Source organism: Pelophylax lessonae (genome assembly GCF_965119305.1).
Source record: "Pelophylax lessonae genome assembly, chromosome: 11".
In the NCBI taxonomy this organism is placed as follows: Eukaryota; Metazoa; Chordata; class Amphibia; order Anura; family Ranidae; genus Pelophylax; species Pelophylax lessonae.
The window spans coordinates 162,418,927-162,563,105 of NC_138778.1; the positions used below are offsets into that span (position 1 = coordinate 162,418,927).

At 44.0% G+C, this 144,179-nt stretch overlaps 1 protein-coding gene across 1 annotated transcript; it reads right to left on the reverse strand.

Moving 5' to 3' along the window:
• Positions 1-6,701: 6,701 nt before the first annotated feature.
• KRT222 (keratin 222) lies at positions 6,702-78,616 on the reverse strand. Its single transcript, XM_082272149.1, has 9 exons — positions 78,402-78,616; positions 73,592-73,674; positions 71,753-71,909; positions 37,308-37,478; positions 28,884-29,015; positions 12,436-12,656; positions 11,339-11,409; positions 10,681-10,786; positions 6,702-7,698 (listed from the first exon to the last, which is right to left on the reverse strand). Exons 1-9 carry the CDS (start codon positions 78,612-78,614, stop codon positions 7,485-7,487), a joined length of 1,368 nt encoding a protein of 455 aa, XP_082128275.1. The 5' UTR covers positions 78,615-78,616; the 3' UTR covers positions 6,702-7,484.
• Positions 78,617-144,179: the final 65,563 nt, after the last annotated feature.

The following is a 144,179-nucleotide window of genomic DNA, read 5'->3' on the forward strand; positions in this document are numbered from 1 at the left end:
AAATTCCAGAGGAACCTAGTTGAAAATGGCTGCCTTACAAAAAAAATGAATTTTGACTTGCCTTTAATGTCATATCTTGAAGTACAGTAAAAGACACATGCTGGTTATTCATAGACCCTGGATTATAGGTTGATACTTTTAGGTGATTGAACACTGGAAAAGCTTTGCTGGGCACGACCCCTGGGTGTAACCCTCTAACTCTTACCCACTCCATGAGACCTCTGTTTTTTAGCAAGCAATGCAGAGCAACACAGTAATAGATAGAAGGGTGCCCTGTTCTATACTACAAGATATGGAATTTACAGGTAGGTCAAAATTCTCTTTATCTTAATCATGCAGTACAGGAGACAGGCTTGATATTCATAGACTCTGGGACATCCCCAAACAATGAATGAGAAGGGTGGGCAACAATGTGGAAAACAAATCTGTGCCAACACGTACAACAAAACAACAAGGGTCAGTGGTCCCAACTGTGAGTGCTGCTGCAAAAACCTTGTGGCCAATGACTGTATCCACAGAGGCCTTTATGTGCACCTAGTAGAACTTGAACCAAAGACCAGGTGGCAGCCTTACAAGGCTGGGCAACAGAGGCTTGGTGTTGGAATGTCAAAGAAACAGCCACTAATGGCATGAGCACATAATAGTGTTGTAGGTTCTTTATCCATTAGAGTGTAAGCTCTTGAGATGTTGTCTTATCCACTTAGAGGATTTTGAAGAAGGATGCCCTTTGCAAGGCCTTTTTGGTACAGAGAGTTTGTCTATCTTTTAGAAGCTAAGGCTTCTAGTTAAACTCTGACCGCTTTGACATTGCCCAAACTAATGAAGAGCAATCTTGATGCTTAGGAACAGAACACAAAAAAGAAAGGACTATGTCCTTATTAAGGTGGGTATTAATACCACCTTAGTTAAAAAGTAAGTTCTCAGGCTCGACTACCGGATTACTTTTTTTTTATTGTGAAGAGTCAGATAAGGTTCCTTACAAGAGAGAGCCATTAACTCATAGATGTGTTTACAGAGATGATAACCACTAAGGTTACTTTGCAGGGCAGATCATCCAAGGAGAGTTCTCTGATGGATTTAAAGTTGTTTTTTTTAGGGCAGAGAGAACCAAATTAGGCTCCCAAGGAAGCACAGGGTGCCCTAAGGGTGGTCTGATCTGAGAAACACCTTGAATAAAGCAAAATCAAAGACAGAGATTTTTGGAATAATATGATAAGTCCAAAACCTGTCCTTTGAGAGTAATTAAGGCCAAATTCTGGTCAATTCCCAATTGTAGGAAGACCAAAATGCAAAGCACAGAGCAATCTGGAATCAAGGTGGCTCAGTTCACACCAGGTAAAGAAGGATTTCCAGGTACAATAGTAGATCTTTCTGGAAGTGGCTCTTTCCTGCACTTGAGGAAAGGCAAATCAGAGCACCAATGTCAGTATTAGGGGATCCTTGGTCCTGGCTCCAAATATTGGTAACTTATTGAACCTGGAGGCCAGGATGTCCATATCTGGAGTCCCCATTTCTGACATAAGTGATTGAAGATGGCAGAATAAAGGTCTCATTACCCATTGGTCTGAGCGAAAACAACAAAGGTAATCTGCCATCCAATTGTCCAAGCTTAGGTTGCAAACAGAACAGCATAAATTGCTGAACAGTGTTTCTCCACCCATGAGATAATCAGACCTACTTCCTTTAAGGTTGCCTGACTCCTGTTACTCCCCTGGTGATTGATATAGGCTACAGCCGTAGTGTTGTTTGGTTGCACATTGATTGGGTGTCCCTAATAAGAGGGCCCAGTGATGCAAAGCTAGTTTTAGAGCTCTTAGCTCCAGGATGTTGCTGGGGAGCTTTGCTTCCCTTAGTGACTATGGTCCCTGAACTGTGAGAGATTGGGACATTCCTTTTCAGGTTGTGAGGCTTGCATCTGTTATCACCCTTCATGTGTGTGGTAGAAATGACTTCCCCATGGTCAAGGATGGATTAGAAATCCACCAAGCTAGGGAGTTCCTTGCTTGGCTGGAGAGGAGCATAGAGAGGGGGAGAAAAGGAGAGTGTCTTTATTTCAGGCCAACAGAATGTTGTGTTGGAGAAGCTTTAAATGGAATTGAGAAAAAGGAACAGCCTCGATTGAGGCCACCAGGAGGACCAGAACTATTATAGAGAATATCACTGAGGGATGCCTCTTTGATCTTAAAGTAGTTGTTAAGCCACTGTACTGTCTTCATGAAAACCTCTGTGTCTGATACTGATCGGTGCCCCAGTGTATGTGATTTATTTAAAAAAAAATGCCGTTCTATATCTTATTTTAGAGTGCTGCTTGGTGCTCACATGACCGGCCATCTCTCTCCTCTCTCGATCTGACAGGTAAAGTTGGCAGGGCTGAGAGGAGGGGAGAGGCAGCCGGTCACGTGAGTGCCGATCGGCACTCTGAAATAAGATATAGAACATCATTTTTTTTTTATAAGGCACACACACTGGGGAATCTAACATTATGAGACACAGAGGATTGTGTAAAAATGTTATTGTAATTTCAGCAGCAGGAGGGGAGGGGTGGGCCCTGACACACAGATGATAGGCAAGGAGGGAGGGGGAGAGAGGACAGAGCAGAACACAGAAGAGCTGCGGATGACGGAGGCACGTAAACTGACCATGGTGTCAGGGCTCAGCAGCCATGATTAAACCGTGGTCAGTTTAGAGGAGGGAGGGCAGAACCAGGCAGGATCAGACCGGTATTTCAGGTGATACAGGGGGCCAAATTACAAGCACTGTGCTGTATAACATGCTTTAAAGGAACAGGATCAACATATTTTTTAGGGTAACAAACACTTTAAGATTTGAACATAAGATCTTAGAGAGATGTTTGTATTCTGGAAGGAAGACTTTTGCCTGGGCTGTGTCTTGAATAAGGTCTAAGCATTAGGTGGAGGTGGAGGGATGGTTGGAGGTAAGACTTTTGGAGCAATGGAGGACTATTGTGGAAGAAAGACCTTTCCTTCTGTGACATCCTTGATGAATTTGTCAAGTGCCTTACCAAAGAGATGCCTCCCTTCAAGGGGCATACATGTGAGGCATCGTTTACAAGCAGCTTCAGCTGACTAGGTTTATAGCTATAAGACTCTGCTAATATGGACAGAAATGAGAGCCATTCTGGAGATTTTTGTCATGACCTGTTCTAGGGCATCAACACAAAAGAGGTAGAGGTTGTTCTATTCCATAGTCCAATTAGCTGCCATTTGACAAATAGAAATTGCAGCAATAGCCAGCTGCAGAGCTGGATCTATGAAGTTAATTGGAGCCTTTAAGAGCATCTCTAATTTTCTGTCAGCAGAATCTTTAAATGAATAAACATGTTTAAGACTGAGGCAGCAGAGTCTACTACATTACACTTTTGTGAATTAATTTTCCAACAGATAGAGCTTGGTAATGATTCTTAAGGGAGTGAAAATCATTTCAGGGCTAACTAAATCATAAATTGTCTATTCTATTTGTTCATGAATGGGGAATGTTTTTTTTAGATTTAACAGGTCTCTTAGTACCCAAAGGGGCATGGAGAGACGGAGGAGAATGAAGTGCAACACAGCAAAAGTGATCATATCTACTGTTCATTTGCAAGCATATTGGGTGAAGCTGTAACATCAGGTCTATAGGAGCCAGGGGTAGATCATACTTTTGCAGCCTGCTCTAACACCTCCTCTGGGTCCTCTTCATTGCCCTCAATATCTATATCTTCTAGAACACGTAATTCAGTTTTCAACTCAGGCAGAGATGGTGGATCTGAAGAAGATACCTGGTGCTTCTGAGCCCTGGATGGCTGTATTAAAGACATTAGTTGTATGAGAAAGAAAAAAAGTCTGCCTTGGTCAGGTAGGCTGCTTTATGCATGTCTGAAATAGAGCTGGAATCTAATGCTAAGACCAGTGCTAAAAGAATGTCCTGCCCCACAGCAGGGGAAGTATTGCCACTCTTTGAGCTCCCTTTGAGTGTTTTGCAGGCCAGAGCAAATGTTTTCCTGAGCTTTTATTGCAGTTCCCTTGCACCTGGTTTCCGCCATTGCTATGGGTATTTCCTTGTTGGGTACTCACATAGTAGGATGCAGAAATGGGGTATCCCAGGTGTTGACCGCCATGTAGCAAAGTCCTCATGGCAAAAGGGAGGGAGGAAACACCTGAGTATCTAATGAAGGGCTCTGGTGGTAAAATGCGTGACCTGTGGTGTGATGTTATACCTGGTCATCCACCAGAGACTAAGCTCTGAATGGTGGAATTTATACCACCAACTTTGCAAGTTTAAACACTGTATAGCTAAATAAATTCAAACACATTTCCAGTTTCCTGATGCATGCAAACAGATATTATTCAGAGGACAAATAATAAGAGTAAACCAAGTAATGGGGATATTGTATCCCATACTTGCTATGGGGCTACAGTATCGGCCTAATACCAGGGTGATCCTGTCTTACCTGTCTATGTCGCTGGTCCCTATTTGGGTCCAGACTTTGCCGTCAAGGGGACATCCCCTCTTCAGGGTCTAGGTTCCAAAGGAATGAACCATGGCTTCGGACATACTGTATATAGCACCCTACAGCTAAATACACGTTGTACTGAGTGCACAGATGAGCACCCAAGCAGGATCCAGTGCTCGAAGCAGCAATACAGGCTTCCCTGAGAACAGCTCCCAATATCCTGAAGAACCACAGGTTCGTATACATTTCTTCCATCGTTTTAGTAGAATTCAGTGACAAGTTAATGAAAGAATTTGAAGTAAAATGCATCAATGGTACATTAATGGTACATCAAGTTAATGGAATTTCTAAACTGGAGGATAAAGTAAAGAGTAGCTGATGGTTTAACCCTTTCCCTTCTCAAAAAAATGTGTTGATGTCCCCAATGGAGAGTTTACCCCTCATCTCCTGCTTTGGTGATCACTGTCTCTATACAGTAGCAAGGGTAAAACTCCCTAAAGGGGACCAAGACATCAATTAAACAATACTAACCCTTCCATGCTTCATGCACAATAAAAGAGAAAACATTTGGATGGGGGTATTCGACACATGAAATTAGAAATATTGTGTGTTTGCATCACTTACAAGCTTTCAGAAATTCTGACTACTTTTCTTGACAGGGCCGTCTGTTTAGACAAATTCTTGTCACTTAATTTTTTCTTGTTGATTAATGCTTGTATAGTCAGCTCCATCTAGTGGCCAAAATGTGGCATAGTTTTCTCATGATGGTATTTAAAAAACAATATCTCATTTTGGCCACTAGATGGAGCTGATGATATCAGCATTTCTATCCAACAAAAAATAGGGGGCATTTCATTCAACTTGCATGAATGCTTCTGACATTCGTGCCACAAATATTTTACAAATAGACCCCTCGTGTTTGTGTTGTTTTTAATAAAACCCTGTACATGATTGCATAGCTAAAGTAAGAGGTTCTATTGAGAGAATCAATACAGCTTCACATTACGTATATTCTACATTTCGTATACAATTACAGTTAAACTGCATTTAAAACCAAAACAATTAAACCAAATATGTCTTTGCAATTTTCTGTAATGTCAAAATGGTTAATCTTTTCCCTTTATATTCCCTTCTTCCAAATATCTCATACTTAGGAATTTAGGCTGGCCATACACTATACAAATTCATGTACAATGTTTCTTTAGATTTACCAAAACCATCTAATATGAGGTCAAACCTAAACGCTTTCAATTTGTAAGCAATCAGGCAGGCCCTTGCACAACAAAGTTGATGGTAAGGCTAAAGGAAACTGAATAGCAAAGTTGTATAATGTATGGCAAGCATTTGTCTTCTCTTATGATCGTAAGCGCCACCTAGTGGCTATAATTTGTTATTTTTTTTTTAAATACAAAAGAAAAACTGATTATGGCCACTAGATGGTTTTACAATCCTATTGGATAATTATAAATAATTAAATTATTACAGATACTTTTATAGCGCTGTCAATTTATCCAGCGCTGTACATTCATATCAGTCCCTGTATTATATTACAGAAGACTGTAAGTTTGGCTGTGCAGATGTTTGTTACATTCATTCAGCAAACTTTTTATACATAGACCCCTATGTATTTCAGGCACATCTCTAGACAGAGAGGAAAATGGAAGGAGTACACTTGTATTGTATTTGGACAGTGTGGTTCCACCCCTGCTACATTCATTGCATTTTCTAAGATTGTGCATAGTACTGACCAACTCTATCCTTGCGGTGGGGCTGCACTTGAACTCCAACGGTTTACTGTTCATTTAGATCTGGGGGATGAAAAAGATTTACCCAATCCGCCACTCCTTTGCGTTGCTAATCCGATCTCCGCAGCTTCTTCTTCCCTATGCTTCAGCAGTTGTTGGTCTTGACACCTTAAAGACAAATTCTGGGTCTATAGCCCTGCGCTGGACGTAATGATGCAGGGGGTCAGTCTAGGGAAGCAGAGGATCAATAAGGTAAAATGCTTTTTCGTTCCCGCAGACCAGGGGTCTCCAAACTTTCTTAAAAAAGGGCCAGTTTGCTGTTCTTTAGGCTTTAGGGGGGACTGTATTGTGGCCATCAGGAGTAAAAAATAGCCTGACATCAATGCAACATCATTGATTTTAGTGAGAAGATTAGTGCCCCATTGTTGGTGTCAGTGGAAAAAAATAGTGCTTAATTGTTGGTATTCAGGGGAGGAATGCTGTCCCATGATTGGTGCCAGTGGGAGAAATAGTTCCCTATCATTGGTATCAGTGGGTGGGAACCGTGCCCCATCACTGGTGTCAGTAATTTGAGTGGTGTCCCAAGGGCTGGATAAAGGTAGGGGCCGTATCCAGCCTGTGAGTCGCAGTTTGGAAACTACTGCCCTGGACCTAAGCATGCAGTTAATCTCTGTCATATGGGCACAGCCTCTGTTCTGTAAATGTTCTGTTGGGCTTTAAAGTAAAACTCCAGATGGCCATCATTTACTCCCAGAAGAGACCAGCGACGCTGGATTAATAAAGAAGCAGAAGACATTGCTAAAGCGAGAGAGTAAGTACATTGAACCTGTGCTTGGCCCATTCTGAAATGTACAACATTTGTTGATTAGAATCAACTGCTCTCTAATTGGTTTCATTTGTTCCCTGGATCTGCTCTTTAATTAGGCCGCCTAAAGTTATATTCCTTATCTTACCGGTTTGCTGGGAGGGCTGCCAGACAGCCCAATTTGGCTTTGAGCACTCAACAAAGAATAAGAAGTAGACAGGACCATGATTAATCCCAAATGAAGGCTGAAAAGGCAAAGCGTACTTTTTTTTGCAGCTACTGCTATCTCCCTTAATAAATATATATACGTATATACAGACTAATGGTATAAAAAGTAATACTCGTATGTGAATTTGGTTTCAGAGTTTCCACCTAAATGATACATAGTTTCATACGGTTGCCATGGTACTACAAGTATTAATAATACACTCCTATAACATTCAGGATGTCTCTACTAGTCTTTGGAATGGCAGTTGAAAGTTCATGGACTCATGGTGGGAATACTACATGATCGCCTCATGATTAGCCGAACCTCTATATCGGGTAGATTGTCCTGTTTGGTTTGGACGCACGCTTCGTCTGCAGCTGCCAGGTGGAGGTCAAATCTTAAGGATACGGATTTCTTCCTTAGTTTTGGATTGTCTTTGAAGAAGGAACCTTCCCACTGTTTAATCACTTGATCCACCTTCTCTGTTCTGTAAAACACAAGATATGTTAGGATCTATAAAAAAAAAATAAAAAAAAACATTGGTTCTAGTCACTCATTTGTAATCCTGTAAACTGTAAAAGCTGAAAGTTAGGGCAAAAATCACTTAAAAATTACAATCCTTATAAATACAGCTGTGGAAGTGCGTTGTGATGGGGTCATGGTACCAAAGAGCTTTAGGGCATGGAAATGGAAATGGAAGCAAATAATAATGTACCACCTGAGGCTGCCAAATCGCTGACACAGGTTGATGTGTGGATTATGGAGTTTGCTGGAAAGAGGGATGGCGCGCTACAGTGTGATGAGTAACCATGTCCCATAGGTCAAGACACTGACAATAAGTGTTGGCAAAAGGGTAACATGGAAGTTTATTGATAATGGTAGGGGTTAAAAACCGGTCCTGAAGTCTTCGGCATCACTTGGGGTGCTGTGGGTGTCCCACACTTTGGGATCACGGAGCAGGATAGCCCAAAGTCGAGGGTGGTGGAGGGGTTAAAATCCGGGGGGGTCCGAAGGAACACCAGTATGGGCAGGTGATGCCATACAGATGCTGTGTGCGGCCGCAACACGGGCTGTGTACCGGACCTGGCGCTGATGCCGGAAGTGTCCCCTTGGCTAAGTCACCGGAAGTGACGACCGAAACGAGGATGGAACGCTGACCGGATGTAGAACGTGGAGCGCAAACTTCTGGTTGCCGTGACTACATGTTTCGCGCGCATGCGCTTTGCCTAAATTTTGCTGGCACCTTTGACTGGGGTAGTTCCAAGGGGAATTCACCTCTTCTGTCCTTTCCTATACCCCCTCACACACACCCCTACCCATGCTTGTTTTTTCCTTATTCTTTAGCTTCCTCCCCACTTTTATTTCTGCCGTTTGGCCTATTCAGTCCTTTTCTTACCCATCCTTCGTCCCCAATTTCATCTGGCAGTAGCTCTCCTTTCTAAACCACCAGACAGCTCCCTGTCTGAAGCCTTGGATGATCTTTCCTTGTACCTTGTTTCTTGTGAACCTTGAACTCCTTGCTCCTCCAAACAACTTCCTGTTTAAGCCATGCCTTTGCACTTCTAATTTGCCAGATTACTGTTATCTCTCCAGCCAATATCTTGCTCCTTTGTGTATCTGCAGTTGTCCTTATCTCCACTACCACTTGTTACTGACCTTTGGCTTGTTCCTTGACTACGCTTCTGCTTGATCCCAATATGCAACCACTTGTTACTGACCTTTTACTTGTTTACTGACTGTGCTTATCTTTGATCCCTACCTGCTATATCTGCTACTGGACCCTGACTTGCTCACCTCCTGGTGGGGTAATCATGAGGACCGCAACCTGGTACTAACATGCAGCAAAACCCATCTCCACCGTCAGGAGCTCTGGTGAATACTGGTTAGTACTTAGACCCCACACCTCGTGGAACCTGCACCATCTGCCAGGGTGGTGAAAGAATCTCTACTGCTAAAGCTTTTAATCTCTGTGCCTGACCCCTGACCATGATACTGCCTGTTCCTTACTCCTCTTTTCACTCCTCTGACCCATTAATCCATTGCCTTCCACTCTTTTCTTCTCAGCTTGTCAATGTAAATCACATGGAAACATATGCCTTGTAAATAGTGTTCCTAAAAAGTTTAGGATTCCTAGTTGTATCTTTCCACCCTCTGCGAAGTTGGCCATACACTTTTGTGTTTTTTCTTTTAGCCTGCAAGGTAAATGAAAAAAATATAAACAATTCCTCCATCCATGCTGGATGGATGAATCCCCCACTGCAGCTATTGGCCAGCTGTCAAAATACATAAACCGCGGCTACATCTGATGAACTGAGCTGTTTTTTGGCCATTCATTTTACGGCCGGTTCCTCTGATTTTTCAATCAGTGTTAGGTGGGAGGTGGCAGACAGGGCCATACACAGAGTGGATTTCGGATGATTTCAGTTGGTTCCCAGGTCAGAAAATGTAAAAGGGGACCTAACACTCTACACCTTACCCACTTCCTTCCCCATCCCCAGTCCCCATCGCATTTGCAGCTCCTGTAGCTGCCTGGGGATTTGAAATCCCTTCTCTTCTTGCCCTTCTTTCTGTAGGGCATTTCCGGAACAGATCAAAGTGGTCAGCTGCTGGTGCTCACCAATCAGTATTACTCTGATCAATTCCAGAAGCCCTACAGAAAGAAGGGGAAGAGGAGCAGGGATTTTGAGTTCCTAGAATGCTACATAGGCTACATAAGAACTGACAGCTCATCGCCCATGGAGGTAAGTATAGTGGGGACTGAGGGGTTGAGTGGGGAGAATGTAAGTTTACTTTTTCATTTTTTTCTGAAAAGGTGAACTTACATTTTAACTAGATGCACAGATTTATGAAGAGTATGCTAATTAATTTTCGAAAATGTCTATGTAACAATGTATAATGCGCCTAATCACTATGTGGCTAAATCCTTGTATTGTAAAAAATTTAAATTATCAAAAAAAAAACTCTGATTGTATTTTTTTGCTGTCTATGTTCTGTTTATTTCTTGTCTTGGAGAAGCAACAGGAAGTGAGAAGAAATCCATACAGAGTGTGAGTCCCCTCTTAAACAGTTGTCACCAAAATAGGTGTCCCCATTGAAAGGTTTACCCTGTATTCTATTCTATGCCTTTTTTAGTAACAACTCCAATATTTCTAATTTCCCATCATTTTTTTTCTTGGTAACAGTAGTCAGAGACTACCTACCAGGGACACAGACAGCAATAAATCTTAACTGTAGTTCTGACCCTTCCCTAATCTATCCAAAATGGCTATACCTATATCTTTAATTCAGTGTATCCAGTAGATGAGGGTGAAATACATTGAGATATTTGAAACAAACCAAGAAAACACAACACAGCATTAAAAAAACATGTATGGATTGCCAACAACAGCACTGCTCACCAATACTTGATCTGATCCCACAGTGCCCATGTCTCCTAATCATTGTTTAATTAATAACTTGCAATACTTACTGTACTGTACCGCTGGCTTCTGCGCCTTCCTCTGCTATATTACCATTGAATAGTAGATGTTTTTTCGAAGCTTCTTTACAGATCTCCATATTTTTTTCTACAGCTCCTGCAGCAATATAAACATTATACATTTAGCCATTGATCACATACATGACTTTTTTTTCAACACTTTCACTATAAAAATATGCACAGATATTTGTCCAGCAAAACTATTGGAGGTGCATTCGTACTCTGCGAATGGGGCCCAGAAGCTGTGGAGGGATGACGCGCCCGCACCGGAAGTGACGAGCGGGGCCGGTGCAGGCGCATTCTGGGAGAAGAGGAAATGGAAGAGGACGCAGAAGAGGATGCGCTGGCTTCAGCTGCCCACATCCGAGATGGCAACGCTGGAGAAGAAATTTTCAAGGTAAGTATTTCTTCTAAAAGGTAAGTGCAACCTGGGACAGTACAGAGGCTATCCATTGTGGAATGTACTAGCCCTGACTGTCCCGGGGGTATTGTTAGCTAAATTTCACCCCCGTGGCCGGAACTCCGCTTTAAGGGGTATGAGAGACGATTACGGCCTTGCGCGCCTACACAGGTTGAACTGGATGGACTATTGTCTTTATTCAACCTCAACTACTATGTAACTATGTAATTAGTTATACTAGAATCTCACCTGAAGGTAAGCTAAAGCTTATTTTGCTTGTAGATGATTTGGGTTCCTGGATTTGTTTAGTGCCATATAACCTGCAGATTAAAAAAATGGTAATTGCACATGTTCATACTTGAGTGATGCCCAACATTATTCAACCCACTTCCTGTGGACCTAGGACGCTATGGACACACAACCTGTAGGTACAATATTAGCAAAGTCTTCTTCTGCATTTTAATGCAATCCTAGAGCTCACGCTCCTCGTCTAATTTTTTTTTTTTTTTTTAAGTTTTTGTTGTAATCGTTTTGAAAGCGGTATTTTTCCTCTGATTTTCTGATCGTGTTTACTAGGCTTAACTGAAAGTGAGGGGAAATACAAAATTTTAGAGTTGCCCCCAGAACTAAGGGTAAGGGGAAATCTTCCACCTGGGACTCCTTTTCCAGAGACAGCTAAGATGGGAGTCCCACTCAGTTTCATCTAACTTCCTTTTGTGTCTTGTGAACAAAATGACCAGTGTTCTGTAAAACTTTACATGGACTCCCCTAAATAAAATACTTAGGTGTGCTCAGACTTGGCTCCCTCTTGTATACGTGCACCTGCAGGACTGGGAATGTCCTGGCTGCAGATGATTGGCTCCTCTAGTTGACAGCTTCCTGGCTGCCTTGCACACGGGGGTTCAATCCTAGTCCAAACACCCTCAAGCTCATCCCTGCCCAGCAGCTGTCAATGACTCAAGGTTCCCCTCTCACTGAGGTCTGAATGGGGGACATTTTCAATCTGGACCACCCGCCCAACATAAAATATTTGGACTGGACCAGGGTCAAATGCCCTCCAGGCCATTGCTCCTATCTATGCAACTGTTGAATGAGGATCATGACTGGGGTCTCTGGATTTGTTTTTGGGGTCCCATAGCAGTAGTACCAGCTACCAGAAAGCACAACTGGGTTAGAGAACTCTACCAAACTAGTGTTATGAAGAACCCCACTACTTACGGTATATTTTGCTCTACATTTTAGATGTACTTTTTTTGTTGTGCAAGCGTGTACTTTGTGGGATTTAGGACTATTCCCCATTGTTGTAATTCCCTGATAATTGATTGATTACAGTTTATTTGACCTACCTAATCTCTTCCCTTTCCAGCAAGCTGCGGTATGTAGAGATTTCTTGCTCCAGCTTCATGTTGGTGTTGAGAAGCAGCTGGTGTTTTTGTATCTGAGTCTTAACCCCAGCTCTGACCTCCTGTAACTCTTGTTCTAAGTCTGCAATGATGACTGACAAATCTTCGAGCTGCTTCTGATGGTGCTGTTCTGTGGCATGTAGCCTGAATTTCAGACTTCTCTCCTTTAAAACAACAATAGTAAATTCAGTGTTAGCTTTTTAGACAGCAAAAGTATAGGTATGGACTTCACTCTTTACAGTTTTTGACCTTGGTGGCAGAGGGCTGCTTGAAGTGACACTAGAAAATGGCTTCTCATAGACCACAGTAATCTGATGCAATTACTATACACTTTTATTAGTGCAAAGTCACATGTGTATTGTGTAACCCAACCTTTTGGGGTCCCTTCCTCAAGGCAGCATAGTGACCACCCTCACACTCATCACTATGTCATCTTGAGAAAGGGTCCCCATGTGGCCCCGAAACTTGCTGGTGATGTCTCATTCTTCACACTTAAGCCAGATTTTAGAAAGCAATGGAACACTTGGAACCAGTGACAACCAATTCTGAGATAAACAAATGAACTAAAACAATTGCATGCTCTATACCAGGGGTCTCAAAACTTTTAAAACAAAGGGCCAATTTATTGTCCTTAAGACTTTAGGAGGGCCGGATTATGGGCAGCAGGGGCAGAAAATGTCACGGGCCCGGCATCAGTAAGAATAAATAATATAGACTCAGGGATGGTGGTCAATAGGAGCAGTAGTACCCCTATTAGTAGGAGGAATAGTATCCCATCATTGGTATTGGTGGAAGAAATAGTGCCCCAACATAGTGCCCCATTGTTGGTATTGGTGGAAGAAATAGTGCCCCAACATAGTGCCCCATTGTTGGTTTTGGTGGAAGAAATAGTGCCCCATTGTTGGTATCAGTGGGAAGAACAGTGCCCTTATATCAGTGGGAGGAATAGTGTCCCAAAGGCCGGATAAAGACTAGCAAAGGGCCACATCTGGCCCTCGGGCCACAGTTTGGAGACCCCTGCTCTATACAATTCTTACCAAAAGTATTGGGACGACTGCCTTTAAACGCACATGAACTTTAATGGCATCCCAGTCTTAGTCTGTAGGGTTCAATATTGAGTTGGCCCACCCTTTGAAGCTAGAACAGCTTCAACTCTTCTGGGAAGGCTGTCCACAAGGTTTAGGAGTGTGTCTATGGGAATGTTTGACCATTCTTCCGCAAGCGCATTTGTGAGGATAGGCACTGATGTTGATGAGAAGGCCTGGCTTGCAGTCTCTATTCTAATTCATCCCAAAGGTGTTCTATCCAGTTGAGGTCAGGACACTGTGCAGGCCAGTCAAGTTCCTCCACCCCAAACTCGCTCATCCATGTCTTCATGGATCTTGCTTTGTGCACTGGTGCGCAATCATGTTGGAACTGGAAGGGGACATCCCTAAACTGTTCCCACAAAGTTGGGAGCATAAAGTTGTCCAAAATGTCTTCATATGCTGACGCCTTAAGAGTTCCCTTTACTGGAACTAAGGGGCCAAGCCCAACCCCTTAAAGAAAACCCCTGAAAAACAACCCCACACCATAATCCCCCTCCACCAAATAATTTGGACCAGTGCACAAAGCAAGGTCCATAAAAACATGGATGAGGAAGTTTGAGGTGGAGGAACTTGACTGGCCTGCACAGAGTCCTGAACTCAAACTGATAGAACACCTTTGGGATGAATAAGAGCGGAGACTGCAGGCCTGGCCTTGTCGTCCAAGATCAGTGTCTGACCTCACAAATGCGCTTGAGGAAGAATGGTCAAATATTCCCATAGACACACTCCTAAACCTTGTGGACAGCCTTCCCAGAAGAGTTGAAGCTGTTATAGCTGCAAAGGGTGGGCCAACTCAATATTGAAACACCTAGTGCCTTACCCCTGGTCACCGTATAAAATGTTTTATTAAAATGCCAAATGCATACTCACAGACGAGAAGAATATAAAATCGCATTAAAAGATTCCACCACAGATGGAATGGAACACGTCCTTGTAGATGAGACCCCTAACGCGTTTCGGGAGTCAAGCTCCCTTCATCAGAGCTTTAGGGTTAGCGGTCTCATCTACAAGGACGTGTTCCATTCCATCTGGGGTGGAATCTTTTAATGCGATTTTGTATTCTTCTCGTCTGTGAGTATGCATTTGGCATTTTAATAAAACATTTTATACGGTGACCACGGGTAATGCACTAGGTGTTGCGCCTGCTTTTCTTTCTCTTATGTATCTCAGTTGGAGTTCCCCGTCTGAGGAGAGCAGCACGTCGGTCTTCCCCTTCGAAGTGAGCGCTTGGCTGAATTGATTGTCAACTCAATATTGAACCCTACAAACTAAGACTGGGATACCATTAAAGTTCATGTGCTTGTAAAGGCACGCGTCCCAATTCTTTTGGTAATATAGTTTATGTCTTCTGTACTTTATCACATTCCTCCCAAGCTTCCCAGGGATGAAAAAGAGGGACAACTTTTCACACAAAGTACATATGCAAAGAGTACAACCCCAGTTATGTGGACCACTACTTTATAGAACAGAGCCTTGGGGGCAAGCTGCACATGCTCAGTTTGGTGTGTATTTCTAGAGAGTTTTTTTTTTCCCTGGGAGAGTGCATGTGATCATAGCCAATCAGCAATGACATATGGAGTCCAGGGGTCAGGTGTATGTAATGTGTAGAGTGAAGTGGTCAGGAGTATGTAACGTACAGAGTGTAGGGGTCAGGAGTATGTAGCGTACAGAGTGAACTGGTCAGGTGTATGTAATGTGCAGAGTGTAGGGGTCAGGTGTATGTAACATACATAGTGCAGGGTTTAGGGGGTTTTGGAGTGTGTTGGACCCCTTATCCCAATGCCAGCTTCTACAGCCAGTGTAATTACTATGGTACAAACTATTGCTAGAAAAGTGTTATTGGGAGCAGCATTTGGTAAGCTTTTCAATTGTACAGACCTCCAAACAAGAGAAGGGAGAGATGGTTTCATGTTTTTTGAATGACAAAGACTGTTGTGACTCCTCTTATCATTCCCTTAGAGTTCTCTGGCTAAATTTAGCCACAAATGTTCAAAGGTGGACCAAAAAGGAATATTAAAAAAGGGAAAAGTTAGTAAAATTAGTACATTATAAGGCTTGCTGCTACCCACTTTATCCCTACAGCCCTAGGCAATGTTTTACGGAAATACAGCCCATGTCATACCAGGTAATTGTGCCCAAGGGCAGTGGGATCATCAAAGGTGGAAAACAAATGCTGCAAATGTATGTGCCTATTAACCTAAACTGTGCTTCAAACTCACAAGGCAAAGCCAGGTTCTTGCATTCTTCAGCTTTTTCCCTCTTGGCAGTTATTAAAATGGGATAAATCTTCAGTTTTTTAAGTAGAATCCCCACAGACAATGCATAGCTTAAACCACTTTGACATGATCAAACATAGCTGACAACAGATGGTTTCTGCTTTGACGTTTTTGACCGAGCTCATTAAATCCCTGCTTAGTGGAAATCACAGATCCTTCCACCACTGAACATCTTTAGTCTCTGGAATTAACTGTAGGAACTCCTGATATTGGTATTTTAGTTAGAAAAAATGTTAAAGGCTCAGTCCGCCTAAAATGTCTTGGTAGAGTCTACTGGCATCCTACATCCTAGAAGTGCCATATTTAAAGAGGAAATTCACCCAAAAGGGGAAGTTGCACTCTTTTTCCTCCTCCCCCCTCTTCTATCACGTTACAGGGCCGCTGATAGGGGGGGGGACCACCAGCCCTCTTGTAGGGGGCCCGAGCACACAGGGGGGCCCACACAGAGAGGGGGATTAGTGATGGACAACAAATACAGAAATCTTCCTCCAGCACCTAAATCTGATCTGTCCCTCTCCCTGCTATCAGCTTTTATCTGCTGAGAAAGACAGTTGTCCCTCACCAATCCCCCTCCCTGTGTGGGTCCCCCCTCCCAGCACTGGCTCTAATGTTATCTCTGCTCCTGAGTTTATCTGTAACTTTGTTTCTCTCCCTCTGTCTCTCTCATCCTTGAGAGATGCCCAGCTTGTATATTTTTTTCATCTCATCTTCATTTTTATTTATTAACATAGTTTTTTCTTTTAGATTTAGCAGGAATTATGCGAGTTATGTTGTATTTGTGTCTGCTAATAGTGTTTTGTTGTAGCTAAATATATCTTTAATATTTTCTTGGGGGGGCCCTGCCAGGTAGTCTGTACGGGGCCCCGTGATTTCTAACAGCAGCCCTGGGGACACATCACATCATCACGGGTCCCATAATACTGCAGGACCATTCACAAAAGGCAGCATGGCTTGTGCATGCATAGTGAGCAGCTGGCTGTGCATGCATAGTGAGCAGCTGGCTGTGAAGCCACAAGGAGTCACAGCCGTCTGCCCACAGTTAAGATGCCAGTGCCGGGTACCGAAGACCAGTGAAGAACCCGGCTTATACAGCACAACGCTGGATTCCTGTGACAGGTGAGTGTTTATTAAAAGTCAGCAGCTACAGTTTTTGTAACTGGTGTCTTGATTTTCACATACATGGAGCATTCCGTCCAGTTCTGGTCACCAGTCCTCAGAAAGGATATGCTGGCGCTGGAGAGAGTCCAGAGAAGGGCAACTAAATTAATATGGGGACTGGAGGACCTCATTTATGAGGAATGACTACAAGCACTAAATGTATTCTCCCTGTAGAAGAGACGCCTCACGTCCTGGTCTCATCCCTCCACAGTCAATTTTTGGCTCTGTTTCTCCTCCACTGAACAGCAGCAGGAGCGGAAATTAGATAGTCCAGCAGGGGGCTTCGGCCTCCGAGCCACCAGGCAGCATGGGATGCCCTGTCTACATTAATCCAGCCCTGAATCCGGGGACAAACCCGGGGACAGATTTGGTCTGGAGACAGTGTCCTCAGTCCAGGTACTGTCCCCGGAAACCAGGGACGTCTGGTCACCCTATGTAAAATGCCAGCCAGAAAAACACACAAAGCTCAAAGATACTTGAGTGTCTTTGTCTGTCCTATGCGTGAAGCACAACAACACCTGATAACAAAAACACTCATACACGCGAAGTGCTACATAGTGTTAATAGGGACCCAAGTAGAACTGTTTCCAGTTTATGGACATTCAAATATTTATATATAAATAACAAGTAGTAATACAGTGGGGTCTCAGCACTCTGCTCTCTCCCCTCTTTCTTTGTACCTGGTATTTGTACACATTAGAAATTAAACGGGCTGGAAGTCTACAAGATGTCTACCTACCAGATGTATATGAGACCCATTACATCTGGTAAGTCACCCATCTTTTAACATACCACAGAAAAAAGGAACCTGCACCTGCACTTTAAAAGTCACAAAATTGGAGAAAAATCTATTACTGAGCACCTTCACTTATTAACCCATCTGGAAGAACTTTTTTTGCACTGAAGAAAACTCAATTGGAACTTTTCATTGTCACTTGTTGATCCTATTTTATTGCCACTTGATGAACTTACTATTTATTTATTTTCATGTCACAATATTGATTGGTTTGCATATTAATTTTATTTGGATTACTTTATTTATTTTACACCATTTGCACAAAATTATCGCACATAGCTATATGAATTTAATTTTTTTTTATATTTATTTATGATATTTACCTTTAACACCCATTAATTACTTTGAATATTTGGATTGTTAGCAAGCGCTGTAAATAGCCCTAATTTTTTAGGACTATTTTACACATACTTTACGCACTTTGTTTTATAGAACCATGATTAGATAAAGATCTTCTTTCTGGCATTTGTTTGCATTTCAGACAATGTTGTCTGTATTTTCGCTGAACAAATGCTGACATAATTTGCACAGAAAGTGTACTGTTTCAGTGATCATTAGTAGACCATATACTTGCGCAGAGGTCAGAGGAGCATCATTTGTACTACACATCAATCAGGAAGCACAGCACATATACATAGGTATATACCTGTCCCAGTGGACATCATTACAAAGCAAGCATAAAAACATGTTTTTGAAACATTACAGTTGAACTCCATGCACATACATATTCCAGTTGCCATCTTTGGATTCAAAAATTGAACCAGTTGAGCGGAAAATTGTCAGCCGATAAACAGTTATATCCAATCGGATGTAGGTGCTGTTTGGGTATTTGGAAAGCCAGGTAGGTCAGCTGTCAAAATACAATGGCTGTATGAGTGAGATTCGTGCATCCACACATGGATGAAGGAATCTGTCAGTGTATGGTCAGCTTTAGTATAGAACAGCCCTTCTTATTCATGGTTTCTCCAGAGGTTGCCAGGGGTTTCTTGAGCAATGAGCTAATTCTACCTCTTAGATAAGTTATCAAATGCTCTGGCCGCCGAGCAGTATGGCCACATGATCCACTGCTGCTCTGCTTCACGGGTGAAATACTTGGCTCTCTGCATCCCAGCCTGCCAATTCTACCTCTCCCAGAGTATTCTTCTACCCTTTTTATTCTTCTACCTTAGAATTGTTTAGGTGCTATTATACCAGTTACTTGTTAATCTACATGTTTACTTAAATTACATTACCCTTAGAGCTCCTACCCTGAGCCTAGTAAGCAACTCCAGTTCCTACTTATAATGCCACTTACCATCACTACTATCAATGAACAGTCCCTTCAAAAGATCAAGACTTTGGAGGGAAGCAATATCCCTAAAATTGGATATAGTATGTGTTCAAGAGACACATTTTACATAGTTACATAGTTAGTCAGGTTGAAAAAAGACACAAGTCCATCCGGTTCAACCATAAAAAAAAAAAAAATAGTATTGAAAACCCAACCATATAATCCCATATACACAATCCTATACCCGCTGTTGATCCAGAGAAAGGCAAAAATAAACCCCAGCAAAGCATGATCCAATTTGCTACAGCAGGGGAAAAAAATTCCTTCCTGATCCCCCGAGAGGCAATCAGATATTCCCTGGATCAACTTTACCTAAAAAAAAAAAATTTTAGTACCCATTTACGTATATTATGTACACCTAGGAAAGAATCCAGGCCTTTTTTAAAGCAATCTAGTGAGCTAGCCAGAACCACCTCTGGAGGTAGTCTATTCCACATTTTCACAGCTCTTTCCCCATTTCTTGCGCAAGACAGAGCTCCTAACTGCCATCACAGGCTCTTCCCCCATCAATTCTTTGCTAATGCACCTAAAAAGACCAAGGTTGTTATGATTGCTGTATGCAACTCGATAGCATTCCAACTCCATCATATAGAAATTGACCCAATGGGCAGATACCTTATTCTCTCTGCTTCTTTCAATAACTCCCTGTTAGCGATAGCTAACATATATGCTCACAATACAAAACATAAGACCTTCTTCAAATCCATAATGGCCAAATTGCAGCCATTTCCTAAAGAGCAAATCATTCTATGTGGGAATTTCAATGATATAGCTGACAGGCCCCTCTGAAGACCTCTATGATCCCTGGCGTTGCCTACGCAGCACAGAGAGGGATTATACATTCTGTTCGGCAGCTCAAAAATCCTATTCCAGATTGACCTCTTCCTGGTACATAAATCTATCCTCCAATCCGTAACACATGTAGCAGGATTCCCAGGCGTTTTGCTTGTTATGGGTCCGCCAGGGTTACCGCTAACAACAGCAGCACATTTAAGCATGTTCTCCAAGTGTGAGCACTGAGACAAGGAACAGTCCAGTATCTTTGGTTTTTTTATGTTTATTGTGAACTTGGATGGGAGAAGGGATGAGTGGGATACTCCTCTGGCTCAACTATCTACAATTTTAGTAGGACAACTGAAAAACGCCTATTAGCGCTGACTTGACGCTGGCTGGATGCCGGTCAACACTGGATGACGCTGGTTAACGCTGACTTGCTGTCTGTTAACGCTGAACTGACTTCTGACACTTTCATGTGGCACAAAGTCCTAGTTAAAGCTTCCTTTACCCCTCTTCACTGAGGTAGCAACTTATAAGACTGCTGCATTGCTTAACACTTCAGGGCCCGCAATGGCACCCTCTTACTTATTATCAGGGCTTAGGCCCTGGCACCCCCTTTCCAAGCCCCCTCTACTGGTTAGCTGGCTCCTGGATCCCTCCGACCTTCTGGAGTGGTTCCGTATCCTAGGCAGACCCCTTGGCAATTTACAGTACTCACGGCACTGCTTTCCTGGAAACTTCTGCCCAGCAGCTCCACTCGGTCCTCAGCACACTGGATCCCTCTCTGCAGCTCAGCTCAACCTTCTGTCCTTCAGGCTGACCGCCCAGGACATCTTAAATAGCGCTGACAGGAGGAGAGACAGCCATCACCCTCCTCCTGGGACTCTGCCTCCCGCCAAAGACACCCTGTCATGTGCTCCCCTCAGACTTATACCCCATTCCCAGGATGCATTGTGGCAGATTCTGCCCTCTGGAATAGATACAAGCCCTGGTGTGCTATTAGCCAGGTTTCCTCCACTGTCCAATGAGAGCCCTCATTGGACACAGTGGGGAGAATCCCCAAGCTCAACAGGCACGCCTGGAAACACATGACAGCCTAGCTGAACAATCAGGCCCCCCCTGATAAGCAGGCAGGACCCCCTTTATAGGTTTTCCTAGCACCTACCTAGGAGGGTGCTACACACAGGTAACCATAGGACTTATAACATGGTCAGACCATGCCCCCATTACCATTAAAGCGGAAGTACAGCCTAATACCATAAATTCTGCCCTGCAATCATTAATGTGAGCGGAGTTCAGCCTTATCTGTCAAAAAGAAAAAATCCCAGTTTTTCTCCCTTGATTTTGCAGTATTCAGTGCTGTCACATGACTTCAAATCCTCTTCCTTCGGAGTCCCAGAGCAGCAAGTGCGTGTGGTTACTGGAAGCTAGTGACATCACTTCCAGGAAGGGACACTGTTCCTGTGTAGCCAGTGGGTGTATGGAGGATGGGAGGAGCTGATTGTAAATCCCGCCCAGTGTTTTTTCAGCAGGAAGGTTGCATTGTACATCAGAATTCCTGAGAAAATGAAGAAATAAAAAAAGAGCCATTCACGCGGGGGGGGGGGGGGGGCTGTTAGTGTAGTTGGAAGTGCTGTGGGGTCTCAGCTCAAAGTCTTCAATGATCATAGTACATTAAAGGAATAGTACAGACAAGTCTACGTTTCCACTAGTGAACACTCAAAGTCGCTTAACAAGTCTTAGCTCATTGATTTCAATGGAACCCATTCCAATCTATGTGACTTTGAAAATCAGCGACTTTGAAAAGAGGCCTGCACCACTTTGATGCAAGTTTTGATGCGACTTTGATCCAGAGAGTGTCAAGTTGGATGAAAGTCGCATCAAAGTTGCACTCTAAATTGCAATAGTGGAAATGTAGACTAAAGTTCCATTTCCACTAGCGTGACTTTTCATGCGACTTTGGATACACAAAGTCGCATAACAAGTCACAGCCAATTAATTTCAATGGTATCTGTTCCCATCGATGCGACTTTGAAAATCAGCGACTCTGAAAAGGTACCTGCACTACTTTGATGCAACTTTTGATGTAACTTTGATCCATAGAGTGTAAAGTTGGATCGAAGCTGCACTCAAAGTCACATCAAAGTCGCACTAGTGGCTAAGTTTCTGCTGATGCAACTCTTAAGTTGTGCGATTTAGAGAGTCACTTTGAGTGCAGCTTTGATCCAACTTTACACTCTCTGGATCAAAGTCACATCAAAGCAATGCAGGCACCTTTTTAAAGTCGCTGATTTTAAAAGTAGCATAGATGGAAACGGGTGCCATTGAATTCAATGAGCTGTGACTTGTCATGCGACTTTATGTGTCCAAAGTCGCACTAGTGGAAACAGAGCCTAAAACTCATTACTCACATGTAATGAGCAATATAAATTGTTCTGTATCCTTCTAAACTTTCACAAATGTTCCTTTGTACCTTTTTTCCCCCATATATTGCATTGGTTATGTGACCCCCCCCCCCCCTCTCTCTCTCTCTCTCTCTCAGGAGAAGCTGCTAGCCTAAACGAGGCTATGAAGACAGAAGGAGATCATGTTCTGTGAAGCATAGGAGGGATGGGGGTGGGGCTGGAAAGGTCTAGGCATGCTTGTCTAATGCCTCGTACACACATCGATAGTTGGCTGTGAATTTTCGGCCAACGTCCGATCGGCGGATTTTCGGCTTGTTAGTACGATGCTTTCGACAACCGACTCCGACTTTTCGGCCGAATAAAATCTGGTGTGCAGGCTATAAAATTTTTGTTAGCCGTCACCACAACGGCCGATTTTCTGTCAGTCAGTACAGATTTCGGCAGACAAAAATCTGATGAGCAAGACTGGGCATGCTCAAAGATGAAAAAACACTCGGAAAGTAAACCATCACATGACATCACTTCTGAAGTAGATTTTTGTTGGCCGAGAAAATTTGTGTGCAGTCTAGAGCACAATGACATCACTTCTGAAGTAGATTTTTGTTGGCCGAGAAAATTTTGTGTGCAGTCTAGAGCACAACAACACTGGACAAAAGTCGGCCGATCGGTCGGCCGATAATCGTTGCGTGTGTACGGGGCTTAAGAAAGACCAACAACCTTTGAAGCTTGGACAATTGATCTTGCAAAAAGGTGAAAGACAGCTTAGCAAATTCAGATAAAGGGAGATAGCATTGTCAGTAAATAACAGAAAGAAGCTGATTGTCTAGCTTAGATAAGACTTTCTAAGCTAGACAAGCAGCTAGCCAGAAAATGAATAATATCAAAGGTAAAGATATTTAACATGCTATTTATAGAAAATTTTTCATTTTTGACTGGAGTTTCCCTTTAGGCTTGATCATGGACCTAGGGCCACTCAAAACTACTTACGGTGCATGAATACAGCCATTCATTCAAACCCAGAGTGCCAGGAACAGGTTAAGAGGGAAATAGAGACATATTTTGACATGAACTCAGGGTCTGTTGCCAACGAATCTATTTTATGGAATGCTCATAATGCTTATTTTAGAGACCTTTTTCTTAAGCTGGGAGCCCGGGAGAAGCGTAAGCGGTCGGAATGTATTCATGCTTTCTTAGAGAAAATCAGACAGTTAGAACAGACTAATAAACAAATTCCTAATGACACTCTCATAGCTTCGCTGCGTAAAGCTAATGAGGAACTCCATGCCCAACTATACCCTACGTATGACCATCACATTTAAATCCTTAACCTCACCTGGTACTCGCATAACAATAAACCTTTATTCTCACCACTCAGGGACACAGTGTATGTAACCCCAAAGATATTGCTGAATGCTTCAGCGAGTTTTATTCCAAACTATATACCTCAGTGCCGACACTACTGACCCCTCACCTGACTTGGCTCAGATCAATCATTTTTTTACGACCGCCCAACCCTCAGAACTCAACAAACCGTTCCTAGAAAAAGAGATCGAGGACGCGATCCATGACCTTGCTTCACCCAAATCCCCTGGGCCAGATGGCTTCTGTAATGAATATTACAAAACCTTCCCCGCCCTTCTTAGTCTCCAACTTTGTAAGACATTCTCTCACTTTGCAGAATCAGAACATTCCCAAAGAATCCCTAGAGGTGGCGATTGTCACCATCTCCAAACCTGGCAAATGACACGCAGACCCAGCAAACTATAGACCTATCTCACTGCTCAATACTGATACCAAACTAAATGCAAACATTTTGGCCACCCGTCTCTCCCAATACATCATGCATTTGGTCCACCCCGATCAGGTAGGCTTTGTCCCACACAGGCTCGCTCCAGATTGCACTAGGAGATTTATTAATCTCATTCAGTGGGCAGAACATCACCAAACGCCTTCTCTTGTTCTATCTTTAGATGCAGAGAAGGCATTTGATACAGTGCATTGGGGGTATCTCTCAGTGGTCCTACAGAGGTTTGGCCTACACAGCACCTTTGCTACTGCGATCTTGAATTTATATTCCTCTTCTTCTACCAGAGCTCAAGTGTCTGGTGTTACTTCTTCGAACCCTTAATATTACCAATGGCACCAGGCAGGGATGCCCTCTAACAGCATTGATTTTCGCACTAGTGATGGAACCACTGGCTAAGGCAATCAGGTAACATCCCCTCATTGCTGGCTTTCAAATAGGTAACAGTACTCATTAGAAATAGACTTTATGCCAACGACGTGATAGTTGCACTTACCAAACTGACTCAGTCACTACTGGCCCTTACCGACCTCCTCACCCAATTCGGTAAAGTCTCCCTCTATAAATTTAACTGCTCCATATCCAGCATGACAGGAATATGCTTGGACCCCCAACTAAAACAAAGAATTTCTGACTTATCCTTCTTCCCCTGGGCCCCAGCCTCATCACTAACGTACCTACATCTTTCAGTACCTTGGCATTCAATTGACAGCACCCTCAATGAATCTAGTAAAGATTAATCTAGATAGTTTGATTAGGAAATGACAAGATCTATTCCTCAACTTGCGCTCCATAAAAGCATCATGGGCTGGAAAAATTGCCCTAGTTAAGAAGTTCCTCATCCCTCACATTCTTTTCATGTTCCACTCCATTACCATGATCTTATGGCAAGATCAATTGTCCAAGCTTCAGAGGATCCCCGATTTGTTTATCTGGAATGGTAAACATCTTCGAGTCAGTCGCTCCAACTTATACACCTCCATGAGCACAGCCGGCCTTAGTGCTCCCGAAAGTCAATAGATACTGTACTACAAAGCTATCCTGTTAGATCAATCAAGGAGATGGTGGACATTATCGCAGCAACACCTATGGCTACAAATAGAGGAAGCGGTAATTGGCTTTCCACCTAAGCAACTTCTAGCAGCCCTATGGCTCCAATTGACCCCCCCCCCCCCGCAACTTTCTCTTGATACAATTACTGCTACGATAGGAGTGTGGAATACCATCTTGCAAGCATCCCATGGAATACCAAAAGCACTTCTAAAACTGTGTCTTTTGTGTCAGGATTTGGGGATTGACTTCTGGGTGGTGGCTGGGATCCAAACAGTTGGGGACTTATATGAAAACAAAGCCTTATCTCCCTTTCATACACTACAGGCTGAGTTGCAAATCAGTCACAAAGACTTTAATAAATATTTCCTGCGGGACACTCTCTGGTCTACCTCCACCTTGCCTCGACAGCTCATTCAATCTTACGAACATCCCTCCCGCTCTTGCAAGGGGATCTCCACTATCTACAAATTATTAACATCCAACAAAGAGCATCAAAAGCTTCCCTATATGGAGAAATGGGAACATTACCTCCACTTCACAGAAGAACTTAAGAACTGGCATCAAGCAGCAACTTACCTGCTTAAATTTTCCAAATGCCTAACACATTGGGAGTCAGCCCTAAAAATTCTCCACTTCTGGTACTATACACCAGATAAATTGTCTCATTTGCATTCATCGCACTCAAACTGATGTTGGAGAAATTGTAGTTTTCCAGGCACATCCCCGCACACATATGGTGGCACTGCCCAGAAATCACACCATTTTGGAAAGATGTGAATACCCTATTATCTCAACTCACAGACTCGCATATCTCATTAACCCCTCAAATCACTTTGCTGGGGTTAGGGATACAAGTATGGCATGTACAATTCCATCCTATAATCACACATATTCTGATAGCTGCACGACTAGCCATTGCCCGAAACTGGAAATCCATTTACCCCCTACCTCTCAGCTCTGCATATCCATTCTAAACCAGAATCTTCATATGGAACATATGTATGCTAAAGCACATTATACCTTACAAAATGTTCTCGCTCACTGGGCCCCTTGGTTACGAGACCCCAGATGTAAGTTGGATCTCACATAAAAATAATGCATGCTTCCACCCATAAGCCTGTAGGCCTTACTCCCAGCAAAGATCACTACTAACCCTATGTTTTATGGTACTTGTAGACCACCTCACATGTTCAGAATCTTGTCTGTCCCGTAATGTCCTCTCATAGGGCCCTCCCTCCAACCTTTTTCTCTGGCCCTATAAACTGACAAAATCTCGCACCAAACATCTGGATGCTTCCTAATCCCTATACTAACTAATTTGTACTTTTCTTGGTACTCATGTTTTAGCTTATGTCGCTCCTCCACATTTGGGTCCTATACTTGATGTTATTATTTTTGTTTGGAGCTCATTTCAACTCTGTTCCTTTTTTTTTGCACTCAGATCCCCCTTTATTGGGGCTAGATATTATACAAAGTGGTTGATTCTAAGTACTTCATTGTGATATGTAATGAAACCTATGCCCTTTTCTATGTAAACATTCACAGAAACAAAGTACTGTACAATATGTACGTTTATTTGTCACTTGTAAACCTTTATACTTCAATAAAACTACAGTAAAACTTTGGTTTGAGAGTAACTTGGTTTAAGAGCGCTTTGCAAGACAAGCAAAATTTTCAAATAAATTTTGACTTGATATACAAGCGATGTCTTGATATACAAGTAGCCTCAAGTCACAGCTGAGTATAAAAGAGAAGAGAGGCGCCTCTAAGTGTAGCAATATGGTTACATTTAATGAAGGTACAACATTTAGCAACTCACATGGTTGATGATTGGAACAGGCACATCTATGTATGCAGGCATCAGGGGTAAAGCTGTCCACATAGACCGTCCTCCACACCACCATCTACGTCATCCCTTCCATGCTGCCCCTCGCTTTCAGATCGCTTTACTGCAGGGTGGTCTTCCCGGTCAGGATTACAGACTGGCAGCCGGCGGTGCAGAAGATAGTCTATGTGGACAGCTTTACCCCGGATGCCTGCATACTTAGATGTGCCTGTTTTATTCATCAACCATGTGAATTGCTAAATGTTGTACTTTCATTAAATGGAACCATATTGCTACACTTAGAGGCGCCTCTCTTCTCTTTGATACTCAGTAGCTCCTGCAGGATTTTGCTTCTAATCCCCTTGTGGAAGCAGCTATTTGTGGATGGACATTTTATGGTTATATAACCTATCACAATGCTATAATCTTTTTATATGGACTATAAACTGAAGGACTTATAAATAAATGGTTGTGGAACGAATCATCTGAGTTTCCATTATTTCTTATGGGGAAATTCGCTTTGATATAAGAGTGCTTTGGATTACAAGCATGTTTCCGGAACGAATTATGCTCGCAAGGTTTTACTGTATAAGTTAAAAAAAAAGTTATCAAATGCTAATGCTCTTTATAGTGTGTTATATGTTGAAGCAGGCTTCTTCATTGACAATCAATATAAGGGGACTCTTCACTGACCACCAATTTACAGGGACCCTTCTCAACTATCCACCAATATAAGGGAACTCTTCACTGACAACTAATGTAAGGGGACTCTTCACTGACCACCAATTTAGAGGGGCCCTTCTCAACTAGCTATCAATGGAACGGAATTCTTTACTGATAATCAATATATGGGGACTCTTCACTGACCACCAATTACAGGGACCCTTCTCAACTAGCCACCAACATAAGGGAACTCTTCACTGACAACCAATGTAAGGGGACTCTTCACTGACCACCAATTTACAGGGGCCCTTCTCAACTAGCTATCAATGGAAGGGAATTCTTTACTGACAACCAATATAAGGGGACTCTTCACTGACCACCAATCTACAAGGGCCCTTCTCAATTAGCCATAAATGTAAGGGAGCTCTTCACTGACAATCAGTGTAAGGGGCCTCTTCACTGAACACCAATCTACAGGGGCCCTTCTCAACTAACCCCCAATGTAAGGGAAGTCTTCACTGACAACCATTGTAAGGGGACATTTTAGTGATCACCAATTTACAGGGGCCTTCTCAACTAGCTACCAAAGTAAGGGAACTCTTCACTGAGCACCAGTCTGCAGGGGCTCTTTTCAACTGTGTAAGAATATACTTTTCTGCTGCCTAATAATGTAAGGGGACATTTTTCCATTGACCACCAAGGAAACAATACAATTTTCACTCTCTGTGTTTTGTTTCTGACAATATTACTGTTACTTTAATTTCATTGTTACTACTGAAATATATTTTATTATATAGAGTTGTTGACGAGTACACAACATTAATTTTTTTTCACCAGCTTACTGTTCATGCTAATTTACCCTAAGCAAATATAGTAGGTTCTTACGTTCCCTAAGATCTGAAAGTAAGTTCAAAGGTTCATGTTTAAAAAGTTGAGAAAGACTAATATAGATACTAAGACTAATATAGATACTAGGTAACTGCACCTTTTCAGTGCTGCTCCCTAGTGGACAAACTAATGGAAATGGCCCCAAAGGGGAGGGACATAGCTTATCCTAGGGGAGGGGTTATCTGTGCCATTGGTAGGGAGGGATTTAAATGTTTTCTCAGATGACTTACAGATAAAAAAAAAATAGAAATAAAAATATAAAGGGTCCAAAGCCCACAATAATTCCTATGTCACTACTATGAGTATATGTCATCATTTCAGAATTTACCATGGCTTGGAGAGACTCAATCTCAGATTGAAGGGTTTTATATTGTTTCCTGGCTTCATTCAGATTGGCTCTTGCAGCCCTTAGTTCTTCTTCATCCTTCTGCATCTTCTGCCTGGCCTCCTCCACTTCCTGCTAGAGAGAAATCAAATGACAGGTTCATAATGTAAATCATCTTTCCGTACAAAAGGTCAAGTAATAATACTGTATGTGACAGACTGAATTGGACAGTGACAGATGACAGGTTTTATCTTACTCTCAGAGATCAGACATTGTTTGAAGTCTGCCAAGGTTTATCAGTTTATACTAATGTCATGGCAAATGTTCAAAACAGTATCTTCTATTTCCCAGGTCAGAAAGCAGGGCCTTTATTTCAGAAAGCAAGGTGAACCTTTTCTTCAGGGTAATAAATGTACTGTATCACCTTAGCGGCAACGCCTCTAGTGTTACAAAACTATAATTAAGGGTGGCACAGTGGTGTAGTGGTTAGCACTTTCACTTAGCAGCAAGAGGGTCGCTGGTTTGAATCCCAACCACGACACTACCTGCCTGGAGTTTGCATGTTCTCCCTGTGCCTGCGTGGGTTTCCTCCGGGTACTCCGGTTTCCTCCCACACTCCAAAGACATGCTGGTAGGTTAATTGGATCCTGTATAAAAAAATTGGCCCTACTGTGTATATTATACATATATATAAATAAATTAAGTGCATAGTAATCATATACTGTATAGTTTACAAGCTATATTTATTCAAATGTAGTTGCTACCTGCATACACTTCTAACTAGCCAGAGAGTTATGGGCCACTATTCTGGCCCCCATACCATTTGTATGGTCTGTTGTGGCTATAGTTACACCCTTGATCAGAAACTCCCAGATGGTATGAATGCTGGCAATCAGCCGGGCAACCACCAGTCCATACACCTGATTTCAGGATGGACAGAACGAAGCAGAATACATTGCTGCTTTTGCATGGTCCTGACATGCCCTTGGGACTGTGAAGTTGTATGAAAGACCTTGAAAATCTTTAAAGAGTACTGAAATGTCTATAATTACAAAGATCAGAATCGGCCAGCCTGTAGTATTTTCTTTTATTCTATATGGATGTCAAAGCTGGATAATGAAGAAGCAGGAAAAGTATTGATACCTTAATGTGTTGATTTTGGCTAGGATTTCTAAGTATATTGTGGACAGCTAGGAAAGCATGGATCCTATGGTCCTTTATATCCTAAATACATCAAAATCTTTCCTCCTTTGGATCCTTTAAACAATGCAATCCAACCTTTACCTAGAAGGTCACCCAATGACTAAACTAAAGCTGTCTTACTTTTAACATATTATGAGAACCTGCTCACTGGAAACAGTCATACGTGGGAATGTTGAAGGGAAACAAAGAGGACCACCAGCAGAAAGGCCACTGGATGCAGTCACAGAAAGTGTGAAAATGCCATTGTGAAGACCTAGGACCCAAATACTAGATAGATTATTTTAGAGAAACATATTTATGTATCAGCGGAGAACTCTCAGAGTAACTCCATACAGCAATATGACCCCTATGCCTAATGGAGGAGATCCTTGCTCTAAAATGTTGCCTCTGTGTGACCATTAAAATTTCTTCGGGCAAGAAACTTGGTGTGCTGATGATGAACTTCGCACTTCCACACTATCTATGTGGTCAATATCATCATGCTGACACTTACAATCAGGGGAGGACTGGGCCAGGGGGCAGGGGGGCAATTGCCCCCTGGGCCGCTCCGATGCAACATAAAAAGGCTGCACCACTTCTGCCAGAAATGCTTAAAGTTTTCTGGTGAAGAGAAGTAAAAAATCCCTGCTGCTGACCTACTGAGTGGGGGTTGACAAGGACAGAGCGCAGTTCCCCCCAGCATGGATGATGTAAATGGTGTCTGAGCAGAGGCCGGTTCCATGCCCCACTGGAAACTCCACTCCAGCCCTAACCAAGCTGTCCCAGCAGCCCCCTGCTGACCAGGTCGGTAACCCGGATTCAGTCGGTGAGTAGAGAGTACCAGGAGCGGAGCTTCAGCCTGGAATGGCGGACAGGGGGAAAGTGGGAGGAGGACCAAATTGCTGCACCATGGGCCTCTGGTTTGTACTTGCCCCCTGGGCCAGAAGTTTCCAGTCAGCCCCTGCTTACAATCATCATCTGATGACAAACCACGCGTTTCCACATCATCCACGTAGTTGACATTATCTTAACTACTTCCGGTCCGCACTATAGCCGAAAGACGGCTGCAGCGCGGACTCTAATTTTCGGGAGGCCATCTTTAAACAGCCTCCCAGACACAGGCGCGCATTCCCGCGAGCGCGCATCGGGGAAAATCTGTGTTGGCCTGTCCCTTGGACACAGCTAATCACAGCGGCCATTTACCACGTGATCGGCCCATGCAATGAGAGATGATCTCATATGTAAACATATGAGATCATCTCTCATCGCCAGCGCTCCTTCCTCACACAGAGACTGCAGTGTGAGGAAGGAGGAGAGCCGATCAGCCGCGGGGACACAGAAGAATGTAATCAGGGCACTGATCACCAGTGCCCTGATTACACAAGGTAAAAAACATACACAAAGTGCCCACCATCAGTGCCCACAATGCCCGCCATCAGTGCCCACAATCAGTGCCCATAGTGCTGCCAGTCAGTGCCCATCAGTGCCTGCTCATCTAGGCACTGATGAGCACTGACTGGCAGCACTATGGGCACTGAGTGTGGGCACTGATGGTGCTGCCCATCAGTACTCATCAGTGCCACCCATCAGTGCTCATCAATGCCACCCGTCAGTGTCCATCAGTGCCATCCGCCAGTGCCCATCAGTGCCGCCTATCAGTGCCCATCAGTGCCGCCCGTCAGTGCCGCCTCTCAGTGCCCAGCAGTGCCACCTCTCAGTGCCACCTCTCAGTGCCCAGCAGTGCCACCTCTCAGTGCCCAGCAGTGCCGCCTATCAGTGCTCATCAGTGCCGCCTATCAGTGCTCATCAGTGCCGCCTATCAGTGCTACCTATCAGTGCTCATCAGTGCGGCATATTAGTACCTCCTCATCAGTGCCCATAAGTGCCACCTCATCAGTGCCCATCAGTGCAGCCTATCAGTGCCCATCAGTGCTGCCTCATCAGCGCACATCAGTGAAGGAGAAACATTTATTTATTTTCAAAATTTACTCGCAGAAAATAAGAAAAAAAATTTTTTTTTCAAAATTTTCTGTCTTTTTTCTTTTTTTTTGTAAAAAATAAAAAACCCAGAGGTGATTAAATACCACCAAAAGAAAGCTCCATTTGTGTGAAAAAAAATGATAAAAATGTCATATGGGTACAGTGTAGCATGACCGCGCAATTGTCATTCAAAGTGTGAGAGCGCTGAAAGCTAAAAATTGGTCTGGATGGGAAGGGGGTTTAAGTGCACAGTAGGCAAGGGGTTAATAACGCTTAAATTTATCATCTCATGACCAACCACATGCTTCCACAATATCCATGTGGTCAAAATCATCCTAATGACACTTAAAATTATTATCTGATCTAGAACAACACATTATGCATGTGGCCAACATCATCTTGATGACCCCTGCAGTCATCATCTGATGAAGAACCATGCACTTCCACACTATCTATGTGGCTGATATCATCTTAAAAATGCTCAAAATGATAATTCTGGCTATACACTAGTACAGTTTTGAATATTTGTAGGAACATTTGTAAAAAAAATCTGTACAAAACTTCATAGAACAGTTGATTCCTGAATGTCATTCAAAAGAACTTCAAAATTTGATTTGCTTTTGACAACTGATTTTGTAACGAATTGACCACATACACTGTTAAAAAATTGTTTGAGAAAAAATTGAATTCCTGCTTCTTCTAATTTTCTGGTCACTGCGGTTGAAGATAAGTTAACAAAAATAAAACTGAACCAAAGGAGAAGTATGGTCAAACCTCTTTTGGTCATACTTCTCCTGTGGGTCACAGGAGTGCACTTAGTTCTGCACTGCAAGTCCGCTGTTGGCTGATGTCACAGAGCCGGTGTAAGCTCTTCAGGCATCCCGACAATAATGTCAGGATTCCCCCAGATGCCTGACTGGCAGCTGGCTCAGCTCCTCCCTCCCCCTCCACAGGCCGGCGCTCCAGTGAGTTCTGGAGGGGCAGAGTGGTGACTGACAGTCACCGCTCTCTGCTCAGATCAGACTCAAGAACTGAGTGATCAGCAAACTTTGATCGCTTAGTTCTCAGTGTAGAGACGGCAGAGAGCAGCTGCAGCTTGAATCGATGCTGCAGCCATCTAGATGAGTATGAATGCTTGTTTTTTTCTTTTCCTGCACTTCTCTTTTAAAACAAAATAGTTAGAACAAACTTCTACTAGTGTAAGGCCAGTTTAACTGGACAACTAAAATAACTAAATGTTCAGTGCATATAACCTTTCATCATATACAGTATTTGCTTTAGTAAATCATGCAATACAGTCTCTCCCATAGTGGGTTTATTCTGTATCTGGTTGTGCAACAGCAGTTTAGTAAAGAATCTATTTGGACATTTTAGGAGTAGCCAGTAAAGAATGTACAAAAGCATGCATAAACTATACTCAAAGAATATACAGTAGAATGACAAGAACGTGAGACCCTGCAGGAGTGAGACATAATTCATAACTCTGTCCCTCTATAAGTTTTGAGTGTTCCGTTATTACATGTATTTATATAGCATCAGCAATTTACAAAACGCTTTACATATTATGCATTCACAGTCCCTGCCCTTGAGGAGCTTACAATCTAAGGTCAATGTCTTACATACACACTAGGGCAAATTAACCTACCAGCATGTTTTTGAAGTGCAGGAGGAAACGTAAGTACCTTCAGCAAACCCATGCATGCTCCATGTAGGCGTTGTCCTGGTTGGAATTCCAACCAAGGACCCAAGTGCTGTAAGACAGATGTGCTAACCACTAAGCCACCTTTTGGCGCTTTTCCACTGCATGGAACCGAACGGTTTGGCTCGCTTTTGTGCTTTTCCACTGCTGGTACCGCATGGTACGGTGTAGGAACGGTTCGGTACGGTTCGGTACGGTACGGCGACGCTTTTCCACTACTTGGAACAGTACGGCTCGCTTAAACAGTACCACCTCAGTTGTGGTTCCAACAGGGCCGTACCGGTACCATATCCCACAATCCTTTGCATGCTGCTTTGACTGTTTGTCACTACTAGCCACTGATTGGTCAGAGAATCATTGTTATCCCACTCACTTACTTTAGTACTACTTTAGTGGAAAAGCAAACCATACCAAACCGTACCGAACCGTTCCAACACCGTACCATGCGGTACCATGCAGTGGAAAACCAAACCGGGCCAAGCAGGGCCGAGTAGAGCCGAGCCGGTACTTGCAGTGGAAAAGTGCCATTTGTTGATCAATCACATTCTCCATAATATAAAATAAACAAAAATCAATCAACCGTGAAAGGTTACTGTGGGGAGGACACTTTCATTTTTACATTTTACAGGTCCCAGTGTTCTCCAGGGGTAACAAAACAAAGGCCACCTTGGTAAAAGAGGACAGCCTGGTCAAAGAAACTGTCCATGGCCCACCTCCCCAGCGACCTTGACAAAAACAAAATCAAATAAAACAAATAAAAATAAGACATTACCATTGTTGTTTCAATTAAACCAAATTAATTAGTAAAACAAGTAAGTCATCTAGTTTTCAAATATGCCAATCCTTGAAAACACAATTCCAAGATTGTGTATTCTCTAGGCTCAACTCATTAAATATTACAAAGATTACAAGTTCTTTAAAACAAAACTGCTATTAAAATAAAAAGCCCCACCATCCACACCTGGCTGTGTTCCAGCCACCCTTCATTGCCCAACGCTAGCCTCAGTCCTTGGTGTCCCCTTGGTTTAAAATACTGGTCCTTTTAATCACGGTGGAATACTCAACACTTACACAATCTCTTGAACATCAATCAGAACTGCAAGTTGTTAGGGCATCGCTTGCAGACATTACTGGGACAAGTTCACAGACATGAAGCCCCGACCCACTGGTTGCCAACCACTAATCTCTAATGGGCACTGCTCCTGGGGTACTCCTTGTGCTGGCCCAGCTTGCAGCTAATCAATCTCTGCTGGATGGGCTGGTAGGAGGAAAGAGCAGAATGCCGGAGGAATGACCCAATCAGCATTCTGCTGCTCATTCATTGTCCAATCAGCAAAGTGTGGGATATGTTTGTGACCAAGCTGTCCTGCCGGTGCTGCAGTGGAAATCAAGGATTAGGCTATGCTTTCGAGCAAGGGTGCCATATCACAAAACTGTCTAAAGAGGATTACAGATCTTTGTCCAGGTAAAACTGTTCCAGTACATTTACTGGGCAGCGCAATGGCTAAGGCAGGCCATACATTATGCAATTTTCTTTCCTTCAACCATGGGTTCAGCAGCACTATGGTATTTGATTGGTATCCTAAGTAGTACAATACCTACAGTCAGGGCCAGTGCTAGGCTATTTTGCGCCCTAGGCAAGACCAGCTACTTGCACTCTCCCCCCTCCAAAAAAGAATAATAATTAAAGACTGCAAATGCAGCCTGTACAGGGATGCTTTCTCACCTGCTTGCCAACGTTTGCTCCATGTGTAGACTCACTGGAGAGCTAAGAGGAAGTGATGTTGCACGGCACCTCATTGGCTAAATACCTCTTCTTCACGGATTGGCTTAAGTTTGCAGAACACTGATTAGTCTCCAGCTAACATGATCCAATTCTGCAGCGATATGCAGAACGTTGGCACAGTGTGTGGGGAACAGGGCAGCCATCACAAATTTTGGAGCCCCTTACACAGCTTTAGGTCTAGGCCCCAGGGCCTGACCCCCCTAAATCAGAGTTTACCCCTTTCATTAGGGTCCCCAAAGTCCCCCCCACATCAGGGTCCCCAGAGTTCCCCCTCCTATTATCAGTGTCCCCAGAGTCATCCACCCTTACATCAGAGTCCCCAGAGTTCACCCTTACATCAGAGACCCCACTTTTTTTTAGGATCCCCAAAGTCTCCCCTTTCATTAGGATCCCCAAAGTTGCCCCTCTTACATCAGGGTCCCCAAAACCCCTTTACATCATGGTCCCCAGAGCCCATTCACTTTCAGTAGGGTCCCCAAAGTCAGAAGGGAAAAGTAGATAGGGGTAAGGAGAGTGGTGAGAGATAAGTGGGGTAGTGGAAGTGTAGGAGGGAGTTTTTTAAAGACCCCAGCTTACATCAGGATCCGCTCCTTTTCATTGCAGCAGTCAGCTACAGGACAGGTGGAAGCTGGAAGGCTGGGACCCGGGACTAGGTAGATTTGTAGAAAGAACTTCCTCCTCCCCCTTCTCCCCTTCTTAATGCCAGTCCATCGTACATTTAGAAAGGTACATATACATTCAGAGACAGCTGTGCTTTCTAAGTGGAGCGGCTGTGGTAGCAGGAATGCTGACTGGGTATTTGGGCAGGACGCCCTCGGGGGGATTGGACCCAGCAACAACTGGCTGTGGCTGTGCCCTAGGCAGTAGTGCGCCCTAGGCGGTTGCCTGATTCGCCTATTGGTGGCACCGGCCCTGCCTATAGGACATAGAGTTTGCATATTCTCACCTGTGCTTGTGTGGGTACACCAACTTCCTACTGCACTAAAAACTTGACAAAGGGTCTAACCCTTCCTCCACTCCACAAAAGAAAAAATGGCTACCCACATTCATATAGATAATATAAATGAATATACTGTATTAGGTGTATGTAAAAAAATGAAAATCAATTGCTTTTAAAGGAGCTCTTTGCTAAGAAAATTTAAAAAAGTGGCCACTACTTATCTATCCATCTGAAAATGCTAGTTGCCTGGCTGTCATGCTGATCCAGCATTACAAAAGAAGTGGAACGTTAAATTCTGGCTTCAGTTGCTCCCTGCTTCAGGCCAGAGACTTAAAAAGAATGGAAACAAGAGACAGCCAGGCATCTAGTGCTTTCAAAAGGATCAGAATCAGAATCAGAAATCCAAGTGTCCTTTACAGGATCAAATGTGTTGCAATAAATATATAAATTGGGGCAACTGCAGTAGATTAAATTACAGCTGAAATAGATGCATTATCAATAGGCTATGCAAGTCAAATCACAACACATTATATTTTAAATATCATTAATTTTTAAAAAGGAGTCTTAGGCCTCTGCTCAATCTTCATCAGTGGATGAATATGAAAGTGGGACATTAATAAGGTTATATGGGTAATAATGCTATTGATCATAAATGTTGCAAAGCATGCTGGGTGCATCCTGCTGTGTAAGCATCACACACATCCATCTATACATTATAGTTCCAGTTTATCTGCAATGCTAGCGGCGCTCCCTCCCCAGCATTCCCTGAACTGAAGGAGCAAATATCCTGCAATGACTCTGCATCCCTGTCCTGGAAGGTGCCCGGCTATAAACACTTACCTGGCTCCTGGCTGACAGCTCACAGGGGATGTGACTCCTGGCGATGAGAGCCTCATAGTGGCTTCTGATATCATTGAGAAGCTGGGACAGTTCCATCCTGCTCCCATCCTCCTCCTTGGCAAAATGAATATCATCGACGGGATGAATTAACTGCTGCATAGCCTGGACTGCCTGCAGAGAGGGAATGAGAGAGACAGAGGGAGAAGGAGGGGGGATAGAGGAAAGAAGAAGGGCGGAAAATATAAAGGGAAGACAGAAAGTATGAGAGAATAATAGAGAGAAGAGGAAGAATGAGAGGGAAAACAAAGGGTGGGAAGAAGGATGTTACAAAGGGAAGAAGAGAGGGGAAAAAAGGAAGGGAAGACAGGGAAGGAGGGATTAGGAAGAGAATATTAGGGATGAAAATAAGGGAAGGAAGGAAGGAAGGAAGGAAAGAAAGAAGGAAGGAAGGGAAAGGAAGGAAGGAAGCGAGGAAGGAAAGGAAAGGAAGGAATAATTAGGGATAATATAAAAGGGGGAAGGAAGGAAGGAAGGAAGGAAGGAAGGAAGGAAGGAAGGAAGGAAGGAAGGAAGGAAGGAAGGAAGGAAGGAAGGAAGGAGTAAAGGAGGGGTGGAAGAAATGAACAGAAGAGTGGGAGAGAAGAAAGGAGAGAGTAGAAAAAAACATTTAAGGGATGGAAATTAGGAAGGAAGGAAAGGAAAGTAAAAGAAAGGAAGGAATAATTAGGGATAATATAAAAGGGGGAAGGAAGGAAGGAAGGAAGGAAGGAAGGAAGGAAGGAAGGAAGGAAGGAAGGAAGGAAGGAAGAAATGAACAGAAGAGTGGAAATGAAGAAAGGAGAGAATAGAAAGGAAATTTAAGGGATGAAAATTAAGGAAGGAAAGGAAAGAATAATTAGGGATAATATAAAAGAAGGAAGGAAGGAAGGAAGGAAGGAAGGAAGGAAGGAAGGAAGGAATGAACAGAAGAGTGGAAATGAAGAAAGAAGAGAATAGAAAGGAAATTTAAGGGATGAAAATTAAGGAAGGAAAGCAAAGAAAAGAATAATTAGGGATAATATAAAAGGGGGAAGGAAGTAAGGAAGGAAGGAGGGAAGAAGGAAGGAAAATGGAATGGGAAAAAGGAAGGAGGGAGTAAGGGAGAGTTGGAAAAAAGGAACAGAAGAGAGGTAGAGAAGAAAGGAAATTTAGGGATGGGAGGAAGGAAGGAAGGGGAGAAAGGAAGGAGGGAACAAGGGAGGGGTGGAAGAAAGGAACAGAAGAGAAAGAAAGAAGAAGTACATTTTAGGAATGAAAATAAAGAAGGAAGGAAAGAAAGAAATAAAGGGCGAAGGAGAAGGAGGAAATAAGAGACAGAAAGAAGGAAGGAATGGAAGAGAGGGAGAGATAAAGGAAAGAGTAGAAATGGTTTATTAGGAATGACAAGAAAGAAGTAAGGAAAGAAGGAAGGAAGAAGAATGGATGGAGGGAAAGAATGAATGGAAGAAAGGGAGAGTGGGAAAGAGGGAGGAAAGAGAGAGTAGGAAAAGAAAATTAAGGAAGGAAAGAAAGAAGGAAGGGAAAGAGGGAAGGAAGGGTAAGGAGGAAGGAAAGTTTGGAGGGAGAAGAAAAAAAAGAAGGGAGGAAGAAAAAAAGAAAGGAAGGGAAGAAATAAACAACATTATTAAGCTTTTCTCAAACATTATGACAGTTTTATTGCACAGTTCTTTTGTATTTTTAACCTCCCCCCGCCCACGCTATAGCCGAAAGACGGCTACAGCGTGAACCTAAATTGCCGGGAGGGTGTACATTGACGTCCCGATGAGGAGAGGGCAAATTGTGCCCACAAGTGCCACCTACCATTGCCCACCAGTGCCATCTGCCAGTGCCCACTAGTGCCACCTACCAGTGCCCACCAGTGTCCATCAGCGCCACCTTTCAGTGCCACCTATAAGTGCTCACCAGTGCCACCAATCAGTGCTTCATCATAAGTGTCACCTACCAGTGCCTATCATTGCCCATCAGTGCCACCTATTAGTACCCATGAGTGCTGCCTATTAGTACCCTTTAGCGCCACCTACCAGTGCCCTTCAGTGTCGCCCATCAGTGCCCATCAGTGCCACCTTATCAGTGCCCACCAGTGCTGCCTATCAGTGCCCAACAGTACCGCCTATCAGTGCCCATCAGTGCCACCCACCAGTGCCGCCTATCAGTGCCCAACTGTGGCGTCTATCAGTGCCCAACAGTGCCGCCTATCAGTGCCCAACAGTGCAGCCTATCAGTGCCTATCAGGGCCCATCAGTGCTACCTCATCAGTGCACATCAATGAAGGAGTAAAATTACCTGTTTGCAAAATTTTATAACAAACTATATAAACTGTTTTTTTTTTTTCTAAATTTTCGGTCTTTTATTGTTTGTTCAGCAAAAAAAAAAAAAAAAAAAACCAGTAGTGATTAAATACCACCAAAAGAAAGCTCTATTTGTTTGAAAAAATGATAAAAATGTAATTTGGGTACAGTGTTGCATGACCGCGCAATTGTCATTCAAAGTGCGACATCGCTGAAAGCTGAAAATTGGTCTGGGCAAGAGGGGGGTTTAAGTGCCCAGTAGGCAAGTGGTTAATGGACAGTGGCTCCATGTGAATGTGTTCACCAAGTTCCAGAAGGACAATTCTAATGACTTTACGACCATTTGTTACCAGTTGTCATAAGTTACATAAATATGTTTCTTGCCTTTTACAGCTTTAGCAACCCATAGAAAACAATTTGACCTACAGTATATGATTAAAGTATCCTTAGGTAACATAGTAACATTGACAAGATATGTAAAGTCCTTATATCTTGGCAGGTTATTTCCCCTCTTAATGATATACTATATACTTGTTCTACAAAGAACAGCTTATTGTTTTGCATTTTTAGAAATTTCAGGTCCCCAAATAAGCTTAGGCAGCAATAAACCCAAATGCAAACATTTATTATATTGTACGTGACGTAACGCGTAGGACGTAGACGGAGCTGACCCGAACAGGGAGAGCAGGACGCTCATATCACTGCTGTTAGCTGCAGACGTTTTATGTAAGTCTGTATGTGTCTATTTTATAATAAATATATTAAATACTACACCATGAGAATATTACCTTTATCCCCATCTGTGAGAGAGAATATTTATTATATTGTACGTGACGTAACGCGTAGGACGTAGACGGAGCTGACCCGAAGTGGCGTTCGCATCAGGGAGAGCAGGACGCTCGTATCACTGCTGTTAGCTGCAGACGTTTTATGTAAGTCTGTATGTGGTTATTTTATAATAAATATATTAAATACTACACCATGAGAATATTACCTTTATCCCCCATCTGTGAGAGAGAATATTTAGGAAGATTCCCAAATTTACCCGCACAGCGGCAGGGGCTATACTTTATTGGAAATAGAGCACAGACCACATCCAGTAGCAAGCAGCATCTACGATCTCCCAATGGACGCTGTATATCTAAAAAGGGCTTACTACAAGCAACAGTGAGGTGAGAGGCCCACACAGCTCCTACTTTTTACTTATGTAAAGCCTGGAGAATGGTTCTGTTAACAGTGAGTGTTGTTTTACAGAATGTGTTAAAAAAAAAAAACAGTACTACCAGGTGCCGAGCGGAGTTCTTCTTTAATTGTATATCTCAGTTTGGGTTTATAATATGATGTAAGACAGTAGTCAGAAAAAAAACAGAGATCGCACACTTCTAGCAGAAAGGAAATTGTAGACACTTGTTAAAACTTGTCCACAGCGGAGTCTTTCCTCAAGGCACAAGCTACTCGATACTCCCGAACATATAATTACAATCGGCCTTTTTTGTTAATCTTCTTTTTTACTATGGGAACTTGTAAAATGATTTAATATAATAGCTCTACAAATCAGCCTTTGAATACACGTTGTATTACACACAACAAATCATTATATCAGATGAGTATATTAAAGTACTTATAAATCCTAATTGAACAGCATTTAGTTTGCTAAAGCACAATGTATCATAAACAAATGCCATATTTATTTTTTAATAAACTACTTTTCATCCTTTGCTTATACAGTGCCTTTAAAATTATTCATACCCCTTGAAATTTTCCCCATTTTGTCATGTTACAACCACAAATGTAAATGTATTTTATTGGGATTTTATGTGATAGACCAACACAAAGTGGCACATAATTGTGAAGTGGAAGGAAAATGATAAATAGTTTTACATTTTTTTTTTACAAACAAATATCTGAAAAGTGCGGCGTGCGTTTGTATTCAGCCCCCTGAAGGGCTCTTTCACACAGTGGAGTCCGTCGGACGGACTCCGTTTTTCTCAGCGGGGGATTGATCCGACGATCCCCCGCTGAGCAGGAGGATGACAGCTGTTCTCCGTGCTGTGTGCGGAGACACAGCTGTCAGGTTCCCATGCATCTCTACGGGGGAATCGGATGGGAACGGACCGTCGGTCCGTTCTCATCCGATCCCATCCGATCCGATCCGCTGGACGGATGGAAAATAGGGTTTCCATCCGTCCAGATTTGACGGATCGGATGTCAGCAGACATGTCTCCCCTGACATCCGATGCCCCATAGAGATGCATGGGGGGACCGTTCAGACCCGCCAAAAAAACTGACAGGCGGATCTGAACGGTCCGCCTGTGTGAAAGGGGCCTAACTCTGATACTTCTAACTAAAATCTAGTGGAACCGATTGCCTTCAGAAGTCACCTAATTAGTAAATAGAGTCCACCTGTGTGTCTCAGTATAAATTCTCAGTATAAATACAGTATAAATACAGCTGTTCTGTGAAGCCCTGTTCTGTGAAGCCCTTAGAGGTTTGTTAGAGAACCTTAGTGAACAAACGGTATCTTGAAGGCCAAAAAACACACCAGAAGCTGTGGAGAAGTTTAAAGCAGGTTTAGGTTATAATAAAATATCCCAAGCTTTAAACATCTCTCGGAGCACTGTTCAATCCATCATCTGAAAATGGAAAGAGTATGGCACAACTGCAAACCTACCAAGACATGGCCGTCCCCCTAAACTGACAGGCTGAGCAAGGAAAGCATTAATCAGAGAAGCAGTCAAGAGGCCAATGGTAACTCTGGAGGAGCTGCAGTGATCCACAGCTCAGGTGGGAGAATCTGTACAGAGGACAACTATTAGTCATGCATTCCACAAATCTGGCCTTTATGGAAGAGTGGCAAGAAGAAAGCCATAGTTAAAGAAAGTTAAAGTGGAGTTCCGCCCAAAAGGGGAACTTTCGCTCTTTTGTTTCCTCCCCCCCCCCCTCTGGTGCCACATTTGGCACCTTTTAGGGGGGAGCGGTTTTGACAGGTACCCTTCCCCACTTCCGGAATACGACGCCGCTGCGTCGTCCCTCGGAAGTTCGGCTCCCTCCTCCGCCACTGAGCCAATAGGAATGCGCAGCATGCTTCGTGAATGCGTAGTAGGGACCCGCCCGTGAAGCCGCAAGGCTTCACTGCCGGGTTCCCTGACCGGCAATGGCGGCGGCAGCACCCGACAGCCGATGGAAACATCGGCTGCAGTGCCGACATCGCTGGATTCCAAAACAGGTAAGCGTCCTAATATTAAAAGTCAGCAGCTACAGTATGTGTAGCTGCTAACTTTTAATTTTTGGAGGGGGAGGAGGGGGAGGCAGAACTCCGCTTTAAGTTTGCAATTTGTGAGAAGCCATGTGGGGGACACAGCAAATATGTGGAAGAAGGTTCTCTGGTCAGATGAGACCAAAACTGAACTTTTTGGCCTAAAAGCAAAATGCTATATGAGGCAGAAAACGAACACTGCACATCACCCTGAACAAACCATCCCCACCGTGAAACATGGTGGTGGCAGCATCATGTTGTGGTGATATTTTTTTCAGCAGAGACAATGAAGCTGGTTCAGAGTTAATGGGAAGGATCTGGCGGAGGATTTCAGTCCTTCTCTATGCTGCCAACTGCTGAGACAAGGTGGGAGTGGAGACAAAGGGGGTGCCTCAGCTGTAGGAGTCGTGTAAGGACAACATGAAATAGCATGGAGGGCCGGATTTGGCCCACAGGGCCTTGTGTTTGACACATGAGTTATAGGCCATTCCGCCTTTTGTATCCTCCCCTATATCATTGTTGATTGTAAGCTCCTTCATACCATAGTAGACTGTAAGCTCTTCTAATGGCCAACAGGACAAATAGAGAGGGCGAATCACTCTACAGGAACAGACAGCAATAAAAAAGTGTTCTAATCCTTCTCCAGTCTATCCAAATTTTTTTTTTTTAAAGTTTTGCCTTTAGTTCTACTTTAAAGTGTGTATGCTGTTCCACCTACTGTATTCTCCCTGATACTTTAATAGATTGTAAGCTCTTCCACTTGCTGTATCATCCTTTATACGTTAAAATACTGTATGCTTTTCCATTTTTTTTGGAGACAAATTTGTTTAAAGTGGTCTATGCAGTCCTAAAAACAGGCTATTTAACTACCTCCTATTGTCTATGTTCACTTTCATTTCTCCACTTTTCCCTTTGCCAAGTGATATGAAATTCCAGTTTTCTGGTACTTCTATACTTTCTGGTATGCTGGAGCATGTGACTTTTCCTTTCTTCACCATGATGAAGTACTGGGTTTGGCCCATTGATAGGCCCCAGTGCTGTCACATGTCTTGCCTTGTATAAGTAATTATGAGAGTGACCTGGAGGCTGGAGCATACACAGAGTTTCTTCTCTTTAGTTCAATGAGAAAACAATCAGAGACATCATTTTTCCCCTGTACAAATCATTAGTAAGACCTCATCTGGAATATGCAGTTCAGTTTTGGGCACCAGTTCTCAAAAAGGATATCAGGGAACTGGAGAAAATGCAGAGAAGGGCAACCAAACTGATAAAAGGCATGGAGGAGCTCAGATATGAGGAAAGATTAGAGGAACTGAATTTATTCTCTCTAAAGAAGAGAAGATTAAGGGGAGATATGATCACCATGTATAAATACATAGGGGGTCCATATAGTGAACTTGGTGTTGAGTTATTCACTTTAAGGCCATTACAGAGAACAAGGGGGCACTCTTTACATCTGGAGGAAAGGAAATTTATTCTCCAAATACGGAAAGGCTACTTCACATAAAGAGCTGTGAAAATGTGGAATAGACTCCCTCAAGAGTGGGTTCTGTCCAGCTCAGTAGATTGCTTTAAAAAAGACCTGGATTCTTTCCTAAATGTACATAATATACTAACTGGATACTAAGCCCCGGTTCACACTAGGGCGACCTGTGAGGCGACCTGGTCGCCTCACAGGTCGCTGCAGGTCGCCTCCCATAGGGAAGCTGCGGACCCGTTCTAATAGGAGCGACACAAGTCGCTCCGACCTAGAAAAAGGGTCCGGAGCTTCTTTGGGGCGACCCGGAGGCGACCGCCATAGACTTCAATGTTATGAAGTCTGTGGCGGCCGCTCCGAGGTCGTGGCGCGCTGCTCGCACCGCGATCTCGGAGGTCGCCCCTGCAAGTAGCGTCGCTCATATGTGAACCGGCGCTAACAGTTAGGGTCCTTTCACACAGGCCTGCCTGTCAGTTTTTCAGCCGGACCTGATTGGACCCTCCAGTCTCCCATATGGAGCGGTGGATGTCAGTGGACACAAGGCACTGACACCCGCTGGCATTCGATTTTATCTTGCCTGTAAAATCCAGACAGATGGTGGTCCTATTTTCTATCTGTCTGGCAGATCAGATGAAAACAGACAGGTGTTCCGTTTCCACCCGATTTCCCCATAGAGGAGAGTGGGGCTGTGTCCGTGTCCGCTTTGCAGAGCGTAGCGGACAGGACCTGTGATCTGTCTGCTCACCAGTGATTCAGCGGAGTAATCCCCCGCTGAGAAAGTGGAATCCACAAGAGGGAGGCGCCCATGTGAAAGAGGCCTAATAGGTAAAGGTGATCTTGGGATCATCCAATTGTCTCTTGGGGGATCAGGAAGAATTTTTTCCCCTGCTGGAGCAAATTGGATCGTGCTTTGCTGTTTTTTTTGCCTTCCTCTGGATCAACTGTGGGTATGGGATTGTGTATATGGGATTGTAAAACATTTTTTTAATTTTTTTTTGTTTTTCCCTTTTTATTGGTTGAACTAATTGGACTTTGTGTCTTTTTTCAGCCAGACTAACTATGTAACTATGTAACAAGGAGGAGAATGAAGAAAAGTCAAGTATAATCAGTGAGACAGAGCTGATAATAAGTGAACTATAAGTGAATGGGAAAAGCATATGCTGTGAGTTAAGGAAAATAAAAAAATAAAAAGCCTTAAAGTGGAGTTCCAGCCAACAAAAAAAAATTTCAATGAAAATACCCCCGGGACAGTCAGGGCTAGTACATTCCACAATGGATAGCCTCTGATCTCTCCCGGTTCGCACCTACCTGCAAGAAGAAATACTCACTTTTAAAATTTCTTCTCCAGCGCTGCCATCTCAGGTGTGGGCACCTTGAAGCCAGCGCGATCCTCTTCTGCATCCTCTTCCGTCCTCTTCGGTCCCACGATGCACTGCGCCCGCCCCGCCGTCACTTCCGGGGCTGCAGCGTCATCCCTGCACAGCTTCTGGGCATGCCCAGAAGCTGTTTAGCAAGGTATGACGCGCCTGAACCGGAACTGACGTCAGGGCCGGTGCAGGCGCATTGATTCCCGGGGGCGATGACGTTAAGCTCCCAGGAATCATTGCAAAGCGCAAGTGACGGCGCGGGCCGCGGCCACCGAGGGAGGAAGTGGAAGAAAGGTGAGTATATTTTTCTGCAATTACAAGGTAAGTAAAAAAAAAAAAATCTTAATTATCCATTTCTGTTTCAGGTGACCTATAGCAAGTGGATGGCCCAAAATCGACTATGTCGATTTTGGGGCCGGAACTCCGCTTTAAGGAGATTTCCAGGAATGGTAACAACTACTGTATGGACAGTGAGCAGTAAGTACAGTATTAAGAGTTCATTTTCCCTATGTGCTTCTGTGCTGGAAGGAGCTAGAGAGACAAGAATAAAGTGGATGGATGGGATGGACAGGGATTGGGGGCAAGATAGTTGGAAGGGGTGTAGCTGGCTTTACACAGACCTTATCACTTTGCCCATTCAAGGTGATGGGACACCTTATTCCTTTCATTGCCAGGCCCTACTCTCTATTTTTCCCCTCAGGGGACCAGACAATTTTTGGAATTTTTCACATTTTTATCATTTTTCACTTACAGCTTTTAAAGTCTAGAAAACATGCCCCAAACCATACTTTTTTTTTTTTTTTTTTTTAAAGCAAATGATCAATAGACTGAAACACTAAATACACTAAAATAGTTATTAGTACACACAAATACAACATACCTTACACCATTTCTACTAGATCTAAAGCATAAAACTTGAAAGAGTTGATAAATAACAAATATATCCCTCAATTGTGCTTTTTTGTGAAAATTGCAAAACAGTGTAAGTGTGAGTAATGGGTGTGTGATGGGGGATGTTTTTTTTATACTATGATTTATTTTATCACTTTTTTTCAAGTATTGTCACCTGGTGACAGTATGTACACAGATTGTGACAGGTCCTCTTTGCAGATTTGTCAGATTTGTTTAAATAGACCCCCTGACGTTACCCCTTCTTTATATGTGATAGAGAAAAAGATCAGGTACATAGAAGCCTTAGGGGATATCACAGCACCCCAACTTTCCCATCTGCACTCTACATGTACCCCACTTCCCTACACCACATACTTGCGGGGAGTCATTCAGTCAACATCTGGCCCCTCTTACACAATTCCCACATGTCCAGCGTGTGAAGCGTTAGGTTGTCAGATCCCCTGCTACGGTCAGTATTTTAAACTCCTCACACCAGCCACAGACTTCCTTCCCCCCCCCCCCCCCCCAGAGGGCCACTTTCTAGTGGGCACAGCATGCACTTCTTCCCATGTTGTGCCACACTAGAAGACACGCCACAAGATGTGTGCCTGACACGTGGGAAGGGGACATAGCCTGTTGTCTGATGCTAAGCCTCAGATTGCTTGGGTCCCGTTCATGTGTATCTACCTATGCTGGGGAAAACAATTCTAGTTTTTCTTGCTGCCAATCCCCTGGATGTTCCATGTGCCTGTGAGGATCCCAGACTGAGGTCAGGCCTCCTGGAGCTGTCTCTGCTTCCCATTGCAGCACTGGCCCCAAACCACATTTTTCTAAATTTTTTTTACACAGCTAGAGCTTTCAATTGGTGGTATTTAACCACCTCAATACTGGCCACTTAAACCCCCTTCCTTCCCAGACCGATTTTCAGCTTTTAGCGCTGTTGCAATTTGAATGACAATTGCGTGGTCATGCAACATTGTACCTAAACCAAATTTGTGTCATTTTTTCCCCACAAATAGAGCTTTCTTTTGGTGGTATTTGATCACCGTCAGGTTTTTCTTTTTTGGTGCACAAATAAAAAAAGACTGAAAAGTTTGAAAAAAAAAAAAAAGTTTTTTTGTTTAGGTTATAAAATTTTGTAAATAGATATGTTTTTTCCTGCACTGATGAGCACTGATGATGCCGCACTGACAGGCACTGATGAGAAGACACTGATGGGGTGGCACTGATATGCAGCACTGATAGGTAGCACTGATATGCAGCACTGATGGGCACTGATATGTGGCACTGATAGATAGCACTGATATGCAGCATTGTTGGGCACTGATAGGCAGCGCTGATGGGCACTGATAGGCAGCACTGATGGGCACTGATTGGCGGCACTGATGGGCACTGATGGGCACTGATAGGTGGCACTGTTGGGCGGCAATGATCAGCACTGATCGGCACTGATGGGTGGCACTGATCGGCACTGATGGGGGGCACTGATGGGGGGCACTGATGGGCACTGATAGGCAGCACTGGTGGGCAATAATGGGCACTAGTGGGCGGCACTGATAGATGGCAATAACGGCACTGGTGGGCAGCACTGATAGATGGCATTGGTGGGCAACACTGATAGGTAGGGCACTGGGGGGCTCTCTGAGCCCTGCTTGCCATCCCTGGTGGCCATGGTGGGCATCCCTGGTGGTCATGGGTGGGCATCCCTGGTGGCTTAGTGGCACCCCTCCCCCCCCAGGGCTGCACTGGTAATCAATGTTCTGATTACCAGCACAGACCCCCCCTGTGATTAGTGAGTAATTGGAAATACTCACTGATCACCCCGGCTGCAGCACCGATCATCCCTCTTCTCCTCACTGACAGGATCTGTCAGGAGGAGAAGAGATCGAAGCCGCTACAACGGCTCTATTTACATTACATGACGGCTGTGATTGGACACAGCCGTCATGTGATCAGGAGGGCCAAACACAGGGCCCTCCTGCTGAATGATGTTGCTCTGTGTCCGAGGGACACAGACACATCGAGATCGCGCCGCTGCGGGTGCCCGCGGCAGCGCAATCTCTCTCCTTCTGAAGGACGTTCCGGAACGTCCGATAAGAAGGAGGAGACTCCCACCCGGCCGTATATTTACAATGGCCCGGGTGGGAGGTAGTTAATCACCGCTGGGGGTTTTATTTTTTGCTAAATAAACTAAAAAAGATCGAAAAATTTGACAAAATAAAAAAAAGTATTTCAGTTAGAAAATTTTGCAAAAAAATAATTATTATAAATAAATTTGAGTCAAAGTGTATTTTGCTACGTTTCTTTGGTGAAACTAAATCAGATCAGTGTATATTATCTAGTCTGTGAGAAAGTTATGGAGTCCACAAACTATGGTATATATCTGAAAATCAATCAATCCTGATGTACTGTTGGCCTGTTTTCTTGAGGCCAAAAAACATCAGGACAGTACAAATATGACCAAATGACCCCTTTTTGGAAAGTAGACAGTCCAAGGTAATCATCATATAACTGGTGTCATGGTGAACAGGGATGCCGACTGGTGACAATTAGTGTTGAGCGAACACGGACTGTATTATTCGTGTTCGTACCGAATAATTGGATTTTTTGTACCCGAACACGGACACGGACACTTTACTGTATGTTCGGGTAAAAATCCGTGTTCGGTCGTTTTATTTCCGGGTTTTGCATGCTTTGGCGCTCTTTTCATGGCGGGCTTTCAACAGCCAATCAACAATCGTTTAACTGGTGTGCCTTAAGCCATCCCAGCCATGCCTGCAAATGTCTCAGTAGCTGTGATTGGCCGTCTGAAGCATGTGACCAAGTCTTTATAAGTTCGAGGCAGCCGCAGCGGCGTCATTATGCTGCTTAGATTCAGGGACAGAGCACACATCAACGTGCTGGCTGCTGATTAGGGAAAGATAGGCAGGAAAAAACCATTTGTGTCCGGATAGAATTGAGGGACAGGTCGGAGTGTTTAGGCAGGGCGAGTTGTAGGCATTTTAGGGATAGAGTCTGCTGAATTATATAGGGTCAGTGTCTTCTACAAACTACAATCGATATTGCTGTGTGGGGGGTGGGGTGAATCTGCACTCAATCCTGATCTACGATCTCTTCTCAATCCTGTTAGGGACAGAGTCTGCTGAATTTTAGGGAAACTGTGTTCTACAAACTACAATCGATATTGCTGTGTGGGGGGTGGGGTGAATCTGCACTCAATCCTGATCTACGATCTCTTCTCAATCCTGTTAGGGACAGAGTCTGCTGAATTTTAGGGAAACTGTGTTCTACAAACTACAATCGATATTGCTGTGTGGGGGGTGGGGTGAATCTGCACTCAATCCTGATCTACGATCTCTTCTCAATCCTGTTAGGGACAGAGTCTGCTGAATTTTAGGGAAACTGTGTTCTACAAACTACAATCGATATTGCTGTGTGGTGTGGGATTGGAGATAGGCAGGTGTCAGTGATCCACATCCATTTTTCTGTGTGTGAGTGCGACGAGCCAGAACCGCAGGGGCGACACGTGAGGTGCACGGTGGGCCGATGAGAGATAGCAATAATACAGTTCATCGGTTTACTCACGGTTAGCAGAAAGCCTCCCTGGGCTGGTCGCACAGTGAAGAGGAAGACAGCACGAAATCCTCCGGGGCACGCTCTGTGATAGGGAAACGCCAGCCAAGATGGTGGTTGAGGTGCCCGTGATGACAGGGGTGTTTAGAGTGCTTGTGGTGGCTGGGTCCCTTGATGGTATTTGTCGTGACGCCAGTACCGTTAATGGTGGTACAACCAGTTGTAATAGCAATAGTGAAGAATGAGGTAGACAGTGGTAGGATACAACTCACAACTTTTACTGTGACTGGTTTTGATTGCAGTACAAACATCCAGATAGAATACAGTCTCTGGGTAAATAGAGGAATTCTGCTGATCCACTGTTAATAGGCTTTAGTAATTCTGGACTCAGGCTGTGGTGCAGTATAATGCTTACTTGTTTGTGATCCCTTTTGAATCCAGTGACATTGGTGAGCTTGCCAGTGGCTAAGAAATCCTTCACCTTTATTCTCAAAGGTCTTGCTGCCGTTTGGTGGCTTTTACCCTTTGATTTAAGCAGTTCCAATTTGTCCCTTCTCTGGACTGACCTTCTGTCACCTTCACATTCTCCTCTGTACACTCACTTCCTGAACTGAACAACTGACCACAGATAAACCTGAGCTGGGATAGATATCCCAGAGTGGTGCTATCCCCATCTTGTGGTGGGAAGTATGAAGCACACATGACCAGCCTATGAACAGGGATTGACAAATGACAAATGCAAAATGACATGCAATATAGCGATGACAAAGAAATAATACATTTGCAGTTCCCACGTGTCCTGAGTGGGACGCTGCATACCCCCATGGTAAAACGTGTGTCGACCTCGACACATTTTTGACTCGATGTTGTGTCTTCCTGTAAGATATAAGAGAAAGGGAAAAGCATGCATGCATAGGAAATAACATAACCCCATTCTTGTACTTCTTGTATCTGCAAGTAAAATGGGTTAGGCAAACATATCTCAGGCAACAACGAAATGTGTCAAAAGGTGACAAAAAGGGGTGTAGTTTTTCCTCTGAAGACTGGTGATGTATGGCAAAACCAGAATAGTCCATGATGAGATGGAAAAAGAAAAAGAAAACAAAAATAACATCTCAGGAGGCTCACAGGGTATGAGTCCGTTCCCTGGGCACAGGAAAAAAATGTCAACAGAAGAATATCACGGAGGCTCAGGTACGTGAAAGTCTATCTCCGGGTGCAGGCTTGAACGTTGCAAAACAGTAGGTAAGTAGTCCTTTTAAAAAGTCCTTTAAAGGAAATGAACATATCACAAGTAAGTCTTCTTCTCACTCTGGAACTTCAGATGATGTAAGGATGCATTCAACGATGAGATGGCAGGGTTGGTAGTTGTCTTCATGGCTGCTGGTGTAGGAAATCCTTAAAACGGACAGGTGGTTGTCCTCTTGTAGTCCTGTCGGATCTTCGTAGCGGCTGAGTTTCTACAGGTCTTGTTTCAAGGGAACTTGGTGTCTCTTGAGCTGTAGTAGACACTTCTTGAGATAGCTCTTCTGGTTGAAGTGTGGTTGTATTGGTCTTGGCAGGCACTAAGATATTGAGCCATGGTGTAAGGAACCACTGTAAAGGATCAGAGTCTAATAATGCTTTTCCAAAAGACTGTAGTGGACCCTCTGAATCAGATGATTTTGTAGGCTCTGGTTCTATGGATTGAGTTTCCTCTTGGACAGCTTCTTCTTGAAGAGTTTCTTCTTGAGTACTTTCCTTGAGACATAACTTAAGGCGATTGCGATGTACTACACGTGATTTATTCTCTTTAGTGATCTCATAAGTATGAGTCTCTGGATTGAGAATAGCTGTAATGGTGTATGGTTCTCTCTCCCATTTGCTATCTAACTTGCTGGTGCGATGGTCGTTTTTTAACCATACATGGTCACCAATTTTGAGAGGTTCTGCTTTGGCAGATTGGTTATAATCTTTTTGTTGCTTTTCATGAGCATGTTCCATGCGATGTTGAACAATTTCTTGTGCATCAATTAGACGTCGTTGGTGCTCACTCACCCAATCAGTCTTTGGTAGAGGGTTGATTGCATCAGGCACTTGTACACCCAAAGTATGGTCAGCAGGTAGTTTACCTTGTCGGCCAAACATGAGATAGTAAGGTGTATACCCAGTAGAACAGTGAATGGTGTTATTGTAGGTGTACATCAATTGAGGCAATAGAGTAGGCCAATCACTTCTTGTAGCAGGTGGTACTGCTCTTAACATCTCAATTAAAGTTTGGTTCATTTTCTCGCAGAGTCCATTCCCTTGGGGATGGTAGGCTGTGGTCCTGATTTTCTGGCAATTGTGAAGTGTACACAGTTCTTTGAAGAGTTGCGACTCAAAGGCAGATCCCTGATCTGTAAGGATTCTTTCTGGGCATCCATATGGCAATAGGAAATGTTTCCAGAAGGCATCTGCAGTTGTCTTAGCGGTCAAGTCCTTGACAGGTACGGCTACAACAAATTTGGTATAGTGATCAATGATGGTCATGGCGTATGTGTAACCTGAGCGACTTGGTTCCAGCTTCACATGGTCAATTGCAACTATTTCTAGCGGTGTTCTGCTTACAATGGGATGTAAGGGTGCTTTTTGGTCATGTTTTTCATTTCTTCCAACAGCACAGGTGGAACATTCTCGACACCACTTTTCAATGTCTCCTCTCATCCCAATCCAATAGAATCTTCTACGGATGGTAGCTTCTGTCTTCTGCACACCAAAGTGTCCCGATTGATCATGATACATCTCAAGAATGATTCTTGCATCTCGGCGTGGTATTAAGATTTGGTATAGACGATCCCAGGTAATTGGGTCTAAAGTTCTTCTTAATAGTAGGCCCTTCTGTAGGAAGAGATGTTTTCTGTGTCTCCAAAGTTTTGACAATTCTGGATCAGCATTTCTTCTGCGAATTCTTTCAGGTGTTCTTCCGCTGGTGAAGAAATCTTGCAGTTCTCCCAACACTCTGCTTTCATTTTGCAGCTTGATCCACCTTTCTTTGTCCACTTGGGATCTTGGATCCACTTGTTGTTGAAGGTTAAGAACTTTTCTTCCTTTGATGGTGATAATGTCTTGTTGGGCAAAATTTTTGTAAAAAGCTGGCATTTCTACCTCTTCCCAAACATCTTCCTGTGTAGTAGTGTCTTCTTGGGTAGGCAGACGGGATAATGCATCCGCATTTTCATTTGCTTTTCCTGTTCTGTATTTTATGGTGAAATCGTAGTTAGCTAGGCGTGAGGCCCATCTTTGTTCCAATGCTCCCAACTTGGCGGTATTAAGATGTGCTAGCGGGTTGTTATCTGTGAAGGCTACAAATGGTGTTGCAGCAAGGTAATCTTTAAATTTTTCTGTAACAGCCCACACGAGTGCGAGGAATTCCAATTTGAAGGAACTATAGTTTTGGTCGTTTCTTTCAGTACCTCTAAGAGATCTACTAGCGTAGGAAATGACTCTTTCTTTTCCTTCTTGTACTTGCGACAGGACAGCTCCCAGACCTTTCTTACTAGCATCTGTGTAAAGATGAAATGGCTGCTGGTAATCTGGATAGCCTAGGATTGGTGGTTCTGTTAACTTCTTCTTCAGGAGCTGGAAGGCAATTTCTCTTTCTGTGTTCCATTCAACTGGTATTGGAGACTTTTGGTACCTCTTAGGATGTCCTCTCAGAAGTTCTAGTATTGGCCCCGCAATTTGGGCAAAATGAGGAATAAAGCGTCTGTAGTATCCTGCAAAACTGAGGAAACTCCTCACTTCTTTCACTGTAGTAGGAGTAGGCCAATTTCGAACTGCGGCTATCTTCTCTGGATCCGGTTTAACACCTTCAGAGCTTACAATATGCCCTAAGTATTTGACTTCTGACTTCAGTAGATAGCACTTAGATGGTTTGACTTTGAGTCCATGTTTAATGAGGACTTGAAAAACTTCAGCCAAATGTTTCAAGTGATCTTCATAAGATTTGGAGTAGATGATGACATCGTCTAAGTACAACAGGACGGTTTCAAAATTTTTGTGTCCTAAACAACGCTCCATTAATCTTTGAAAAGTTCCGGGCGCATTGCAAAGTCCAAAAGGCATGCAGTTGAACTCAAATAGGCCCATAGGGGTGTTAAATGCAGTCTTCTCACGATCTTCAGGTGCCATTGGTACTTGCCAGTATCCACTTGTTAAATCAAGGGTAGAGAAGTAGGCTGAAGATCCTAAAGCTGTCAAAGATTCCTCTATGCGTGGTAAAGGGTAAGCATCCTTGTGGGTGATTTGGTTAATTTTTCTGTAATCCACACAGAATCTGATGTTACCATCCTTTTTACGGACAAGGACTAGAGGTGCAGCCCATGGACTATGGCTGTCTCTAATGACATTGGAGTCCTTCATCTCTTGGATCATTTGCTTTACGGATTGGTACATAGTTGGTGGTATAGGCCGATATCTTTCCTTGATCGGTGGGTGTGAACCTGTAGGGATGGAGTGCTTGATGATATCCACTTCTCCATAGTCTGTGGAATGCTTACTGAAGGCACGGTGAAGCTCCTTCACAATTTTTAGTACTCCCTCAATTTGGTTTGCTGGTGTGGAAGCATCTCCCACATGAAGTTCTTTCCACCAGGATGTGTTTACATTTTGGTCCTGTGGGTTCTGTCTCTTGGTAATTTGCTCTGTGGTAGCTGTAGCCACACTGATGACATCTTGAAAAGTGACTTGGATTAGCTGTGCGATAGGACGGTGTTTGGTTAGTGTTACACTGCTATCACTCAAGTTTAGGAGTCGTATAGGCACTTTACCTTCAGAGACGGTTACTAGGCTTCTTGCAGCTCTAACTAGAGGATAGTCTTCCAAAACAACAGGCTCTACCAGGGCTTGGTAGTCTTGACCTTGAATTCCGACTACAGCTCGGCACCACAGGAGAGTTTCGGTGTTGGGTTTGAGGATCACAGGTTGCTTATCCCGGATGCGGGCACAGCAAATTTCTCCTTTTTCGTTGGTGAATCTCTGTTGCGCATTTAGTACACGGATGGTTTGTTGGATAACCTTCTTAGAATCAGGAGAGGCAGTAGGCACTAACTGGTGCAAGGCTTCTAGCATCTCAACATAACAGTTCCTGAGGACATTCATTCCTAGGACTATTGGAGGGTTAGGGTTATTGTCTCTGACTCGTACCACAATAAGGCCTTGTCGAGGTAGTGTAGTTCCTCCTACTTGAATGGTAGGTTCCCAATAACCATGGACTGGTACGGGTTTGCCGTTACTGGCTATGAGACTCAGCCAGGATTCTGGAGGCTGGGTAAGCTGATTTTGATCCCAGTATTTTTCAAAGGCTGCTTGTTGGATAGTGGTGACTTGGGATCCGGTGTCAACTAGGGCAACAAAAGGAACTCCATTTATTTGAAGTGCCACTTCAGGACGGGATCCAACGTATCTTGGCATCCAGTGGGGATCTTCTGGACCTATTGGTTTACCTCCCGAGGGGTGGTCCTTGGCCTCGGGGGTTTCCCTGTTTAACTGCCAGCAGGTTGCTTCTGTATGGCCTGGTTTGTGACAGTACGTGCAGATTGGCCGCTTAGGGGTACTAGTGCGGTCAGGGGGGCGTCCGCCAGAATTTCTGGAATAAGTCTCTCTATAATTAGAAGGGAAGAGTCTTCTGGACACAGGTTTCTCATCCTCTAGCATTAATGGTTTCTCCCATTGTTCCAACTTTTGGTGGACTTTCTCCAGACTTTTAGTCAGGAAATGGACTTGCTCAGTCAAGGCAGCAACTGCGTCAGGAACTGGAGCTTGGGTTGCCTGACTGACTATAGGTAAAGACTTTGCAGGGGTAACCAGCTGTGATACAGGCACTTCAACAGATCTAACAGGTTCTGTTGGTGGGCTTTTTCCCAGTATGCTGATAGCTAATTCTTTGAAATCTAAGAAGGTAGCTCTTGGATGTTGGGCGGCTAACATTCTTAGTTGGCTCTTTAGATTGTCTGTATTGACGCCTTCAATAAATTGTTCTTTCAGGGTTTTGTCCTGATTCTCTGCCTCACGGGGGTCTACTTGGACAACAGCTCTAAGGGATTCCTGCAAAGATAATGCAAAGTCTCTGAGTGACTCACCAGATTGCTGTTTCTTGCTGAAGAACCTCATCTTGACCTCTGACACGGTTCTGGGTTCAAAGGTGGTGTAGAGACGTTCAAAAATCTGCTCAATGGTCTTTCTCTCTGAGCTCGGCCAAGATTTCACTTCTCTGAGCGCAGCTCCTTCCAATTGCGCAAGAAGAATCTCCATCTGTTGCTCTGAGGATACAGGGTACAATCTGAACACAGCAAGAATTTTTTCTTTAAAGTCCCTTAAAGTATGAATTTCTCCAGAATATCGTGGGAACCAGGGGGCCCCAAAATAATAAGGCATGGTTAAAGGCATTAAGCTTGGTGCTGCAGCGGTTGGTATTGTACTGGGACCGACTGTGGCTGATGCAGGGGGTCCGCCGAGGTCAGGCTGCACGTCATCTTCCTGCACAGACATGGTAACAGCAGGTGAATTCTAGTTAGGTAAGTCAAATGCGTTTTTAGACAATTTTCGTGCGGCGTTGCTATGGGCAACCGCTGTCTTGCGGGTGTATGTCCCTTTAAGAATTTTATTCCAGCTGAATACAATGCTGCAGCAATGTTGATTTTGGGTCTCTGGCAGCGTTCCTGCTATTAGTGCTACTTATAGTTAGTAGAGGCAGCTGACAGGTTGCGATTACTGCTCGGACGGCAAGCAATGCGATTATTTTCTCTTTTGCTCGCCTGCAAAGTCTCGTGACTTCTGGGACGTGCGCTTGTGACACTCTCCTCCCAGGATTGACACAGGAAAGGTAAGGCGGGCTGGCTGGACAATTTTGCATAAATGGGTGGCACCAAAATTTCCCGCTCTTCAGGGAGTGTCACTAACTTATCCACAGTGATGGCGCAGAAATTTTTAAACAAGAAGGCCTCCGGCAGCCATTTTAAGTGAATAGAAACTGTCAATTCAAATACAGCAAGCAGTTTTGTTGACACACAAACGTCTGATTTTCTCACTTTGGATGCTGCGATTTTTATGCTGATAACTGGGAAAACACTTCCATGCGACTTTGAAACAGTTTAAACAGTTCTGTGGCCCCACACAGTGTGCAATAAGTAAACAGTCTCTCAATAAAGCAAAGGGGCTTATTTTGATGCAACAGTCTTTTAGATAAGGCGCAGGGGTTAATATCCTGTTCGTGACGCCAAATATTTATGCGACGAGCCAGAACCGCAGGGGCGACACGTGAGGTGCACGGTGGGCCGATGAGAGATAGCAATAATACAGTTCATCGGTTTACTCACGGTTAGCAGAAAGCCTCCCTGGGCTGGTCGCACAGTGAAGAGGAAGACAGCACGAAATCCTCCGGGGCACGCTCTGTGATAGGGAAACGCCAGCCAAGATGGTGGTTGAGGTGCCCGTGATGACAGGGGTGTTTAGAGTGCTTGTGGTGGCTGGGTCCCTTGATGGTATTTGTCGTGACGCCAGTACCGTTAATGGTGGTACAACCAGTTGTAATAGCAATAGTGAAGAATGAGGTAGACAGTGGTAGGATACAACTCACAACTTTTACTGTGACTGGTTTTGATTGCAGTACAAACATCCAGATAGAATACAGTCTCTGGGTAAATAGAGGAATTCTGCTGATCCACTGTTAATAGGCTTTAGTAATTCTGGACTCAGGCTGTGGTGCAGTATAATGCTTACTTGTTTGTGATCCCTTTTGAATCCAGTGACATTGGTGAGCTTGCCAGTGGCTAAGAAATCCTTCACCTTTATTCTCAAAGGTCTTGCTGCCGTTTGGTGGCTTTTACCCTTTGATTTAAGCAGTTCCAATTTGTCCCTTCTCTGGACTGACCTTCTGTCACCTTCACATTCTCCTCTGTACACTCACTTCCTGAACTGAACAACTGACCACAGATAAACCTGAGCTGGGATAGATATCCCAGAGTGGTGCTATCCCCATCTTGTGGTGGGAAGTATGAAGCACACATGACCAGCCTATGAACAGGGATTGACAAATGACAAATGCAAAATGACATGCAATATAGCGATGACAAAGAAATAATACATTTGCAGTTCCCACGTGTCCTGAGTGGGACGCTGCATGAGCTGCAGTGAACACAATCTTTTTGGGCTGCAGTGAACACAATCTTTTTGGGCTGCAGTGAACACAATCTTTTTGGGCTGCAGTGAACACAATCTTTTTGGGCTGCAGTGAACACAATCTTTTTGGGCTGCAGTGAACACAATCTTTTTGGGGTGCAGTGAACAAAATCTTTTTGGGGTGCAGTGAACACAATCCTTTTTGGTGTGCAGTGAACACAATCTTTGTGGGGTGCAGTGAACAAAATCCTTTGTGGGGTGCAGTGAACACAATCTTTTTGGGGTGCAGTGAACAAAATCCTTTTTGGGGTGCAGTGAACAACATCCTTTTTGGGGTGCAGTGAACACAATCTTTTTGGGGTGCAGTGAACAAAATCCTTTGTGGGGTGCAGTGAACACAATCTTTTTGGGGTGCAGTGAACACAATCTTTTTGGGGTGGAGTGAACAACATCCTTTTTGGGGTGCAGTGAACAAAATCCTTTTTGGGGTGCAGTGAACAAAATCATTTTTGGGGTGCAGTGAACACAATCTTTTTGGGGTGCAGTGAACACAATCTTTGTGGGGTGCAGTGAACACAATCTTTTTGGGGTGGAGTGAACAACATCCTTTTTGGGGTGCAGTGAACAACATCCTTTTTGGGGTGCAGTGAACACAATCTTTTTGGGGTGCAGTGAACACAATCTTTGTGGGGTACAGTGAACAGAATCTTTGTGGGGTGCAGTGAACACAATCTTTGGGGGGTACAGTGAACACAATCTTTGTGAGGTGCAGTGAACACAATCTTTGTGGGGTGCAGTGAACACAATCATTGTGGGGTGCAGTGAACTCAATCTTTGTGGGGTACAGTGAACACAATCTCATACTGAAGGTTTGAGGGTGCTGCCTGTTCCATACTCCCCCTACTCCTCATCTAGCCTTTTAGGGGTACAAACAATAGTAATTGGGGCCTAGTGTGGTTGTGTACGTGTGATATACATACACTTTTTTGGGATCATATTTTCTATTCCGCTATTTAATCAAAAACCTCTGGGGATCAGTTAAATTGGGGGATAGTCTGTGTTGGTACGTGTGAGAGAGATCCACCTTTCCAAGTTGTTGGGGTTCATCTCATACTTCTGAAGGTTTGAGGGTGCTGCCTGTTCCATACTCCCCCCTACTCCTAGCCTTTTAGGGGTACAAACAATAGTAATTGGGGCCTAGTGTGGTTGTGTACGTGTGATATACATACACTTTTTTGGGATCATATTTTCTATTCCGCTATTTAATCAAAAACCTCTGGGGATCAGTTAAATTGGGGGATAGTCTGTGTTGGTACGTGTGAGAGAGATCCACCTTTCCAAGTTGTTGGGGTTCATCTCATACTTCTGAAGGTTTGAGGGTGCTGCCTGTTCCATACTCCCCCTACTCCTAGCCTTTTAGGGGTACAAACAATAGTAATTGGGGCCTAGTGTGGTTGTGTACGTGTGATATACATACACTTTTTTGGGATCATATTTTCTATTCCGCTATTTAATCAAAAACCTTTGGGGATCAGTTAAATTGGGGGATAGTCTGTGTTGGTACGTGTGAGAGAGATCCACCTTTCCAAGTTGTTGGGGTTCATCTCATACTTCTGAAGGTTTGAGGGTGCTGCCTGTTCCATACTCCCCCTACTCCTAGCCTTTTAGGGGTACAAACAATAGTAATTGGGGCCTAGTGTGGTTGTGTACGTGTGATATACATACACTTTTTTGGGATCATATTTTCTATTCCGCTATTTAATCAAAAACCTCTGGGGATCAGTTAAATTGGGGGATAGTCTGTGTTGGTACGTGTGAGAGAGATCCACCTTTCCAAGTTGTTGGGGTTCATCTCATACTTCTGAAGGTTTGAGGGTGCTGCCTGTTCCATACTCCCCCTACTCCTAGCCTTTTAGGGGTACAAACAATAGTAATTGGGGCCTAGTGTGGTTGTGTACGTGTGATATACATACACTTTTTTGGGATCATATTTTCTATTCCGCTATTTAATCAAAAACCTTTGGGGATCAGTTAAATTGGGGGATAGTCTGTGTTGGTACGTGTGAGAGAGATCCACCTTTCCAAGTTGTTGGGGTTCATCTCATACTTCTGAAGGTTTGAGGGTGCTGCCTGTTCCATACTCCCCCTACTCCTAGCCTTTTAGGGGTACAAACAATAATAATTGGGGCCTAGTGTGGTTGTGTACGTGTGATATACATACACTTTTTTGGGATCATATTTTCTATTCCGCTATTTAATCAAAAACCTCTGGGGATCAGTTAAATTGGGGGATAGTCTGTGTTGGTACGTGTGAGAGAGATCCACCTTTCCAAGTTGTTGGGGTTCATCTCATACTTCTGAAGGTTTGAGGGTGCTGCCTGTTCCATACTCCCCCCTACTCCTAGCCTTTTAGGGGTACAAACAATAGTAATTGGGGCCTAGTGTGGTTGTGTACGTGTGATATACATACACTTTTTTGGGATCATATTTTCTATTCCGCTATTTAATCAAAAACCTTTGGGGATCAGTTAAATTGGGGGATAGTCTGTGTTGGTACGTGTGAGAGAGATCCACCTTTCCAAGTTGTTGGGGTTCATCTCATACTTCTGAAGGTTTGAGGGTGCTGCCTGTTCCATACTCCCCCTACTCCTCATCTAGCCTTTTAGGGGTACAAACAATAGTAATTGGGGCCTAGTGTGGTTGTGTACGTGCGAGATACATACACTTTTTTTGATCATATTTCCTATTCCGCTATTCAATAAAAACCTTTGAGGATCAATTGAATTGCGGGATAGTCTGTGTCGGTACGTGTGAGAGAGATCCACCTTTCCAAGTTGTTGGGGTTCATCTCATACTTCTGAAGGTTTGAGGGTGCTGCCTGTTCCATACCCCCCCTACTCCTCATCTAGCCTTTTAGGGGTACAAACAATAGTAATTGGGGCCTAGTGTGGTTGTGTACGTGCGAGATACATACACTTTTTTTGATCATATTTCCTATTCCGCTATTCAATAAAAACCTTTGAGGATCAATTGAATTGCGGGATAGTCTGTGTCGGTACGTGTGAGAGAGATCCACCTTTCCAAGTTGTTGGGGTTCATCTCATACTTCTGAAGGTTTGAGGGTGCTGCCTGTTCCATACCCCCCCTACTCCTCATCTAGCCTTTTAGGGGTACAAACAATAGTAATTGGGGCCTAGTGTGGTTGTGTACGTGCGAGATACATACACTTTTTTTGATCATATTTCCTATTCCGCTATTCAATAAAAACCTTTGGGGATCAATTAAATTGCGGGATAGTCTGTGTCGGTACGTGTGAGATCCACCTTTCCAAGTTTTTGGGGTTCATCTCATACTTCTGAAGCTTTGAGGGTGCTGCCTGTTCCATACTCCTCCTCCTCCTCATCCATCCTTTTAGGTGTACAAACAATAGTAATTGGGGCCTAGTGTGCTTCTGTACGTGTGAGATACATACACATTTTTTGATCATATTTCCTATTCCGCTATTCAATAAAAACCTTTGGGGATCAATTAAATTGCGGAATAGTCTGTGTCGGTACGTGTGAGATCCACCTTTCCAAGTTTTTGGGGTTCATCTCATACTTCTGAAGCTTTGAGGGTGCTGCCTGTTCCATACTCCTCCTCCTCCTCATCCATCCTTTTAGGTGTACAAACAATAGTAATTGGGGCCTAGTGTGTTTCTGTACGTGCGAGATACATACACTTTTTTTGATCATATTTCCTATTCCGCTATTCAATAAAAACCTTTGGGGATCAATTAAATTGCGGGATAGTCTGTGTCGGTACGTGTGAGATCCACCTTTCCAAGTTTTTGGGGTTCATCTCATACTTCTGAAGCTTTGAGGGTGCTGCCTGTTCCATACTCCTCCTCCTCCTCATCCATCCTTTTAGGTGTACAAACAATAGTAATTGGGGCCTAGTGTGCTTCTGTACGTGTGAGATACATACACATTTTTTGATCATATTTCCTATTCCGCTATTCAATAAAAACCTTTGGGGATCAATTAAATTGCGGGATAGTCTGTGTCGGTACGTGTGAGATCCACCTTTCCAAGTTTTTGGGGTTCATCTCATACTTCTGAAGCTTTGAGGGTGCTGCCTGTTCCATACTCCTCCTCCTCCTCATCCATCCTTTTAGGTGTACAAACAATAGTAATTGGGGCCTAGTGTGCTTCTGTACGTGTGAGATACATACACATTTTTTGATCATATTTCCTATTCCGCTATTCAATAAAAACCTTTGGGGATCAATTAAATTGCGGGATAGTCTGTGTCGGTACGTGTGAGATCCACCTTTCCAAGTTTTTGGGGTTCATCTCATACTTCTGAAGCTTTGAGGGTGCTGCCTGTTCCATACTCCTCCTCCTCCTCATCCATCCTTTTAGGTGTACAAACAATAGTAATTGGGGCCTAGTGTGCTTCTGTACGTGTGAGATACATACACATTTTTTGATCATATTTCCTATTCCGCTATTCAATAAAAACCTTTGGGGATCAATTAAATTGCGGAATAGTCTGTGTCGGTACGTGTGAGATCCACCTTTCCAAGTTTTTGGGGTTCATCTCATACTTCTGAAGCTTTGAGGGTGCTGCCTGTTCCATACTCCTCCTCCTCCTCATCCATCCTTTTAGGTGTACAAACAATAGTAATTGGGGCCTAGTGTGTTTCTGTACGTGTGAGATACATACACTTTTTTTGATCATATTTCCTATTCCGCTATTCAATAAAAACCTTTGGGGATCAATTGAATTGCGGGATAGTCTGTGTCGGTACGTGTGAGAGAGATCCACCTTTCCAAGTTGTTGGGGTTCATCTCATACTTCTGAAGGTTTGAGGGTGCTGCCTGTTCCATACCCCCCCTACTCCTCATCTAGCCTTTTAGGGGTACAAACAATAGTAATTGGGGCCTAGTGTGGTTGTGTACGTGCGAGATACATACACTTTTTTTGATCATATTTCCTATTCCGCTATTCAATAAAAACCTTTGAGGATCAATTGAATTGCGGGATAGTCTGTGTCGGTACGTGTGAGAGAGATCCACCTTTCCAAGTTGTTGGGGTTCATCTCATACTTCTGAAGGTTTGAGGGTGCTGCCTGTTCCATACTCCCCCTACTCCTCATCTAGCCTTTTAGGGGTACAAACAATAGTAATTGGGGCCTAGTGTGGTTGTGTACGTGTGATATACATACACTTTTTTTGGATCATATTTTCTATTCCGCTATTCAATAAAAACCTTTCTAGGGCAAGATCTTAAATTACAGAAATATGAGGAGACCGTCAAATAAGGGCCGTGGCCTGGGTCGTGGTGCTGCTGGTAGAGCTCCTGTTGCAAGGAGAGGACATGGTCGATCTGTGCCAGCTACACGCACAAGTGAAACACCTTCCTCAAGTGTGAGTAGGCGACAGAACCTGCATCAGTATTTGGTAGGGCATCAAACGCCCCTAGAAGTGATGAGGCCAGAACAAGTTGAGGCGATAGTAGATTGGTTTGCTGCTGACAGTGCCTCCAGTTCCTTCACATTGTCTCCCACCCAGTCTACTGCAGAAAGGTCAGAGTTGGCACCTGCAGCCAATGTCCAACCGTCTTTCACCTCACCCCCTTGCAAATCAGGCCAGCAGTCTGAGCCCCAAGCCATACAGCAGTCTCTTATTCTTTTTGAGGACTCTGTCAGCAGGGTTTCCCAGGGCCATCCACCTAGCCCTGCCCCAGAAGTGGAAGAGATTGAGTGCAGCGATGCCCAACCACTTATTCCTCAAGATGAGTACATGCAAGGATCATCGCAGCACGTCTCCGATGATGACGAAACGCAGGTGCCAACTGCTGCGGCGTTCAGCATTGTGGAGACCGACAAGGAGGGCAGGGGTGAAGACTGGGTGGAAGATGATGTGGAGGACGATGAGGTCCTCGACCCCACATGGAATGAACGTCATGCAGGTGAACTGAGTAGTTTGGAGGAAGAGGCGGTGGTCGCACAGAGCCACCAGCACAGCAGAAGAGGGAGCAGGGTGCAGAAGCGGAGCGGCCGTGCCCTAGACACTACGCCCGCTACTGCCCAACGCAGCAAGGGAACGAGCGCACCAAAGTCAGCTCAAAGGAGTTCTCTAGCGTGGAAGTTCTTTAGAAAATGTGCTGATGACAGGACACGAGTGGTTTGCACCCTGTGCAATCAGAGCTTGAAGCGAGGCATGAACCTTCTCAACCTGAGCACAACCTGCATGATCAGGCATCTAAGTGCAAAGCACGAGCTGCAGTGGAGTACACACCTTCAAAACCAAGAAACGTCTCTGGCTCATCCTGCTTCCTCTTCTGCTGCAGTCTCGGCCGCTCCAGCCACATCTGTAGTGATACCGGCACCTGCCACCCCGCAAACAGACGATCTGTCAGCAACACCACCACCTGGGTCACCAACAACCATCTCCACAATGTCCCGTGGAAGCGTTCAGCTTTCCATCTCCCAAACACTTGAGAGGAAGAGGAAGTACCCCCCTACCCACCCGCGATCCCTGGCCCTGAATGCCAGCATTTCAAAATTATTGGCCTTTGAAATGCTGTCATTCCGTCTGGTGGAGACGCACAGTTTTAAAAACCTTATGTCGGTGGCTGTCCCACAGTACGTCGTGCCCAGCCGCCACTACTTTTCCAGGCAAGCCATCCCTTCCCTGCACAACCAAGTGGGGGAAAAAATCAGGTGTGCACTGCGCAACGCCATCTGTGCCAAGGTCCACCTAACTACGGATACGTGGACCAGTAAGCACGGTCAGGGGCGTTATATCTCCCTAACGGCACACTGGGTAAATGCAGTGGCGGATGGGCCTGAGGCGGATAGCAATTTGGCGCATGTCCTTCCACCACCGAGGATTGCAGGGCGCTTCAGTTTGCCTCCTGTTCCTAACTCCTCCTACTCCGCTTCCTCATCCTCTACCGCCTCCTCATCCGGACAGCGTAACACCTTCACCACCAACTTCAGCACGGCCAGGGGTAAACGACAGCAGGCAGTTTTACAACTTGCCTGTTTGGGGGACAAACCACACACCGCGCAGGAGTTGTGGAGGAGCATGGAACAGCAGACAAATGAGTGGTTGCTGCCAGCGAGCCTCAAGCCCGGCCTGGTGGTGTGCGATAACGGGCGAAATCTCATAGCAGCTCTGGGCCTAGCCGGTTTGACGCACATCCCTTGCCTGGCGCATGTGCTGAATTTGGTGGTGCAGAGGTTCCTTAAAAACTACCCCGATATGTCAGAGCTGCTGCAGAAAGTGCGGGCCGTTTGTGCGCACTTTCGGCGTTCTCACCCTGCTGCTGCTCGCCTGGCAGCGCTGCAGCGTAACTTCGGCCTTCCCGCTCACCGCCTCATATGTGACGTGCCCACAAGGTGGAACTCCACCTTGCACATGCTGGAAAGACTGTGCGAGCAGCAGCAGGCCATAGTGGAGTTTCAGCTGCAGCACGCACGCGTGAGTCGCTCTGCGGAACAGCACCACTTCACCACCAATAACTGGGCCTCCATGCGAGACCTGTGTGCCTTGTTGCGCTGTTTTGAGTACTCCACCAACATGGCCAGTGGCAATGACGCCGTTCTCAGCTTAACTATCCCACTTCTATGCCTCCTTGAAAAAACAATTCGGGCGATGATGGAAGAGGATGTGGCACAGGATGAGGAGGAGGAGGAGGATGAAGAGGTAACATTTCCAAGGCTTTCAGGGCAGTCATTCGCAAGGGGCTCCGAGGGTGGGTTCCTGCACACGCAAACGCCAGGGACGCAATTGTCCAGCAGGGGCACAGTTCTGGAGGATGAGGAGGATGAGGAGGAGGAGGAGCTGGAGGAGGAGATGGAACCATGTTCACAGCAGGGTGGCACCCAGGCCAGCTCATGGCCATCACTGGTGCGTGGCTGGGGGGATACAGAGGACACGGACGATACACCTCCCACAGAGGACAGCCTTTCGTCGCCTCTGGGCAGCCTGGCACACATGAGCGATTACATGCTGCAGTGTCTCCACAACGACCGCCGAGTTGCCCACATTCTAACTTGTGCTGATTACTGGGTGGCCACTCTGCTGGATCCCCGTTACAAGGACAACGTACCGTCCTTAATTCACTCACTGGAGCGCGATCGCAAGATGCGCGAGTACAAGCGCACGCTGGTAGACGCCATGCTGCTGGCATTCCCATCTGACAGCGGGGCCACAGTGGAAGCACAAGGCAGAGGAGGAGGAGGAGGAGGTCGCCAACGCAACCAGGGCACCGCCAGCACCTCAGAAGGCAGGGTTAGCATGGCCGAAATGTGGAAAAGCTTTGTCAGCACGCCACAACAAACAGCAGCACCAGCAGCTCAGATGGAACGTCTTAGCAGGAGGCAGCATTTTACCAACATGGTGGAGCAGTATGTGTGCACACGCCTACATGTAGTGAATGACGGGTCTGCCCCCTTCAACTTCTGGGTCTCCAAATTGGGCACATGGCCTGAGCTTGCCCTTTACGCCTTGGAGGTGCTGGCGTGCCCTGCAGCCAGTGTATTATCTGAACGGGTATTTAGCACGGCTGGGGGCGTTATAACAGACAAGCGCAGCCGCCTGTCCAGAGACAATGTGGACAAGCTCACGTTCATTAAAATGAACCAGGCATGGATCCCACGGGACTTTTCCGTACCTTATGCAGAATAGCAATGGATACCGACCTTACCCACCCATTGTTCCATTTTTGCTCTTTCTCACTCTTTTGGGGTGTACCCTCATTTAAAATTTGTGAAAAGAAGCAGTGTTGGCTACCTCGTCCTCCTCCTCAGGGCCAGATTAATGTAGGGTCTATTGGAGCTGCAGCTCCAGGCCCCTACCTTTTATATAGGCCCCGGGTTGGCCATATTCACTGTTACCGCTCTTCTGTCACTTGTAAACACAGAAGTCTGGCTTCTATGCTCGCTTCCCCAGGCAGCACCCTCAGAACCTCCCCACACAGCGTGAAGGCCGGACAAGGAGGGACAGTTGGCGATGCATGGATGTGTTTATGGGCTTCAGAGACAGCATCCCATGTTGAATTAGGCATGCATGGCTGCACCCTTCCTCCTCTGGGTGCATGGCAAGGCACGGCCCTAAGGCCCTTCAAAATCCTCAGCACCAAGCCCATGATGCTGTTAATCCGGCCCTGGTCCTCCTCCACCGCCGCTTCCACCTACACCGCCCATAGGTGTGCGCAGCCTATTGCATTAAGGTGTGCACCCCAAAGTTGAAATACACATGCATGTGTTTGCCAGCAGGGAGAGTAATGTATCGGGGCCATGTACCTGTAGGCAAGGAGAAATAGAGCAGAGCAGGTCCCAGGGAGATCTTTCCCATCTCCTCACTGGCAATGCTATGTGCCCTAGGTGATTAGGGTGTGCCCAGGCACACCCAGCACACCCTGTGCGCACGCCTATGTCACCGCCACATCCACCACCACCTCAACCTCCCTCCTACTCCATATGGGCCTCGTCCTTCAGAGATGAAGAAGAACATTGTTTTATTTTTCTGTTTTTTTTTGTTGTTTTAAGTTATTTCCCTATCCACATTTGTTTGCAGAGCACTTGCCATGCTCTTAATTACGTTTTGCTGCCATTTGCAGCACTCTAGCCCTTTCCTTTGGTGTTTTAGAGCCATTTTAGTGCCTTAAAGTTCGGGTCCCCATTGACTTCAATGGGGTTCGGTGTCCGGGAAAAGTTCGGTAAAAGTCCGGGACACGGACCCGGACTTTTTTTTAAAGTTCGGCCGAACCCGTCGAACACGGACATCTAGGTGTCCGCTCAACCCTAGTGACAATACAAAAAAAAAGTAATCTTTTTTTTTTTTTCTTTTTTTATTAGATTTTGTTTTATGATTTATTTAACACACTGTGACCAGAGCAATATAATCTTACCATAGTAAAATTTTACTACTCTGGAGAAGTGATCAGGATTTTTTTTTTTTTTCTACACATTATGATTGCTTATAGCAATGAATTTCATTACTATAAGCAAGCATTTTACTAAATGAAATTGATTCATTCAGTTTGTTTTGCTGTGATTAGCTGTGATTCGCCACAGCAAATCACATGGTACAGATGGGCTGTGATTGTCCCTGTCTCTACCATGTGATCACTGTGACCAATCACAGCAAGCAACACAATTGTACACAATGGATTGCATGAAAGGAACCCATCCTTTGTTTACAATTGTCATGTGATCTGTTGTAATTGTGGGCGGTAGACTGATCAGTCATTGGCTGTGTCCGATAGACGCAGCCAGTGAAAGATCGCTTTGTCATAGGACGTCCACCCAGATCAACAAAAATCCAGCCTAGCCATCATTTTGCTATTGGCCGGGTGGGAACTGGTTAATGTTGATTGAAAGAGTTCAGTTCCTATTTAGGTAAGGTCAGAATCACCCAAGTGTCACCCATACTACTTCACTATAGCTACACTGGAACCCATTTTTTTGCAGGTTATTAGGAAAAAGGCTATATTATACAGTATACATATTATATATGTAGTGCTACCCCTATAGGGGCCACTGAGTAGATGCCCAGGGTTCTTTTCCCAACCATTGCCCTGTGGCCAGGCACACAATTCTGATCAATCTTTAGACTTATTAACCAGTCTAGGTGTATACTTTTTGATGCCTTAATGAAAACTTAACGTTGGATAGGTAGTGGGTAGTAGGAGACTCCAGTAACCTGTAGTAGCAAATTGAGGGCACTAAACGTTCTCCTTTAGAACTGTGAGCCAAGTCCTTGCTCAAGTAAATGACTGAGCATTGTAGTAGAAACCTGAGGAGATTAATCTTTCTTGGAAATTCAAGCAAACTCCTTTCACTAGGAATTAAATAAACTAAGCTCTTCAGGACATCAGACACAATGTCTCCATTTAAACATACTGATCTCTCTCACCATTCCTCTTTCAATATCTTCCAGACACTTTCACCCCACGATACCAGATTAGACCTCAGACGACAGCCCCTCAGTCAGCTTCAGCAAACTCTCAGCAAAGACAAAGTAAGCCTGCAGCTCGCCCAACTGAGGCCTCAATAAACCTTAGGCACATGACAGAATTGCCTAGGGGGCAAACAGCCCCCCTAGGCTGTGTTCTCCTCCTCAGGGAAAAAGACCCCTCTGCTCTCAGTCTCATAGTATTTATACACACTCCCAGCCACCACCTGGGCACTTTTCCAGGTCTGCATAAATATTCAGATGCTGATTAGACTCTTCATGCCAACTATCTTCCAGAACATTTCTGGACAAACGGGGAAGCAGTTAATCCTCTGAAACACAGAAAAGACCAGAACAATCAAACACAGCCACACTGATTACAGTGAGCCAGAACTAAATATGCCTAGCAATGAAATGCAGCTCCATGGCATACAATGGGCCAGAACTAAATGTACCTATCTAGGAGGGTGCTACATATGATATACAGTGGATTCCAAGACTTGGTGAAACTCCATCAGAGAATGTGAAGAAGCAAAGGGGAGCACCCAATATTTTTAGAGCATGGAAGCACCCATGCTCTGCATTGACAGGTTCTCTTAATTGACAGAACCTAATAATTCCAGGCTGTATTTGTAAGATAAGAAAAAGATAAATGGATACATAGGATTTTTCTAGATAAGTACGTTTTTATTTTTCTATAAAGATTTTTTTTTTTTTTTTAAGTAAACGTCAGTAGAATAGTATGCAGGTGCTCACTACTGACCTTCTTCAGAAGGAAAAGTGCAATATAGTCAGGACTCCTTATCTTTTTTTTGGGCTTAGTGACCCCAAAAGCATTGAAGTCAGGGATATTCATGACAGCTGGGCAAATTGAATTTTTAGAAATTGATCAGCAGTGGTATTCACTGTATTGCTCTCCTTTTTTCCATTTAAACAAAGCTGTCTCCCAAAAATAATGCTTTTCCAAGTAGCAGCTTACTAATTACCAATGTTCCCCATGAACCTGTACATATCTGTAGTAGTAATACGCTGTAATTCTAAATTTTCTCAAGGCATAGTATTATTCCAGGCACAGAACAGTACCCAGATCTTTAACTCTGTGCATCTACAAAGCAGTGATGGGAATTTAAATACAAGTTGGCCAGGATCCATCTAGACTAGGATCTGACAGGTCGCATTAGTAAATGTCACTAAAGTAGGTTCCTATTATGTGAAAGCATGGAATCTCCATTGACATCTTTCTTAAAATAAAAATATAGGAATTTTCAGTGAGCACATTTTATAAATTATTATCACAGTACACTCCTTAAAGAATTTCTTCCTATAATTTTCACCGTTTAGCATGCTTACTCATTCATGATTTTGTAATTGTATTAAATGCTGAGTTTAGTAAATTAGCCACAAGAAGCCAGGTAGATAAGCAACAGCTCTGTCTAAAGGCAAACTCTGGGCCGACTGAAAAAAAAAGTCTCCCTTCAGGTGTAAAAATAAAATAATTAACCTCCTCTCAGTTGCTGTCCCCCACTGTAATAAACTTTCTGTCTCCTAATCCAAAAGACTGAGGGCTTCCTGTGAGTGCAGGCCCTAACAATGGCACCTTGTACGTACGTACGTACAATAATGCAGTGGTCAGTGAAGAGTTGTCAGCTCCACCCCCTTCATCATCAGTGGGAGAGAGAGACTACAGCCTGAATATTTATTGAACTTCAGCCAATGCCTGGGGAGGTGGGCCCAGAAGGTGGAGAAGAGTCCATAAATAGCCTGGGTCCTGTGCAGCAAAAGTTCCTAGATTCAGCCTGCTGGAGGAGACCCCTGTTGAGGAGCCTTGCCAGCCTGAAGACACAGACGTCCCAGCTGAGCATAGCTGGGGGGCTTATTTGCAAAAAAACTCAAAAAGGTCAACAGAGAGCTCATGGGATAGAGATGGTGGGAAGCTGTGGGGGAGAATCCAAGTTGTCCAAGAGGAGATGTGAGTCTACATCTCCAATACTAGGAAGAGCCTGGAGGGATATCGGCAGGAGGGAACCGATGATCCCGATGGTTGAATGAGTACAAGCCCCCATTGATGCAAGGGTGACAGTGAGGTATTTGGGACTGTAAGTTAAGTACAGGTCGCAGGCAGCTGGAGATTGAATGGGACTTTGCTGGGAGAGTGCAGACAAAGTTGTGCAAGGATTTCAAGAGTTGTGCAGAACAGACAGAAATTTAGTATTCCTTAAGTTGTTCCACTTCAAGCTTTACAGTCCGGGGGTATACCATGCTCCCTATTCCCATCCAAGTTCATCATTCTCCAATATATACCGTACTCAAAAAGAAACCCCTGGCCTGATTCTTAAGCCAAAGGAAGAACGCTAAAAATGCAGTGTGCCTGGCTGTGCATGCTATGATTTGGGGAAATAGGCCCAAATAACCAGCGGCTCTTGTGGGAGTAGCGCTACAAACACTAGGGAGAGAACCACTTACCTCTTGATGACACAATGACAAATTTGTTTTCTCTGCTTCTTTATCTGCAAAAACCATCTTCAAATCTACGATATCCTGTGTAAATTCCTCCGCCAGTGTTCGCAGATGTTCATTTTTTCCATTAAGCAGCTTCACTTCAAAAGCTTCTTGATTAACCCTAAATAAAGAATTAATTTTCAATGCTGGTGGAACTTTTCTCAACTTTTTAAAGATATTTAAATGGTTCTCTGCCATTCTCTGCAGAGTAGGAAATAATAATCTTTGCTTATAGGTTTTTTGGAACTTATTTTGAAAAATGCCTTCTAGGGTAGGGAAAGGCGTGGGTCTCCGTAATTATGGGTATTCCTATTTTCCCCAATTGGGGGCACATACAGAAAAAAAAAAAAAAAAAAAACCTGATGGAGGCTCTAGCCTTTCCACACTTTGTCCAAAACGTAACAAAAAAATAAAAAAAGTTTGTCTTGAGTTCTTAGAAGGACATAAGAAAGGTGTCACTGTGTCACTTTGCAATTAAATTCCCCAATGGCGGCATGACACTACCTTGGGATGCAACACCACCAATTAGGTTTTTAAATAGCCATGACATTTGAGCCAAACAGAGACTTCTGGTTGGAATATGTCATCACTTGATCTACCAAGCGATATAAGAGGCAACATTATTACTTATATTTTATCTCTTATCCAGGTAAACCCAACATTTTATGTATGTAGGTGGCCATGGATAACGGATGATCCAAACTGATACAGGCATTCAGGGCTAGCTGAAAGGCCTAGAGAAATTATGGAGCCTTCCGGTAGATAATTCTGGAGCAGTAACTGTTTATAATATTTTTTAAAAAACATTAATAACAACAAAGGACCTAAAATCAATATATGAATATAATGATGAATATAATTCATCAATAGATGAATACAAAAATCAATAGATGAATATAAAAATATGCATTGCTAGACCAAAGTTAAACTACATCTTGGTTAGGATCTAGAATACCATACATTTCCTCATTTTTTGTATGGCATTAAATTGAATTTTTTTTTTTTCAAAGATATTGCAATGTAACTCGTGTATTTTGTTTTTTTTAATTTTTTTAAATTTTTTAACCCCCAAGTAAAAGTGAGAAAAAAGTTTACAGTGGAGTTGACCTATATGACATTTTTCAAAATGAGGTTTAATGTAGGCCTGTTGGATTGGCAACAGTGTTGTTGCTGATGCAATAGAATTCCAAGATTTACCATTATTTACAGTGGACCTGTGCCTAGAGCAGTGATGGCAAACTCCAGATGTTTTGGAACTACATTTCCCATGATGCTCACCTACACGGCATAGTGCATGAGCATCATGGAAAATGTAGTTCAAAAACATTGAGCATCATGGAAAATGTAGTTCAAAAACATCTGGGGTGCCAAGGTTCGCCATCACTGGCCTAGGGGAATAAAAGCCGCGCTGGCTGTAACTGTAGGTCTGTACACACTTTCTGAAGTCTGGAGAGATTCCCTAGTCAACCAATCTTGGAGGGGTGAATCAGTCTTCCAAAATTTTTAGAGAATCGGAGTTTCAAGTAATGTTTCCCATTTCTTATCTATAGACATACACATGCATGCTTGGCTGATCAGAAGGTGGATGTTTATGGAAAGATCTTTTGCCAGTTGGATTGCGCCTCCATGCCCACCTGACATCTAATATCTATAGGTGGCTTATATGGTGGCTTTTTCTCTACACTCTTTTGTTTACAGTTTTACATTCCATTGATAATGAAATAGAAATAAAAAAAGCATTTTCAAGCCTATAATATGATAAACCTGTCATAATATTTTATATTTAGGAATACAATGCCATACCTTTGTTTAAGCAGTGTCAGATCAATGTTGTAATTGTCAATTGCCGTAGATGTCTTTGCATTTTCTGCGGCCATTGTACATATCTAAAAATAGAAAGCCATTATTATTTTATTAAATATGTTTTTTTTTTATAATCAGTATTGACAAATACTTATGATCATGAGTAGTCCTAACACACATTAGTAGTTTAAGCTTATTTCCATGCAAATTTCATTTTTAATTTAAGTGTGTTAGTGGCTTTAGATTGTGAACCTTTTTACCACTTGCCGCCAAATCACATACCTGGTACATCATTTTGCTTCAAGTGGTTGTACCGGGGTGATGCCTGCAGCTACCGTTTTTTAGAGCCGACGGTCGGCTTTCTTGCAATGACAACTGACGTGGCTAAGCAGCTGCTCGGCTGTTATTACAAGCAGTGGGAGGGGACATTGGGCTCTCGGTCCAACCGGGACACCAGAGCAACCAGCCAGCACGTCCCCTGGCTGGTCGGAGACCCGAAAAAAGCCGGAATCGGCCTTGATCTGGTCTCACATATGGTAACCCATAAGCAACGTCATGACATCACTTCCAGTTTACTCGGGAATCAATGGCACCAGTTTTAAAAGAAAATCAAAAGTATTAAAAAATGCTGATCTTGGCATTTTGAATGCTTTCAAGTGCAGAGGAGGGGTGTGGGTTCTTACAGACCCCAGATTCCTCCATAAAGAGTACCTGTCACATGCCTATTGCTGTTACAGGGATGTTTACTTTCCTTGTGACAGCAATAAAAGTGATAAAAACTGTGTAAAAATAAAAATAAATAGTAAAATAAATAAGAAAAAAAAAATGCCCCATCTGTCTGTGCTCATGCGCAGAAGCGAGCGCATACAATACGTAAGTTGCGCCCGCATATGTGAACAGTGTTCAAACCACACATGTGAGGTATCGCTTTGTGGTATTGATTGTTAGAGGGAAAGTAATAATTCTAGCATAAGACCTCCTCTGTAACTCTAAACAGGTAACCTGTAAAATTCTTTAAAACGTCGCCTATGGAGATTTTCAGGTACCGTAGTTTGTCGTCATTCCACAAGCATGTGAAATTTCAAAGCATGACATGTTAGGTATCTATTTACTCAGTGTAACATCATCTTTCACATTATATAAAAAATTGGACTAACTTTGCTTTTATAGAAGAGTGACAAGAAGGAAGCCATTGTTGAAAGAAAGCCATAAGAAGTCTCGTTTGCAGTTTGTGAGAAGCCATGTGGGGGACACAGCAAACATGTGTAAGAAGGTGCTCTGGTCAGATGAGACCAAAATTGAACTTTTTGGCCCAAAAGCAAAATGCTATTTGTGGCAGAAAACTAACACTGCACATCACCCTGAACACCCCATCGCCACCCTGAAACATGGTGGTGGTAGCATCATGTTGTGGGGATGCTTTTCTTCAGCAGGGACAGGGAAGCTGGTCAGAATTGATAAGAAGATGGATGGAGCCAAATACAGGGAAATCTTAGAAGAAAACCTGTTAGAGTCTGCAAAAGACATGAGACTTGGGCAGAGGTTCATCTGCCAGCAGGACAACGACACCAAACATACAGCCAGAGCTACAATGGAATGGTATAGATCAAAGCATATTCATGTGTTAGAATGGCCCAGTCAAAGTCCAGACCTAAATCCAATTGAGAATCTGTGGCAAGACTTGAAAAGTGCTGTTCACAGACGCTCTCCATCCAATCTGACAGAGCTCGAACTATTTTTCAAAGAAGAATGGGCAAAATGTCACTCTCTGTATGTGCAAAGCTGGTAGAGACATCCCCAAAAAGACTTGCAGCTGAAATTGCAGTGAAAGGTGGTTCTACAAAGTATTAATTTAGAGGGGCTGAATACAAATGCATGCCACACTTTTCACATATTTATTTGTAAAAAAATTTGAAAACCATTTATAATTTTCCTTCCACTTAACAATTATGTGCCACTTTGTGTTGGTCTATCACATAAAATCCCAATAAAACACAACGTTTTTGGTTGTAACATGAAAAAATGTGGAAAATTTCAAGGGGTGTGAATACTTTTTCAAGGCACTGTATATGGGATTCCATTTATCTCGATGATACTCAAAACTGTATACCTACTCCTCTAATTTGGATATCTGCATTGACCACCATTTATCATTAAGACAAATGTAGGCATGCTGACCTCTGGCATAATCAAGGCATGCAAGGAGGCATGAAGGTCTTGGATGGGCAACTCTGGCCTTATTCATTACTTATTTGTACTTTTTTTTTTTTCTTATCACTGACTTATTTATACATTTAAAATATAATTTCATTACCTACAATCAGATGAATGATTTAAGTACCTTTAACATATAATTACATTTCAAAACTTCCATATAAAAAGTGTCATAGCAATTTAGGGCGTAATTACTGAATGGGCTGACTCCTCCACTGTAAATGATGTACAGGTAACGTCAGTGTTGTGAAATCATCCTGCATTTCCTACGATATGAAATCTGGCAATGCCTATTGTTTGACATGCTTTGTCTAACAGGAGGATTAGGAGAGCAGAAAATCATTAAGGAATAGCCTACTAATTATTAAGAGAGACACTTAATGATTTCAGCTCCAAGGTGTGACATTCTTTGTATGTATTTAAAGCTGTATTTGGTAGTCTTGCTCAATAAAAGGATTAGTCCACCCAAGACTGTTTTTATAAGTTATTTGTAGATGGTGGTTTGCTGAATCAGCCGCTGGAGTCTTATCTTTCAGGGAGAAGCAATGAGATCTTCTAAATCAAAGCTCCCACCTTCAGCCCTGCCCACAATGGAGTTTTACTTGAAAGCTGAACTCCAGGCAAAGTAAAAATCTTCCCGTGCAATGAAGCTAAAAGTAAAAAATATATCTAGAGCAGGGGTATCCAAACTTTCTAAACAAAGAGCCAGTTTTCTGTCCTTCAGACTTTTGGGGTGCTGGACTGTGGCCATTGGGAGTGAACATTCTCCTGCCATCAGTGGGAATAAACAGAGCATCTTTGGCATTAAGGGGAGAAATAGTGCCCCATCATTGATGTCAGTAGAAGAATAGTGCGCCATCATCATTAGTGTCAGTGGGAGGAATAGGGACCCATTGTTGGTGTCAATGGGAGGAAGAGTGTCTTGCATTAGTGGGAGGAATAGTGCACAATTAATGGTTTCAATGGGAGAAATAGTTCCCCGTTGTTGATGTAACAGGAATTTTGTGGCCTTTGTAAGTGTCAGTGGAAGAAATAGTGTCTTGCATAAGTGGGACGAAAAGTGCCCCAGGGGCCAGATAAAAGGGCCGCATTTGGCCCCCGGGCCGCAGTTTGGAGACCACTGATCTGGAGAAGTGGATCCTCCACTCCTCTAGTTTCCTCCATGCTACAAGGCCTGTCCCCACAGCCTCTTCTCTCCTATGCTCTGGTGGTCGGATGCCCCTGACATTATCAAGACCAATGTAAGGATGCTGAGGAACAGCCTACCGCCAGATATTAGGAGAGTGTCATTTGTCAGGGAAGCGGGTATCAGGTAAGTAGACCTGCTTAAACAATAAAAAAACAAAGGGCGCAAATGCCTAGTGCATTATCTCAAACACTTTAATAGAGGATAAAAGGTAGAAAACTCTGACAAAGAGGGCACGTCCCCTGAAACATGTCAGCTGGTACTATCATCCACTTGAACCTGAGGATTTCTACGACAGGCTTACCTCTGGCTCCTGGGTTTCATAAATTGCTAGTATATGCACTGGTTTTGTCAGCATAAATATTTTGTATCTTTTCTCCTCTATTAAAGTGCTTGAGATAATGCACTAGGAGTTTGCACCCTTTGTTTTTTGTTGTTTGTGCAGTTACAAGATTCCCCAATTTTTAAGAGGACTGCAAAGTCTGGTTCATCCAGTCCGAGTTGCACAGTGGTCACCACTATTAGAAGTATTGTGTTCAGTTGCTTTAGGAACACTTAGGCCCCTTTCACATGGGTGGACCAATCGCCGCCTTTCAGTTTATTTGGTGGACCCGATCAGACCATCCATTGCTCTCTATGGAGCAACATATGTAAACGAATATGTGTCCGTTTACACCCGCCGGCATCAGATCCTATCCGCTAAAACAGATGGATGGGGGATCCATTCCCCATCCATCCGACTGCCCATAGAGTCCTGTCCTGTCCTGTCATCTGCTTGTTCAGCGGGGATCAGCGGACAGATTCCCTGCTGAGCAGGCAGATCCACTGGTTAAGAGAATGAGTGCTCCAGCAAGAGGTAAAGGGCCCCAACTCCAAGCAGGACATTAGTTAATTCTTAACTGGCCAGTGACTAGGTCAGAGAATGAGACTCAAAAATAGCTTATTCTTCATTCCATACCTTTGTTTACTATGGTTTTATCTGACATTGCCTGTGCCACTAGTTGAGTAGTAGGCTGTAGGTAAGTAGGTGAGTAGCAGTTACTGTTCTAACCATGTCTGTGTTAAATTGACGCTGCTCATTTACGTTTAACCTCAATTTCCCCTCTGTGTAAATTTAGGCTTGAGCTACTGAGCTTTGCAAACATCCATTTTTTACAACTCGGATGAGGAGAGCCTGGAAATTATGAAGTGTGAAGACAGCTTCACATGCTGGTTGCATTTGAAATTCCAAAAAATCAGAGAGTTTTTATATTGGACCCTTGTAACCATCTGTTTACCAGATCAATGTGTACCTGGTCATATACATGAGGAGATCTTGTGATTCAGTTGCACCGGAAGCCTGTCATTCCATGCCTCTGGCCCATGATGTTTAGGCCTCATACTCTACAAAAATAAACATAGAGCTCTTACTGAATGGAGAAGTTCTTCACTCTCTTGTTCTTTTTCTTTCCAGTGAGTGACCTGCGGATCTATTTTTTTCATCTTCTCCTCTATTTTCATTTCCAGTGCATTGTTGGACAGTTCCAGGTGATAACAGTGTTGAATAAAGCTCGCCAACCTTTCATTGAGCTGTCTCAGTGTCTCCTTTTGATCTGGTAGCAGGAAATTCTCCTTCAATGACATCTTGATGTCTTGAGGTGCTGAAATTCAGAGAACCCTGTTAATGAAGGATATCTCTTATGTGAGACATTTTCTATTAAAGAGTACCTGCTACATAAACACAGAAACACGCAACAGAGATACAGGATCTAAACACTAGTTTATGAGTAAATACCAATACACAAGTTGAGTTTATAACATAGGTGTTTTCAGCCTTATGTTCATTTTTTGTTGCGATGAAAGGAAAATCTGCTGAGATGTATCACCCTCCAAGTTAGTGTAGGTTGCAAGATAAATTTAGTTTAGCTCCTCTATAATAAGTAGATCAGGGGTTGATTGTTTTAGTCTGCTTAGTGTTTCAAATGCTGCTGGTCTGATTGCTTCCCCCTTCCTTTTAGAGGTTTCTGGAAGCACAGTGGGAGGAAGAATGAAAAGGCAGCCTGAATATTTATGGATATCCTGCCAATCCCTGGAAAAGTGTGTCCAGTAGGTGGCTGGGGATCACATAAATAGCCTGAAGCCTGGAGCAGAGGGTCGTTGAAGCCTGGGTTTAGCCCTGCAAGAGGAGTCGCTTGTGAAAGGGGCTCTGCCCCTCTGGGCAGCCTGCTGGAGATGCCGTGTGGAGGTCATTAACCACTTAAGCCCCGGAAGATTTTACCCCCTTCCTGACCAGGGCCTATTTTTCGATTCGGCACTGCGTGACTTTTTTCCCCACAAACAGAGCTTTCTTTTGGTGGTATTTGATCACCTGTGCGATTTTTTGATCATGCGCTATAAACAAAAAAAGAGCGTCAATTTTGCAAAAATAACAATATTTTTCACATTTTTTTATATGAAATTAAAAAAAAAAATGTAAAAATCTAAATTTTTTAACATTTTAGGCCAATTTGTTTTATGCTACATATGTTTGGTAAAAAAAATTGCAAAAAGCGTATTTTGATTGGTTTACGCAAAAGTTATTGCGTTTACTAACTAAGGGAAAGATTTTTTTCATTTTTGTTGTTTTCTTTTTTTAACGAGTAATGGCGGCGATCTGCGATTTTTTTTTTTGCGGGACTGCGACATTGCGGCGGACAGATCGGACCCTTGACTGACATTTTTGACACTTTTGGGGTTACCAGTGACATTACTACAGTAATCAGTGCTATACATATGCACTGTTACTGTAAAAATGACACTGGCAGTGAAGGGGTTAACTTTTTTTTGAGAGGGAGGGGTAAAGTGTGTCCCTAGGGGCGTGATTCTAACTGTGATTGGATGTGGCTACTGGTGTAAGAACAGAGATCAACGGTCCTACATAGCAGAACCGTATGATCTCCATTCTTACACAGGGAAGAATGACAGGCGGCTTTGTTTACATTAGCCGCCTGCCTTTCTCCTGGTGTAACGGACGATCGCGAGTGCCCGGCGGACATCGGGTCCGCTGGGCACACACGCGGGGGGGGGGGGGGGGGTCCGTGACCGAGCGGGAGCACGCCTCTGGCGGCGCACGCTCGCTCCCTAGAGCCTCACAGGCTAGCGACGTAGCCCTACGTCGATTTGCCTGTGAGGGGCTGATCGCCGCAGTAAATAGTCGTGCGGCGGTCGGCAAGTGGTTAATACTTATAGCCTAAGTATTGTGTACTTGGTGAAGACTGGAAAGTTGTTGAGGCCTTTCTTGCACCTCCCACCCAACACTCCTGAAGGTGGAGACAGAGAGCGTAAGGGCAAGGAGTGGCACCAGTGCTGTAGTAGCTGGTTGGGGATGTCTACTCTGTAGGTGGGTAGAGCTGGTAGTCAAAGTCCTCAGAACAGAATGCAAGAGCAGCTTGGCACCAGAGCGAGAGGTGGAAGCAGAACCAGGAGACGAGCAGCAGTAAGCAGCAACCAGGCAGCGAGGAAACAAATCAGCAGGCAAACCAAGTCCAGGAGGCAGACCAAGGTAAGTAAAAGATGGGCAAAGCAGTACAGAGTCAGCAGGCAGGTCAGATCCAGTAAACTGAGGTAGGTAACAGAGCTAGAGTGAGAGCAAAAGTTAAGTTCAAAGGCAAACCGGGTCATACATGGGTAAGCAGGTACAGCAGGTCTCGTGAACACAGGAACAAGCTGAAGACTATTCAGCAACTGCTCATAGTGATAGACCAGTTTAAATAGGCCACTGGGCACCAATTGCTAATTGATATGCATGCATATGTGCGCAATGAACTGGCTCAGTATATGTAACATTGGCCCTTTGCGCATTAAAATGTTATGTGTGCAATGTGCATGAGCATGAGCAGGAGCACAATTCCACACTGGCTTTCTGATGCTAGGAATCTGGTTTACCTTACACTAAACTGGGAGGCCTATTTTCTAAAGTCTAGGATTTCTTCCTTATGATCTGGAGAAGCTCTCTGGTGGATTCCCGGTGGAGGTTGGGGGAAGATTTTCTAGCTGTCCTGTGGTATCGTGAGCCTGTGTCCTGTGTCTCCCTCACTGAAAAGTGCCCAGTGGATTTTGGGGGGGGGGGGGGGATCTAATGATCCTGAGGCATTGTGAGTACTAACCCAAATCCTGCGCCTTAGAGACTGTATGCAGTTCTTGGTTCTATTAAGAAAAACAAGTCCTGGGCATTCTCCCAGCAAGTAGTGAACTTTGTGAAAGCTCTCTGCCAGAATAGTGAGAAGAGAAGTGTCCTCAGATAATTCAGTTCTTTTGGGGTATCCCATGCTTTCCCCATACCCATCGTAGTTCAACTCAACAATAACAATACAAAAGATACCCCCAGACGCTTCTGTGGGAGCAGTCAGGCTTTTCAGCACCCAATGTTGGCCTCTAGTATAGGTGAATGGTGTCTTTACTGTCCCCAGGACTGCTCTTCAAGAGAGCAGAAGCACGCTCCAAAGGATACATAAAAAGGAAAGAGGAAGGCGCCTCTGAGTACAATGTAAACCATTTATTACATAAAATGAAGAACCACTTACATGATCATTAATAAAAGCAGGCATAATGAGACATCACAAGGGTTCGTTCACAAGGCTCCTACAGGCTCTCTATCCCAGAAGCCATCCAGCAGCATGGGGAGATGGAAGAAAACAACGTGGAGCTCTGAGAGAAAAGTCCCGGGCTGAGCCGAGGTCATGGTGGAATGCACGCGTCGCTCGTGGACTGCAGGGACGCGGTGACATCATGGGGCAGTAACGCGTTTCGGAGCATGCGCAGTAACGCTCCTTCGGTCTGATGAAGGAGCGTTACTGCGCATGCTCGGAAACACTTTATCACCCCTGTGACGTCACCACGTTCCTGCGGTCCACAAGCGAGGCGTGCATTCCACCATGACCTCGGCTCAGCCCGGGACTTTTCCCTCAGAGCACCACGCTGTTTTCTTCCATTCCCCCAACGTTCCTTGATGGCTTCTGGGATAGAGAGCCTTTAGGGAGCCTTGTGAATGAACCCTTGTGATGTCTCATTATGCCTGCTTTTATTAATGATCATGTAAGTGCCTCCTGATTTTTTGTTATAAATGGTTTATTGTACTCAGGGGCACCTTCCTCTTTCCTTTTTATGTACCCCCAGACCAGGGGCGTAACTACAGGGGTTGCAGGGGTTGCGATTGCTACCGGGCCCCATGCTCCAGGGGGCCCAGTAGCAAACCAGTGGGTGAACTTCCAGGATTGCAAAAGTCACACTTGCGACCGGGCCCTGGCATTGCACCACTGTGGGGAGGCCCCAAGATTGCAGGAAGGGAGCCCACTGCAGAACTTGTGAAAGGATCCTGCTGCGGGACCGTAATAAAAGGCCATGCAACGAGAATAAAGAGCCCCAGGATTAGTGGGAAGAGCCCTGGGCTTGAAGGGAAGGGCCCCGGCCAGGGATCTGGGGGGCCCTTCATGGTTTCTTGCATCGGGGCCCTGAAGGCTCTAGTTACGCCTCTGCCCCAGACTGTTTATTTGTGCCAGTGAGAAAGAAGAAATTGCTGTGTGCCTGGCTGTGTGTGCACTAAATTTAGGGAATGGGGCCATCAAAGCCAGCTGCTCCTCTGGGAGTGCACTACATTTATTCTTACTGTATTGATGTATTGTTTTCCAACCAAGGTCAGCCAAACATGGCCTGATTTTTGTGACAAACTCAACCATTTCAATTAGGTTCATTAGGTTAATCCAGGTTCAATACTGTATAAAGAACACTTGGATGTGTTGCAATCTCTCATAATTGTATGAAATCTGTAGTGACTGAAGCACAAGGCTTCCATTGATGACCTCATTTGAAACTGTAAGTTCCTTGGTCATTTTAAGTTAATAATTTTCTGAGTCACTGACCTGAAATAGAAAGACAGATCAGGAGTTCTGACTTCATATGCCGCATGCATATTTCAGGTTAGCATGGGTGTACTCCCACTAGGGTGTATGTACCTTGTCCAAGCACAGTTGACCAACAAAGGCCAGTTGACTAGTGTGATCGCTCCCTACTTTGCTTGGGCAAGGTTAAGCGTGCTCGCTTGAAAGAGGCAGGGTTAAGTTGTACAGCTATGTGTAATCGCTAAACTGTGCCCGAGTACAGAATTCTCATGGACCACTGAGCAGCTTCCAAGAGCTCAGGAAGTCATATTTTTGCCTCCTAAATTCTTGTTTTTCTTTTGTGTTTTCTTGTTTGTTTTCTATGTTTTCTTCTTTTCTGACCTGCAATTTTTAATGGAACTGACGAGCAGTGGCGTCACTAGGGGGGGCCAGAGGGGGCCATGGCCCCTCCAAAATTAGTCTGTGCCCCCCCATGGGCCCCCCCAATTAATTATGTGCACACATTTAACATCAGAATGGATTCATGACTGAGAGAGACGCCTCGCGCTGTGCGCAGCGCCTCTACAAACACAGTACGGCGGGCGGGCCGGTGGGCGGAGGGGGGCGCACCAAGCACCAGCCTAGGCGGCCAGGCCTAAAGCGCACGCGGGAGTGGCGTCACGTGGACAGCACTGACTGAATACTTAGTCAGCAGTCTGTCCACTGTGTGTGTTGGGGACTGGACCGGACCGGACCAGACGGTTAGGCAGCGGCGCGAAGCAAGGCACGGCACAGGCAGCAAGCCAAGCAGCAGTAGCAGCGCCAGCACAGAGGAGTGTAAGGAGGACTCTGAGGAGCCGAGGCTGAGCCAGCCACCAGGACACGAGCAGCAGGCCGGGGGCATCGGCTTAGAGAGGCAGCCTCAGCCTGCCTGGGAGGTGAGTCACTGGAACAGTGAGTCCACTCACTGCACATTTGCACCCTCACACCTAACAATTGTCAATGTGGTTGACATGCTGAGCTGACAGAATTTTACAGCGGAACAATGCTGTAAACTTCTGTCAGCATACTCAGCATGTCAGCCCACATTGTCATTTTCAGGGGACAGGGGTGTGAGGGTGGTATGAGATGCAAATGTGCAATGGACTCACTGTGAGTGACGAGCTAAGCATTTAGCTTGAAGTTGCGGTGCAGCCCCATTTACCTATATGGGCAAGTTTGACAGGCATTGCTGCCTGTTAACTGAATGGGCCTTGTTAAATTTGCCATGGTGTCATGTGTACAGCCCCCTCCATCTGTGTGGTAAGGTTAAGGTGGATGGTCTGGGGACAGTAACATTGTAGCTCAACTGCCTGTTTTTACTGCCCCCCTGGCTGTCTAAAAGGAAGAGGTCTGAAAGTTTTGAAGCCAAAGATAGCCAGGCAGGAATTCTGTGTGTGGGGCATACATCCCTGAATGCCTCCTAGGTGCCCAAAAACACAATTTTTTATGCTGTACCCACTAAATGACCCATCTGCATTTACCCTAATACACATCTGCTACACTGCACAGTCAGGAAGTTCGCTCGCTATTCCCTGGTTTTGTATTACTACTTCCTTATTCTGGTACCCGCTCATGTTGATGATGTTCATTCATTGCCCAGTGAGCAGGCTGGTGGTGGAGAGATGTCACAGGAAGGTGTATTACAGAACTAGTAAGTACATGTGTCATCTGCTGGCTGTGCTGAGTAGCAGGTATATGGACGTCACAGGACTGGCTGTACAGAATCACAAATCTATATGTGCTTTTATATTTCTATATACTATGGGGTTGATTTACTAAAACTGGTGAGTGCAAAATCTGCTGCAGCTTTGTTTAGAAACCAATCAGCTTCCAGGTCATTTGTCAAAGTTTAACTCAACAAGCTGAAGTTAGAAGCTGATTGGCTATCACGCACAACTGCACCAGATTTTGTACTCTCCAGTTTTAGTAAATCAACCCCTATGTATCGAATTATTTTATTTCAAAGTTTGCTTAGAGTTATGCCTCCTTATTGCCAGGCATTTTTAAGATTTTCAGTGCTGTGATAGTTTGATTGACAATCACTTGATCATGCTAATTAAAGTGGTTGTAAAGGCACAAGGTTTGTTTACCTTCATGCATTGTAAGCATGAAGGTAAAAAACCTTGTCTGCAGCAGCCCCCAGCCCCCCTAATACTTACCTGAGCCCCCTCACGATCCAGTGATGTCCATGAGAGCCTTGCCTCTCCAGGGACTCACACTCCTGATTGGCCATTGGCTCCGCTGCAGTCAATCACAGCCAGTGAGTCAATCAGCAGATGGAGGGGGACGGGGCCGAACCGCAAGTCAGGATCACGCCCGATTGGGTGCCCCCAGAGCTTGCTCTGGGAGCACCTGGCAGGAGGGAGGGGCCAGGAGTGCTTGCAGGGGACCCGAGAAAAGGAGGATCTGGGCTGCTCTGTCCAAGACCACTGCACACAATACGTATAACGTGTTTGTGGTACAAAAAAAAAAAAAAAACAAGTCTTTAATATCGCTTTAATTTTATATCATTATTTGGTGGTAATTATCTTTTTTATTTTCTACTTTGTATATAAAGGCAAAAGACCAAAAATAAATGTATCCTATATTTTCTGTTATAAAACTATCCTCAACTTTGAATATCTCTTTCTGCTGATCTGGAGCTGATGCATGATGATAAATCCTTCCTCCATTGTAAGAAAATACTGCATTATGGCCAGTAGATGGCACTGATGATCATAGGATATAATCATATAACAAATAATGATACAGTGATTCAAATGCTTAGGACATCTGCTTGGTATCGGCTATGACTAAAATTTAATAAGAAAAAAAATCTTTGAATTACTTACATATAACTGAACTACAATGATGCACAAACTGTACAAATGGAAAAATAAAATGACATTCTCTCTGTGCTGAGTCAGATTGACAGATTGAGGCAGTTGTGTTTATTTTATGCTTTGACGTACATGAGAGTTTCAGATACAGATTAGCATATTTGCCATTTGATCCCTTGAGGTTAAGCGCACGAGAACAAATTAAATTCACATAAATATATGCTATTGAGCCATTGACATTTAAAGGTGTAATAAGCTGACCTTTGCATATTAAGTTGGACTCCGGGTTAAAGCGTAACTCCACTTTTGTTGAGAAAAAAACATTCCCTTCTCTCTGGGTGATCTCTGTACATTGCAAGGATTTTACCAAACTTTGTTGCAGATTCCTACCTTTTGTTATTCGGAAGAAATCATTGTTTGTTATTCTGTGCCTCTGTGCTGAGTGGCTCAAATGGGAGTGGTTTCATAATTATTTATCAGCTGTGTCAGCTGCAGGGTACTAATAAGGAAAGCTGCTGGGTCTACATCCCTTTAGACGTGTTCCTATTGGGGGTATCTCACCAAAAACAACATTTTTATTGCACTAGATGCCAGAAATCTGACTTGTATCTTAGTGCAGACTTCTGAGAAAACTGGTGAGCCAATCACACAAGCAGGAAATGATGTTTCTGGGGTGTGGTCAGTATACATTCTGTGTACAGAACAGCTCCAGGTAGCCATATTGCATTGCAATTTCAGAAAATACAACAGCTGCAGATTGAAAAGGAAAGGTCATTTTTAATACCATTCAATTACAATATGATTTGTGTCGCAATTGTCTACACTATAATGTTTTTTCTTTATTTGCTATTTTTTTTTCTCCCCACGAAAGTGGAGTTACCCTTTAAGGACTCAAAACACAGTCATATAAAGGAACTTATTTACTAAATTATTTCTATGTTATCTATCTTATTGAGATTTACAAAGCCTGGCTCAACACCGGGGTCAGATTCGAAAAAGGGGGACAAGCCCCAGAAACTCATTGTCATGGTTACAGATAGACGCCAAGTGGTTCTCTGTGGCAGTCGGTGGCTCTGTGTCTCTACTTCCAGTGGCCACTAGTAACTCCTTAGCTGCTAGCATCCCCAATCCATTAGGCCCATCCCCACTGTGCAATGTGGGTTGCCTGATCCCGGTTTACTGCTGAGCTGCACATGGAACGCCAATTTACACACAAAGACTATCTTCCCTATAGTCTCCGAATACTGCTGATATGTTTGCATACCTCTAACAAAATTTGAGTGTAATAAGTTTTATTTATTTATTGTTCATTAAAAGGATTATCTGCCTAGGGTCTACAATTCTGTTTTTTTTCATAGATAACAGATAAAGAAGAATACTGTGACATCACTATGGGTGGTGGTGCAGGGGGTGTGGTCCACCCCTGAGTGACACCCGTCAGAGGGGTGACACCAGGCTCGGACTAGCATTGGGCACCACAGCTCCCTCCTCTTTCCCCGCCACCGTTACACTGGGGGGTGGGGGTGGATTACACTGCAGGGGATTACAAAGGGGGAAGTACTTTGGGGGATTAACCAGAGGAGTACAATGGGGGGGATTATGCTGAGGGATTTACACTAGGAGGATTACACTACAGGGGATTAAACTGGGAGATTACACTGGGGGGGGATTACATTGCAGGGAATTACAATGGGGGGATTTACATGCGGGGAGTGCAATGGGGGATTATGCTGGGGGATTTACATGGCATGGAATTACACTGATGGGGAGTACTTTGGGGCAATACACTGAGGGGGATTTACACAGAGGAGTACAATGGGGGGATTACGCGGAGGGTATTTACACTAGGGGAATAACACTACAGGGGATTAAATTGGGAAAGTACATTGGGAGGATTTACACAGGGGGAATTACACTGCAGGGGTTTTACACTGGGCGGATAACACTGTTACACTGGGAGGATTTACAATGGGAGGATTTACAATGGGAGGATTGCACTGGGAGGAATACAGTGTGGGGGGGGGGGGGGGGGGATTATTTACCCTTGGGGCATTGTACAGGTGCGCGGGCCTTTTCTTGTATCCCAGTCCAGGTATGGGGGACACCATCAAGTAAAAAGTGATATCTGACCACGGTGGTGTCACTCCTATTCATGACAGCTCATGGATTGGCATTCCGGCACTGACCACATTATTTACTGGGACTGGTTTGCACTGCCAGCCCAAAACTAGCCTGCCCAGAGCCCTGTAGAACATTGTGGCAGGCTAGAAAGGAGAGAGTATCTCATTGTAACCTGAGCGAAGTCTTGAAAATAACCCATGGTGACCATATCTCATGAGGTCATTCTCAGAAATTCACCAGACTTCGCTCAGGTTACAACTTAGGGATATAGTCAGTTAGATATGTCTGGACCATTATTTAAATCTTTATTTGTAAGTTTACACTAAATCAATTATTGTTATCTTTATTATTATTTTTTTTTTAACTTAGATCTTTCTTTTTTCTAATTTTTCTAATTTTTACTACTATATTTTAAATGGTTATATTTTATGATTAGACTTTCTCAAGGCCAATTGGTTACATATATATATTAATATACTTTGATAACTAAATGTTAATTTGGCATTAAATATAAATATGTTGTTTATGTCTAATAATATTATAATAATTATAATATTACTATTATAAATTTTGTATACATGTATGGAACAACTGAATATCTTAAGCTGCATATATTTATTCTTATAAGCTTCTGATATTTTTACATTGTATACATGTTGTAAAACTTTTGTGATGATATGTGAAATACTAAACCTCATGTAGGTTTAACTATTAATATGTTTAAAAAATTAATAAAAATGCTTTGTACCTAGAAATGAGAGAGTGTCTACTGCTCTGTCCTGCTCCTGCTGTCACTCTGCCCCGGCCGGATAGAGCAATGTGACAGTCTAGGGGGCACTAGCCTGCTCAGTGCCCCGAGGAAGGGGGGGGGCACCATGTTTTACCGTACCAGGTGACACCAAGCCTAGTGTGGCGCCAAATATACTCAGAAAAGAGAAAGCACAATATATCTTGGCACTAGCTCTAGAGATTATCATAATTCTAAAGCCACAGGGCCAATTTTAGGTAGCTCATTCATGCAGGCGATCAAAAGTAGCATTCGATCACTAGAGGCATGAAACAAATGATCTGCCTATGGTGTAAGCTGCACACGTGGTACCCATCAATAAATTACTTTCATGATCGCACAATGCTACAATTATTATTATTACAATACAGGATTTTATATACCGACCAACAGTTTACACAGTGCTTTACAACATAGAAAGCACAATTACAATACAATTTAATACAGTAGGATTTGGAGAGAGCCCTGTTCATTACAGCTTACAATCTAAGAGGGAGGGTCAAGAGATACAAAAGGTAATAAGTGTGGGGGATGGGCTGATGCTAATTTTAGCTTATACCAGAGGAGCAATCGCCTTTCTAGACCTAGTCTAAAACTGGCCATACATTGATAGATTATTTTCCTTCAGCCTGTAGGCTAACGGCGTTAATAGACAAATCCCCCCCATGCTGAGCAATTGTATTCTGACAACCTGCCTAAATACCAGGATAGTGGTTACATCTGATTGGATGCAGGGCTGTTCAGCTGACAGTTTTCCACCCAGCTCACTTGACTTTTCAATAGAAGTCTACATCAGATTCCTGCCTTACATTGGGGTTCTTCTTTTATCACAGTCCGCATCAGATTCCTACCTTACATCAGGATCCCCATAAAAATCCCCCCTTACATCAGACTTCTCCTTATATCAGAGTCCACATCAGATTCCCACCTTACATTGGGGTTCTTCTTTTATCACAGTCTGCATCAGATTCCTACCTTACATCAGGATCTCAATAAAACCCCCCCCCTTACATCAGACTTCTCCTTATTTCAGAGTCCACATCAGATTCCCACCTTACATTGGGTCCTTTTTTTATCACAGTTTGCATCATATTCCTACCTTACATCAGGATCTCCATAACCCCCCCCCCCTTACATTTGACTTTTCCTTATTTCAGAGTCCACATCCGATTCCCACCTTACATTGGGGTCCTTCTTTTATCACAGTCCGCATCAGATTCCTACCTTACATCAGGATCCCCATAAAACCCCCCCTTACATCAGACTTCTCCTTATTTCAGAGTCCACATCAGATTCCCACCTTACATTGGGGTCCTTCTTTTATCACAGTCCGCATCAGATTCCTACCATACATCAGGATCCCCATAAAACCCCCCCTTACATCAGACTTTTCCTTATTTAAGTGTCCACATCAGATTCCCACCTTACATTGGGGTCCTTCTTTTATCACAGTCTGCATTAGATTCTTACCTTACATCAGGATCCCCATAAAAATCCCCCCTTACATCAGACTTCTCCTTATATCAGAGTCCACATAAGATTCCCACCTAACATTGGGGTCCTTCTTTTATCACAGTCCGCATCAGATTCTTACCTTACATCAGGATCCCCATAAAAATCCCCCCTTAAATCAGACTTCGCCTTATTACAGAGTCCACATCAGACTCCCACCTTACATTAGTGTCCTTCTTTTATCACAGTCCACATTAGATTCCTACCTTACAACAGGATCCCCATAAAAATCCCCCCTTACATCAGACTTCTCCTTATTTCAGAGTCCACATCAGATTCCCACCTTACATTGGGGCCCTTCTTTTATCACAGTCTGCATCAGATTCCTACATTACATCAGGATCCCCATAAACCCCCCCCCCCCCCCCTTACATCAGACTTCTCCTTATTTCAGAGTCCACATCAGATTTCCACCTTACATTGGGGCCCTTCTTTTATCACTATCCACATCAGATTCCTACCTTACATCAGGATCTCCATAAAACCCCCCCTTACATCAGACTTTTCTTTATTTCAGAGGCCACATCAGATTCCCACCTTACATTGGGGTCCTTCTTTTATCACAGTTTGCATCATATTCTTACCTTACATCAGGATCCCCATAAAAATCCCCCCTTACATCAGACTTCTCCTTATTTCAGAGTCCACATCAGATTCCCACCATACATTGCGGTCCTTCTTTTATCACAGTCCTAATCAGATTCCTACCTTACATCAGGATCCCCATAAAAATCCCCCCTTACACAAGACTTTGCCTTATTACAGAGTCCACATCAGACTCCCACCCTTAAATTACTGTCCTTCTTTTATCACAGTCCACATTAGATTCCTACCTTACATCAGGATCCCCATAAAAATCCCCCCTTACATCAGACTTTTCCTTATTTCAGAGTCCACATCAGATTCCCACCTTATATTGGTGTCCTTCTTTTATCACAGTCCACATTAGATTCCTACCTTACATCAGGGTCCCCATCAGAGCGAAGACTGTGGACATCAGCTGTGAGCCAGATAAAATCTTCTAGTGGGCCACAGTTTGGAGACCCCTGGTTTAGAGTCACAGGGAACGGTTTGTGTCATTTACACCATGAAGAATCCAGCCTGTATAGAATGATTGACAGCTGATAGCCATGTGTATAGAGAAAGCATTTGTTACCTTCACTGGAACAGCAACGCAGAAGGTGAAAAATCCTTTGTTAGTGCCGCATAAGGGGGGCCGCCTAAGTAAGATCATGTATGACCTCTGCATGGAAGTGTTCACACAGCCCGGTATAAAATAAACACAGTTATTTCGTAAGCAAACACGTGAACTTCGATTCCTTTCTGAGGTCTGTTTGTCTTGGGAGGAACTGGGCACTCTTTCTAAACGTACTAACTCCAGTTCTGTTATTATTGACACAGGCCATTCCCGATACTACACCTGTTTGTTAAACGTCTGATAACCTGATCTTCTCTTAAATGCTTAACAGATTGTTCAGATTGTTCTGTTTGGGGTGCAGTCTACAGATTTCGAATCCTGATCAAGTCTTTAAAGTGGACCTCCCCTCTCCCCTTTAAAGCCACCAATGCTATTAAAAAATATATAGATAAACAAGAGCACTTACATATTGAAAGGCACCACATTAGCAATAAATACTGTATGTTCTGGTGCTGTCAACGGTGGCCAGCTTCTCCCTCCTACTACTCTGAGAGCTCATGGTGCAATGTGCAAATAGGGTAAAGACTGAAGGACCTTTTTTTGTAAAGGTGTATACTATGTTCTATGTATACTATGTACCACCTAAGCCTTGAGATATTTAACCTTTAGTTAGGACAGCTAGTGGGCACATCTGTTTTACAACTGATAATGTACACTTAAACCCTTTTTTGCTGCCACGATAGGAGGGCATGTAAATATGACAAACTGGCCCCTGGGATATTGGCCCCTAATAGACTCCTGATTCACTGTCATAACCAAATTATATCACTTAGGGACTTTTGGTCCCCTACGAAGGGACGTAGATAAGGGGGGAGTCAGGGGGGTCTGAACCCTCCGGCCCCAGAGCAAAGTATATTTGTAAAAAATAGGAGGCTTTGCTCCCGTCCATAATTGTCAATGAATGGAAACAAGCGGATAGGCTTTAGCAGGGAGACGGGCCCTCTCGACATCGGAGGGAAGGCAGGCGGGCTGATTCAGGCAGAGGCAGGTCCCCTCGACGTGGGCCAGCTCAGGCAGGGCGCAGGGAGGCAGGCGGGCCAGCTCAGGCGGGGGATGGGTCCATCCAACATTGGCGGAGAGGCAGCCAGGCTGGCTCAGGCGGGGGGCGATTCCGCTCAGCTTAGGCGGGGAGGTGGGCTGGTTGGGTGGGCTCAGCTCAACATGGGTGGGGGCAGGTCTTTTCGGTCCAGGCGGGGAGGCGAGCCAGCTCATCTTGGCAGGGAGGGGGGGTTGGACTGCTTACCTGGCGTACACTGCGCGGCCGGCCACATAAAGGTGCTTGGCACCTTTTCAACGGATTTAAAATATCCTGGAAGAAGGGGGAGCGGGAGGATAAGAAGAGTCTGCCTTCAGTACTCTGGCCTGCACCAGAAAATTTACAGAGGTCAGTGTGTAACGGATCTACGCACTGCATCTATGCGGGTCTAGTAAGGAAGGCTTCCACAATGATACATAAGGTGAGGGAGGAGCGAACAAGTTTTTTTCCCCAGTAGAAATGAAGAAAAAATGAGGAGCTGCTAGAAGTTCCTCCTGTTACCGTACAGTACATAGCCTGTGTCCCCTCAACCCTGCACTCAGTACGCAGCACACTCCTTAACTCTGCACTCTGTACATAGCGCACTCTTCAACCCTTCAGTTTGTACACAGTGCTTGCCCTTAAGCCCCTCCCACTGCTAAGAGTTTGGCCATACCCACATTTTGCTGTGGCACACTACACGCGTTGCAGCTTACTCTCTCACTCTCTCCTTCGTCCCTCATTCTGAGGTTCAAAAGTTGGGAGGTATGCCACTGTGCTATAGGGACAGTGGAGCCTGCTCATTCACTTTCATCCAGCCTACAGAATTGGCCATTACAGGATGGACTGCTAAGTCAGAGGACCATGTGGATGCCAGGTTTGAGAGGGAGGCCCAGAGCATTGCTGGCTACCTTCTACTTGGTTAGAACCGAGTATGTGAGATTGATCACCATGAGGAGTACACAGTGAGTACATATATAGCAAGAACAAGAAAGGGGGGGGGGGAGGGTGCCAAAAATTCTCAAATCCAAAAAGGATAAGAGAATTGGCTCACATACCACCTTGTAAAAGTGGGATTTTAAAGGCTGAGAGGTTGTCATCAAATATCATGCAGCATACTTTGTATAAAAAAGATACAAATTTATTAAATTCATCAAAAAATAGAGAATAAAAACACAATGTGCATATAAAATAGATTTTACAATATAATATGTTTGTCATGTCCATGAATAGAAACAGGATACTTGGTATGTCCTACGCGTTTCGCTGAGCGATTAGGCTTCTATAGTAGCTTCTTCAGGGACCAAGTTCAACATTCATATAACTGTTTCTAAAAGCTAAATTAGAAAGTTTTTTTCAGAAAGAAGAGAAAGAATAATGCACACAATCATTAATGAAATCAGACTGTATACATAGAAGTCGCCTCTTTATGTATATAATGCTTGCATAGTGCTTACCCCTTTAGACAGACCACCGCAGAGCATGCTGGGCATATCAGGATAAAGATTCCATGGTGCGGGAATGAGACCGACGATGTAGTCCCAGAGGGGTAATGATGGACACCAGCTCTGCGGTGGTCTGTCTAAAAGGGTAAGCACCATGCAAGCATTATGTACATAAAGAGGCGACTTCTTGGGACCCCCTTCCGCCACCCGCAGAAGTGATTGAGTGGCTAATTAGCCGCTCAGATCACTTCTGCAAAAAAAGAGAATCGCCGGCTGAAAAGAATGATACTGGGATGATGCCTGTAGGTGCACCCACCATTCCGGTATAACCACTGAAACCCAAGGACGTACCGGTACCTCCATACCTCCCAACTTTTTGAGATGGGAACAAGGGACACCTATTAGCAAAACTATGAAGGCATAGGACACACCCCCTGCCACACCCCTTAAAGGAGAATTTTACAAAAAAAAAAAAATGATTAGTTAACCCACAAGTGCTTTTTTTTACCATTATCATTCCTTTATACTGGCTTGTGAAATTTATAAATGCAGCAATTTAGAACTTGGAGGACATGTTGAGCACTGGGAAACAATGTTTGAAAGATAAAAAGTGCTTTTTATATAAAACTATATAGATCAGACCAAAATGAGGGACAAATGAGGAGGAAAGCAGGACAGAGGGACTTCCAAATCAGGGACAGTTCCTCAAAATCCGGGACAGTTGGGAGCTATGGGTACATCCATTTGGGGGAAGTGGTTAAACATGTGTGCAACAAAAGTAACCCTTTTTTTACTGTTGGATTATGCTTCTTTAGTTTAACCACTTGCTGACTGCCCACCACATATATACTGCGGCAGGCTGGACTGGCTGCGTGAATCGCTGTACCTGTAGTAGCATTGGATGCCGATCCACAGGACCGGCGGCACCGATTGCCGCCTGACACCCGCGATCGCTCCCCGCTGAGAGAGAAGGACGGTCGGCTGTTGTAAACACAGCTGACCGTTCTTCTCTCTGGAATGATCACAGAGCTCCTGTGATCCATCTATATAGGATCACAGGTCTATATAGTCATTTCACAAGCCCCTCCCCCACATAGTTAGAAAACACTCCCCTAGGCTCACACTTAACCCTTTGATCACCCCTAGGGTAACCCCTTCCCTGCCATTACCATTATTACAGTAACAGTGCATATTTTTTTAGCACTGATTACTGTAGTAATGTCACTGATCCCCTCAAAATGTCAAAAATGTCAGTTAGGGGTCCGATCTGTCCACTGCAATGTCGCAGTCTCGCTAAAAATAGCAGATCGCCGCCATTACTAGTAAAATAAATAAATAAATAAATAAAAATGACATAAATCTTTCCCCTAGTTTGTAGATGCTATAACTTTTGCACTAACCAATTAAATAACGCTTATTGGGATTTTTGTTACCAAAAATATGTAGCAGAATACAGATACTAAAAGGTTGAAAAAAATGTATTTTTAAATTTTTTTGGGGAATGTTATATAGCAGAAAGTGAAAAATATTGTTTTTTTTTTTCAGAATTGTTGCTCTTTTTTTGTTTATAGCTCAAAAAATAAAAATCGCACAGGTGATCAAATACTACCAAAAGAAAGCTCTATTTGTGGTAAAAAAAAGGACTTTGATTTCTTTTTAAGACGGTGCAATTGTCCGTTAACCACCTCTATTGTTCTTTTCCTAAGAATTACAGGCCTACAATATAAAACAACAGATTTCCATGCAAAACAATGTATCGCTTTGACATTCAAAAATACTGACATAATCAGACCGCCAGGGAGGTTAAAGTAACGCAGTGCAGAATCGCAAAAAATAGCCCTGTCATTAACCACTTAAGCCCCGGAAGATTTTACCCTCTTCCTGACCATGGCCTATTTTGCGATTCGGCACTGTGTGACTTTAACGGACAATTGCGTGGTCGTGCGATGCTGTACCCTAATGAAATTAACGTCCTTTTTTTCCCACAAGCAGAGCTTTCTTTTGGTGGTATTTGATCACCTGTGCGATTTTTTGATCATGCGCTATAAACAAAAAAAGAGCGACAATTTTGCAAAAATAACAATATTTTTCACATTTTTTCACATGAAATTCCCCCCCAAAAAATGTAAAAATCAAAATTTTTAACATTTTAGGCTAATTTGTTTTCTGCTACATATGTTTGGTAAAAAAAAATCGCAATAAGCGTATTTTGATTGGTTTGCGCAAACGTTATTGCGTTTACTAACTAGGGGAAAGATTTTTGACATTTTTCTTTTTTTTTCTTTTAACGAGTAATGGCTGCGATCTGCGATTTTTTTTTTTTTTACGGGACTGCGACATTGCGGCGGACAGATCGGACCCCTGACTGACATTTTTGACACTTTTGGGGGTACCAGTGACATTACTACAGTAATCAGTGCTATACATATGCATTCTTACTGTAAAAATGACACTGGCAGGGAAGAGGTTAACTTTATTGGAGAAGGAGGGGTTAAGTGTGTCCCTAGGGGCGTGCTTCTAACTGTAAAGGGGCGTGGCTTTTCATGTAACAGCAGAGATTTACGGTCCTACATAGCATAGTATGATCTGTGCTGTTACACAGGGAAGAATGACAGGCGGCTTTGTTTACATCAGCCGCCTGCCTTTCTCCCTCTGTAACCGATGATCGCGAGTGACCGGCGGACATCTGGTCTGCCGGTCACATGCGTGGGGATCCCAGTGAGCGAGCTCGCAGGCGAGTGACGTACCGGTACGTCACTTTGCCTGCACGGGGCTGACCGCCGCAGTATATGTACTTGCGGCGGTCGGCAAGCGGTTAAGGGGGCAAATCTTTCTGGTCCAGAACTGGTTAAATGAGATTTATACAAAAAAAAAAGAAAATATTAGATAAACCCACAAGTGCTTTTTTTTTTTTTTTTAACCATTACCATTCCTTTATATTGGCTTTTGAAATGTGCAAATGCAGCAATTTAGAAATTGGATGAAAGGTTTAGCACTGGGAAACAATGTTTGAAAGATAAAAAGTGCATTTTATATACAACTATATAGATCAGACCAAAATGAGGGACAAATGAGGAGGAAAGATGGACAGAGGGACTTTGTTCTAAATCAGGGACAGTCCCTCGAAATCAGGGACAGTCCCTCAAAATCCGGGACAGTTGGAAGCTCTGGATACGTCCATTTGAGGGAAGTGGTTAAACATGTGTGCAACAAAAGGGTTAAACCAATAAAAACTTTTTTACGGTTTTATTGCGCTTCTTTCGTTTAAATAGAGGCTCATTCAGGTGTCTAAAAACACTTCTTACCAAAACTAATCCTGAATTCCATACAGCCACTTGACATATTCTATGGAATGCGTACCCTACAAGGTTTGATAATGATGACAAAACAGGAGCACGGTCCCGAGTTGTCAACATGTCATTGTCACACCTGCATGTACAAAACAAACTTCACAAAGGCGTTCTCAGCTCTTGTTTATTCATTGAATGTCTATCAGGAATCTGGCTGCATGGATCTCTATGTATAAAGCCCAGCCCTTGTTTATTCTGTTACTGTCTAAAGTAGCCCCTAAAATAATAAGAAAAAAAAGTCCTACTTACCGATTGCTTGCCTGCACAAGTCAAAGTCAGCAGTCGCTCTATTGCCCTGTTCTGTCTTCTGACTTCTGACTTGAGATAAGATCACGTCCTTCAGATTTCCTCAAAAGTCTAGGGATTTTTTTTCAGAAGTTTGCCACGCTGGACAATATGGAAAGTTTACCTTTCCTGAGGAAGCAGCTTGACAGAAAAGTTTTCATGCTGAGAATGCTGCTTGTCAGGTTTCCAACCAGTTCTAAATCCCCTTTCATGTGTCTGAACCTATTACTCTATCATTTCCGAAATACCAATATGGCCGGAGAATGACGCATAGTGCTTTTCTTCAAAGCAGTTGCTTTCATTTAATTTTTTTGACACTTTATTAGGTACACCTGTTCAATTGCGTGGTAACACAAATTGCTAATCAGCCAATCACATGGCAGCAACTCAAAGCATTTAGGCATCTAGACGTGGTGAAGACGACTTGCTGAAGTTCAAACCAAGCATCAGAATGGGGAAGAAAGGGGAATTAAAGTATAACTAAAGGCAAACCTTATTTTTAAATTTTTGGATAAAGTGGAGAGGGATTAGAACACCTGTCAGGCTTTTATTGCTCTCTGTGTCCCCGTTAACCACTTGCCGAATAGCCCCCGTTCCTATACTGCGGCAGGTCTGCTCTGTCCTGCAAATCGGCTTACCCGTACTATCCCTTTAGCGCCCATTCACCACAGGGGAAGCCAATTCACAGGTCCGGAAAGCTGCGATTGCCACCAGGCACCTGCGATCGCTCCCCAAGCTATGATTAAGCACTGATACAAGTGCGAAACGCGTTGGAGGTTTTGTTCCTGTGTAACGTTAAAAAACCCTACCCCGTGAAAATTCCATACCCCCGTCACTTCCTGTCATAAACGTAATGGAACAGCTGAGCAGCGTAGCAGTGCGCATGCTCACAGCTCCGGATACGTCATTGAACAGCTGAGGAGGTTAGGATTGCGCATGCTCGGAGGGTAGGGAATTTTCACGGTAGTGTGTGTAACGTTACACCGCATCAGCTGTTGCGGCGGTAACATTAAAACATCTCGGCTGCAAGATGATTCATCTCTGCTCCTACCCCTATGACTTCCCTGATCTCGGCTATTAAATGTAAAAGCGGCGGTGGGTGTATGAAAATATAAATCATGGAGCAGAGATCAGGGAAGTGACAGGGATAGGAGCGGAGATGATTCATGTTGCAGCCGAGATGTTTTAATGTAACCTTTAACCGGTTTCCGACCGCCGCAAGTACATATACTGCGGCGGTCAGCCCCAGCCAGGCAAACTGACGTATGGGTACGTCACTCACCTGTCACTTGCTTGTGAGCCAATAGCGGGCGAGCGCGCACCCGCCCCGACTCGTTCCCTGGGAAGTCCGTGCATGTGACCGGCGGACCCGCTGGTCACTCGCGATCGTCCGCCGTGAAGGGAGAAAGGCAGACGGCTAATGTAAACAAGCCGCCTGTCATTCTCCCCTGTGTAGGAATAGTGATCATACGGCTCTACTATGTAGGACCGTTGATCACTGTTCCTACACCAGTAGCCATGTCCAATCACAGTTAGAAGCACGCCCCTAGGGACACACTTAACCCCTCCTTCCCCAATAAAGTTAACCCCTTCCCTGCCAGTGTCATTTTGCAGTAACAGTGCATATGTATAGCACTGATTACTGTAGTAATGTCACTGGTAACCCCAAAAGTGTCAAAAATGTCAGTCAAGGGTCCGATCTGTCCGCTGCAATGTCGCAGTACCGCAAAAAAAATTGTAGATTGCCCCCATTACGCGTTAAAAAAAAACACCAAAAACGACAGAAATCTTTCCATTAGCAATAACTTTTGCGCAAACCAATCAAAATACGCTTTTTGCGATTTTTTTTACCAAACATATGTAGCATAAAACAAATTGGCCTAAAATGTTTAAAAATTTTGATTTTTACATTTTTTTTGGGGGAATTTCATATAAAAAAATGTGAAAAATATTGTTATTTTTGCAAAATTGACGCTTTTTTTTGTTTATAGCGCAAAAAGTAAAAATCGCACAGGTGATCAAATACCACCAAAAGAAAGCTCTGTTTGTGGGAAAAAATGGACGTCAAATTTGTTTAGGTACAGCGTCGCACGTCCGCGCAATTGTCCGTTAAATTCACGAGGTGCCGATCGCAAAAAACACCGTGGTCAGAATGGGGGTAAAATCTTCCGGGGCTTAAGTGGTTAACGTAACCGCCGCAACAGCTGATGCGGTGTAACGTTACACACACTACCGTGAAAATTCCATACCCTCCGAGCATGCGCACTAGTAAGCTCCTCAGCTGTTCAATGACGTAGGTGCACCGAAAGTGACGAGGGTAGGGAATTTTCACGGGTATGGTTTTTTTTTTTACGGAACACCGGCACCACTGTAGGCTTTAAAAATTTGACCTTTTTCAAAAAACGAGATCGCATTGGAGTGCGGCTGTCTAGACATTTCTTTTGTTTTTACAGAACGGTGGTCAGCTGTTCTGTCAGTTATGGACACAGGGATCCTATGTTCCTCTTATTTAGTTCATGCAGCAAGTCCAACCCCCCCCCTTTCAGTTAGAAAGCACTCCCTAGGGATATATTTAACCCTTTGATCGCCCCCTTCCCTGCCAGTGTCATTAGTACAGTAAAAATGCATATTTTTAGCACTGATTACTGTAGTAATGTCACTGGTCCCCCCAAAAGTGTCAAAAATGTCAGTTAGGGGTCCGATCTGTCCGCCGCAATGTCGCAGTCCCGCTAAAAACCGCAGATCATCGCCCTTACTAGTAAAAAAATAAAATAAATAAAAATGACATAAATCTTTCCCCTAGTTTGTCTACATGATGGCGTTTGCACAAACCAATCAATATACACTCATTGGGATTTTTCTTACCAAAAAATATGTAGCAGAAAACAAATTGGCCTAAAATGATGAAAAAATTCGATTTTTAAATTTTTTTTATTGGGAATATTATATAGCAGAAAGTAAAAAATATTGTTTTTTCTTTTCAGAATTGTCGCTCTTTTTTTGTTTATAGTGCAAAAAATAAAAATCGTACAGATGATCAAATACCACCAAAAGAAAGTTCTATTTGTGGGGAAAAAGAGACATCAATTTTTTTTGGGTACAGCATCGCACGACCGCACAATTGTCAGTTAAAGTAACGCAGTGCCGTATCGCAAAAAAATGGTCTGGTCATTACGGGGGTAAAACCTTCCGGTCCAGAAGTGGTTAAAGAGATTCCCCCTCTTTATTTGTCCTGTTTACCATTATCATTGAAGGTGAAAGTAGATGAAAATCCCAAATTTTGGGTTGTCCCCAGAAAAGTAATATAAGAGGAATCTTCCAATGGGGACACTAGTTCTAGTGACCTGGGGGTCCCCAAGAAATTCCCTTAATTTGCAGCGATTTCCTCTCACTTTAGCTACGGGACAGGAAGTGAAGGTAAATCTCTGCAATGGGACACAGATAGTAAAAAAAATCTGACAGGGGTTTTAACCCATCCTTACTCTATCCAAAATTAAAAAAAAAAAAGTTTTGCCTATAGTTCTACTTTAAGTGACTTAGAACGTGGCATGGTTGTTAGTGCCAGACGGGCTGGTCTGAGTATTTCAAAAACTGCTGATCTACTGGGATTTTCATGCACAATCATCTCTAGGGTTTACTACAGAGAATGAGAAAATATCCAGTGAGCAGCGGTTGTGTGGATGAAAATGCCTTGTTGATGTCCAAGGTCAGAGGAGAATGGGCAGACTGGTTGGAGATGATAGAAAGACAACAGTACCTCAAATAACCACTTGTTACAACCAAGGTATGCAGAATACCATCTCTGAATGCACAACACATCAAACCTTGAAGCAGATGGGCTACCGCAGCAGAAGCCCACACTAGGTGCCACTCCTGTCAGCTAAGAACAGGAAACTGAGGCTGCAATTCACACAGGCCCACCAAAATTGGACAATAGAAGATTTGAAAAACGTTGCCTGGTCTGATGAGTCTCGATTTCAGCTGTGACATTCAGATGGTAGGGTCAGAATTTGGTGTAAACAACATGAAAGCCTGGATCCATCCTGCCTTGTATCAACGGTTCAGGCTGGTGGTGATGTAATGGTGTGGGGGATATTTTCTTGGCACACTTTGGGCTCTTTAGTGCCAATCAAGCATCTTTTAAATGTCACAGCCTACCTGAGTATGGTTGCTGACCATGTCCATCCCTTTATGACTACAGTGTACCCATCTTCTGATGGCTCCTTCCAGCAGGATAATGCACCATGTCACAAAGCTCAACTCTAACTGGTTTCTAGAACATGACAATGAGGTCACTGTACTCCAGTGGCCTCCACAGTCACCAGATCTCAATCCAATAGAGGACCTTTGGGATGTGGGGGAACGGGAGATTCGCATCATGCATACCTGCCAACTGTCCCGTTTTTCCCGGGACAATCCCGGCAAATAGGAGCCTGTCTCGGGTATTTTACAGTGTCCCTGTTAATCAGGGACATTGTAAATCATTTAAAAAAAAAAAAAAAAATATTATTTTTTTTTTTTTTTTTTAAGTTTGTGCCACACAGTGTCACTCTCACCCCAGCTAGGAGTTGTAGTTCTGGCAGCAGGTTGTCTCTCTCTCTGTGCCCACTCACTCTTTCCGCCTTTCGCAAATTTAACGTGTCACCGAAGGCAGGGTGTCAGCATGGTGCACTTTCCAAAATCTGCCAGCAGGGGGAGGCAGAGCACCTTCCGACAAGCTGGAGGCCTCACACTCCATTAATTACTACTATCAATAATGTTTTTTTATAGATATCATTTATACACCTGTTAATTGATACATATATATTTATATAGTTTTCTAGCTCTAGATAAATGTGTGTACATATCCGTGTATGTGTATGTGTGTGCATATATATATATATATATATATATATATATTGCTAAAAAAAAATGAAAACAGACCTCAATCCTCAATGGGAAAAATCTCATGCTGGATATCTATACTGGTATATACTTGGTATGTGTTAGGATGGTATGGACTGGGTAATGTGTTAGGATCTGTACTGGTGTGAACTGGGTAATGTGTTAGGATCTATACTTGTATGGACTTGGTAATGTGTTAGGATGATATGGACTGGGTAATGTGTTAGGATCTATACTGGTATGGACTGGGTAATGTGTTAGAATCTATACTGGTATGGACTGGGTAATGTGTTAGGATCTATACTTGTATGGACTTGGTAATGTGTTAGGATGATATGGACTGGGTAATGTGTTAGGATCTATACTGGTATGGACTGGGGAATGTGTTAGGATCTATACTGGTATGGACTGGGTAATGTGTTAGGATCTATACTGGTATGGACTGGGTAATGTGTTAGAATCTATACTGGTATGGACTGGGTAATGTGTTAGGATCTATACTGGTATGGACTGGGGAATGTGTTAGGATCTATACTGGTATGGACTGGGTAATGTGTTAGGATCTATACTGGTATGGACTGGGTAATGTGTTAGGATCTATACTGGTATGGACTGGGTAATGTGTTAGGATCTATACTGGTATGGACTGGGTAATGTGTTAGGATCTATACTGGTATGGACTGGGTAATGTGTTAGAATCTATACTGGTATGGACTGGGTAATGTGTTAGGATCTATACTGGTATGGACTGGGTAATGTGTTAGAATCTATACTGGTATGGACTGGGTAATGTGTTAGGATCTATACTTGTATGGACTTGGTAATGTGTTAGGATGATATGGACTGGGTAATGTGTTAGGATCTATACTGGTATGGACTGGGGAATGTGTTAGGATCTATACTGGTATGGACTGGGTAATGTGTTAGGATCTATACTGGTATGGACTGGGTAATGTGTTAGAATCTATACTGGTATGGACTGGGTAATGTGTTAGGATGATATGGACTGGGTAATGTGTTAGGATCTATACTGGTATTGACTGGGTAATGTGTTAGAATCTATACTGGTATGGACTGGGTAATGTGTTAGGATCTATACTGGTATGGACTGGGTAATGTGTTAGGATCTATACTGGTATGGACTGGGTAATGTGTTAGGATCTATACTGGTATGGACTGGGTAATGTGTTAGGATCTATACTGGTATGGACTGGGTAATGTGTTAGAATCTATACTGGTATGGACTGGGTAATGTGTTAGGATCTATACTGGTATGGACTGGGTAATGTGTTAGAATCTATACTGGTATGGACTGGGTAATGTGTTAGAATCTATACTGGTATGGACTGGGTAATGTGTTAGGAAGGAAAGGATGCCACATTGTTTTATGTAAATGAAAATTATCACCCTACAGAGGGCTGAATTCAAAGACAGGTGAATAAAGTGTGGAATGTGCTCAGGTGTGACCATACAAAAAATGTAATATGTAAATATAAATAAAGTATTAGGTGTAAATAAGTACAATAAAACCTAATTATACCAGATAGTATAATCATATTTATTTACACCTTGCACTTTAGTTATGTTTCCATATTCCATTTTTTCTATGGTCACACCTGAGCACATTTCACACTTTAGAATTGCAGGGAATTGTGATGAGAATTTTAAACTTTAGGCAGAAGTAGTGCAGTAGAATGGGAGAATTATTCCAACTCTGCTACTTTGGCCTCAAGTTTTCAATTCCCTTTTCAATTTCCTGTAATTCTCTCTATATGAAGTATACCCTATAATCTGATAAATAGGCGGAGATTAATTATGCGGAGTGGGCGGAGCTTCAGGGAAGTGGGTGTGGTAAGTAATTGATAGCTGTGCTGCAAAGTGTCCCTGGAAATTTTTTTCAAATGTTGGCAACTGTGATCATGGATGTGCAGCCGACAAATCTGCAGCAACTGTGTGATGCTATCCTGTCACTATGGACCAAAATCTCTGAGGAATGTTTCCAACACCTTGTTGAATCTATGCCATGCAAAATTAAGGCAGTTCTGAAGGTAAAAGGGGGCAAAAGGTGTACCTAATAAAGTGGCCAGTGTATATGTAGCGCTACCCCTGTAAGGGCCACTGGATTTTGGGCCTTTTCCCCCACACAGCACTCACAGCCAGGCAAAAGGGATTTTCCACACTCTCTCCAATGGTTCAATATTCAGTTTAGGGGGTTTGGTTTTTTAGGTTTATGGTAGAACGTTAAACTTGCATGAGATGCCCAGAAATAAAGAACTTCAAACAAACAGTGAGGACCTACTAAAATCTCTGGCTGCTATGAACTGACTCCAAACTGAACTACACACCAGTGGGAGTGATGGTGCAGCGATAGAAAAGCAACAAAGTTCCAAAACCAAAGGTACTTTGAAAAGGCAGAACCTGGCTGTATTACACTGTTACACAGCTGCATTAGGCCCAAATATAGGTATATAGGTGGGATGCTCCTGGCTGACTTGCTCTGCACTTAAGCTGTCCCCTAGGCTCTAGACATTTGGGTATATCACTTCACTGTCTTCTCTTGTTTTTGGGTGTAAGGCTAAATTGTACTCACTCAGTCCTCCTTGAAGGCTTCCCAAAGTCCAGAATAGATGCTGTCCTGGCCCATCTGCTAAACAGGCTGTGCTGACTGTACTTGGGGTCCACAGCTAAGTCTAGTACTAGTGTACTGCGGTTTCTTCTCCTTCTCTCGCTCTCTCCCATTCTTCTTTCTCTCAGTGCTCATCAGTGCCGCCTATCAGTGCCACCTATCAGTGCCCATCAGTGTGGCATATTAGTACCTCCTCATCAGTGCCACCTCATCAGTGCCCATCAGTGCAGCCTATCAGTCCCATCAGTGCCACTTAATCAGCGCACATCTGTGAAGGAGAAAAATGTATTTATTTTCAAATTATAAAATAAGGTCTGCAGGCATCGAACGCAGGGTTTGCTCTTGGATACGGAACTGGCTAAAAGGGTGTGTCCAAAGGGTGGTAATAAATAGCGCATACTAAGACTGGTCTGAGGTAGTAAGCGGGGTCCCCCAAGGCTCAGTCCTGGGACCAACCTTGTTCAATTTATTCATAAACAGCATTGAGGACGGGATCAGTAGTTCGATATCAGTTTTTGCAGATGACAAAAAATTGGCCAGGGCAATAACTGCACAGCATGAAGCAGATATCCTACAGAATGACCTGGACAAAATAACGGAGTGGGCAACGACATGGCAAATGAGGTTTAATGTGGAGAAGTGTAAGGTTTTGCACTTGGGGACTAAAAACATAAAAGCACAATACACTTTTGGGGGGGAACCTTTAGGGGAATCAAAAATGGAGAAGGATCTGGGAGTCTTGGTTGATGATAGATTAGGCAACAGCATGCAATGTCAAGCTGCAGCTTCCAAAGCCAGCAGAATATTAGCATGCATAAAGAAAGGGATGTATTCCAGAGATAAGACTATAATCCTTCCACTTTATAAAACTCTGGTCCGACCGCATCTGGAGTATTCTGTCCAGTTCCGGTCGCCAGTCCTCAGGAGGGATGTGTTGGAGCTGGAGAGAGTCCAGAGAAGGGCAACTAAACTAATTAGGGGATTGGAGGACCATAATTATGAAGAGCGTCTGCAATCGCTTGATTTATTCTCCCTGGAGAAGAGACGCCTGAGAGGGGACATGATAGCAATTTATAAATATCTCAATGGTGATCTCAGCATAGAAAAAAAGCTATTCAGTCGAAAGGATTGCATAAGGACTCAAGGGCATACAATGCGATTAGAGGAGAAGCGTTTTAACCTCAGGCAACGTGGGGGGTTCTTTACTGTTAGGGCTACAAGATTGTGGAATTCTCTACCACAAGAGGTGGTTTCTGCGGGTAGTATGGTGGCTTTCAAAAGACTCTTAGACTTACATCTCAAGGATCAGAACATTCAGGGGTATGAGAGATTATTACGGCCACACACACCAACAAAGTTTGAACTGGATGGACTATTGTCTTTATTCAACCTCACCTACCTACTATGTAAAATTTACTCACAGAAAATAAGAAAAACTTTTTTTTTTCAAAATTTTCTGTCTATTTTTTTTGTAAGAAATAAAAAAGCCAGAGGTGATTAAATACCAACAAAATAAAGCTCTATTTGTGTGAAAATAATTATAAAAATTTCATATGGGTACAGTGTTGCATGACCACGCAATTGTTATTCAAAGTGTGAGAGCGCTGAAAGCTGAAAATTGGCCTGGGCAGGAAGGGGGTGAAAGTGCTCTGTATGGAAGTGGTTAATCAATTTGTATCTGTAAAAGACTAAAAAAATGAAAATATTCCTGGCTGTTTAATTGTCTCCTTTTTCAACCGAACATCAAAAAATACTGATTGAAAGCAACCCTGGCCCTGTTCATACCTGAAAGATTTGTAGGAGGATTTGGAACTTCACTAGAAGCCCCTTAACCACATAAGCCCCGGAAGATTTTACCCCCTTCCTGACCAAGGCCTATTTTGCGATTTGGCACTGCGTGAGTTTAACGGACAATTGCGCGGTCATGCGACGCTGTACCTAAACGAATTTGACGTCCTTTTTTTCCCCCACAAACAGAGCTTTCTTTTGGTGGTATTTGATCACCTGTGCGATTTTTTGCTCATGCGCTATAAACAAAAAAAGAGCGTCAATTTTGCAAAAATAACAATATTTTTCAAATTTTTTTATATGAAATTCCCCAAAAAAAATGTAAAAATCAAAATTTTTTAACTAATTTGTTTTATGCTACATATGTTTAGTAAAAAAAAATCGCAAAAAGCGTATTTTGATTGGTTTGCGCAAAAGTTATTGCGTTTACTAACTAAGGGAAAGATTTTTGTCATTTTTGTTGTTTTTTTTTTTTTAATGAGTAATGGCGGCGATCTGCGATTTTTTTTGCGGGACTGCGACATTGCGGCGGACAGATCGGACCCTTGACTGACATTTATGACACTTTTGGGGTTACCAGTGACATTACTACAGTAATCAGTGCTATACATATGCACTGGTACTGTAAAAATGACACTGGCACTGAAGGGGTTAACTTTTTTTGGGAGGGGTTAAGTGTGTCCCTAGGGGCGTGCTTCTAACTGTGATTGGATGTGGCTTGAGGTGTAAGAACAGAGATCAACGGTCCTACATAGCAGAACCGTATGATCACTATTCTTACACAGGGGAGAATGACAGGCGGCTGTGTTTACATTAGCTGCCTGCCTTTCTCCCGCTGTAACGGACAATCGCGAGTGCCCGGCGGACATCGGGTCCGCCGGGCACACGCGCGAGGGGGTCCGTGAGCGAGCGCTCGCTCCCTAGAGCCTTAACAGGCTAGCGATGTAGCCCTACGTCGCTTTGCCTGGGAGGGGCTGACCGCCGCAGTAAATAGTCGTGCGGCGGTCGGCAAGTGGTTAAATGCACAACCCTAAGCCCCCATTCACATTAGAGTGGCTTGTCATGCGGTTTGACAAATCTTATTCTATTGCCGGCAATGGCACTGTTCAAATTGGTGCAAAGCCAACTTTGCGGTGCCGCACTGGCTTGAAAAAGTAGTACATGCACTACTTTTGGCGATTTCAGGTGCGACATGAATAGACATCTGTGCATGAAACTGCACAGATATCTTCAAAGTCACGCCCAAAGTCGCACTTGGATGCGGCTTTGAAATTGTGCGATTTCAGATGAAGTCGCATGATTTCAAAGCCACAGTCAATGTGAACGGGGGCTTAGATCTCTAATATATTCAATAATGCCTAAACAATGTAATGTCCCTTCATTTGGGGCAGAGGTTTGGCCCCAATAGATGTCAATGGGAGCATCTGAAAAATGTGCCTAGTAATTAACCACTTGAAGACCAGGCCTATTCTGACACTTCTGACACTTTTTGCTTACAAGTAAAAATCTGCATTTTTTTGCTGGAAAAATTCTTAGAACCCCCAAACATTATATAATTTTTTTAGCAGAGGCTCTAGAGAATAAAATGGTGGGCGCTACAATTTTGTATGTCACACAGTTTTTGAGCAGTGGTCTTTGTAAACACAATTTTTTGGGAAAAAATGCACTTTAATGAATTTTAATGCAAAAAAAAACACAATGGGGTTCATTTACTAAAACTGGAAAGTGAGGAATCTGCTACAGCGCTACATAGAATATAAAAGGGGGCACATTATGTGGCCACTTGTGTGGGATTGTGGCCACCATTAGCAGTTCTGTCAGGTAAGCATAGGGGTATAGGTTTACAGGTTTAGGCTAGTAGGAGGTTCATTTTACCTGAGCATACAGCAGGTATCCGCCAATCGGTGTGCAGGGAAGGTTCTAGCAAGCTGGGGCAGAGGCTTTATAAGCTTGGTTTGGGCTGGGGTGCTTCCTTTTGCACCGAAGAGCACAAAGAAAAGTTCAGCAGAAGTAGTCCAGGAGGTTTTTTCTTACCTGCTGTCATGAAGGCCTTGTTGAAGCAGCTGATTGAGAAGGCAGAGAGTGCGGGGGGGGGGGGGGGGGGGGGGAGAAGCCTGGCTGCGACATTGTCTCTCTATGTCTGGAATTACAGAGCAAGTTGCGGTTGAAGTTCACCCTGCTCCTTCACAGGCAGAAGCGCCTGCAGAGAGAGAGAAGACACCTGAGAAGCCGGCGTGTGTACCTGCAGGCGAGCCGCCATGCGGTGTCATGGCGTTGAAGACGTCCCAGGCGCACATGCGCCAAGCATCTAAAAGAAGAAGACGAGCCTCCCTGTCTCCAAGAAGGGGCGGCGGAGGGCGGGCTGAAAACTAACAGGCGGACCCAGAGAGGAAGAGAAGGCGTCTGCCATCTCCACAGAGAATTATCCCTGTAGTTTCAAGAACACCTGCTGTGGGAGTGGCTACAGCGCAGCATGAGACAACAGGAGCATCTGACAGTGTGCTGCTGGAGGAAGCTGAGCAGCAGCCTGTTCTCCCCCCAGCAGCTGGTGAGTTGTGCAATGTACAGAATCTGTCTATGTTAACCACTCTACAACCGCTCACAGTAATACTACTGCGGCAGAGTGGTTCGTTATCGTCCAGCGACGTAGTATTAACGTCGTTGGACACTCCCCCTTCTGGGCGGCGCTTGCGCGCCGCCGGAGGCTCGCTCCCGCTGTTTTCATTCACAGCGGGAGTCGGGCCAGGGGAGGAGCAGCGGCGATCGCCGCTGCTCTTACCCGATCGTCGGGGATCGAGTCTGGAGATCCGCCCGCTGTGTGTAAACACAGCGGGCGGATCTCCATAGTGACAGGGAGTGACAGATCGGACTGTTCAGCATAGCTGGACATCCGATCTGTCCATGACTCACTCAGTCACCTCCCCCCCTACACGTCAGTAAGCACCAGGCATACATTAACCCCTCCCTCTCCAATAAAATTAACCCCTTCCCTGCCAGTGTCATTTTTACAGTAACAGTGCATATTTATAGCACTGATTACTGCAGTAATGTCACTGGTACCCCCAAAAGTGTCAAAAATGTCAGTCAAGGGTCCGATCTGTCCACCGCAATGTCGCAGTCCCGCAAAAAAAATCGCAGATCGCCGCCATTACGCGTTAAAAAAAAAACACCAAAAATGACAGAAATCTTTCCCTTTGTTAGTAAACGCAATAACTTTTGCGCAAACCAATCAAAATACGCTTATTGCGATTTTTTTTACCAAACATATGTAGCATAAAACAAATTGGACAAAAATTTTTAAAAAAATTGGTTTTTACATCTTTTTTGGGGGGAATTTCATATAAAAAAATGTTAAAAATATTGTTATTTTTTCAAAATAAACGCTCTTTTTTTGTTTATAGCGCAAAAAGTAAAAATCGCACAGGTGATCAAATACCACCAAAAGAAAGCTCTGTTTGTGGGGAAAAAAAGGACGTAAATTTCGTTTGGGTACGGCGTCGCACGACCGCACAATTGTCAGTTGAAGTCGCACAGCGCCGAATCGCAAAAAGTGGCCTGGACGGAAGACAGCAAAATCCTCCGGTGGTAAAGTGGTTAATTAACTCTTTATCTTCTTTGGTGCAATCTTTTTCTCGTGTCTCCTCTGCTGTTTCTCCTGTGCCTGTTAAGCCTGTTGTGTCTGTTCAGCAGCAGCCAAGCTGTGAATTTCTCACCTGCAGTATCTACTGTCTCCATTCCTTATGGTGATAATTTCGCTCATAGTAATATTAGTCAAAGTTTATCTAAGGAAAATAATGTTTTGTCCGCGCATGCACCATTGCTGGGAGGTGGCGGTGTGCCTGAGGTGTGTATGAAGGGCGCGATGCCATGTGAGATGTCACCTCTGGGCTACCACTTGAGTGTTGGGGTTAAGGAAAAAATATGGAAGGGCGAGTTTGTCGACTTGTTATCACTGTTACCTGCTCATAAGTAGCTGTCGGTTAGGACTGATAAAAGAGACGACAAACAGGATGAGGAGCGGCGCAGGGGGGCCCCTAGGTCATTCCATAACTGGTTGCAGGCGTTTTGTATATTCGCGGGGGTGATGGCTGAGAAGCACCCTGAGGGGTGTGGGGGCCTATTTCGGCACCTCGATTTTATCTTGGAAGCTTACAAGAGCTTTGGGGGGCTTAGCTGGTACTATTATGACAAATCTTTTCGTCAGAAGCTGTCAGTCCACCCCTCTTTAAGATGGGGTATGAAGGATGTCGGCCTTTGGCTGAACTTGATGTCCCCGCAGAGGCAGAATCCTGCTAGGCAGCCGGTGGTGAACACTCAGAATGCAGCTTATCGCAAAGGTTGTTGTTTCGCATTCAACGAAAGTCAATGTCGTTGGAATGCGGCTTGCCGTTCTAAGCACGAATGTTCATTTTGCTCTGGCCCACATCCAGTGAGTAAGTGCTTTAGAAAAAATGCTACGGTAGGGTCGGGGCAATTGTTCCAAAGGATATTTTTTCCAAAAAGCCTGCACGCTTGTGAGGCTGGAAAGAATGCTTCCGTGGTTGGACAGATACCCAAACAGGGAGAAGGCCAGTTTTCTCATTGAAGGTTTTGAGAAGGGTTTCCCTTTGCCCCCATTTGTAGGGAAAGGATGTACAGAGGTTGGCAATCTGAAGTCGGTGGAAAACTTCCCACAGGTAGTTAGGGACAAGATTTTTAAGGAAATCGAGCTGGGTAGGGTGGCAGGTCCTTTTGAGCATCCGCCTTTTGATAGTTTTCGCGTTTCTCCGCTTGGAGTGGTCCCCAAAAAAGAGCTGAATGAATTCCGTGTCATACACCACCTCTCTTACCCGAAAGGGAGCTCACTGATTGACGACATTGATGGAGATTTGTCTTCAGTGTCATATGCCACGTTTGAAGAAGCCATTGCTATGATAAGGCTGTTTGGCCAAGGGGCATTGTTAGCGAAGGCGGACATAAAGTACGCGTTTCGTCTTTTGCCTATATCACCTGTGGCATTTAATTCTTTGGGCTTTAAGCTGGAAGGTATGTACTTCTTTGACAAAAGCCTCCCTATGAGATGTTCTGTGTCATGTGCCTACTTTGAGGCGTTCTCTTCTTTTTGCACTGGGTGGTAGCGGCTAAGTCGGGTAGTGGGGGAGTTTTGCATTACCTGGACGATTTTTGTTCGTGGGCCCACCAGATTCTGTGAATTGTCTTAGTTTGTTGCAAATCTTTAGGGGAGTGGCGGAAGATTTTGGGGTTCCTCTGGCGGAGGAAAAAACTTGCTTGAATACTACAAAAATAATTTTTATGGGCATTCACATTGATACGGATCGTATGGAGTTCTGTTTACCTGTGGATAAGGTGGCAAAGCTGAAATCTCTGGTGCGGTTGTTTATGTCGAGGAGGAAGGTCCTATTGAAGGAGATGCAGTCTTTCTTGGGTTTGTTAGCGTTTGCATGCAGAATTATGCCCATGGGTAGGGTGTTTTCAAGGCGCCTTTACTTGTCTACTTCGGGCTTGAAGGCCCCCTTTTCCCACATCAGATTGACTAGTGACCTTCGGGAGGATTTGGCTGTTTGGGCGGAATTTCTCAAGGTGTATAATGGTCGTTCATTTTTTCAGGAGGATTTCATTTTTGCCCTTGACTTTCGTTTGTTTACAGATGCGGCGGGCTCTAGAGGCTTTGGGGCCATATGGCAGACGCATTGGTGTTGTGCAGGATGGCCGGAGTCATGGAAAAGTGGAAAGCTGGCAAAAAACGTGGTTTTGTTGGAGCTGTTCCCCATCTTAGTGGCGTTGGAACTGTGGGGTGCATGTTTCGCGAATAGAAGGATTCTGGTGGAAACTGTCAACAAAGGGGTCTTGTTCGCGGTGAACTGCCTCTCATCCAAGTCCATTTGTGTGATTAGAGTGCTCAGGAGGATTGTCCTTTTGTGTTTACAGCTCAATGTATAGCTTAAGGCGAAACACACACCGGGTGTCTTGAATAATCTGGCCGATGCGCTATCTCGGTTTGAGATGGACCGTTTTCGCCAGCTGTTGCCGGAGGCGGACGAAAAAGGTACCGAGATTCCGAGCCGAGTTTGGACAGTTGTTGGGATTTAGTCGGGAGGTCAATCGAGGGATCAGTGGCCCCCAGAACATGGGCGAGTTATTCTGCTGCCTGGAGGAGTTGATTGGCTTTCATGGAGGCAAAGGGCAAGATGGAGGGTCGACCGGAGGAATGTCTGGTTCTGGAGTTTATGGGTTCTTTGATGCAGCAGAAACTGTCTTATAGTTATTTACGTAAGACATTGGCGGGCATCTCTTTTTTCTGCCGCCTGAAAGGTTTTCCGGCTTGTGCGACCTATTTTTCGGTACAGCAAGCATTGAAAGGTTATAGGAGGAAGGTGGCGGTAACAGATGACAGGAGACCTATTTCTATTGAGTTATTGGGGGATATCTGCGGTATGACCTCATTAGTGTGTAATTCTGACTATGAAGCACTGTTGTTCAGAATGGCTTTTGTATTGACCTTTTTTGAGGCGCTCCGCATCTCTGAGCTGCTACCTTTGTCAAATAAGACTGAGGGAGGCCTTTTATATGATCAGGTAGTGGTAGGCAGGGAAGATGTCCAGATTTGGTTACGTCGCTCAAAGTCGGACACTCTGGGGAGAGGTGTGGCAATTACTATTAAGGCTTGGTCCACATGGATTCCACTCCACTCACAAAATATCAATTCGATTTTGTTTTACGGAAATGCTTAGAGCGGCTGGGCTTAAAAAATTTTAGGTTTTCCTCACATTCATTCAGGATAGGGGCAGCATCAGAGGCAGCTAGAAGGGGATACAAAGTATGGGAAGGTGGAAATCAAAATGTTTTAAAGTGTATGTAAGGACTAACTTGTTTATTTGAATCCTTCAGGTTTTCAGCGAACAGTCTGGATCTTGGGCCACTCATTCATTTTTTGGGCGAGGAAAAGCGCTTCACATCGTATTTACAGTACAAATTTAGCACTACCTCTGGAGTTTAAATTATTTTGGAAAGGAATTAGAGGCTTGCAGTGGCACCAGCTGTACTTTCATTTGTCTAGATTGTTCCAAGTTTGGCCTCCTCCGTCCATCGTGGTTATTCACGCTGGGGGTAATGACCTTGGTAATATTAAAACTTTGGACTTACTATTTAAGATTAAGAGAGATTTGCATTTATTTTCCCTCTCGTCTCCAGGGACAGTGGTGGTATTTTCTGAAATAGTTCCTCGGCTTCCTTGGCTTTCCTCATCGCAGAGGAAAGTCATGGAGAAGATGAGGAAAAGGGTAAATAGGGCAATGGAAAAGTTTATGCCGTCTATTGGCGGCTTGTCCTATAGGCATGTGGATCTGGAGGGTGGCATCCAGGGGCTCTATCGCCAGGATGGCATTCACTTTTCGGATGTGGGGATTGATATTTTAAATCTAGGGCTGCAGTGTAGCATTGAAAGGGCCGCGGTGGTGGGGTAGGGCCGTCCTTGTTGCTCAAGCCCAGCTGGTGGGGACATTGCATTTCGTATGGTATTTTATGTTTATTGTTGCTCGAGTTGTTTTATAACTGAGCAATTATAAGTTATTTCAGTTTGAGTGTTTTTACAAGCAAGTAATTGATGATTCAATTGAATTGAATGATTCAACTATTCAAAGTAATTGTTATGATTTAATTTATTTATTTAAACCAATAAAGAGTGCCGCGGCCTTTTCTTTGCCAAAACTGGGGTCAGTGTTATTATTCTAGTTAAGTTAAGTGAGATTATGCGGGAGTGTGGCCTACAATTCCATATAAAAGGGGGCACATTATGTGGCCACTTGTGTGGGATTGTGGCCACCATTAGCAGTTCTGTCAGGTAAGCATAGGCAGCCCTCAAATTTTCCACTCGCCTACTCGCATTTTGCGAGTGGAAAATTATGTCGGGCGAGCTACTGTCAGGGGAAGAGAGGAGAGGAAAGCCGCCGAAGGATTGGATAATTTCAGCGGCGGATCATCCCGCTGTAACTGCTTTAATTGTAATTGCCGGGCGCACGCCGACATACACAGTTCCGTCTCCTAGCCCGGCTTTTTTGATAGACAGAACACCTGGCCAACCAGGACGTGTGACGTCTATCAAAGAAGCTGGGCTAGGAGGCGGGACTGTGTATGTCGGCGAGCGCCCGGCAATTACAATTAAAGCTGAGCGGGATGATCCGCCGCTCCGACATTATCCGGCCAGCAGTACTGATGGAGGGGTTCAAGCTGATCATCTCACCCAGAGCCGGTACAAGGGCGTCTGTGTCATGGGAGGTGGAGGGGGCGCTGCCAGGAGTGTTTCTGTGACTAGTGACAGGAGAGAGCGGGATGTGCTCTCTCTCTCTTCTCGCCGGGCTTCACACACTGCTGTCAGTATAGCAGACATCAGATCAGGACTTCTCCCCTTAAAGAGTCAGAGTGGAGGTGGAGCGGAGGAGAAGACAATTACTTCCTAATGCTTTGCATGGACAGCTGGCGGGAGAGATGCGGCTGCAGAAGGGGAAGAAGATTGCGGCTCAGGAAGGACACTGGATGTCAGATCCGGACTATACAGAGTTTGTTATCCCCTGTCCTCCGAGTCAAAGCAAACAATATGGAAAGTGGGGCGGGTAACAAACTCTGTATAGTCCCATCTGACATCCAGTGTCATTCCTGAGCTGCAATCTTCTTCCCTTTCTGCAGCCGCATCTCTCCCGCCAGCTGTCCATGCAAAGCTTTAGGAATAGGAATAGGCTTCTCCTCCGCTCCTCCTCTGCTCCTCCTCCGCTCTGACATATGAAGAGGAGGATCACAGAGCAATGTGTGGCGCTGTATCTGAGGTCTGCATGCTGGAGGAAAGGGAGAACTACACTGGGATACAAATCTTATCCTGTCACCTCCCAAATTCCCATCTCAGCACAATCCCCCCTCCCTCCTTGCACAACCCCCCCATCTCAGCACAATCCCCCCCTCCCTCCTAGCACAACCCCCCCCATCTCAGCACAATCCCCCCTTCTAGCAAAACCCCCTTATCTCAGCACAGTCCCCCCCATCTCAGCACAATCACCCCCTCCTAGCACAACCCCCCCATCTCAGCACAATCACTCCCCCTCCTAGCACAACCCCCCCATCTCAGCACAGTCCCTCCCCCTCCTAGCACAACCCCCCATCTCAGCACAGTCCCTCCCCTCCTAGCACAACCCCCCCATCTCAGCACAGTCCCTCCCCCTCCTAGCACAACCCCCCATCTCAGCACAGTCCCTCCCCCTCCTAGCACAATCCCCCATCTCAGCACAGCCCCCCCCCATCTCAGCACAGCCCCCCTCCTAGCACAACCCCCCCATCTCAGCACAATCCCCCCATCTCAGCACAGCCCCCCCCCATCTCAGCACAGCCCCCCCTCCTAGCACAGCCCCCCCATCTCAGCACAGCCCCACCCATCTCAGCACAGCCCCCCCCCCTCCTAGCACAACCCCCCCCCATCTCAGCACAGTCCCCCCCTCCTAGCACAACCCCCCCATCTCAGCACAATCCCCCCTCCTAGCACAACCCCCCCATCTCAGCACAGCCCCACCCATCTCAGCACAGCCCCCCCCTCCTAGCACAACCCCCCCATCTCAGCACAGTCCCCCCTCCTAGCACAACCCCCCCCCCATCTCAGCTCAATCCCCCCTCCTAGCATAACCCCCCCATCTCAGCACAGTCCCCCCCCCTCTTAGCACAACCCCCCCTCCCATATTGATCCCACCTAGAAGTAATCATCTTCTCCCCACCCCTCATGCTACAAATTCTCTTATTCCAACCCCCCCCCCCAAAAAGTATTTGTACTAGGAGGGGTGGGGAGAAGATGATTACTTCTAAGTGGGATCGATATGGAGGGGGGGAGGGGGGTTGTGCTGGGATGGGGAATTTGAGAGGTGACAATATAAGATTTCTTCTAGCAGGGGAATTGGGGGGGGGGGAGGGTGCTAGGAGGAGTGATTCGTGCTGGGGGGGTGAGGATTTGTGCCAGGAGTGGGGATTTGGGGATCATACTTATAGAGATTATTGGAATGGGGTGGGGGGATGGATTTGTACCAGTACAGGAAGTCTTGGGGCTGTTAAAAAGGGGTATTTGGGGGGGGGGTTGTGCCAGTAGGAATAATGGGGTTTTTTTGTGCTAGGGGGAAAATTTGGATGGGGGGAGGATTTGACGGGTAGGATTTGTTCTAGGAGGTGAAATTTGGGGGGGGGGGGGGGGGTACTAGGAGGGTGATTTGGGGGTTCCAGACCCTTGATGGGCACTGATTAGGCTGCACTGATGGGCACTGAAAACGTTATTAATATTTATTTTTGTAACTTCTGCATTAATGCAAAAACATTTAACAGTGTGATTTTATGAGATAATTTATGAGGGCGTGTTTAGGGGCGGAATTAGGGGCGGGGCAGGGTAGGAGTTGGGTGGGGCAACTGGTGGAGAGTAACCCTTAAGGCCTGGCTAGTAGCTCAGGACTTTAAATTTTGAGCCCTGATAGGGGTATAGGTTTACAGGTTTAGGCTAGTAGGAGGTTAATTTTACCTGAGCATACAGCAGGTATCCGCCAATCGGTGTGCAGGGAAGGTTCTAGCAAGCTGGGGCAGAGGCTTTATAAGCTTGGTTTGGGCTGGGGTGCTTCCTTTTGCACCGAAGAGCACAAAGAAGAAAGTTCCCCACCCCCCCTCCCTTTGTCGCGTGCACCTTTGTGTGGTTGGGTCACCCTAGTATACTAGGGGGGACATTGTATTTCGTATGGTATTTTATGTTTATTGTTGCTCGAGTTGTTTTATAACTGAGCAATTATAAGTTATTTCAGTTTGAGTGTTTTTACAAGCAAGTAATTGATGATTCAATTGAATTGAATGATTCAACTATTCAAAGTAATTGTTATGATTTGATTTATTTATTTAAACCAATAAAGAGTGCCGCGGCCTTTTCTTTGCCAAAACTGGAGTCAGTGTTATTATTCTAGTTAAGTTAAGTGAGATTATGCGGGAGTGTGGCCTACAATTCCAATCTCCTGTATCATGTCTTCAGTCTCTGACAATCTCCTGTATCATGTCTGCAGTCTCTGACCATCTCCTGTATCATGTCTGCAGTCTCTGACCATCTCCTGTATCATGTCCGCAGTCTCTGATTAGCTCTTGTATCATGTCCTCAGTCTCTGACCATCTCCTGTATCATGTCTGCAGTCTCTGACCATCTCCTGTATCATGTCTGCAGTCTCTGACCATCTCCTGTATCATGTCCGCAGTCTCTGACTAGCTCTTGTATCATGTCCTCAATCTCCAACCATCTCCCGTACCATGTCTGCAGTCTCTAACTATCTCCTGTATCATGTCCTCAATCTCTAACCATCTCCCGTATCATGTCTGCAGCCTCTGACTATCTCTTGTATTATGTCCTCAGTCTTTGACCATCTCCCGTATCATGTCCTCAATCTCTAACCATCTCCCGTATCATGTCTGCAGCTTCTGACTATCTCTTGTATCATGTCCGTAGTCTCTAACCATCTCTGTATGTCTGCAATGTTTTACCTAAAGTGTTAGCTATCTGTTTATGCCGAAAGTAGGACTGTGCAGGGGAGGCAGAGAGTAAAAGAGTAAAAGGGGGCACTGTGATTAGAGAGACGGGGGGGGGGGGCATCCTGCAAGGGGCACTGTGATGGGGGGCGATGAAATTTCTGCAATAAATATTCTTTAAAGCATTACAAATTTTTGTGGGTTTTTTTACATTTTATAGGATCCGCCTTGGTGGCAAATGCTCTAGGTACGACCCTGAATGGTGACAAACTACTATACTTAAAAATCTCCATAGGCGATAATCTAAAATGTTTTACAGGTTAACAGGTTAGAGTTACACAGGAAGTCTAGCACTAGAATTATTGTTCTCACTAAAACGTTTGCGGTGATACCTTTTTTATTATTGTTTCTTTCTTTTTTTATTTTTATACTGTCCTTTTAATTTTCTTTTAGCACTGAAATGTAAACATCCCTTGTGATAGAAATAAGGGTTCACAGGCCTTTTTATGGAGACACCTGAGGTCTATAAGACCCTAGATCAGGCATGTCCAACCTGCGGCCTGAGGGCCGCATGCGGCCCAGAACTGCAGCCAATGCGGCCCACTGCCCCCTGACAATTTTTTTTTTCTGGGGAGGAAGGAAGTCAAGTCGGGGGCAAGGCCACAGTTGCTTCCAAGAAACTGTAGGCAGGGGCTGCAACTGCATTGGATGGGCACGCACTGGTGAGGCTGCACTGGATGGGCATGCACTGGCGTGGCTGCATTAGAAGGGCACTGATCAGGCTGCATTGGATGGGCATGCATTGGTGAGGCTGTATTGGATGGGCACTGATCAGGCTGCATAGAATGGGCACTGAACAGGCTGCAATGGATGGGCACGCATTGGATGGGCACTGTTTAGGCTGCATTGGATGGGCACCCACTAGGCTGCAAGCGCCGTGTGATCTCCCAGCTGCTGCGGGAGACTTAGGATTTCTGCAGTCAGTGGCAGAGCCACTGCTTCCTGTATAGTTCCGGCTCTGTCACAGGTGGAGTGACATGAAATGCACTCAGCCTGTGACAGGAGCCATACAGAAAGCAGCGGCTCTGCTCTCTACTGCAACCGCTGCTTCCTCCAGCAGTACCCGACGTCATGACCAGCATTACCCGCCAGCAGTAACCGCCAGCAGTAACCGCCAGCATTACCCACCAGCAGTAACCACCAGCAGTCTGCAAAATAAGTAGAAAAGGTATGTGCATTAGCGTGTGTAAATTGTTGCAATATGTTTTTTTAATAACTAGTTGTGTTTTGTAAATAATATGTCATGTCCCTGTTCATACATATACATTTTCTGGCTGCCTTAGTCATATGTGCTAAGGGTGCAACTATCCCCAGCACATAACTGTAAAACTCCCAGCATGTGCAGTGTTTCTGACTCCTACCCTACCACCATGACTTCAAATCACTGAAGTGGTCATGGTGATTAGAATGTCCTTTAATATCTCTCAGAAGAAGTAAACCTCCGTATACTGATTCAATTTCATTGGTCATCCTCTAGTTGTGTCAAATTAGTGCGGGGGGGGGGATGCGGGAAGGGCGCAGTGGCGTTTTATTACTTATATACCTGAACTATAGTATATATTTTATATGCGGCCCGAGAAAATTTCTCTACACTCAATGTGGCCCAGAGAAGCCTAAAGGTTGGACACCCATGCCCTAGATCTCTCCTCAACCTTGAAAAGCATGACATAAAAAAAAAAAAATTGACCTCATGCTTTACAAAAAAAAAAAAAAGGCAGTGTTTACATCTGCCTAACCATAAGTGATGGCATGACATCATTTTCAGCCTCCTAGACCATAGAGATGACCAGGAACCTTCCACCAGGATTGCTTTTAGATAAAAGAGCATCGCTGGGGTTATGGCATAGAGCTGCAGCCATAACCCCGATAACCACTTAAAGCCAATCGTGTACATGTATGTAATTAAGCGTCAAGTGGTAAAAGAGTTAAACCCACATAGTTAAAAACTATCAGTACATACTGTATTACATGCTATTCACTGCTCACTTTGTGATTCGTTTTCTGTATTCTGCAAAAAACTTGGTTGATCCTGCTGTTCAGTGTCTATCCCTACTTGTCTGTGTCCCTGCTGGAGCCTGAGATTATATAGACAAGCTGTTGCCACATTTACTGAGCATGCTCCAGTTTCAGTTCTCTTCTAAGCTGTTTCCACTTTTTTCTTATCTGTGCAGCCCTTGTGACTATAGAGTCACACATGTGTGCACATATACACTCTGGATAAATGACAGCCCACTCACTCCCTCTGCCTTCAATGCTCACTAAAAAGCTAAACACAATGGGGGGTTCGGGATATTACATATTGATTGATGGAAGCTTCACCTCCCTGTAATTCTAGTACATACAAACAATAGACACAGGCTGGAGGGGTGTATACCATGCTGTAATTAACAGAACCTACCGCTATATAGCCCACACCATGTTTTTGCACAAAATAATACAGATTTGAGTTCAAATACATATTTGTATGACAATTTAAAACTTTTTTTTCGACATTAAATACTTTTTTTTTCCTTTGTATTTCGAAGGCTGTGACCGGCGGCAAACAACTACCAGGAGTGCTTAATGTAGGTTCAACAATTCAGCAAATCCATGCTCTCTTCCAACACCTATTAAGGTTAAAAGGAATTTAGAAAAAATAAACTTATTGGCTGCTTGGTTTAAACACAGGTTTGTGGGGTCACAGTTTAATTGTCCAACCTCTAAATTACTGAAGAACAGAACCACCTATTATTGGGCAGTGTTTGATCGCTCGCTTCTCAGTATAGAGGTGCCCGGGGACAGATGCAGCATCGAATCAATGAGGAACTTTACCCATAAAGACTTCACTGTGCAGGTACGCTGGGACAGGTGCAATTAGAGTCAGCTAGGAAAAGGATATTTTACCCTGTTGCATTTACTTGCTGAGTTTCCAGTAAAGTTGTTCCTAAAGTACCTGGGTCTGTAATAGATCTATGGGGTATGTGTAACACCACTGCAAAAGGTTAACTAGCAAGACAAAGAAGAGGATGTAGTTACCATGGGTAACCGTAAGGAAGAACAGCAATCAGTCATTTGGCGTGGTACCTGGTTAGGTGACAGGTCCTCCAGTGACGAGCGGTTAGGTGATCTGACTCACTCCCTAGCTGTCTGTCTCCTTCGGTCACCGGGAGCAGACTAGCATAATGGATAATCAATGGCTGATCACTGGGTACGGGGAGGAAACAGTTATTGAGTATGCATGGGTCCTGCTGAGCAGGACTCCATTCTGTTACTGGGAGTGAGGTAACAAGACTACGCTGGACTGGTGGAGTGGGTGAAGCCTCAGCACATCACTCTTAATGCAACATACATCCGTTTCAAGTGTTTAGTGACATGAGACAAACATCTCACAGAAGAACTCTATAGGTGGCTCATCTCTGATTCGAGAACTGCCTTAGTGTTTGATTTCTCACTTGACCACAGCATCTGCCTGGCTGAGCATGCCTTCGGGTGAGGTTTTACCACATCTGCTTGGGCGTAGTAGACCCTGCCCACATATAGGCCTCTGAAATGTGTTGGATGTTTACTTTCCTTTACATGAGCCAATTAATCATTGTTGGACTTTTGGATCTTTTGGTGCAGCTGTACATAAACTGCTCAATTTGGTTGACCCCACTTTGTGGAGAGCCACCAAACTCAAGCTAATTGGCTTCACTGAGGACTTCTTTCTATTGGTGAAGGATCCATATCTAGCGCCTCACCCCCATCTCATTTTAGATTTCTGCACTTTATACCAGCAACTGTTCCTTTGTTAAAGTAACAGAGTCTATTTCACCTTTCATTTTAGCAACTACCTGTCACCTCTCCCTATACATTCAACCACATATCAGCTAAGAGTTGAATTCAGGTTTACCCCTGTACAAATCAATAATTAGAACTCATCTGGAATATGCAGTTCAGTTTTGGGTACCAGTTAACAAAAAGGATATCGAGGAACTGGAGAAAGAGCAGAGAAGGGCAACCAAACTGATAAGAGACATGGAGGAGCTCAGCTATGAGGAACAATTAGAGGAACTGAATTTATTCTCTATAGAGAAGAGGAGATTAAGGGGGATATGAACAACATGTATAAATACATAAGGGGTCCATATAGTGAACTCTCCGTTGATGTATTCACTTTAAGGCCATCACAGAGGACAAGGGGGCACTCTTTACATCTGGAGGAAAATTGATTTTATTTTCAAATTAGGAAAGGGTTCTTCACAGTAAGAGTTGTGAAAATGTGAAGAGCTGGTTCTGGCCGGTTCAGTAGATTGCATTAAAAAAGACCTACATTCTTTCCTAAATGTACATAATATAACTGGATACTAAAATTTTTAGATAAAAGTTGATCCAGGGAATATCCGATTGCCTCTTGGGGGATCAGACAGGATTTTTGTACCCCCGCTGGAGCAAATTGGATCATGCTTTGCTGGGGTTTTTGCCATCCTCTGGATCAACTGTGGGTAAAGGATTGTGTATTTAAGACTGTATGCTTTTTTTCCCCCTTTATTGGTTGAACTACATGAACTTCTTTTTTTAAGCAGACTAACTGGTAACTATTGGCACTTTTCCACTGCAAGTACCGGCTCGGCTTTACTCGGCCCTGCTTGGCCCGGTTTGCTTTTCCACTGCTGGTACCGCATGGTACGGTGTTGGAACGGTTCGGTACGGTTTGGTATGGTTTGCTTTTCCACTAAAGTAGTACTAAAGTTAAGTGGGTGGGATAACAACGATTCTCTAACCAATCAGTGGCTAGTAGTGACTGCATGCAAAGGATTGTGGGATATGGTACCGGTATGGTACCTCTTGGAACCACAATCGAGATGGTACTGTTTTAGAGAGCCGTACCGTTCGGTTCCATGCAGTGGAAAAGCACCGCCGTACCGTACCGAACCGTTCCTACACTGTACCATGCGGTACCAGCAGTGGAAAAGCACAAAAGCGAGCCGAACCGTTCGGTTCCATGCAGTGGAAAAGCGCCATATGTTTGCAATGGGAGAACCTTTTGCAGGATGGTGAGTGGTGGCTGGTTAAGGAGCTTAGCTTGTTAGGAGGTAAGGTTAAAATGAAGGAAGAGTGGCCCTAATTGTAGTAATGTTTACTAGTAGTCCAAAAAGCAGCCAAGAGGCAGGCAGCAACCAGGAGCCAACAGAATTGCAGTCTCTAAAAGGGCTAGTCACTCACTTTATATTATTCAGCAATAAAGGACAGCCAGTGAATTTACTTCATCTATGTGCATTTTGAATTTCACCTGTGTATTTATTTACTTGATTGGGATTTCCCTTCATTTATAGTAATCAGAGCACAAAAGCAGAAATTGTTTGCAGAAAAAAAGTTTATTGGAAAGGGAAGGAAAACAGATACTTCACACCAAGTTCCCACTGACATCACTAGGCCTCATTTATGAAAGCATCTGAGAAAAGTATCACCATGGACAGTATCAAACATTTTCAATAAATCAGTACAAAGAACAACAATCATGTCCACAGCAACCAATCAGAAATTTTGTCTTAACTACGGAAAAATAAACCCTTGTTGGCTGCCATTAATTACAGCCCTTGTTCACTTCTTTGCAGTACCATATTGAGTTAACTTGAACGTGTTGACCAAAGCATCCAATCAAATGGTTCATTACTCCATCTAATTTATTGCTGTGGGTAACACACACTTTCTAAAACCATTCTTATTTTAGACACTGTCTTAAATGAGGGCCAAGTGTTGCTGGCACATATAAGTCTTAATGAAACTTTTATATGTGCTCCAAGATTGTCAGTTAGATCTTCAGCTTCTCTTCAGTAGCATTGACTTTCTGTGATACAATCCGACCGTTCACAACTTCCTCTACAATGGTTGTGACTTTCCTGGTCTTGTTGGACTCTAGAAATGGAAGAAGAGATTTTAAAGTGCATCTGTGCCATAGAAAATGGAATTCAATTTTAAAGAGCTTCAAATATGATGGGTTATTTAATGGACTACACATTACTATTCTTCTAACTACGACAGGTCTAATGTTAAAGCATTGTAATAGCAATTCCAAAAGCTACTTGCTGGAAAGGAAAAATATACTGTATATTGGCAAGCCTTTGCTGACCTCTTCTTGTTAGTTGTCTGGCTGCCCTCCTGACCCACTGAAAAAACATTTATTCTGACTTTACCTATTACCTGTTTTTTCCAAGGCAGAGACCTGCACTACTGAAGCACAGAAGCCAGAGACAGCCAGACAATAAAAATTTCCTAAAGAGGTCAGCAAAAGAAGCCTATCAGTCTCAACAGGTTTCCTTTAAAGCTGAACTCAGGAAATTAGACAAAAAGTAGCCTTGCAATGTAACACCCACCACCACAAGGCTGAAATGCTCTTCTAGTCTAGGGGTGCATGGATAGGGAGTAATACATACTGCATTCCTGGCTCTAACTGGCTTCCACCATCCATGGAATCGGACCAGCACTGGAGCCTCTCTAAGGTGCTGTCAGCTGTCACATGCCTGCCTTCTCTACATACAGTGCTTTAAGTGGGCCGGTATGCACTGGTACTCAGTACCGCCACTTCCAAATATGGCTCTTGAGCATACCACCACCTCTCCGTGCGCCTTAGCGTACCAGTATGCTCATTTTGGACATCTGCGCCCTCAATTACCCCCCCCAAGAATATTTACCACAGACCAGTCACCACCAGTGAGTCCCCCTGCTCCGGAGTCCCAGGCCAGGGGGGGTGCTCTGTGGGGACCCTGATGTGGGGTGGGGAGGGCAAACAAATTTATAGGCTATAATAGAGTACCGGCACCTCTTTTGGGCCACTTAAAGCACTGTCTACATACAATCTATAGTTAATAGCCCTGCACTGTACACAATGACACCTAGGGACCTCCCACAGCCTGAAGCTTCAGGATAAAGGGAACAATGCTGGAACCTATCCCTAGACTAAATTATTTAACCCTTGCAGAGGGGGGGAGCCCCACTGCAAGGGTAGATTTTGTTAAATTCCCACACCTATTAGGGGCTCCCAATCTCCCTGTCAATTTTAAATCAAAATTCTATACGAGGGAATGTAATAGGGAAAGCGGAAACACACAAAGGTGGACAGGATCATACAAGTGGAAAGGAACAGAAGTGGGAACTATGGCAGGGACATCTCATTATTGAAGTTCCCATTGCATACCAGTGGGAATCAGAAGCTGACTCAATCTACCAGACTTTATCTATGTCTAAAGATCATTTTTGGATGGACTAACTCTTAAGTTAACCTGCTTTTTTATAGATTGTATATGTCTAGACAGTTGTAAATCCTGCTGAGATAAAGCTTTGTATCAATCAATAATCCTGCATGGTATAGAAGTCCCAGCACTTCCAAGGTATGCTAAAATAGTGGCTGTAAATTATCGGTTTTCCATGTCTGCTTTATGTCACCAAGGTTTTAAACAAGTAGATATACCTTTTACAGGGATCGATACTTCTTTGCAATGCCATCTGCAAAACACGAGGGTTATAAATATCAGTATATTTTTTTTAAATATCAAAATAAATATGTACATTAGATCAAATAAATGACCAAACTTACGGCTCTCCATCAAGAAGTCTGCGGTATGTCTCGATCTCCTGTTCCAGACGGGTCTTGATATCCAGCAGAAGTTTGTACTCTGCATTCTGACGTTCCAGATCACTGCGGGCCTGGCTAAGCTGCTCTTCTAAGTTTCCAACAACACCCTGCAATTGTGCCAGCTGTGTGCTGTAGCATCGTTCTACCTCTGCCAGGGAGCACTCTAGAGACTTTTTCTGGGAAAAAATTATGTTAAAGTGTTATTTACAGTTACCAGGAAAAAAATTTAGGTCATGCTAAATTGAATTGTGCTTATGTCAGGAAAACCTTGAGGCTGGGTTCACACTATTGCAAATTGGATGCGGGTTTTCCCAACATTCAATTCGCATGTCAGGAGATTGTGACAGGCTCTCTATGGAGCCGGTTCATATCTCTGGAGAGGCTAAAGTGCGAATTGCACAGGGGTCCTGTGCGTCTTCTGGTTCATTTCAGGTCCGAATTCAGTGAAAAATTGCCACCCTTGCTGTGAGTCGCTCCGTGCGGTAGTGTGAACCCAGCTTTAGGTTTGCCATAATTCAAGCCTTCTTTAAACCTAAGCACATAGACTGAGCAATGCTTTCACATTCTGGGCTATATTAGCTCTTGCCAATCCTTCTGCAGCTTCAATGTATTCTAACGGTCGCAGCTGCTGCTTTCAGAATATAATGTCCTGGGGGGGATCCTCCATCCACCTTGTTTGCGTCAATGGAAAAAATCGAATTTTATTTATTTATTGGCCTTCTGGCTAAATGAAAAAAAATCAGGTGTCTTACTACTGGGATATTAAAGCATACTTTTTGCGCTGTATATCAATGCTATCAATGTAGCAGCTCTTGGAGCAGGATGAGGTGAGTATCCATCAAAATATGGATTCATTAGTTTTATAGTTTAATCTGGCTATACACAATTAGATTTTTCAGCTTGTAGGCTGGATGAAAAAAATCTGATCCCTCCATCCATGCTATACAGATCCCCTTGCTGAGCTATTGTATTCGGACAGCTGGCACCAGAAGCTGTCACAATACGCAAACAGCAGCTGCATCTGATTGGATGCAATTTTTTTCTTTTGATTTTCCAATGGATGCCAGGCAGGAGGGTGCCAACAGGGCCACCCACTATGTGAATTTTCCCTGGTACATCAGAAGCCAGCCAAAATTTGGGTAGTGCACAGCCAATTTTAGTTTAGCTTAGTATTTTCCTTAATTGGTTTAATGTTTTAGGAATAAAGTGTTTGGGGGTGGGTTAAATTTAAAGTGCACACTCTAGGCTAAATGTTATGTTATGTTAAAGTGGTTGTAAACCCTTCCATATACCCAGTAAAGTGGTTTATCTATCATGTGTAGACATTTGTATGAGTTCAAAACGTCTTCTCTTTCAGTAAACTTCAAATTCCAGTACACTCGGCACTCCTACATGACTCTACCCCACCCATGTGAGATGTGGGGTGGCATGTAATTGTTAAAGAATTAGGAAGCAAAAGTTACCATAGCAAGTTGTGCCTGCAGCTCAATCTCCAGTTCTTGAAGAGTACGTCTCAGCTCTGTCAACTGTGTCTTGTGACATTCAACCAATTCACTGCTGTGGCAAATCTCCTTGTTGAGCTCTGCACTCTGGAATGCATGAATAGTAAGTACATGTAATTAATACTGACAGGCCCCATACAATCAACATTGACAGACATTTCTGGCCTAGGCGTAGCATGAGCCTGGTCTTATGAAGGCTCATTTCACTGTCCAGCTTTACACTTTCCTAGCTTTGGGTAACAGAAAGTAATATTTATTGTCTATAAAAGGAATAAAAAGTAAAAAGCTGCTTTATTAAACTATAGCTTTGGTCACTACAAAGAATATGCCCTCTAATATATTACTTGTAGATCTAATCTTCCATCATGTATTAGAAAGAAAACTAGCCCTATAATATATTACATGTAGATCTAATTCTCCATCATGTACTAGAAAGAAAACTTGACCTCCTATCAGGGCCAGGCTATGGGGTAGGCAGATAGGGCAGCCACCTAGTGCTCTTCAGTAGGATTGGGGTGCAAAAAGGACAGGACCAGCAACCCTGCCAAAACCATTAAGAGCTCATGGGGAAAAGGGGGCAAACTTTGGCCTTTTCGCCTTGGGTGCTAAAGGACCTTTCTTGACATTGTCCCCTGTTCCAAAAAAGTTGAACAGCAGAAGCCGAAGTGCACCTTGATGTTCATGGGGATTGGATTACCTTTTCATTGAACCATTCGGCAGCCTTCTGTCTGTTCTTTTCTGCAATTTCTTCATACTGAGATCTCATGTCATTGAGAAGTTTGGCCAGGTCCACTCCTGGGGCAGCATTCATTTCCACATTGACGTCGGCTCGCTCTCCCTTCAGAGCGTTAAGTTCCTAGACAAATACAATGGGATAGGACATGAATACAATCTCTTGGTTTACTCTGCTTTTTTAATACTATTTAGTCATGCCAATCTTTGAGTTGATATTTCACTCAGTGGATTAGATCTAAAAAAAAGTTGTAAGACAATGGTTCGAATTTCAGTTTTCTTAACATCTCTAGTAGAAGGTAATAAGTTTAAAGTAAACCGCTGAGCAGTCACCCACTGTGAGGAAATGGACAACAATTCATTTTTTTTTTTTTTTGGAATTTCCTTTAAAATGTGCCTGTCGGGTTGACAAGGGCCTGGTAGCAGTTGGTTTGTGGCCAGCTGCTTTTATGTTTATAGAGTTTGTACGAGGGCAATCATAACATGGGTATAAGTATCCCAAAGATTATCATTTCAGCACCATTCTAGATACATTTAAGGCTCATGGTGTTGTTTTCCTGCAGTTGACATGTATCTGAAATGCATGTCAAGCACAGTTAAATAAAAACTCATTGGCATAAATTGAACAGTAGATAAGTCAGTTCAGAGCCTGCGTTTCATGCAAAGCAGGTCAAGCGCAGCCTTTTCTTATCAAACAACTGCATTTGCCATTCAAATGCATGCATTAATAACAACCTCCGTGTTTGAAAAGAGCACCCCCCAACATGAGCCTCTAGAGAGACATTGTCCCTCTGGGGCAAAACAACATTATTTGCACATAGTGAAAAGGACAAAGATGACCAGTGCTATGGAGTTTAAAAACAATGTATATGGAGTAAGTTGTATAGAGGTGTAAGCTGCCAACAACCAAACCCCAGGGGTTAGAAGTGAGATAAAGTGCAAAGAGGTTGATAACTCACAGGTAGCACCTTTATCAACCTCTTTGCACTTTATCCCATTATCTGCACATAGCACAGCTCCCAGATGTGTATACTTACCCAGCCATGCTCCTTCCTTGTTTCCTTGTCTCTCCACACTGCTGGAGCCTTCAGGATCAGAATGGGGCTTCTGGGTATGGGGAGCACAAGACCTCCTCTATATGACAGTGCTTGGGTCTAAGTGACCAATCACTAGGCTTGAACGCTATCATATAGGCTGTACTTTGATGTAATCTGCAGCAAGCATATGTAGTTGGGGATGGGTTACATGCGTGTGTTTTTATCCTGAATGGTAACTGGATGTGCCCATTAGAAACATCATTGTAGCATCCTTTTTTTCATTTGCATTTATGTGCTATTGAGCAAAAAGCCTATCATACCAACTGAGCAGGAAACCTAGCTAAGGTTGATTGCCTCAGTCCTTCTTCATGTCTTGTATTTGAATCCTCTGCATCCTATACCTGCCATTGGTGATAACTGACCCAAAGCTAGAAGGTAATTGTTCATTTAAAGATCATTAACATGGTTTTCTCCACCAAAATCCATACCGCTTCATGGTTCCTCTTCATGCATTCAAGCTCTTCCTTCAGACTCTCAAGCTGTGGTGCCAGGGTGGCCTTAGCAAATGTCAGTTCTTCTAGAACCCTACGCAGACCGCATATGTCTGACTCCACACTCTGATAGAGGAACTGTTCATTCTCATATCTGAAAGAGAAGCATTTATTGAACATCGTCATAATGTATTACATCCAAGATTGTGTATCAAGCTCAAGTTGGCCTAGGCATACTCTATGTGAGTGATAATGCTATTTTTTAAAGTCTCTTCCGTATTGCAGCCTGCATCTTATGTGATTTTTTTTTGCTGTGAAGATTAAAGTTAATGTCAGGGCAAAAAGTAAAAAAAATTTCTGGAGTACATTTTTCCCTCTATTTTATCGCTTTAAAGATGTTGCAAGTACAGGAAAAAATCTATCTTCATCGTCAGAGTTCTCGCAGTCCCAACGTCCTGATTTGTACTGACAACACAGGACTACCAAACTCACCACCCTTTTTGTTCCTTTGTAAATGCATAAATTAAAGTTGGGTTTCCCCAAGGGTCTGGACTTTAGCCCGCTGTCAGATGAATACAGGTCAGAGGAGTGCTGAACCAAGTGCACTTGTGTGGAGAAGGAGTAAAAGAGTTTTGGCTCTACTCCTTTAACCAGAATGTATGACTGAGGACAACATGGCTGAACAATCAAAACATACTAAAATACACAACTTCTTGTAGACTCAAGAAAACTGCAGTTTTACATAGCATGCAAGTGACAGATTGCAGATGGCAGATGATATCTGCACTATACAACATAGTGCAACATGTTTTTTAAAATTTTCTTGTTAAAAAACTGAATAAGCATGTAATCAGAGAACCTGGTTAATTCACCGTAAACAAGACAAATAGTATAACTAAAGCTGGCCATACATGTTTTTTGCATGTAACAGATTCACCTATCCATTCCAAACAGAGAAGATGAACAAATCCCCCCTGCTGGTTTTGTAATCTGAAAGTTGATGGCAGTTTATAGAAAAATCGAGCAGTGACTTCAGCTGATTGGTTTCAGTCACAGGTTTGGCAGACAGGTTTTTCCATCAATCTTCAGATTACTATTTTTATTCAGGATTTATATAGTGCAAACTGTTTCTGCAGCACTTTACAACATGAGGGCAGACAGTAGAGTTACAATGTAATTCAATACAGGAGCCATTGGCTCCAACTGCTGTCAATTAAAGCCAGTGAGCCAATGAGGAGTAGGCAGGGGACGAAGCCAAGCCGCGGCTCTATATGTCTTATGAATGCATAGAGCGGGGCTCAGGAGCGAGCGGCTTGCTATTGGGGGCATTGGTCAAGGGAGGTGCTAGGAGAGGTCCAGTGCACAGTGCAGCCTCGGAAAAAGGAGGATCGGGGCTGCACTGTGCAAAACCACTGTACAGCGCAGGTAAGTATAACATGCTTTTTTTTTTTTAAAAAAAAAGCAGAATCTTTATTACCACTTTAAAAAAAAAAAGAAAAAGAAAACACGAAGAGTTAAATTAGATTTAACAGCCAGCTAACAACAAGTGTCGGCATTCAGGAGAGAACCAGGCTTCCCTGCTGTTTTGCAATTACCAGGTCTGCAAACTGTGTATTGGTTTCTGCTGTGTAGGCAGGATTTGCCATCTGGAGGTTGATGAAATTGGACAGCACTTTTTTTTATTCACTTGCAACCATCATGGTCTGACAGCAACCATTTACAACAAAAACTTACATCTGCCTGCAAGGTAACCCAAAACATACATACTGCACCCAGTGGTGTATTTTGGTTTTGTGCTGCCCTAGGCAAGGATGTGGCTCCCTCCAAAATTGAAGGACTACAAGTCCCAGCATGAACCCCTGAGATCTCATGAGAGAGGGGGTGGGTGAGGGGGGATGAGAGAGAGAGAGAGAGGGGTTGAGAGAGACAGGGGGGATGTGAGAGCGAGAACGGGGGGATGAGAGTGAGAGAGAGCTAGAGGGGGGATGAGAGGGAGAGAGAGAGAGGAGGGGTGAGAGAGAGAGGGAGGGAGGGTGAGAGAGAGAGAGAGAGAGAGAAGAGGGGTGAGAGAGAGAGAGAAGAGGGGTGAGAGAGAGAGAGGAGGGGTGAGAAAGGAGGGGTGAGAGAGAGAGGGGGGGGTGAGAGAGAGGGGGATGAGAGTGAGAGAGAGGGGGTTGAGAGAGAGGGGGGAATGAGAGAGGCGGCTCTAGCAACCAGTGGCCAATAGAGTCTCAGGTGGAGGGGGGGCAGCTTCTTTGCTGCCCCCCTGCAAAGTGCCGCCCTAGGCCTGGGCCTTGTTGGCCTAGGCCAAAATACAGCACTGACTTCACCACTGTAATGTCCCATTAGGTTGCACTACATGAAGCTAAATGCTGATGGAACCTAAACATCAAAAAGTAGATCCAGAGTAAGAGAGACAGAGGCATAGATGCAGGGCCTACATGACTCGATTTTTAGGGAGTTTGGCATAGGAGGGGTTTAAGGGTTTATAGGGAATGATGGAGTGCCTATCTGATAGTTGGGGTCAGAAAGGAACAGGAGGGGCTTGAGGGGATGGTTCAGAAGAGGGTTTAGGCAGTCTTCAGTTGAAAGATGTCTTATATTGGGCAAACCCCCAAATCCCCCCCCCCCCCCCCACCACCTTGTTTTTTCCTTTTCTTGTTGCTTTCATTCAGATGTGGGCTTTTACAGAAGTAGCTTGCATAATTACAAGGTCCTTTAAGGTGGCCATTATGGTCAAATGCAAATTAGGCAGAGACCCCTCTTAGGTACAGCACCCCTTATTTTGTACGGTTGAGTGCAAGCAAAGTGGTGGCTGTTCATGTTTGTATCTGCCGTCTCTGGTGCAATTGCCTGTGTTGTACTGCTTGAGGCCTACTCTACAGGTTTACAAAGATACTGAGGTAAAGTGCCTGCAAGGACCTTGGGCTCCATTCCTGTTGTATTGAATATCATTCTGTTATTCACAGATTTTGTTTGTAAAAGTCTGCTACGGCCATTAAACTCCACTTTGTCAGTTGTGTGGATTATTTATGTTGTTGAGTAGTGGAGTTGTGATCAGGCAGTTTGGGAGATAAGTTATACCCTACCCTAGTCAAGTCATACCCTAGTTATGAGAGAGAGTATTATATAACATTATTTCTAGTGTCTCTACTTACTTAATTTTGAAGTCCTCAGCAGCCAGCCTGGCATTATCTATTTGTAGGACAATACGGGAATTTTCACAACTTTCAGCTAAGATCTGGGGAATAAAAAAACATTCAGAATTTTTGGTAAAAAGAATAACATAATTTTTTTTTTTTTTAGTGGCTCATACAAAATATAAATGTTTGTTCTATAGCATTGTTTTTAGGTTTATACTAAATTGCTTATTGCTTATTGCTTATTGAGGACCCCCCCCCCCCCCAAACCCCCCTCCAGAAGAATATCACATTGATTTAAATACACCTAAATCATATACATTTAGCATTAATATTTTTTCATGTTTCAAAATATTTTCTATTAATTAAGTTTTAAAGCTTAACTGGACTTTCAGTTTAAATTAGCCATGTACAATACAGGAACACCTAAACAATCAATATCTTACAGTTCTTTGTCTTTAAAAAAGTAGAAAAGCCTGTGCCCCGCTAGCAGTTGCAGAAAAGGACCCTTGGATTCTTGCTCTCTGTGCAGAAGCAGTGGTGCCTCCGCAGAGGTCTGACACACCTCTGGAGTTAGACTCCTCCATTATATTGAAAACTTGCTCTGATTGCTGGCAGTGTTGACAGGTTGAGTATACTGCCTGCAGTGTTTAGAAGTGCAGACTACTTTTGTGCCTGAACCAACTTATGGGCCATACACCCTATGAGATTTTCTGAAGACTTTTTCCTTTAGATTTACCAAAACCAGATAATATGAGGTCAAACCTAAACACTTTCAATGTGTATGCAATCTGGCAGGCCCTTGCACTACATAGAAAAGGTAAATCTGAAGGAAAAAGTCTTCAGAAAATCTTATAGTGTTTATGGCCCTTTAGTTCCATTCTACCATGAAGGAGAAACCTTTGTGTTATACATACCACAGGGTTCAGCCCAGCATCTACCCATGAGGGAAAACCTAGGTCTTTGAGTAGAGCCATTCAGATTACCTGGGTATAACTTCTATATGCTCAACTACAGTTGGCATCAGTGATGAGAGATATGGGAAGGATCCCTCTAGGTGTGCGTTATGGGATGCCCATCTCTGATCTCCAATGTTTAGGGGTATAAGTAGCATTGCTTTTAAACCCCTGCCAACGATGGTGGTTCATTGCAATTTCACTTTAGAGCCCTTTGAGTTCTAACTATTCCCCTGATGCTTGTGGCCTTTTTCTCACACAATTTTCTGTCTGACAGAACAGATTTCAAATTTGATAGTGCTACTAAAATCCATCTAACGTCTTCTGTAACCCACCTTGCATTTGAGATCCTCAATGATGCGAAAGTATGGGCTGTAGTCCTCTACTTTTGGCTGATGCTTAATGTACCACTCCTTGATTTTTGCCTCAAGGTCAGCGTTGGCATCTTCCAGAGCCTTGACTTTATCCAAGTAAGAGGCCAGTCGGATATTGAGGTTTTGCATGGTCTCCTTTTCTCCTCCATGCAGAAGACCATCGTTGGCTCCATGACTCCCACCTCCGAAGTGTTCAGCTGCTATAGCCAAGTCTCCAGCAAGACTGCTGACCCTGTGGCTGCTCACGCTGCTAACTGATCTTACAGATCCACTTTTCCAATGACAGGACATGGTGCAAGATGGTAGGTGCAACGTTGTAGATTTCCAAATAAGAAGCCCTTGGTGGATCATGTAACACTCCACATCCACAAGGTTTATATACAAGTTTCAAGGATGGGTGTAGTATCACATCACCCTTTTTTAAATAATAAAACACAAACTAAATCCAGGTTGGATTATTACAAATTGCATGTAAAAACATATAAGCTCTGTTTTTTGTAGATTTGAGAATGCCTTTAATTTTTATGTTGTAGGGGAGATCATTGGTGTTGAGAAACAGACAGTTACTCAGCTAAATAACAATTATGACATTGGTTTTTATATGGCAGCCTTCTAGTGATATGTGATATATATATATTTTAAGGATTATGGCCGTCACTGAACAGACATGGTGCTAATCTTGCATTTAATGTGACACATTAATGCCTGCATTTTGTATGTAAATGGGCTTAGTAATAGATACATGTGAAATGGTTATAAAACAAATACTTTTAGAAAATTAAAAAAAAAAGCCTGTTACCTTATATTTTTAAAGGCCTATTTACCAGTGGACTCTAAAGCTTTTTAAATGTGCGGTGGTTACATTTAAAGAAGAACTAATGGCACAACTTTTTTTATTTTTTTTTTATTTTTCATTTTGGATAGAGTAAGGGAGGGTTTTACCCTTCTCAGGTTTTTTTTTTTCCATCAGTGTCCATTTAGGGAGATTCCCCTTCACTTTTTGTCCCATAGCCATAAAAAGAAGTGAGTCGAAATCCTTTCAAACTGAGGTAAAACCCTGGTAGACCCCAAGGTCCTCATATGACCCCAATGTCCCCTTCAGAATATTTCAACTTGTTCCTGTTGTGGTGACTACCAGGCCCCAAGAGCAAGTCATAAGGGGAGCTATCAAATAACTACGTTAGAAATCCTTACTCTGTGCACCCCGCTGAAACCAATTTAATTTTGTTACTAAGAACTAGATTTCCTGGACTTGTACCACCCACCTAACAACCAACCTACTGACCAATGATAGGGCTTTTTATGAAAACAGCAGCACTGTCACTGGACAAGGGGTGGCAGATTGGAGAGGTTTAGCCCTAAAACTAGAGCAGTCAACCTTTATCAACAATTTCACAGCAACAATTTGCGCAGAAGAGGCTTTTCTGTAATTACAGTGGAGACCTTGGAATACTTGCTCTTAGATAAATATTTTAGTTTTAAAAGTTGAACCTCTTCGTGCCAAGTGCATGCAAATATGCGGCCTCTCGATGGCTTGGCATCAAACGGCTGCCTATTTGCATGCAATATCGCCGATAGAGCTGTGCCGAGAGCGTGTGCCGTGTGCACTCCTGGCACAGTTACCGGTGGTTAAATGAAAACTCCTTTTTACTGCTTGCGAACAGGAGCTTTCCAATCATGTGACCGCTGTAACAGACAATCACAGCGGTCACATGGCCATAAGCCCCGCCCAGCATTCTAAAGCCCTTAAAGGGCCATCAGGCGCCGGCTCTAAGGGGTTAAAATAGTTGCCCAATTTGCTTTTTTTATTTATTACATGTTCTTCTATAGCGCCATCAGTACATTCACATCAGTCTCTGTGCTCAACCAGCTTACAATTTAGGGATATCTAACTCATTAATACATACATGAACATACTAGGGCCAATTTAAACAGGAGCCAATGAACCTACCAGCATGTCTTTGGAGTGTGGAAGGAAACCTATGCAGGCACAGGGAGGACATGCAAACTCCAGGCAGGTAGCGTTGTGCTTAAACGACTTGCCGACCACCTAACGTACATTTACTGCAGCAGGTTGGCTCTATTGCGCAAAATCACATACCTGTACATCATTTTGTGCAATAGCCACTAGATGGCTCCATCACACTGCCGACGGCGCGATCGCACCATAATTGGCTAGCAGAGATGTCAATCAACAGGTCCGCCGGCTACCTGCAATCATTCCCCAGGGATGCAGAATGGTGGTCTGCCTTTGTAAACAAGGCAGATCGCTGTTCTGACAGGGAAGATGATGGAGATCTTGTGTTTCTGCTAAGTGGGCATAGTTAGCAAGCACCAGCTAGGAGCACACTTAACCCTTTGATCACCCCTGATGTTTACTCTTTCCCTGCCAGTGTCATTAGTACAGTAACGGTGCATATTTTTAGCACTGATCACTGTAATATTGTCACTGGTTCCCAAAAAAGGGTCAGATAGGTGTCAGATTTGTCCGCCGCAATGTCGCAGTCCTGCTGATCGCCACCATTACTAGTAAAAAAAAATTAATAAATAAAAATGCAATAAAAATATCCCATAGTTTGTAATCGTGATAACTTTTGCGCAAACCAGTCAATATACACTAACTGGTATTTTTTTTTTACCAAAATTATGTAGCAGAATACATAATGGCCTAAATTGATTAAAAAATTTTATATTTTACATTTTTTTATTGGATATGTTTTATAGCAGACAGTGAAAAATATTGTTTTTTTTTTCAAAACTGTCACACTTTTTTTGTTTATAGTGCAAAAAATAAAAACGCAGAGGGGATCAAATACCACCAAAAGAAAGCTCTATCTGTGGGAAAAAATACATTAATTTTATTTGGGAACAGCATCGCACGGCCGTGCAATGGTCAGTTAAAATAATGCAGTGCCGTATCGCAAAAAATGGTCTTTTCATTAACCTTCCGGGGCAGAAGTGGTTAAAGAACTTTCCTGCTCCAAGGAACATTTTCTGTACATAATTTTGGGGTTATTTATATAAAAATTGACTGTGCAAATGTCTCAGCATTCACACAGCCGTCATGAATAATCCTTTTATCTATGATCGTCATACATGCTGCTTCTTTCTTTATTTGCAGTAATTTTAAAGAAGTAAAACATTGTGAAATGTGCTTGTATTGATGAGATGTACTACATATACAAATAAAACTACATTTCTATACATTTATAGACTGCATTTTCCGAAATGATAGCTCCTAATATACACTATATTGTCAAAAGTATTGGGACACCTGCCTTTACACGCACATGAACTTTAATGGCATCCCAGTCTTAGTCCGTAGGTTTCAATACTGAGTTGGCCCACCCTTTGCAGCTATAACAGCTTCAATTCTTCTGAAAAGGCTGTCCACAAGGTTTAGTAGTGTTTCTGTGGGAATGTTTGACCATTCTTCCAGAGGTGTAGCAGGTTTTTCCAGGCATGGGGCCTGAGGTGGATCTGCCATTGTTACCGGTAACACTCCCAGCACATTTGAGCTGTAACTCCAAGTGTGAGAACTGAGACAATGACAATTCCGGCATGTTTGGTTTGTGTGTTTTATTATATTTTGGGGATGCTCCTCTGGCTCAACTAGGGACAATTTTGGGACTCTTCTAGCAAAAATGCCTGTCAGCGCTGTATTGACGCCAGCCGACTCTAACCAACGCTTCCTGACGCTTGGATATACTGTAACACTGAAAACTGTGCTGGAACCTCGATTTTGATCCAGAAGATCCAGGACTGTAGAACACTTGACTCCTGACACTGCTTTGTTCAAAAGTCACGGAATAGCTTCCTCCAGACCTACGCTGGCTTGAAGTAGCCCTTTGTAAATTCCTGTGCTGCTGCAACTCTCAACTGGTACACTCTACACTGTACACTGACTCTTCAGGGCCCAACTGTAGGTACCCCCTTTATACTTTAGGGTCTTCAACCTAGGTACCCCCTCTACTACTTCAGAGTCCTCTGACCAGGCACCCCCTTTACAGCTAGCTGACTCTTGGATCCCAGAATCTTCTCCGGAGTGGTCCCCTCTGACACTAGTTAGACCCCCAGGGGCAATCCATAGTACTCATGACCTTTGTAGGCTTTCCTGGGACTAGACCCTCTCTTTCTCTCTGTTGGTTCTCGGCACACCGGATCCACTTCAGCTCAACTCAGCACCCTCTGGATTCTCAGGCAGCACCCAGAGACATCCACTTCCTCTGACAGGAGGAGAGACAGCTGTCCTCTCCCTCCTGGGACTCTGCTTCCTGCCAAAGATGCTGAGTCATGCACTCCCCTCAAACTTATACCCATTCCCAGAATCCTCTGCGGCAGAATCTGCCTTCTGGGGTTGTTACAAGCCTGAATGTGTCCCTGATTGGGTTTCCTCCACTGCCCTAAGAGAAACCTCCCACAGAGCCAGTGGGGAGACTCCCCCCTCAGCAGACACACCTGAGAGCCATGACACCCTGACCAAAAAGAAATCATGGCCTTGCTGTTAGGCAAACAAGGCCCACTATGCATTTACCTAGCACCTACCTGTAGCGTGCTACATCAGAAATAAATATTGAGCCAATGAAAAAATATCCCTAGACATACATAACAAAAAATGGACCAGAAGGCTTGGCTTGCAGTCTCCACTCTAAATCATCCCAAAGGTGTTCTATCAGGTTAAGGTCAGGCCAGTCAAGTTCCTCCACCGCAAACTCGCTTATCCATGTCTTTATGAACCTTGCTGTGTGTACTGGTCCAAATAATTTGGTGGAGGGGGAATTATGATGTGGGATTGTTTTTAGGGGTTGGGCTTGGCCTCTTAGTTCCAGTGAAGGGAACTCTTAAGGCGTCAGCATACCAAAACATTTTGTACAATTTGATCCTCCCAACTTTGTTGGAACAGTTTGGGGATGACCCCTTCCTGTTCCAAAATGACTGCGCACCAGTGCACAAAGCAAAGTTCATAAAGACATGGATGAGTGAGTTTGAGGTGGGGAAACTTGACTGGCCTGCACAAAGTCCCGACCTCAACCCGAAAGAACACCTTTGGGATGAAATAGAGCGAAGACTGTGAGCCAGGCCTCCTGATCCAACATCAATGCCTGACCTCACAAATGTGCTTCCGAAAGAATGGTCAAACATTCCCATGTTAAGTCATTGGGGTTAATTTACTAAAGGCAAATAGACTGTGCACTTTGCAAGTACTGCTGCACTCTGCATGTGCAGTTGCTCCAGAGCTTAGAAAATGAGGGAAAGCGCTGCTGACTTCTGGAAGAATGGTCAAATATTTCCATAGACACACTCCTAAACCTTGTGGACAGCCTTCACACTAGAGTTGAAGCTGTTATAGCTGCAAAGGGTGGGCCAGCTCAATATTGAACCCTATGGACTAAGACTGGGATGCCATTAAAGATCATGTGTGTGTAAAGGGCAGGCGTCCCAATACTTTTGACAATATAGTGTATGTATGATTAGTCTTTGGGGAACCACATCAAGCATTTTAGGCGTAAGTCCTAGCATACAGCCACCCAGTGTCTTATTGAATACATTTAGTTTACTTTTTCAATCAAAAAAATTTGACAAATTCAATTTTTCCTAAATCTAAGGTTATTACTTATATTATTATCCACCAGATACTCTTGTATGTGTCTTTGAACAGTAAACAATACTAATCTATGATAATAGATGGCTTATGGTAGTTTGCTGGATTTGGAATCTTGCTGAGACAGCAGATAGATTAATCTGTAATTGGGTTTATGTTGCCAATTCACATTAATGTCAAATTTAATTATTATCCATTTTACGTCATTTTATGTAATGACAATGAGAAAGCTAATTAAATTTATTACACGGTTTAAGGAGTTTTCCCGTGATCATGTTTACAACATAGGTCTTATTTTTCTCTGCAAGCAGTCAGCGGTATTGTTCACTGTTTTCTTGCTCATGGTCAGGGCTGGATCTAGGGGGTTGCTGGGGTGGTCTGTGTCCCCCCAGATCTTTAGTTTCTATGGTGAAGGGGTCAGACAAAAATGCATTGTGTCATTCATTGCATTGGTGCTGGCGGCTAGCCCACCTGCAGCATGGAAATGGATGATTTTGATCCAGGGCAGCAATTCAGAAGAGGGTGGAAGTCCTGCCTCTGTCTAGAGCTGCTCTTTCCCCTGCCCCCTGCCCCCTGCCATGATGCTGCAGCTGTGGTGAAGGTAGGACCGAGGAGTCTTTTGTTAAGGGGGCTGACTCTTATGTAATGGCGGATGACTCTGATGTGATGGGTGGACCCTGATATAATAGGACTCTGATGTGATGAGGGGGGAGGGATCTTCTGATGCGAAGGGGGTTCTAATGTGATGGACTGACTCTGATGTGATGGGAGCTGACTGTGATATGGGATTGGGGTACTTGAAGTGAAGGAGGCACTCTGATGTGAAGGGGGGACTCTAAATGGGGATCTCTGATGCGATGAGGGAGGGGGGAGGTCTTCTAATGTGAAGGGGGTCGTAATGTGAGAGACTGACTCTATTGTGATGGAGACTGGGACTGACCCTGATGTGATGGGGGGACTTTGATGTGAAGGAGTTACTCTAAATGGAGGTTCTCTGATGTGAAAAAGGGGACTTCAATGTGAAGTGGGGGTTTTATTATAATGAAGGGATTCTGATGTGATGGGGACTTTGAATTGAAGTGGGGGACTCTAATGTGATGAGGATGACTGTGATGTGAAAGGGGGGACTTCAATATAAAGGGGAATGCTGATATAATGGAGAGATTCTGAAGTAATGGGTGACTCTGAATTAAACTGAGGGGCTTCAATGTGAAGGGGGAACTCTAATGTGTTGAGGGGGGGGGGGGCTCTGATGTGAAGAGGGACACTGATGTGATGGGGGAGCTCTGATGTGAAAGGGGAGACTTCAATCTGAAGGGGGGCTCTGATATAATGGATGGATTTTGATATGATGGGGGACTCTAATGTGATGGGGAAGTTTTTGAAGAGATTCACTGATATGAAGGGGGGACTCTGATGTGACAGGGAGGAGAAGGGCTCTAATGTGAAAGAGGGGGGTTCTAATGTGAAGGGGGAGCTCTGATGTGATGGAGGGACTTTGATGGGGTGTAAAGACCCTGATGTGATGGGGGGACTCTAATGTGAAAGATGGACTATGATGTGATGGGAGGGCTATAAAGTAACGGGGGGACACTGATGTGATGGGGGACTCTAATGTGAAAGAGGGACTATGATGTGATGGGAGGGCTATAAAGTAACGGGGGGAAACTGATGTGATGGGGGACTCTAATGTGAAAGGGGGACTATGATGTGATGGGAGGGCTATAATGTAATGGAGGACGCTGATGTTATGGGGGACTCTAATGTAAAAGGGGGACTATGATGTGATGGGAGGGCTGTAATGCAATGGGGGACTCTAATGTGAAAAGGGGACTATGATGTCATGGGAGGGCTATATTGTAATGGGGCACCCTGATTCTATGGGGGACTCTAATGTGAAAGGGGGACTATGATGTGAAGGGAGGGCTATAATGTAATGGGGGACACTGATGTTATGGGGGACTCTAATGTGAAAAGGGGACTATGATGTGATAGGAGGGCTATAATGTTATGGGGGATGCTGATGTTATGGGGGACTCTAATGTGAAAGGGGGACTATGATGTGATGGGAGGGCTATAATGCAATGGGGGACGCTGATGATATGGGGGACTCTAATGTGAAAGGGGGACTATGATGTGAAGGGAGGGCTATAATGCAATGGGGGACGCTGATGATATGGGGGACTCTAATGTGAAAGGGGGACTATGATGTGAAGGGAGGGCTATAATGTAATGGGGGACACTGATGTTATGGGGGACTCTAATTTGAAATGGGGACTATGATGTGATGGCAGGGCTATAATGTTATGGGGGATGCTGATGTTATGGGGGACTCTAATGTGAAAAGGGGACTATGATGTGATGGGAGGGCTATAATGTAATGGGGGACCCTGATGTTATGGGGGACTCTAATGTGAAAAGGGGACTATGGTGTGATGGGAGGGCTATAATGTAATGGGGGACACTGATGTTATGGGGGACTCTAATGTGAAAAGGGGACTATGATGTGATGGGAGGGCTATAATATAAAGGGGGACGCTGATGTTATAGGGGGCTCTTATGTGAAATGGGGACTATGATGTGATGGGAGGGCTATAATTTAATGGGGGACGTTGATGTTATGGGGGACTCTAATGGGAAAGGGGGACTATGATGCGATGGGAGGACTATAATGTAATGGGGGATGCTGATGTTATCGGGGACTCTAATGTGAAAGGGGGACTATGATGTGATGGGAGGGCTATAATTTAATGGGGGTCGTTGATGTTATGGGGGACTCTAATGGGAAAGGGGGACTATGATGTGATGGGAGGGCTATAATGTAATGGGGGATGCTGATGTTATCGGGGACTCTAATGTGAAAGGGGGACTATGATGTGATGGCAGGGCTATAATGTTATGGGGGATGCTGATGTTATGGGGGACTCTAATGTGAAAAGGGGACTATGATGTGATGGGAGGGCTATAATGTTATGGGGGATGCTGATGTTATGGGGGACTCTAATTTGAAATGGGGACTATGATGTGATGGCAGGGCTATAATGTTATGGGGGATGCTGATGTTATGGGGGACTCTAATGTGAAAAGGGGACTATGATGTGATGGGAGGGCTATAATGTAATGGGGGACCCTGATGTTATGGGGGACTCTAATGTGAAAAGGGGACTATGGTGTGATGGGAGGGCTATAATGTAATGGGGGACACTGATGTTATGGGGGACTCTAATGTGAAAAGGGGACTATGATGTGATGGGAGGGCTATAATATAAAGGGGGACGCTGATGTTATAGGGGGCTCTTATGTGAAATGGGGACTATGATGTGATGGGAGGGCTATAATTTAATGGGGGACGTTGATGTTATGGGGGACTCTAATGGGAAAGGGGGACTATGATGCGATGGGAGGACTATAATGTAATGGGGGATGCTGATGTTATCGGGGACTCTAATGTGAAAGGGGGACTATGATGTGATGGGAGGGCTATAATTTAATGGGGGTCGTTGATGTTATGGGGGACTCTAATGGGAAAGGGGGACTATGATGTGATGGGAGGGCTATAATGTAATGGGGGATGCTGATGTTATCGGGGACTCTAATGTGAAAGGGGGACTATGATGTGATGGGAGGGCTATAATATAAAGGGGGACGCTGATGTTATAGGGGGCTCTTATGTGAAATGGGGACTATGATGTGATGGGAGAGCTATAATGTAATGGGGGACGCTGATGTTATGGGGGGCTCTAATGTGAAAAGGGGACTATGGTGTGATGGGAGGGCTATAATGTAATGGGGGCGCTGATGTTATGGGGGGCTCTAATGTGAAAAGGGGACTATGATGTGATTGGAGGGCTAGAATATAAAGGGGGATGCTGATGTTATAGGGGGCTCTTATGTGAAATGGGGACTATGATGTGATGGGAGGGCTATAATGTAATAGGGGACGTTGATGTTATGGGGGACTCTAATGTGAAAGGGGGACTATGATGCGATGGGAGGGCTATAATGTAATGGGGGATGCTGATGTTATCGGGGACTCTAATGTGAAAGGGGGACTATGATGTGATGGGAGGGCTATAATTTAATGGGGGTCGTTGATGTTATGGGGGACTCTAATGGGAAAGGGGGACTATGATGTGATGGGAGGGCCATAATGTAATGGGGGATGCTGATGTTATCGGGGACTCTAATGTGAAAGGGGGACTATGATGTGATGGGAGGGCTATAATATAAAGGGGGACGCTGATGTTATAGGGGGCTCTTATGTGAAATGGGGACTATGATGTGATGGGAGAGCTATAATGTAATGGGGGACGCTGATGTTATGGGGGGCTCTAATGTGAAAGGGGGACTATGATGTGATGGGAGGGCTATAATGTAATGGGGGCGCTGATGTTATGGGGGGCTCTAATGTGAAAGGGGGACTATGATGTGATTGGAGGGCTAGAATATAAAGGGGGATGCTGATGTTATAGGGGGC

What these genes read in the sequence shown, in the direction of transcription:
- KRT222 (XM_082272149.1), bottom strand. Translation starts at nt 78,614, where the DNA reads ATGTCATTGAAGGAGAATTTCCTGCTACCAGATCAAAAGGAGACACTG. An exon ending in GTGAAGAACTTCTCCATTCA is followed by an intron (nt 73,675 to 78,401) that starts GTAAGAGCTCTA and finishes TTCTATTTTTAG; the next exon opens with ATATGTACAATGGCCGCAGA. An exon ending in CTGGAAAGGGAAGAGATTAG is followed by an intron (nt 11,410 to 12,435) that starts GTAGGTCAAATA and finishes TTTAATCTGCAG; the next exon opens with GTTATATGGCACTAAACAAA.